The 144,179-nt window shown below is 40.2% G+C and overlaps 1 protein-coding gene across 1 annotated transcript; it reads left to right on the forward strand.

Moving 5' to 3' along the window:
* Window positions 1–27,723: 27,723 nt before the first annotated feature.
* LOC126456022 (uncharacterized) lies at window positions 27,724–98,037 on the forward strand. Its single transcript, XM_050091776.1, has 10 exons — window positions 27,724–27,956; window positions 32,621–32,675; window positions 37,667–38,683; window positions 50,977–52,458; window positions 56,037–56,605; window positions 57,948–58,032; window positions 63,177–63,339; window positions 80,930–81,068; window positions 81,543–81,654; window positions 93,970–98,037. Exons 1-10 carry the CDS (start codon window positions 27,724–27,726, stop codon window positions 97,177–97,179), a joined length of 7,065 nt encoding a protein of 2,354 aa, XP_049947733.1. The 3' UTR covers window positions 97,180–98,037.
* The last annotated feature ends 46,142 nt before the right edge of the window (window positions 98,038–144,179 follow it).

Below are 144,179 nucleotides of genomic sequence, written 5' to 3' on the forward strand. Positions count from 1 at the left end.
GGTAAAACATCAAATCTCCGACATCGCTCCGGCCGGAAAAACATCCTGCAAGAACGGGATCAAGGACGACTGAAGGGAATCGTTCAGCGCGAAAGAAGTGCAACCCCTCTGCATATTGCTACAGATTTCAGTGCTGGGCCATCAACAAGTGTCAGCGTGCGAACCATTCAATGAAACATCATCGATACGGGCTTTCGGAGCCGAAGGTGCACTCGTGCACCCTTGATGACTGCACAGCAGAAAGCTTTACGACACCAGCATTGGACTGTTGCTGACTGGAAACTTGTTGCCTGGTCGGACGAGTCTTGTTTCAGGTTGTATCGAGCAGATGGACGCGTATGGGTATAGAGACAACTTCATGAATCCATGAACCTGCATGTCAGCAGGGGACTGTTCAAGCTGGTGGAGGCTCTGTAATGGTGTGGATCTTGTGCAGTTGGAGTGATATAGCACCCCTGATACGTCTAGATATGACGCTGATAGGTGACCCGTACGTAAGCACCCTGTCTGATCACCTTCATCCATTCATGTCCATTGTGCCATTTCGACGGACTTGTGTAATTCCAGCAGGACAATACGACACCCCGTACGTTCAGAATTGCTACAGAGTGGCTCCAGGAACACTCTTCTGAGTTTATACACTTCCGCTGGCCACTGAACTCCCTGATATGAACATTATTGAGCATATCTGGGATGCCTTGCAATGTGCTGTTCAGAAAATATCTCGACCCCTCGTGCTCTTACGGATTTATTGATAGTCCTGCAGGATCCATGGTGTCAGCTCGCTCCAGCACTACTTCAGACATTAGTCGAGTCCATGCCATGTTGTGTTGCGGTACTTCTGCGTGCTCGCGGGAGCCCTACACGATATTAGGCAGGTGCACAAGTTTCTTTGGCGCGTCAGTGTAAGTTTAGAAAAAGGATTCCAGTTATTTATTATCGTGAAGAGCGGTGAAAACGGAGTAGGAATGTTGATAGGGCAAAAGCTGAAAAATAAGGTAATGAAGTTACAGTATATTGATGGAAGACTGATGATGATGTGACTGAAGGGTGGTTCAAAAGATTTGGTGTTAATACAGGTATATATGCCAACCAGCCAGAGTAGAGATGAGGAGGTGCAAGAATATTATGAGAAAATACAAGAACTCATCGAGAAAGAAATTAGAAATGCCTGCATTATCATTATGGCGGACTGGAATGCAGTGGTGGATGAAGGAAGAGATGAAGATACAGTAGGAAAATTTGGATTAGGAATAAGAAATGAGAGAAGTGAACGACTAATTAGTTTCTGTAAGAAAAATTCATTAGCAGTGGGTAACACATTATTTGAACACCACAAAAGGACGCGTTACACATGGATATCAAATTGGAATAGGGAAAGATATCAGTTGGACTACATCCTGATTCAAAAAAGGCTTAGGAACTTTTTGAAGAATGCCAAAGCTTATCCAGGAGCGGATATAAATTCAGACCAGAACCTAGTAGTGGGAGAAATATGAATGAAGTTGAAAAAAGTCTAGAGAGGTAAAGCAAAGGAAAGACTAAACATAGAACGACTCAAAGAGGTAGGAAAGGCATCAGATTTAGAGAACAGATTTATGGAAAAATGGGAAAGAGGTAGTGTTGATGAAAGTGTTATTAATAAATGGATAAAAATGAGGGAAGGACTCATGGACTCTGCCAAAGAAGTACTAGGAATTAGAGTATCCCAAAGTACCAGGAAAGAATGGATAACAGAAAACATATTGAAAAAGAAGGAAGAGCAGAGAAAGTGGAAAAATGTAGAAACTGAAGAAGGCAAAAAGAAGTACGGGAAACTGAATAATGAATTAAGGAGAGAAACTGAAGAAGCAAAGGAAAAATGGATGAAACAGAAATGCGACGAAATAAAGAAAATGGAGAAAGAGGGAAAGTATGAAATGATGTATAGACTGGCTAGTGAGATAATTTTTGAACGTAAAAGAAAGAGGAATAACATGGAAATAGAAAGAGCGGATGGTACTCCGGCAGAAGAACCACAGGAGGTTTTGAACAGATGGCAAGAATATATTGAATGTCTGTATAAGGGAGATGAAATACAAAGCGAAATTAAGGTTGAAGAGGAGCAATATGTGGCGGAAGATGGAAAGGGATTCACCATCTTGGAAGCAGAAGTAGAAAAGGCGCTGAAGGAGATGAAGAATAGGAAGGCATGTGGAATTGATGATTTGCCAGCAGAACTGTTGAAGAGTCTGGGAAACAAGGCAAGAAAAGATATAGTCTACCTCTGTAACGAGAAATATGACAAGGGGAATGGCCAGAGGACTTCCTTGCAACAGTTATGATACCAATAGAGAAAAGAGAAACACTGAAAAGTGTGAAGAGCATAGGACCATCAGTCTAATATCTCATGCAGCTAAACTTTTGCTGAGAGTGTTGAATAGAAGGCTATATGGAAAGCTGGATAGAGGGATTGCAGAGGAGCAGTTCGGATTTAGAAGAGAAAAAGGAACAAGAGGTGTTATTGACCTATTAAGAAATATAGGGGAAATATATATGGAAAATGGATGCTGGTTTTATAGATTTAGAAAAGGCTTTTGACAGAGTTCAATGGAACAAGCCGATGGATATTTTGAAGAGGAAAGCAGTAGATTGGAAAGAGAGACGACTGATACATAATCTATATTTACACCAGAAAGTAAGGATAAGGATTGGAAATGAAATGTCAGAAGGAAGCAGCATTGGACGAAGTGTTAGACAAGGTTGTTACCTTTCCCCACTGTTGTTTAACGCATACCTTGAACATATTATTGCGAAAGGCTTAGATGGGAAAAGAGGAATATGTATTGGTGGAAAGAGAATAGAATGTATAAGACTTACTGATGACATGGTATTAGTGGCAGAAAGTGAGCGGGCAGTGAATAACATACTGTAAGATCTGAATGAAACTTGTGTGGAATATGGGATGCAAATAAACACAGCAAAAGCAAAGAGTACGGTCATCAGTACAAGACGCAGACTGTCCAGTATTAAAATAGGACAATCTACCATTAGCCAAGTAAGTGAATTTAAATATCTCGGAAGCACAATAACTGAGGACTTGAGATGTCACCAGGAGGTGAAAACTCGAATTGCCGTAGCGAAGGAGGCATTCAGCAGAAAGAGGAGACTCTTATGTGGCAAATTAGATAAAGGTCTAAGGAAAAGGTTTGGCAAATGTTTCGTCTGGAGTGTGGCACTATATGGGGCAGAAACATGGACGCTGAGAGGAGAGGATGAAAAAGGTTAGAAGCATTTGAGATGTGGATGTGGAGGAGAATGAAGAGAATAAGCTGGATGGAAAGGGTGAGTAATGAAAGAGTATATGAAAGGGTTGGTGAGAGATGTCTGCTGAAGGTTGTAAGAGAAAAGAAAAAGAACTGGTTGGGACATTCATTGAGAAGGGAGTGCTTGCTAGCAGATGCTTTGGAAGGATTGGTTTGTGGGAGAGGACTGAGAGGAAGAAGGAGATACAAGATGATAGGCGACAGAAAGGGAAGAGGAAATTATGCAGACCTGAAGAGGATGGCAGAAGACCGGACAGCCTGGAGGACTACCATGTGAAAACCTGCCTTTTGGCAGAACACTGATGATGATGATGATGATTATTATTATTCATTATAAGTCCGTCCTTCAACTTCGAAAAGACAGAAAGACGGGACAGTTACTGACCCGTAAAGACTTTTGTTCCGCATTTACAATTATAGTTTCTTACGCGGTCACGGTACCAAATGTCCTGCAAGTTATTGTACTTGGGTGTATTTAGTGTTTGGCGAGCTAAAGCCTTCCGGTAGCGTAGCCGTCACTAAGAAATTGCAAACAGTCCTGCCGTCCATACAGTTGGCGGACGAAGCAAACGACGGAACCCGAAACAAAAGTGAGAGATGTGTTTTATTATCTGCCACGTGCTGCACGTCTGTTCACAGTCGTTTGGCCGTAGCGTTTCGCAAGCTTGTTCACTGACTTCTTCACGTGGGTTTTGTTTGAACACAGCGGGGCTGTTGACTTCTTTACGATGCTCAGCTCCCTGATGGTTCTCACTGCCCTCACTCTGGTGTGTGTGCGTGCGTGCGTGCGAGTGTGTGTGTGTGTGTGTGGTGTGTGAGTGTGTGAGCGCGCGCGAGTTTGTGAGTGTGCGCGCGGGTATGTGTGTTCCTCGCCGCATTCGGCGTAGTTCCCGTTAAGATTAAAAGCCAGCTTTGCATAAGGAGCTCCAGTTCCATGGTGATACATAGAGTAATTAAGTATGAGGTACAGCAAAGAAGTGTACTGACTACGCGAAACCCTTTGACATAGTTGCAGAAACTCTACTACAGTTCTATAATACAACGGTGGTACCATGCAAACTGCGTGGCAGGGAGACATGGACAGTTAAACTTAAAAATGAACACAGGGTTTAAGTGCGGAGATGAGACTTTTAAGAAGAATAGGTGGGTACAAGAAACGAAAAATTTTGCGAAAAATCTCTGAGACAGTGAGAGAGATGGCTGGAGAGTAATGGGCAACCACGAAATTAACAAGTTATCCAGGAAAGATATAGTTAAATCTCGCGAATCTCAGAAAATATGCTGGTCGAAGTGCGTGGATTAAAAAGGATGTAACACAGAAACGTAATCTTTCGCCGCTAATGTTCAGTCTAATCGAAGAAGGAATGACAGTCTATATATCGCAGAAGGAATGATGGAAATAAAAGAAAGATTGAAAAGTGGAATTAAAATTCAAGGTGAAAGGATATATCAGTCATAAGATTCGCTGATGACATTGCTATTCTCAGGATCTGCTGACTGGAATGAACAATCTAATGAGTCCATAATGAGTCAATATTGAGAGTAAATCGAAGAAAGATGAAAGCAATGAGAAGCAGTAGAAGTGAAAACAGCGTGAAATTTACCATCAGAATTGAAGGGCATAAGGTAGATGAAGTTAAGGAATTTTCCTAGACAGCAGAATAACCCAATGACGGACGGAGCAAGCATAAAAAACAGACTTGCTCTGGTAAAAAGGGCATTCCTGGCCAAGAGAAGTCTACTAGTATCAAACAGAGGTCTTAATTTGAGGAAGAAGTTTCTGAGGATGTACGTTTGGAGCAGAGCATTGTATGCTAGTGAAACATGAACAGTAGGAAAACGAGAAAAGAAGATAATCGAAGCATTTGAGATGTGGTGCTACAGAAGTATGTTGAAAATTAGGTAGACTGATAAGGTGAGGAATTAGGAGGTTCTGTGCAGAATCGGAGAGGAAAGGAATATGTGAAAAACACTGATAAGAAGAAGAGACATGTTGATAGGACATCTGTTAAGACAACAGGGAATGACTTCCATGGCACTAGAAGGAGCTACAGAAGGTAAAAACTGTAGAGGAAGACAGAGTGTAATATATCCAGCAAATAATTGAGGACGTAGGTTGCAAGTGCTACTCTGAGATGAAGAGCTTGGCACAGGAAAAGAATTCGTGGCGGGCCGCATCAAACAAGTCAGATGACTGATGAATCAAAAAAATGCTGCTTAACAATAATGAAAGGAAGATTGTAATAGCTTGAAGGGAGAGTCGTCGAAGAGTCAGTTGGCCGGCCGGAGTGGCCGTGCGGTTCTAGGCGCTACAGTCTGGAACCAAGCGACCGCTACGGTCGCAGGTTCGAATCCTACCTCGGGCATGGATGTGTGTGATGTCCTTAGGTTAGTTAGGTTTAATTAGTTCTAAGTTCTAGGCGACTGATGACCTCAGCAGTTAAGTCGCATAGTGCTCAGAGCCATTTTTGAAGAGTGGGATGGATGGACAGTATGTTGAAAAAGGAGATCAAGAAGAAAAATTTCAGTATTAGAATGCATCTGACAGCTATAGGGAACATACATCGGGTTGTCTTAACTGGGATTAGAAGATAACCCTTAGAAATTTAAAAGATCTGATAGATACCATCCTATCCACGATCGAAGAAAGTCTCGCGAATGTTCACTTAATCAGAAAGAGGTTTTAAGTTTTGGACCTTGTCGACACTGAGTTCGTAAAGCCCCAGCTTCCGACTGGATGCGACCTCATTCCGGTACTCGTCAGAATTAATGTAGGGAAACCATGGAAAATCTCGCCAGAATAAAGAAGTGGGAATTCGGTCCCTGCTCTTTCTAATCAAGAGTACGATTACTTATCCGCTGCGCCTCATCGCTCGGTTAGATGGTCTTTACCGGGAATATTTAAAACGTTATCGTCATTGCTGTCTGCACACACATCCTTCAGTGGCGTAACTGAGACAGTTTTGCAAATTTTCAGGTATGTTGAATATGCCTAATTAGTAAGTGTATACATGGGTTGGAAATTTGTGGTAAGGTCTTATGGAACCAAACTGTGGTTGCGAAAGCTCGTATCGATGATACACTCCTGGAAATTGAAATAAGAACACCGTGAATTCATTGTCCCAGGAAGGGGAAACTTTATTGACACATTCCTGGGGTCAGATACATCACATGATCACACTGACAGAACCACAGGCACATAGACACAGGCAACAGAGCATGCACAATGTCGGCACTAGTACAGTGTATATCCACCTTTCGCAGCAATGCAGGCTGCTATTCTCCCATGGAGACGATCGTAGAGATGCTGGATGTAGTCCTGTGGAACGGCTTGCCATGCCATTTCCACCTGGCGCCTCAGTTGGACCAGCGTTCGTGCTGGACGTGCAGACCGCGTGAGACGACGCTTCATCCAGTCCCAAACATGCTCAATGGGGGACAGATCCGGAGATCTTGCTGGCCAGGGTAGTTGACTTACACCTTCTAGAGCACGTTGGGTGGCACGGGATACATGCGGACGTGCATTGTCCTGTTGGAACAGCAAGTTCCCTTGCCGGTCTAGGAATGGTAGAACGATGGGTTCGATGACGGTTTGGATGTACCGTGCACTATTCAGTGTCCCCTCGACGATCACCAGTGGTGTACGGCCAGTGTAGGAGATCGCTCCCCACACTATGATGCCGGGTGTTGGCCCTGTGTGCCTCGGTCGTATGCAGTCCTGATTGTGGCGCTCACCTGCACGGCGCCAAACACGCATACGACCATCATTGGCACCAAGGCAGAAGCGACTCTCACCGCTGAAGACGACACGTCTCCATTCGTCCCTCCATTCACGCCTGTCGCGACACCACTGGAGGCGGGCTGCACGATGTTGGGGCGTGAGCGGAAGACGGCCTAACGGTGTGCGGGACCGTAGCCCAGCTTCATGGAGACGGTTGCGAATGGTCCTCGCCGATACCCCAGGAGCAACAGTGTCCCTAATTTGCTGGGAAGTGGCGGTGCGGTCCCCTACGGCACTGCGTAGGATCCTACGGTCTTGGCGTGCATCCGTGCGTCGCTGCGGTCCGGTCCCAGGTCGACGGGCACGTGCACCTTCCGCTGACCACTGGCGACAACATCGATGTACTGTGGAGACCTCACGCCCCACGTGTTGAGCAATTCGGCGGTACGTCCACCCGGCCTCCCGCATGCCCACTATACTCCCTCGCTCAAAGTCCGTCAACTGCACATACGGTTCACGTCCACGCTGTCGCGGCATGCTACCAGTGTTAAAGACTGCGATGGAGCTCCGTATGCCACGGCAAACTGGCTGACACTGACGGCGGCGGTGCACAAATGCTGCGCAGCTAGCGCCATTCGACGGCCAACACCGCGGTTACTGGTGTGTCCGCTGTGCCGTGCGTGTGATCATTGCTTGTACAGCCCTCTCGCAGAGTCCGGAGCAAGTATGGTGGGTCTGACACACCGGTGTCAATGTGTTCTTTTTTCCATTTCCAGGAGTGTATTTCGTTGAATCATTCGCACGCTGATACTTGTTCATGGCCCAGCATTGAAATCTGCAGCAATTTGCGGAAGGGTTGCGCTTCTGTCACGCTGAAAGATTCTCTTCAGTCGTCGTTGGCCCCATTCGTGCAGGATCTCTCTTCGGCTGCAGCGATGCCGGAGATCTGATGTTTTACGGATTCGTGATATCCACGGTACGCTCGTGAAATGGTCGTACGGGAAAATGCCCACTTCATCGCTACCTTGGAGATGATGTGTCCCATCGTTCGTGCGCCGACTCTAATACCACTTAAATCTTGATAAACTGCCATTGTAGCAGCAGTAACCGATCTAACAGCCAGACACTTGTTGTCTTATACAGGCGTTGCCGACCGCAGCGCCGTATTATGCATGTTTACGTATCTCTGTATTTAATACGCATGCCTATACCAGTTTCTTTGGCGCTTCAGTGAATATTATTGGCTTGGGTTACCGAAGGCAGGTCCACATGGGTGCAGGTATGGAAGTATTTGTAAAAACTATTCTAGCTTGGACTGTTGCATCAATTCGGACTTCTGACTGATGACGAGAGTAACAAAAAGGTATTGCGTCAAATGCAATACTTGTTTCTCTACTTGTTAAAGTATTTCGTCGGCAGGTTTGCTAGACGTATCTTTGCCTGCATACAGTCCGCTTATACGATCATATAAAGTTTCTTTCCGAACGATAAGTGGCGAAAATGAAGCTGCTTCCTGCGTACAGGCGACACGTGCTTCTGCTTAATGCGGCCACTGCTGAGGCAGCTTTGTTGCCGACATCCTCGTGCGGAGCCGTTGCTCAGTTTAAGAAACATCGCGTGGGCCTTTCAGCGGCTTCCCTGTGGAAAAGACGGAGCAACGACATTGGTTAAGACACTGGGCTCTCCGTCGGAACGACAGAATTTTGTATTTGCGCCCGACCATCGCGTTGAGGCTTTCCCGGTTTCTTGATTCGTTTAAGGCGAATGCTGAGATGGTTCCGTCAGGTAGAACACCCCAGCTCCCGCAACAGCGCGTTTTGCATCTGTCACTGCCTTAAACTCGACGGGACATTAAGTCCTCTACTTTCGTGTTGAAAAGATGGTTGTCTGAGACTTTTGTGTTTCCCTGTAATCAGTGTGAAACAAGTGACTGGTAACGCTGGACATGTTTGTAGCATATAGGTCGGACACAGGAGTTCCTGCTCAAAAGTATGAGACAATTTCAGTACTGTAATGGATTCTGAATTTTGTTGTACGTGGATTTAAAGAAACGGCTTTTTAAAAACTGTATACTTACTGTAACTTATTCCATACGTGTTCAGTTGTTTGCTGTTTTTGTCGCACAGTGGAAGAAATTTTTGTTGTTTTCTTCGTAACCGATTCCCTCCTTCTTCGGCAAATTTGACTGGAAATAAGATACATATTCACTTAATTGAGAAGGGAAACTTGGAATTATATCGACCTGTGGGACACTAACAGTGGTGTATGTATTTATTAAGAGACTGAAGAAGATAAAATGTATTAATACATGTTTCAGTATAGCAAATTTCAACCGAGGGAGTTATTAAAAGAGGAGAAAAATATCGTCGGTTTAAACGCAGCAGCTGCCAGCAACGGCAGCGAACTCTGTTGTGGGCTTAGCGGGACTCATCGTACGGTAGGGTTACGTAAACAATGGGTCAGTGAGTTAGTCTAAATCTGTCAACAGTTGGCGCCGAGGGTTTCATTTACATAATGTAGTGAACTCTTTTAAACTTTTTTTTTTTAGCATCGTCAGCGATATCGTTAGAAACGTACCATTCTCCTGGAAGGAACATTCGAGGGAATCGCCTGTTTCTTAATACTCGGGACCATCACGGCATTCTCAAGAGATAATGTAAAGAAACAACGAAAAATTTAAATAATATTCTTGGATCTGGTTGTTGAACCGTTGTAGAGCACGGGTTCACTATCTTAACTAGTGCCCCCTTTCGTTCGACATTAGTAGTATCACTGCATATAAATTTATAGTTGGAGTCACGAAATAGGCGGTCGAGTTTAGGCTTGTTCTACGCACCTACGTCACGCATACTCCGACAACCAATGAGCGTTCACTAGTGTTTTGAGCACTCTGAATGCCGTAGCTAATGCGAGCATTAATGTGGTCGGAATTTTTGTTTCATTTGTTGCGAGCTGTCATCGCCGATGATGGTTCAAAAATGGTTCAAAAATGGTTCAAATGGCTCTGAGCACTATGGGACTCAACTGCTGTGGTCATAAGTCCCCTAGAACTTAGAACTACTTAAACCTAGCTAACCTAAAGACATCACACACATCCATGCCCGAGGCAGGATTCGAACCTGCGACCGTAGCGGTCGCGCGGTTCCAGACTGTAGCGCCCAGAACCGCTCGGCCACGCCGATGATGGTGGCTGTCATCGCCGATGATGGTGGTAAGCGATAAATTCTGCATAAGCAAACGAGAGACATAATTTTCAGGGTATGGTATATGCTTCCTTCACGCGGAAAGCACGTGCATGCGCGTACTGCAACTGTCGCTTGGAATCGTCAACAATCCTATTCCCCCGAACCGCCACCATTTGTGGATCGGACTATAGTCATTCCCTTGAAAGGGCACACTGATTGCTTTAGAAAGTTGTGGATGGTTTAAAACTGATACTAGGCGATCATGTGACACTCCACTGCTGACTTAAGGCACGGTGTGTGTGTGTGTGTGTGTGTGTGTGTGTGTGTGTGTGTGTGTGTGTGTGTGTGTGGGCGCGCGCGCGCGCCAGTCAGTTGTATAGAATCAGCGCAGTATCATAGATCGACATGGGTATGTGGGAGAGTGTCAGAAAGAAGCTACCGTGCTGGATGTGACCGTGACCACACCGTGAACGATGTTGACCTACTTGATGGTGTATCAACGCGGGCTGTCCAACATGGCTATGAGGAATAATATACCACTCCCGCCACGTAACACGGTGTAAGAATAGTGGTTCTAAAAGATCATAACCGACATGGGACGGAGACTAATGTCACGTCTTATCAATGACGGTCGCTTTCAGAACCGACAGGAACTGCTGCTGTTAGTGAATGCAGTCCATCTCAACTATTTTCCGAGCGAACATTGCGAAGGAAACCTCGTGCAATGGACGTATGGAGTCGGGTACCTCGCAAGGGACACATAACGGCATGTAAAGAAGCACGTTTTCAGTGGGCCAAACAATACAGAAAATGGACAGTATATGACTGGAGACATGTAATACGGTCGTGATATTGTATCTTCTCGGATGATGGAAGATGAATGCATGACGGCCCCATGTGGCGTTCAAACTCGCAGTGTGTGGAGCGTGTTGTTCAAGCCGGAGACGGTTCTGTGATGTTTCGGGGTGTTTTATCCTCATGATGAATATGTTGTGGACACCACAGCCTTCAAAGATGACGACAGCGGTGTTCACAGGACTGTACGCATATGTTCCTGATTTGACCCTGTCACATCTCGACTGGCCCGCTGACTCATCCGATTTTAACCCCACATAAAAGTATATGAAGACGGTATCTGTTCTTTCGGACACGTCCGAAGGAACAGATACCATCTTCATATAGTTAAGGCTAACAGGCCATTGACCTCCTTCTGTGCGGATGCACATGCACTGCCCGAACTCTTACGGGACTCGGTAAGATTATCTGCCGCGAGTAATGAGTGTAATGTGGAGGGGCACTACGAATGTAGTGTATGGTCGTTAATTGGGAATGTGGGTCTCATATGAAGCGTGCAAGGGATAAATCCCTGCAGTCGCACTATCCTCTGTGCCCTCGGTGGCTCATATGGATAGAGCTTCTGCCATGAGAGTAGGAGATCCCGGGTTCGAATCCCGGTCGGTGCACACATTTTCAACTGTCCCCGTTGACGTATATCAACGCCTGTCGACAGCGTAGGGTCTTGATTTAATTATCATTTCACCCACATAAAAGTGTCTGGAAATATTTGGAACAGCACGTAAAGCATAGCAATCGGCATCCATTCAGTTAGGCAGCTCTGTGCGATCTAATCGCTACTGAGTGGATTCGACTCGCAAGGCTAGAGGCTTGTTATTCGCCATTAGCGTGTTGTTTTCTCCGCGCACCTGATTTTTTTTGTCCGGTGAGCTTGTTTTCTCAGTGCCATTGTAGCGAAAAACTGCTTTTGCCAGAATATTCTAGGTGTTTAAGTCCTGGTAGGTGGAGGCGGCCTGACGTCGTTGGCGCACTGGCCTTCATAGAACTTCTTATGGCATCCGGACAGCGGCGTACGTGATAAGACGGCCGATTTCTCGTACGCTTCACCTCAGTGCTTTGTCTGTAAGATGCTCGCGCGCATGCTATTAATTGATTTGGTAATTTAATCCAAGTTTAACTTGCACGCAAGAAGTTGGCTCTACATACTAGAAACTTTCGGGTTGTTTGGTTTACGTCTCGTCGTTTATTTCACAGTTCTTGTTTAGAATGTACGGGTCAAACAGTTCGGTGGCGTTATAATAGCTAGGCTAGCACAGTCATAAGGTTTACATAATAGCGGTAGGGGAAAACATTTTTTTCGTGTTCAATGTTTTGTAAAATGTTTCACAATAGAATTGATATCTGTATGCACACTGTCAGTGCTCGCATGAGCAACAACAACAACAATTTCTTTGGGTATGTTGACTCACTACGGGAATTTTAAAAGGCTCCAACCTTTTGGCACAGTTCTGGTGCCGACAGATCTGCAGCAGTGATGGGACAGTCACTGTTTCCACATTCCACGCCTTTTGCTCATACTATGTTCTCCGAGCTTCCAGAAACACTAGCGAATCGTTAACTTTTACTTGTCCAGAGTCTGTTAGTCGCAATAGTCGTCAGCTATTGGAACGTCGCTTAAGTGAGTTTGTGTTTTAGCAACCACAAGAATGTCTCTTGTCATCTACCCATCTTTCATTAGTTGTCACTTCGGGTTTTCCTTATCTCTTGCAACCCGCAGAGAACTTCCTCGGCCCATCTACCGTCCGCTCGCCTTACTACATGTCTCGTCCACATTCATTTCATGTTCATTACAGTCGTAGTTATGTCATATATTTCAGTCTGTTTCCTGATCAATTTGTTTCTTTTGTTGCCTCTGCTTATAATTTCCAACGTGCACCTTTCCATTCATCAACGAGCAATCCTCGGTTTTTTATTTCCAGTGAGACAGTAGGAGAGTAAGATATATCCGTGAAGCACGAAAAATTGTGTAAGTGAAAAATATAGCCTAAGGGAGGTTCAAAAAGAAACGAGCCGGAGGCATAATTACAGAAACCAGTACCTGTATGTTAGAAGTATGGACCCTGGCTGTTGACACACTTGTCCCTCTGTGACACAAAGCGGTGAATGGCTCTCTCATAAAATTCCCGGGGCTGCGGTGTGAACCAGTTGCGCACGTACAGCTGGACGCCGTCGTCCACACGAGTGCAGGAAAAGTTACGCTGACGTTCTTCCTTGACCAAGATGGCCTCCTTCTGATTGACTTCTGATTGGACAGCAGTGATTGCCCAGCGTTACTCGCAAATCTTGTCCACTCTTCGGCAAGCGATCAAATCAAAACGAGCAGACAGTCTCACCCGTGGGGTCATTCTGTTCCACGACAATGCAAAGCCTCATACGGCCACACAGTCGCGGCACTCCTGTAGAAATTCAAACGGGAGGTTCTCTGCCACCCTCCATACAGCCCGGACCTCTCTTCCTGTGATTACACCATTTTTGGTCCCCTTAAAAAGGCTGTGAGGCGCAAACGATTCACCTCGGACGACGACGTCGAGCTGTACGTGCGGAACTGGTTCACATCGCAGCCCCAGGAATTTTATAAGACAGCCATTCACTGCCTTGGTGTCACAGTGGGACAAGTGTCTCAACAACTAGGGTCATTACTTCTAACATACAGGTACTGGCTTTTTTAATTATGCCTCCGGCTCGTTTATTTTTGAATGCGCCTTATATAGTTGCGTTTATCAAATCTTAGGCAATGAGCTGGTTAGGTCTTATGTAGAGAACTACAGATGACTCGTTATCCAAAAAAATTATAAGAGTAAAAGTGTATTCAAGCAGAAGGAAGCGTCGATCAAGAGCAAGATGTGTTAGATGACCAATACTCAAGCTTTTTCATAAATTAACTGTTATCACTGATTGTATCCACAGTATCAAGTAATTTTATAAGAAGTGTATCGAATCTTTTAGCTATTTTACAGCTGTCGGGAGGGCAATTCCTGCCACATAACCACCGAATTCAATACTCCGCTTGCACATTCTGTGTAGTAACTTGGCTTGTGCTATCCAAGTACAAAAGGCGACTTTGTTGAAAGACCACTTACTTGCCTGTCGCCATAGTTCATCACTGTTTCTCTCAGGTGTCTAATCAGTTAATATCTCAGGCGCTTATTTACTGTGCTATTCTGTTGTATAACTTATAATAGAAAGCGCGTCTTTCAGTGATGAAGGTATGTGATCATTAATTGTATTTGTATTCTGTTCGGGCGTATCGTCCACATTCATTTTGCCAAAGTCCACGATTTGTGCTCTTTCGGGAAAAAACATTTCAGTGTAATAGGTTTCAGTTACTCATTGGACAAATATCAACACAGAATACTCGGCCAGTATAGAAAATTTAACCACAAAGAAATTAGGTACATTAGTTTCCAGAGGATACCGATGTGGAAAGAAAGAAACGTAAATAAAATAGTCTTGAAACTATATCAGTAGTCAGAGTCGTACCTGTGCTGGAAAGACGACGCTAAAGCCTGAAGCAAATAAGAAAATTGCTTTTGAGATTTTTTCTGCGGTCGTCATTTTCTGTAGAGACACAAAAAGGGGGCAGATGCCAGACTACAAATCAAAAGAACTCTGGTTCGATCCCCCCATGGTCCTAGGATTTTGTATGTCGCTTGTTTCATATGTGACAGTTATTTGTTGATGTGAAGGAAAGAAGTCATGCTGCACCGAGTTTCAAGACTGTACATAGCCCCCCTCCCCCCCTCCCCCCCGCCACCCGTAAAATGGGCTGGGTGAGTTAATCCAAAGATCCAATAGTACAATGCACTGCTGTGGTCAAACCAATCTTCGTGTTGATGATAGCTTTACCTAGTAGATGATCGATTTGAGTAAGCCTAATGTTAGTCTTTACCGACGATAATCATCAGACACTAAAGGCAAGGCCTTGTTGATGTACGGTAGCCGTGCTTGTGCGTCTCGCCATCTTTAGCGTTTCGTTGTAGTTGCTGCAGTTCATTCCACTGATAACACTAAGGAATACGGATGTTCTGTGCCTTCCTCTTGATCTTTTTCCCAGAGTTTTCCATATAAGTCACTTTTTATAAAACTGTCATGTCGAATTAGGCGTCCAGTTAATTTAGTATTTCTTCTCTGTATCATGTTAGTGGGTGTCCTTTTTATCTTTAATTGATATTAGTATTTGTTCATTGGATTTTCTATCATTCCAGGACGTTTTGCCAGACCAGGACTCGAACCCAGGACATTTGTCTTTCGTGAGCAAATGCTCTAAAAATTGAACTACCCTAGCACGGCGTCTGCTAGTTTCGCTGCGGAGCTTCTGTGAAGCTTGTAAGGGAGGAGATAAGGTACTGGCGGAAGTAAAGCTCTGAGCACGGGTCTTAGTCGTGTTAGGATAGAGCGGTTGCTTGTCGGCACGGTAGATCAGCGTGTTTGGTCAGAGAGTTAGTCGCCCTCTGTAATAAAAGGACTGAGTAAATGGATCAACGACGAACTTGAATGGGTGTCTTGGCACGTCCGCGCCGAACAAATGCAAGGAACAAAATGAGATTAAAAAAAAAGTTGGTGGAGCACTCACCCGCGAAAGGCAAAAGTCCTAGGTTCGAGTTCCGATCCGGTACACAGTTTTAATCTGCCAGGAAGATTCATTTAATGTAATAAATATTTAAATAAAAATAAATTGTTTATTTAGCACGATTTCAAATTTGACTAAAACGTATAAAATAATATTTCCTAGCCGCACACAGACAGCACCGAAAGTTTGTGCTTGTAAATTTTGAATAGCTGTGGCAATATTTATAAGATACGTGTAACAAAAAACGGAGGGCATATGCAGTAAATAATAGTTGGGAAGTGAACTATTCGTGCATCAGTTATGTATTACGTGCGTCCCACGTTTTGCGTTATAAATCTTACAAGCATTGTTATGGTTATTAAAAATTCACAAGCGCAAATTTTCAGGACTATCTCATTGCATTAGGAATCTTTACGGAGCTAGGAGAAATTATTTTATACTTTTTAGTCCGTTTTAAAAAGTGTTATATTATAAATTTGTTTTTCTTTTAATAGTTATTTTTAGTTTGTGGTTGTCAGAGGACGACCGTGGGATAACTAAACCACATAGCGTAATTGCGTGCATTGCACTCATCCTCGACTACGTATGCAAATTTGCGAGGGTTTCGTCATAGAAAACGTGGAAGAAAGAGAAGTTTTTCAGAAAGGAACTTTCGCCGGCCGGAGTGGCCGAGCGGTTCTAGGCGCTTCAGTCCGGAACCGCGCGATCTCTACGGTCGCAGGTTCGAATCCTGCCTCGGGCATGTGATGTCCTTAGGTTAGTTAGGTTCAAGTAGTTCTAAGTTCTAGGGGACAGATGACCTCAGATGTTAAGTCCCATAGTGCTCAGAGCCATTTGAACCATTTGAGAAACTTCCGTTCCATACGGTAGAGCGGACAGGAAAAACGGGCTGGGTCCCCCGACGGGACGAATCCATTATCTGCGTGCAGGGAATTGTGTTGGCGATTGGGCGCGACTGCCATCAGCACGTAGTACAGCGAGCTATCTAATCGCGCTGCTGGCAGCGCGGTCGGCGGTTGGCGGCGTGGAGCGGTTGGGTCTGCAGCAGCAGGCGAGGCCTTGGCGGCCCCGGCGCCGGCCTCGGCACGAATAGCGCCAGCTGCGCCTGCGCTCCTCACCTGCTCCGCTCTTCCTATCTGATACCGCCGCCCAGCTCCTACCATCACGCCCAAAGAAGCCGCTTTGGGTCAGGAGTCGCGCTCCAGGTGTTGCTCTTTCTCTACCCATTACTACCGTACAGAATGTGACACACTTCTTCCATCAGCGGACAAGCTCATGGGTATCCGGATTCTAAAACGAATCCATCACTCCCGTCACTGCATTGACACCTGCGGCAGACCACCGAGCCTAGTGCTTAGCGTCTTTGGCAGAGGTCTAGGGATCGATTCGCTTCTGTGGTGGGAGGTTCTGCAACGGGGTCCTCTCAGCCTGGTATGACAAAATAATACAGCCGCTTAAGGTCTAGGGGTAGATTCGCTTCTGTGGTGCGAGGTTCTGCAACGGGGTCCTCTCAGCCTGGTGTCACAAAATAACACAGCCGCTTAATGAAATAAGCAGCAAAATTGACACTCGAGCCGCCGAAGTGGCGTCAAATAGGAAGCAACCACTCTGTGTCATTCACAGACACGATACTGATGTACTGCCGTCCCGTAAATGACTGCTAAGCAGTGGGCCCTTCGTGTGAGAAACGATGAATACGTCAATGCGTGTATAGCCGTGTGAATAATGTAAAAGTTGCACACCAGTGAGCCATATTTTAATTGACTGCGTCTTATATACTGATAAGTCAGCAACTTTTCTTGATAATAATTTTTCCAATTTTTAAAATGATAATGAGGTGACTTATCTTAGAAGATAGATTAAGACAAATGAAAAAACTGCTAGAAGCCGACCTTGGGGAAGACCAGTTTGGATTCCGTAGAAATATTGGAACACATGAGGTAATACTGACCCTATGAGTTATCTTAGAAGGTAGATTAAGGAAAGGCAAACCTACATTTCTAGCATTTGTAGACTTAGAGAAAGCTTTTGACAATATTGACTGGAATACTCTCTTTCAAATTCTGAAGGTGGCAGGGGTAAATGACAGGGAGCGAAAGGCTATTTACAATTTGTACAGAAATCAGAAGGCAGTTATAAGAGTCGAGGGGCATGAAAGGCCGGCCGGAGTGGCAGAGCGGTTCTAGGTGCTACAGTCTTGGAACCGCGCGACCGCTACGGTCGCAGGTTCAAATCCTGCCTCAGGCATGGATGTGTGTGATGTTCTTAGGTTAGTTAGGTTTAAGTACTTCTAAGTTCTAGGGGACTGGACCTCAGATGTTAAGTCCCATAGTGCTCAGAGCCATTTGAACCATTTGGGCATGAAAGGGAACCAGTGGTTGGGAAGGGAGTGGGACAGGGTTGTAGGCTATCCCCGACGTTATTCAATCTGTATATTGAGCAAGTAGTAAAGGAAACAAAAGAAAAATTCGGAGTAGGAATTAAAATCCATGGAGAAGAAATAAAAACTTTGAGGAGCGCCGATGACATTGTATTTCTGTCAGAGACAGCAAAGGACCTGGAAGAGCAGTTGAAGGGAATGGACAGTGTCTTGAAAAAAGGATATAAGAGGAACATCAACAAAACCAAAACGAGGATAATGGAATGCAGTCATATTAAATTGGGTGATGCTGCGGTAATTAGATTGGGAAATGAGACGCTTAAAGTAGTAAACGAGTTTTGCTATTTGGGGAGCAAAATAAGTGATGATTGTCGAAGTAGAGACGATATAAAATACAGACTGGCAATGGCAAGGAAAGCGTTTCTGAAGAAGAGAAATTTGTTAACATCGAGTATAGATTTAAGTTTCAGGATGTCGTTTCTGAAAGTATTTGTGTGGAGTGTAGCCGTGTATGGAAGTGAAACATGGACGATAAATAGTTTGGACAAGAAGAGAATAGAAGCTTTGTGGTGCTACAGAAGAGTGCTGAAGATTAGATGGGTAGATCACATAACTAATGAGGAGGTATTCAATAGAATTGGAGAGAAGAAAAATTTGTGGCACAACTTGACTAGAATAAGGGATCGGTTGGTAGGACATGTTCTGAGGCATCAAGGGATCACCAATTTGGCATTGGAGGACAGCGTGGAGGGTAAAAATCGTAGAGGGAGACCAAGAGATGAATACACTAAACAGATTCAGAAGGATGTAGGTTGTACTAGGTACTGGGAGATGAAGAAGCTTGCACAGTATAGAGTAGCATGGAGAGCTGCATCAAACCAGTCTCTGGACTGAAGACCATAACAACAACAGAAGTGAGTGTGGAAAAAATTATAATATTTTTAGGCTTCCGTATTTCAGTCGATAATAACGGAACACTTATAGGATCACATTGTTGCCCGCCTGTGTGTCTGTCCGGCTGTTAAAAACCCTTTCTCTCGGCAACGGGTAGATGTATCAAGTTGACATTTATGTAACATACATAAGTCTACGGTTCCCTGGCGACGTAAATAAAGCTAAGCTTCTAACTCAATCAAAAGATACTGTCATTTATTTCATATGTTTTGATATTCGCAAACTCACTCATCAAAACCTGAAAGATACTCCCATTGACCTAGAATCTTGAAATTTGGCAAGAAGCAAGTTTTCACAGTACAACCAACGGAGCCGCGCCTGGTATCCACACGGTCTTAGGCGCCTTGATTCGGTTCGCGCGGCTCTCGCCGTCGGAGGTTAGAGTCCTCCCTCGGCCATGGGTGTGTGTGTTCTCCTTAGCGTAAGTTGGTTTAAGTTAGATTAAGTAGGTGTAATCATAGGGACCGACCACCTCGGCAGTTTGGTCCCATAGGAAATTAGCACAAATTTTAAAAAATCGGAAATTGTGAATTTGTAATTATATCGCACGAAAAAAATTTTTTGTCATTTGTTATCAGACTGTATGTCTGTCCGTGCGCCTGTTAAGAAACCTTTCTCTCAGGAAGGGGAATACAGATCAAACTGGGATTCATGTCACATACTACGAGTCACATCTATGGTGCCTTGGCTGTATAATAAACGTTAGCTTTTAAGTCAGTGCAGACAAAACGTACAAACATTTGTCACAAATTTTTTGATACTCGCAAACTCACTCATTAAAAGTATACGCTACTTCCCGTTGATGTAGAATTATAAAATTTGGCAAGAAGAAGGGTTTCACAGTACAAGTAAAGGAAAAAAATAAGAAAATCGTCGTTTTTCAATTATATTACTGCAAAAAATATTTCTTTTGTAATTTATTGTCCGATTTCAAACCTGAAATTAAAACGCTCTCGAAAGTCTAGGAGTCCCTGGAACGATATCTTGCTAGTATCAATGTCGATAGCAGGCAGAAGTCATCAAGATTCCAGATTCCCGTGATGGATGAAGTGTCTGTACACATAATTAAGTTTGTACGAAAGCCTCATTGCGCGAGTCCTACTCGCACGTCGCCGGTTTTTGTATTGTCAGAACGCTTGCTCAAATAGTTGGGTGGATTATTTTAATGTAACTCGCAGCGGCTGCTTCATCCTAATTTTAGTCAGTGGTCAACCCAGCCACAGTTTTCTTAATCAGTTCAGTTTTGGCTACATGTCCATTTGTCTTTTAATATAAATTTTTAAACTGAGACTCAGGATTTTATTTAAGCATTTTTAACGTCCATTTGTGGAACCTTATCCAACATTTATTTGTTCTCGCAGTGGCTGACTTTTCCGCCGTTTTTATTAGTTGTCAGCCGGCCGCATCCGTGTTAATGCGTAGCCTTACCCAGACGCACGGACAACATCACAGCCCAGCATCCTGTGATCCACATACTAGACAACTAACATGTTTACGGAGGTGACAGTAGAACTTTTGGTTTGGTCACCACGTTGGTGCGGGCGTGGAGGGGCCCCATCTCTGTGAGCCGGCCGCATGTAACTAGAACTAAGTTTTAGCCCTTTCTACTGCTATAACTATGTTATAGTTTTATTTAAGCGCTTGGTAAGGGCGTGGACTTGTGTGAAGACACGCACCCTTGAAAAGGAACCTCTGTATGTGAGTGGTCATTAACAGACAGTCTTTAAAGTCTCTAATAGATGTCAACGGGCCATTGTCCCAAGAAGATTGCTTAAGAGGAAAAACGTGATCCTCAGTAAGCAGTTAGTTCATATTTTGAAAGGGCGCTGACGACCATGCTGTTGAACGCCCTGAAACGAATATCATCGTCATCATCAATAATATAATGCTATCTTCACAGTGTGGAGGCTTTCCTGTCTGAAGATGTCAATTCTGTTGACGTACGGCGCCAAGTCTATAAGTAAACGCAGTTTGTAACTAGTCTGTATGTGACAAAACAGCGGCATGCCGTAACGTGACTCTTCAATGGCAGTTACGTTGATTCATCTAGTCGTACTGATTTCAGAGCATTTTTTTGTCAGTACCCCATTGTCTGTAGCACAAAGGAAGAAACAAGCGGAGTGATTCCGTTTCTGTGCTCTGAGTAGACTAAAGCTGCGAAGATTATTCGCAGAATACAGCTACAGTATGGCGAGAACTGTCTTAGTGCCCGAAAAAATGTACGAGTGCATAAATCATTTTTAAAAGGGATGTGTATCCGTCTGCGATGAAGAGCCTTCGGGTAAACCTTCCATTTACAAAACGGACAGGAACATCGAGACAGCTGAGCGAATGATCTTACCAGAATTGATGATATTGACCAGAAGTTGAACATCAGACACGATTCAGCATTTACAGTCGTCTATGAATCTCTCAACTATCACATTTTTGTGCTCTTCTCGTGTACCTCGTCCACTGACAGACACAAACGGGGATATTCGTAAATTTCTAAATCACAGTTAAGGCGTTTTGAAAACGAAAGATTCTTTACACTACTGAAGCTCAAATACTGTACAGTGACAACTGTTGTGAGCTACTGCGGGATCTGAAGCACAAAATAAAAATGAAGAGGAGATGATAAAATTCAAAAGGAGTGGTTTTGCGTCACATAATGCCCACTCTCATACAGGTTGCAGAACAATGTGTTGTATTCAGAATCACCCATCACACTGTCCTGACTTAGCTCCGCGTCGTTTTCATCTTTTTGATCCTAAGAAGGAGAATCTGCGCGAATATAAGCGTGCATATGCACGATGCCACAAAGCTTCTTCCAGGACGGAATTAGGATGCTTGTCAAAAGATGAATCACGTGCATATAGGTTCAGGGAAATATGTAAAGGAATTGTGTTATTTATAATTTTCTTTTCCCAATAAACAGTTTCTTTTTAAAAAATTCTTTTCCTTTTGACATACCCTTTTACCATATCAGATACTACTTTGTACAAGGATGCCACCACAACTTGAAAGTCTTGATACTTATGAATCCAAGCCCACAGACTTCGCTTACTCTTGTCTATTTCATCTCACAGCTGGATTCATCTTGCGTCTCGCTAGATCTATTGTTTCTGCTAGTTACTATAAAATCTCCAACTCCTGCGAAATCTGTCTGTCTTCCCGCTCTAAGTTTCGTGTGTTGCCTATACTTTTCCTTCGTTTTCTTTCAATTCCCACTTCTTAATATCGCGATGAGTTCCTTCTTGGAACAACATATATTTTAAGATTCTCAACATACATAATTACTACCTGGTGTACGGTATATTGTAGCAATTTGTTTATTCGACATTGGTTTTTCTACGGGGGATTTCGAAGATTCGCCAAGTCTAAATATGAAATAGAAATAATGCGGATTCCACACCCACCCTGGCACTTGACTTGCCGTTTTCGGTGACTGATGTACCCCTGACCTATTCAGGACGCTTCTACATGTCTCCATTCCGTAGCACAGGTTGAGGAATATAAAAACTGACTAAACCTTTGGTTTAATCCTCCACGCGCGACTTCAGACCAGAGGATCCCAATCAGTCCTCGGAATGATGTTACGAATCCACAGCTGTGCTACAAGGGAGTCTAGCTGTCTTCGCCAAGTCCGGTAGTCTCCGAGAAGATATTTGGGTCTCTCATATTTGGGTTTTTAGAATAATCTCAGGATTTCTCTAGCAGCATATCAAATTCTTCCGTAGTCCTAAGATATGCAAGAGCTACTTTTAGAGCCTCTATAGAATGTTACACTCCGGCTGCATTAAAATTTGGATTCTGTAGGGATCTGGCCAGTTTCCCACACAGTCCAAATACTTCACTTGCTACTGTTATACAAAAAATAGTATCAAACTTTTCAAGCCACTTTGCATAGCCCCACAGGACTGACATTCTTTTGTCTCTATCTGAGCTCGGTACATTCAATATTTAGGTCACCATTTTCTGGACCTGCTCATAGTGTTACCTGAAACATGTCAAAGATTTTATTCTTACAGCCCATTGGGTGGGACACATTGGAATCAGTCATTGAGCTTTTGGGTTTGGATTTGTCTCATCGACACCAGATGTTAGCACAACATCTGCATACACATTTTGCCTTTTTGCAGATTCTAGAATTATTTTTGAGATGTCTTTCACAGATACCAGTACATTGCATAATCGATCACAGCTTCTTGAAACTTCCCAAAATCCCAGATCCAAACAATGATTGCTGCAGTGGGTGCCCGGAACAGGGCTGAAAACCCATGTTCTCCCTTGCTCCTATGATGTGTTCTTCCACCTGGCAGACCTTTCCTGTCTCGATCTCACCGAGTGCATATTTGAGCGGCACTATCGTGCACGTAATGTTCGAACTACCTACAGTTAACAGCTCTCTTTCTTTTCCCCTGTGGCCACCAGGGCTTGGACAGAGGAGAGAGCAGGAGGGCGTTGGCACGCTGGCTCCGCGTCATTAAGGCAGTGACTCAACTCTGCTCGTTTGAAATATACAGTTACATTTACAATATGCAACCTCTTCCATGGAACAGCTCCAGATCTAAGCTTGCTAGTTACTACCAGATACCTGCTAAGCGCTAGATCGGGGTTCTTTGTGGGCCACGTTGGCAACAGGTGTAACTGACAAGCTCCGTGACGCGTTTACGTCAGGAGACCGTCCTGCCACTCAATCACCGGCGCATTTCGCAGCGGCCGTATAAAGCCGGTCGACAGCTACCAACGAAGCTTTCAACCTTTCACGGACAGCAACCGACTCCTCCACCAAGATCCTTAGCTTATTTACTCACTAGCTGACAAACTTGGCATTGCCGAGGTATTCATTTTGCCAATTTTCTATTAGAAACGAAAACAAAAAATTAACTGTGTTTGTAGTGAATTATCGAAAAAATGTCGTGTCCGTGTATTCGTGAAAACACCTTTGAAATTGTGAATCAGTTGTACAAATAAATATTCGTAATTTAAAAATGTGTAAGTACTGTATCCAATATAAAAAAAGAGGGTCCCAGACAGTTCCTGTACCTCGGGGAAAGCTGCTTCGAGTGTCTACATTGCGATTTTGTAAACGTTTCTATGGCCTCGTCTCTTCTTGCGTCTGTAGACGGCTATCCTTTTCGCCTACAGCCGTTTGCGCTTCGCAGTTGAAAGCTGTCAAAAGCGCTACCAGGCGTCAGGGATTTCCTTAAGATGACTGGACCATGTAGGAGTTTCTTTGGAGCAAACTTCATGCATGATATGGAATTTTTTCATGTATCACAGTGTTTATGACATATGTCTTAGATTATTTGACTTACAATGATACACTACTGGCCATTAAAATTGCTACACCAAGAAGAAATCCGGATGATACACGGGTATTCATTGGACAAATATATTATACTAGAACTGACATGTGATTACATTTTCACGAAATTTGGGTGCATAAAACCTGACAAATCAGTACCCAGAACAACCACCTGTGGCCGTAATAACGGCCTTGAGAGGTCTGCGCATTGAGTCAAACTGAGCGTGGATGGCGTGTACAGGTACAGCTGCCCATGCAGCTTCAACACGATACCACAGTTCATCAAGAGTAGTGACTGGCGTATTGTGACGAGCCAGTTGCTCGGAAACCATTGACCAGACGTTTTCAGTTGGTGAGAGATCCGGAGAAAGTGCTGGCCAGGGCAGCAGTCGAACATTTTCTGTATCCAGAAAGGCCCGTACAGGACCTGCAACATGCGGTCGTGCATTATCCTGCTGAAATGTAGGGTTTCGCAGGGATCGAATGAAGGGTAGAGCCACGGGTCGTAACACATCTGAAATGTAAAGTCCTCTGTTCAAAGTGCCGTCAGTGTGAACAAGAGGTGACCGAGACGTGTAACCAATGGCACCCCATACCATCACGCCGGGTGATACGCCAGTATGGCGATGACGAATACACGCTTCCAATGTGCGTTCACCGCGATGTCGCCGAACATAGATGCGACCATCATGATGCTGTGAACAGAACCTGGATTCATGCGAAAAAATGACGTTTTGCCATTCGTGCACCCAGGTTCGTCGTTGAGTACACCATCGCAGGCGCTCCTGTCTGTGATGCAGCGTCAAGGGTAACCGCAGCCATGGTCTCCGAGCTGATAGTCCATGCTGCTGCAAACGTCGTCGAACTGTTCCGTGCAGATGGTTGTTGTCTTGCAAACGTCCCCATCTGTTGACTCAGGGATCGAGACGTGCTGCACGATCCGTTACAGCCATGCGGATAAGATGCCTGTCATCTCGACCGCTAGTGATACGAGACCGTTGGGATCCAGCACGGCTTAACCCACCGATTCCATATTCTCCTAACAGTCATTGGATCTCGACCAACGCGAGCAGCAATGTCGCGATACGATAAACCGCAATCGCGATAGGCTACAATCCGACCTTTATCAAAGTCGGAAACGTGATGGTACGCATTTCTTCTCCTTACACGAGGCATCACAACAACGTTTCACCAGGCAACGCCGGTCAACTGCTGTTTGTGTATGAGAAATCGGTTGGAAATGTTCGTAAATATCAGCACGTTGTAGGTGTCGCCACCGGCGCCAACCTTGTGTGAATGCTCTGAAAAGCTAATCATTTGCATATCACAACATCTTCTTCCTGTCGGTCAAATTTCGCGTCTGTAGCACGTCATCTTCGTGGCGTAGCAATTTTAATGGCCAGTAGTATATATTTGTGTAGGCACATTCAGCGGCGTTTGTGGATCCTGTCTGGGAAATATGTTGCGAATAGAGTTAGTCGCAAAGAAGTAATAAATTTAAACGTCATGCATGATGCAGCAGCTTTACACGAATCTCAGTGTTTATGGAGTCATATCCCCTGAACTGTTTTTGGTAAAATTATATACTCTTGTAGCTAAATTTAGCAGCATCTGTGGATAATGTCTGCGATATTTATTGCGAATACAGTTGGCAGCACAGAAGTAATACATCTAAACGCGATGCAAGATGCGGCAGTTTTCACTCATCCCATTGTTTGTGACGTCATATGTCCTGAACAATAGCAGGTAGGTGATTCTTACCCCGCAGCGATTATTGTCTGACACGAAGGGATATGTGTACATGGTTTGGTTCAGTTCAGTCGAGCGGTTTAGGAGGAGATGTGGAACATAAACACCAACATATACACATACATACAACCATTTCTATAATCTAGATCTACATGTATACTGCGCTAGCCACCAAGCAGTGTGTGGCGGAGGGCACTTTTTGCGCCAAAGTCATTTCCCCCCCCCCCCCCCCCCCCCCCTCTGTTCCACTCGCGAAGCGCACGAGGGAAAAACGACTGTCTAAACGCCTCAGTACGAGCTCTTATTTCCCTTATCTTTGAATGATGATCATTACGTGATTTGAAAGTTGGTGGTAATAATATATGCTCTACACCCTCGGTGAAGATTGGATTTCGGAATTTAGTGAGCAGCCCCTTCTGTTTGGCGCGTCGTCTATCTGCAAGTGTGTCCCACTTCAAACTTTCTATGAGATTTGTAACGATCTCGCGATGGCTAAGCTATTTCCTTTGTTGAAGGACTGCATCGCTTCAGGATTGCCGGCCGGGGTGGCCGAGCGGTTCTAGGCGCTACAGTCAGGAAGCGCGCGACCGCTACGGTCGCAGGTTCGAATCCTGCCTCGGGCATGGATGTGTGTGATGTCCTTAGGTTAAATAGGTTTAAGTAGTTCTAAGTTCTAGGGGACTGATGACCTTAGAAGTTAAGCCCCATAGCGCTCAGAGCCTTTTGAACCATTTGCTTCAGGATTCTACCAATAAAACGCAATCTAGAGTTCGCCTTACCCGTTACTTCTGTAATCTGATCATTCCATTTGAGATCATTTCTAATAGTTACACCCAGATGCTTGACTGATGTTACCGCTTCCAAAGACTGATCATTTATTTTTAACTCGTACATTAATGGGGATTTTCGCCTTGTTATACGCAGTAGATTACACTTACTAATATTGAGAGATAGCTGCCAGCCATTACATCACGCATTTATTTTCTGCAAATCCTCATTGATTTGTTCACAACTTTCGTGTGATACTACTTTCCTGTAGACTACAGCATCATCGGCAAACAGTCTCAGGCCGCTGTCAATACCATCAACCAGATCGTTTATGTAAATCGTAAAAAGCAGAGGCCCTATTACGCTGCCCTGTGGCACACCTGAAGTTACTCTTGTTTCTGTTGAAGTTACCTAGTTCAGGACAACATACTGCTCCCTATCTGTTAGAAAACTTTCTATCCAACCGCATATGTCACAGGATAGACCGTAAGCGCGCACTTTATAATATGTATAGATGAAAGAGATCGCAGGTTCGAATCCTGCCTCGGGCATGGATGTGTGTGATGTCCTTAGGTTAGTTAGGTTTAAGTAGTTCTAAGTTCTAGGGGACTGATGACCACAGATGTTAAGTCCCATAGTGCTCAGAGCCATTTGAACCATTTTTTTTAAAAGAGATCACACAGCTAGCTCTCGCAAAGGCGAAAAGAAGTACAGAAATTTAGTCGATACTAATGACTGCGCGTAAACATTAAACTAAGTCCAAGGTGCCAACTTTATTCCGCGGTTGCTGTAAGTGAGCCTAACTAGTGCCGATGCCTCACGATTTGGCGCACTCCTGGATGTTCTTTAACGGTCTTTGGTTCATACTGAACATGATAGCAAACTTACGGTGTAGTAAAATTTAAACGACGGCTGTGTTACCTAGACACGATGGCGCAGTCGGGGAATGAGGAAACGGGCAGACAAGTACGTGGGTGCCAAGTGTTTGGCGCCAGAGCTGCTGGGACGTCGGTTGCAGACGGAGGCCGTGGGGTCCAGCCACGGCTATTTCAGGCGGCGGCGGCGCGCAGGTACACTCTGGAAGCCGTCTCTGCCCATCCGCGCCGTCGCCGAAACATTCGAGAACACCGGCAGTACTGTGTCCTCGTTCCGCAGACGCTACTCCTTGTCTTTGCAGCTGTAAGGCGCATATTTTTGCCCTAGAACACATCTCCCCTTTCCTAATAGAGTGAATTGGATGAAATTAACCTTCCTGGGTCATTAACACCTTGCGCTGGCTCTAGTTCTACATCTACATGGATACTCTGCAAATCATTTAAGTGCCTGGCAGAAGGTTCATCGAACCACCTTCACAATTCTCTATTATTCCAATCTCGTATAGCGTGCGAAAAAAACGAACACCTGTAACTTTCAGTGCGAGCTCTGATTTTCCTTATTTTATCATGGTGATCGTTTCTCCGTGTGTAGATGGGCGTCAAAAAAATATTTTCGTATTCAGAAGAGAAAGCTGGTGATTGGAATTTCGTGACAATATACCTCCGCAACAAAAAGCACCTTTGTTTTAATGTTGTCCATCCCATATCCTGTATAATTTCAGTGGCACTCTCTCCCCTATTTTGCAATAACACAAAACGTGCTGCCCTTCTTTGATCTTTTTCGATGTAGTCTGTCAATCCAATCTGGTAAGGATCCCACACCGTGCCGCAGTATTCTAAAAGAGGACGGACAAGCCTAGTGTAGGCAGTCTCTTTAGTAGATCTGTTATATTTTCTAAGTGTCCTGCCAATAAAACGCAGTGTTTGGTTAGCCTTCCCCACAACATTTTGTATGTGTTCCTTCCAATTTAAGTTGTTCGTAATTATAATTCCTAGGTATTTAGTTGAATTTGCGGCCTTTAGATTTGACTGATTTATTATGCAACCGAAGTTTAACGGATTCCTTTTAGCATTCATGTGAACGACCGCCGGCTGGAGTGGCCGTGCGGTTCTAGGCGCTACAGTCTGGAGCCGAGCGACCGCTACAGCCGCAGGTTCGAATCCTGCCTCGGGCATGGATGTGTGTGATGTCCTTAGGTTAGTTAGGTTTAATTAGTTCTAAGTTCTAGGCGACTGATGACCTCAGAAGCTAAGTCGCATAGTGCTCAGAGCCGTTTTTTTGTGAACGGCCTCACACTTTTCATTATTTAGGGTCAATAGCCAATTTTCGCACTGTAATGATATATTTTCTAAACCGTTTTGCAATTTGTTCTGATCTGAAGACCTGACTAGACAATAAACGACAGCATCATCTGCAAACAACCTGACGACTGCTCAGATTGTCTCCCAAATCGTTTATATAGATAAGGAACAGCATAGGGCCTATAACACTACCTTGGAGAACGCCAGAAATCACTTCTGCTATACTCGAGGACTTCGAATTCCATCAATTACTACGAACTGTGACCTCTCTGACAGGAAATCACGAATTCAGTCACAAACCTGGGACGATATTCCATAAGCAAGCAATTTCACTACAAACTGTTTGCGTGGTACAGTGTTAAAAGCCGTCCGGAAATTCACCCCGGAGCATTATCTTTCACTGGAAACGATCGTAAATGTCCGAGAATCATTTTAATCTGTCAGGAACATTCATTTCGGCGGGTCCGAGGAAGGTGGCGCAGTGGTTAGAGCACTGGACTCGCTTTTGTCCATACAGATTTAGGTTTTCCGTAATTTCCGTAAATGCCGGGATGGTTGCTTCGGAAAGGTCACAGCCGATTTCATTTCCTATCCTTTCGTAATCCGAGCCTGTGCCCTGTCCCTAACGACCGCGCTGTCGACGCGACGTTGAACTCTAATCTTCTTTCTTCTTCATTTGGCGGATGCCCCATTTCAGAATGACAGTTTCGTTCTGGAAGCAACTACCGTGCTATATCTAAGTAATTTTGCAGGATAGGGTTTAATGAAACAATATATATAATTCTGCGTCAGTCACGAAATTTTATACTATTCACTACGAGTTTCGATGCTTAATCGTCATCATCATCTACATGTACGTGATTACTCTGCTGTTCACAATAAAGTGCCTGGCAGAGGGTTCAATGAACCACCTTCAAGCTGTCTCTCTACCGTTCCACTCTCGAACTGCACGCGGGAAAAACGAGCACTTAAATTTGTCTGTGCGAGCCCTGATTTCTCTTATTTTATCGTGACGGTCATTTCTCCCTATGTAAGTGGGTGGCAACAGAATGTTTTCGCAATCGGAGAAGAAAACTGGTGATTGAAATTTCATGAAGATCCCGTCGCAATGAAAATCGCCTTTGTTTTAATGATTGCCACTCGAATTTACGTATCATGTCTGTGACGCTATCTCCGCTATTTCGCGATAATACAAAAAGAGCTGCGCTTCTTTGTACTTTTTCGATGTCATCCGTTAGGACCACCTGATGCGGATGCCACACCGCACAGCAATACTCCAGAATAGGGCGGACAAGCGTGTTGTAAGCAGTTTCTTTAGTAGACCTGTTGCACCTTCTAAGTGTTCTACCAATGAATCGCAGTCTTTGGTTTGCTCTACCCACGATATTATCTATGTGATCGTTCCAATTTAGGTTATTTGTAATTGTAATCCCTAAGTATTTAGCTCAATTTACAGCCTTCAGATCTGTGTGACTTATTGTGTAATCGAAATTTAGCTGATTTCTTTTAGTACTCATGTGAATAACTTCACACTTTCCTTTATTCAGGGTCGATTGCCACTTTTAGCACCATACAGATATCTTATCTAAATCATTTTGCAAGTCGTTTTGATCATCTGATGACTTAACAAGACGGTAGATGACAGCATCATCTGCAAACAATCTAAGACGGCTATTCAGATTGCCTGCTATGTCGTTAATATAGATCAGAAACAGTAGAGGGCCTATAACACTTCCTTGGGGAACTCCGCATATTACTTCTGTTTCACTCGATGACTTTCCGTCTATTACTGCGAACTGTGACCTTTCTGACAGGAAATCACGAATCGAGTCGCACATCTGAGGCGATACTACGTAGGCACGCAGTTTGGTTAGAAGACGCTTGTGAGGAACGGTGTCGAAAGCCATCTGGAAATCTAAAAATATGGAATCAGTTTGACATCCCCTGTCGATAGCATTCATTACTTCATGAGTATAAAGAGCTAGTTGTGTTTCAAAAGAACGATATTTTCTGAATCCGTGCTGGCTATACGTCAATAAATCGTTATCTTCGAGGTACTTCGCATTGTTCAAATACAGTATATGTTTCAAAACTCTACTGCACCATCAGGTGTAAGACATATTTTACGTGGTTGTTCTTACTGGTAAGCATTGGCGATTTCGTACAGCAGCATGTGAGACGGTCAGGTAGTTTGGTTATTACTTACACTGCTTATTATTAATTGGAAATTAGCCACATAGGCTATAGATGTGACGTAGCAGCTGGTTTGTTCAGACTAATGAGGATTTTTCAAGAATCGGTCGTACAGGTGCTTCGTAAGCCACTTCTTTCGTGGATGAATTACGTTTGCTTAAGTTCACCTAATGAATCTCACCCTGGCATGTGCTTTTCCTTCAGTTCGTTTTACCTGATCATTCCATTGTAGACTGCTTCAGACGATTACTCTGATATTTCACGGTTGTTTTGTTACGAGTATATCTAGTGATTTTTCGTCAACGGCATAATCGAACAGTAGCTAACGGATCTCCTCGGATGTTTAGGCGCAACATTTTAACTTTTATTTACGTTCAGTATTACTTGCTAGTCCGTGCACAATCAACGATTCTCCGCAGGTATTCCTGTCTTTCGTTACAGCCTTCCGACGTGGCAACCTACCTCTGGACAACACCATCGTCAGCGGACAGACTCATGGTGCTTCCAATGTTATGCACTAGATCATTTGTATATATTATAAACAGTTACGGTTTATAACATTCCCTTGGGGTACTCCTGGAATTACCTATACATTCCACATCAGTGCTGTGTTCAACGTGTTTATACGTATTGGTAATTCCATTTTGTGCTATATCTCTGCTAAAGTGGCGCTAATAAGACGTCTCTGTTTGAAGTGAGGCGGGCGTTGGCTATACAGGGGAACGTTACTCAAGAATTGGTCGAACAAGGGTTTTGAATCTCCTTTGTGGGTTAATTATTCTTCCTCATCTTTGGTACAACTTCCAAGAAAAAAAATCTGGAGACCGGCTGCCATAGACAGTTAACAAGATCTTGCTCCACTCTCGATAAACCTGTTCACCCCATGTCTGAGTTTAATGCGGTTATGTTCAGCATCGGCCCTCCATCTCCGATGCGTGATTCAGCCAAGTTACTTGCCTCCCGCTACTTTTACATCATCAACTACTGCTCTTTCTCGACTGTGCAGTTGTGCATTATGTACAGACTGCACCACCGTCTCCTCTCATGTCCTTGTTTTTTGAATCACTAATGTATAACAACGGGCGCAGTTGTTTTGATTATTGACACCCTTCCCAACTTAGTGTCAACGCGGGGGTCATTGGTCGCTGGAGATACCATCAGCTACAAGGAGAATAAATGGACGAATTAGATTTACTGGAAGAAACCAGGAAATATATTTCACAATTAATGGTTTCTCGGTTTTCAGGACGCATAGATTGTACTTCTTGAGCTTTCTATAGTCACCGCACCCATCATCTTCACGAGTTAAAATTATTGGCTCTTGGAAACGATATCGTGCCTTAATGAATCACGACGGAGAAGAGAGAGGGACAGAGAGAGAGAAGGGGGGGGGGCGATTGGGAGCGCCATATGCAGAAAATCACATACTGTCCTTTACTCTGTGAGTAATTTGACATATTTTTCTGCATTCAGGCACTTGATAACGACCAAGAAGTTCGATGGAATGAAAGAATTTCATGTGTACAGCGTATGGTGTTGATTTCCGGAAAGTGTTTCGTTAAATTCATTAAGGTCGTCAGCGATTGCTATCGTCAAACATTCATTGTATTTCGGTTCTATCAGTTTGTCAGAGAGTTGGAAAATCTGTTGCTAATGTAATGTGGAAATCAATTTCTTAGTTGTAAATTAGTTTATTAAAATTCAGAAGTGGTTTCGGCTTTCCAGCCATAATCAGATCTGAAAATAAGCAATTAAAAACAAAAAACATGTCACTGGAGTTATAAAGCAAGAAACAAGTTTACTAAATGTGCGGAAAAAAGTGAACAGATTCACCGAGTACACGTAGGCGTGTAGTCAGGTACGCAAGAGCGGAGAGTGTATATTTAAAGAGAAAGTAAATGGTACTTGTTAGTTGTATTATAAAGCTATTAATGTGTTTTTAATTACAAATAAACAAACATCGTCTGGATCAAAACTTCTTTTTCACCGACTATCGCTTACAATCTCGGTGCAGATCATATTCAGGTCTGGCGCCGTAAAGTGCAGTTTGTCAACAGTGATGTAAGACTAACGTATTTGACGTTAGTTTTACGTTACTGTTGCAAACAAGATCACCGTTCCTAGTCATGGCGTCAGTTATGAGATATGTTTTTTGTTTAAATTTTCTCATTTTTACATTAGATGATGGCTTCAAAGCCGAAACGGCATGGGTTTTGTTTGAATAATATTTTCGCCATTTAACTGTTCAAACGTCTTTATTTCATGTTACTATCAAGATTTCGCCAATACACCGTTATGAAGTTCAACAATGTTGGATACAATTAGACTTTAAGTGAAGTCTTGGTCAGGATCTATTGAACTGGGTGTCGCAACGTGTAGACAAGTACATCAAAGAAATGTATGGAGACAGGCAGCAAACTTGTTTTCCAACCGTAGAACAAGTGAGCCATAAAATGAACATCAATACAATCGTTACATGTCCATTGAATATGGTCTGAAAATAAACTATGGAAGTTACTAGTTGACTGGTGGTCGAAGATGAACACAGATGAGCATCTTTGACGACCAGTCAACCAATAATTTCCAGAGCATATGTTCAGAATCACCGCACAAGTAACGACAGTGTTGACGTCCATCTTGTGGCTCATTTGTTTTACGGCTGGAAAACAGGTTTGCTATCTGTCTACACACATTTCCTTGATTTTGTACTTATCTATACGTTGGGACACCCAGTTCAGTGGATCTTGGCCGTGACTTCACTTAACAAAGTCTGGTTATATCTAACAACATTATACTTCATAATGGTTTCAGGCGGGAATTTGATATAAAATAAAGAAGTTTGTACAGTCAAACGGCGGAAATATCTTTTCAGGCATTATTACATGACTATGGTCCAAAAATACAGCGTGTTCATAGATTATCTTTACAACCTAAGACTTTAGTACCTTTAGAACTGTACTAGATATTAACAATTGGTTTTCAGCATGTGATAAGATAAATCATAAAGTTTTGTTCCTCAGCTGTACACATCAATTTGTGCACCCTTAGTCGCACAGATAATGTCTAGTCCGAACGCCATTTCTCTCCACAAACGGTACAAGATCTTCACGGTGATATATTCAGACGCATTGCAAACGCGTGCCTTCGAATCCTGTAGGTCTCGAACCTTGGTTCTGTACACCAGATCCTTTACAAAACTCCACAGGGAGAAGTCGAGGGTGTGAGGTCAGGGGACTGTGACGGCCATTGGATTGGATCATCTCGTCCAATCCACCTATCTGGAAACTTTTCATCTAGAAACTGAGGAACATTTACGGACAAGTGGGATGGAGCCTGATCGTGCTGGAATATGGTACCAGGTTACACGTCTTCCAGTTGTGGCACGGCAAACTCTTGTTACACGTCGAGGTAAATACCACCGTTGACGGGAGACTCGATGGAAAAAAAAAAGGACCAGTGATGCAATTGTGCTTCAGTCCGCACCGAACATTGACATTGGGACTGTTTCTTTCCATTTCACGTGTAACATGAAGATGCTGTGAACCCCATATACGAAGGTTATGACTGTTCAGTTTGCCGGATACATGAAACGTTGCCTCATCGGAGAAACAAATCTTTTCCAAAACGTCTTTGTGTCAATCATGCCTAGCATAGCAACTGCAAACTGTTCGCGCTAAGGTTTGCCCATAGGATTTAATCCCTATAGCAGCTGCTCGTCGTAGGAAAATAGCCATAACCTCTTACGCAGGACATTGTGCACTGTTGCTCGTGTCAGTTCCATCTCTCTGGCCGTTGTACGCACCGATGTTGTCGGACTCCTTAAAAGCGCCTGCCGTACCTTGTCCACGTTGGCGTCCGAAACAAATGGGCGACTCTTGCCTCCTTTTTATGGAGAACACTACCTGTTTCTATAAATGACGTATGCCAAGGCCGAATAGTTGGTCGAGACGATGGTTGCCTTCCATACGGTGTTCTAAAGTTTCGTTGCACTTGGCTCTGAGCACTATGGGACTTAACTACTGAGGTCATCAGTCCCCTAGAACTTAGAACTACTTAAACTTAACTAACCCAAGGACATCACACACATCCATGTCCGAGGCAGGATTCGAACCTGCGACCGTAGCGGTCACGCGGTTCCAGACTGTAGCGCCCAGAACCGCTCGGCCACACCGGCCGGCTTCGTTGCACTTGGGTGTAGGACGTTATCTGTATGAATCAGGCTTTCTCATGTGGCGTCGACATTTTATCAGGTTTTCAAGTTTAATTTTGCATCAGAACTGCGTCACCTGGAAGATAAAAAAAAGCTTTTTGAGTTATCGTATGTTGAAAAACATTTTTTATTACGTAGTAATATCTATTGTCAGATGCTCATTTTTCCATATGAGTTTATTTTAATTAGTGACTACGCAAATTGCATTTTAACTATTAAATTTACGATACTAGTTAGTAGTGCACTCTAACTAGAATGCCCTCTGCTTACCTCAGTTATTTGTATAAATACTAGGCGCATCCAGGCCGTCACTAGCACTTACTGTGTACCTATATGTATAATTTTTGACGTTGATACCTACGTCAGAGCCGGGCGCGGTGGCCGAGCGATTCTAGGCGCTTCAGCCCGGAACCTCGTGACTGCTACGATCGCAGGTTCGAATCCTGCCTCTGGCATGGATGTGTGTGATGCCCTTACGTTAGATGGGTTTAAGTAGTTCTAAGTTCTAGGGGACTGATGACCTCAGATGTTAAGTCCTATAGTGCTCAGAGCCATTTGAACCTACATCAGAATATTTTATCGTGCGTTTGGCTGGTATGCATGGTTGTTAAGCATGTAAATATTTTTTTATTTTTCTTAATTATCAGTAGGCCTGTTATAGATTTTGCTTCAGCCAATTGAACTTAGTTGATTACGACACTGTTTTTCTATTTGTAACAGATCTGAAGATGGCAAGTTGCCGAAACCGGTAATTATTAATTGTAAAATCTGTATGATGAAGGGGGAGTTTACAAATGAAATATCTAGTATAGAATAACACTATTACATGGCCCAAAAATACAATGTGTCCATATATTATCTTCGCAACTTAAGACTTAAGTACCTTTAGAACTGTACTAGATATTGACAATTGGTTTTCAACATGTGGTAAGATAATTCATAAAGTTTTGTTCCTCAGTCGTACACATCAGTTCGCGCACTGTTGGTCGCACGTATACTGTCTAGTCGGAATGCCATTTCTCTCCACATACGATACAAGATCTTCACGATGACATGTTCAAAAGCATTGCAAATGCGTGCCTTCAAGTCCTGTATGTCTCTAACCTCGGTTCTGTACACCACATCCTTTACAAAACCCCACAGGGAGAAGTCTAGGGTGTGAGGTCCAATCCACCTATCCGGAATAATCGACCGTGACTGTTTCAAAACTATGACAATGTTGTCAGATACCACTACTAGTCACATTTGACAGTCGGCAACAGAAACCAAAACATTGCATTGAAACAAGCGTTCAGTTCATAGTGCTGTGGAAGGTGGGAAAAAACCGCAAATTTGCATTTATAAGAAGAAGAACACCACCAAAAATGCAACAGGAGCGTAATATGTAAGAAACTGTCTACGCAACCTGCCACTGATGATGCCTTGCAGAAAATAAAGGCGAAACGCGTATGGCACTAAAATTGTGTTTTATTCAGTTGCTGTCAGACGGTCCATAAGTAAAAATTATCAATATACCGTAATATTACACGCAACTGAGGAAGAAAAAAATGGTTCAAATGGCTCTGAGCACTATGGGACTTAACTCCTGAGGTCATCGGTCCCCTAGAACATAGAACTACTTAAACCTAGCTAACCTAAGGACATCACACACATCCGTGCCCGAGGCAGGATTCGAACCTGCAACCGTAGCGGTGGTGCGGTTCCAGACTGTAGCGTCTAGAACCGCTCGGCCACTCCGGCCGGCAACTGAGGAAGACAGGACTACATAAGTTTAAGATAACTAGTCACAAAATTTGTTGCTCACTCAATTATTTATTTAGCGACGTGTATCGAGATGATATTTCATCAGGCTATATTGGCATTACAAAAAGATTTAAAGTGTTAACAGATATTACAGTTTCTTTACACGATTCTTGTGATCAACTGTGTTCTTGTGGCGTGGTATTCTTCTCGTGATTGCCAGTGACAGATTGCAAGATATTCGGCGATGCTCGACCACCGGTTTGTGACGCAGCTGTGGCACTATGGCGTGCCTTCCAGAGCGGCCGCTCCGCTCTCTCCCGGAGGCGCAGAGGGCGTGGGCGCAGCTCGGCTGGCAGCCGCTCCGCGCGCCGAGGGATAAAATTGGAAGCAGCCCGTCGGATGTGGCGCTCCGCCGCTATCGATTGCCGGCGGCCGCTGGCGCCCGCGCTCGCCGCTGGCCGCGCTCACGGAGTCTTCTTTTGCAGGACGAGGTCACTGCCGACGCGGCCACTGACGCGCCGATGACGTCTCCCGTGGCCGCCGAAGCCCCGCCGGCAGGAGAAACCGCAGCCGCCCCCGCTGCCGACGCCCCCGCCGCGGACGCCTCCTCCGCGGACGCGGTCGGCGAGTCCACTTCGAAAGAGGAATGCGACGGCCACGACAGCGCCGACTCCGGCGAGGTCGGCGAGCCGGGCGCGACGACGGCGGAGGAGGCGGAAGAGGACGCCAACCTGCCCGAGTGTAAGATAAAGCGCAACTACTCGTGCAGCCACTGCACCTACTTCACGCAGAACCCGCGCTCGTACCTGTACCACCTCAAGGACGAGCACAAGGAGAAGATCAGGGTGTACGAGTGCCCCAACTGCCTGTACGCGTCCAAGCACAGCCAGAAGCTGCAGCGGCACGTGCACATGGTGCACGTCATGGGCAGGGGCAAGCGGAAGAGCTCGGCGCGCTCGCCCAAGACGCCCTCGGCCAAGGCGAAGAAGGCGCCGCCGGACAGGGACAAGGGCGCGAAGGCGCCGCCGCCCCTGCTGCCCTGCTCGGACGTAGTCGTGAAGCAGGAACCTGCCGGTTCCGAGGAGGAGGCGCTAGGGGACGGCTCCGCTCCGAAGGAGGGCGCCGAAGACGAGAAGTGTGAAAAGGCCGACGAAATAACCAAAGACGGCAGTAAGGAGACGTACACGTGCTCGCAGTGCCCGTTCTCCGACCAGAACAAGGCGCTAGTGGCGCGGCACGAACAGGCGGTGCACCTCCGTAAGAAGTTCTTCCGCTGCAGCAAGTGCAATTACGTGACGCACATGCGCGCCAGGTTCACGAAGCACGTCAAGTACCATTCGATGCCGATGATCAAGTGCGACATGTGCGACTTTCGTACGCCGTACAAGTGGAACTTGGACCGGCACTACAAGAACCACACGGGCGACGGCGCGTTCCGCTGCTCGCTGTGCAACTTCACGGCGGACATCAAGCAGAGCCTGACGGTGCACGAGATGAACCACCACGTGCCGCCGGCGAGTGCGGGGGCGCCCGTGCCGCGCCGCCGCAACAAGGTGGGCGCCAGCGACTCGGCGCCCGCCCCCGCCGAGCCGCTTCCACCGCCGCCGCCGCCGCCACCGCCGCTCCAGGTGCCGCCCCCGCACCTACAGGCGTCGCCGGCCACGCCCACGCGCCTGCCGCCCCCGCCGCCCTTGCAGCATATTCCGACTCTCGTGTCCGACTTCCGCTCCCAGCTGCACTCGTCTCAAGCTTCTTTCGAGGTAACAGAGCACCTACACGTCCATAGGGGGAAACACTTGCCCCTTCACTGTAGAGAGCCTGTATAGGGAGATACGGCGCCCATTTTTCTGCCAAACTGCGGACGGGACTTTTGAATGGCCAGTAGTGGAGTACACATTCACCGAATCAAAAGCACAAGAAAATATGGCGAAATCATTGGTTAAATACCTTTCTTTACAGCTATAATATACTCATAGTAGCCTGCTACGTACAGCACAGGAAAATTTGATACAGTGGTTGTAAAAATTATTCGTAACTTGCATTTACCTCCTTTAAAGATCGTTTACTAGACATATTGCAATGAAAGTAACGTAAATAAAAAAAAATGCAGGGTGTTACAAAAAGGTGCGGCCAAACTTTCAGGGAACATTCCTCACACACAAAGAAAGAAAATATGTTATGTGGACATGTGTCCGGAAACGCTTACTTTCCATGTTAGAGCTCATTTTATTACTTCTCTTCAAATCACATTAATCATGGAATGGAAACACACAGCAACTCCTCCGTTAGCGAGGATACATGCATCCACCCTCCGTCGCATGGAATCCCTGATGCGCTGATGCAGCCCTGGAGAATGGCGTATTGTATCACAGTCGTCCACAATACGAGCACGAAGAGTCTCTACATTTGGTACCGGGGCTGCGTAGACAAGAGCTTTCTAATGCCCCCACAAATGAAAGTCAAGAAGGTTGAGGTCAGGAGAGCATGGAGGCCATGGAATTGGTCCGCCTCTACTAATCCATCGGTCACCGAATCTGTTGTTGAGAAGGTTACGAACACTCCGACTGAAATGTGCAGGAGCTCCATCGCGCATGAACCACATGTTGTGTCGTAGTTGTAAAGGCACCTGTTCTAGCAGCACAGGTAGAGTATCCCGTATGAAATCATGATAACATGCCCCATTGAGGGTAGGTGGACGAAACTAAAATGAGCTCTAACATGGAAATTAAGCGTTTCCGGACACATGTCCACATAACATCTTTTCTTTATTTGTGTGTGAGGAATGTTTCCTGAAAGTTTGGCCGTACCTTTTTGTAACACCCTCTATAGTGTATAGCATTTGTTTTGTATCGGAAGTGCATAACGCTAAAGATTTAACGTACCTGTATTACGCCAGATGAATGAAAGTCATAAGCAGTTGTTTACTTGTGACATGCAAAAAGTGTTTGCATGTCACAAGCAAGCAACTGCTTACTACTTTCATATATACATATGAATACCTCTCGTAGATAACAAACGAAAAAGATTACAAAAATCAGGTAATGTTAAATGTAGGCTACTGTAATAACGACCAAATATAACTAGAAAACTGCCGTATCCCTTCTACCCCACAGTAAGTAGGCCTATTAAAACCTGTCTTCGAGAGTACCTACAATTATTTACTACGAATAATGTTTCAGCAACCACGACAACTGCGGAAAACGTGCTTACAACTTGCCTGCGTCAACAGTCAGGCAATAATACTGAAACCAAAATAATGCCTAGTGTTGTGATTCGGAACGAAATTAAGTTTGACGCTATATAGTCTAATGAGCATGGCACAACAATTACAGGAACTTTCCGTTTCCAGCAAGGACTGTCAGATATTGACTTCAGAAAAGCTTGTGATGCTACCAGTATGCACGAACTGTTAAAGAAATAAGAGCTTAAAAAACGATGTACAACTAAATCGAACATACATGCACAACGCGCAACAAAATCTCAATAATTCAAATACCTTTTAATCGTTTCCAAAAGTCCTCTGAACTTCAATTCAACTCAAAAGCACGGCGAACATAGGAAGCGCGAGAGACGTTTGGCAAGAAAATGGTGCCAAAGCTGATCAACCAATCACGGGCAACTTCACCTATGGCCACTCTTTCTGTATACAGGCTCTCTACTTCAATGAAACTTGTATACTGACTTTTCATTCGTTACAGAATTCTCACATATTTCTAAAAGGGGCGTTTCGAATGTAAGTTTCGTCATTGTTTTTCACACGGAAGCTTCATTGCAAAAAACAAACACACCGTAGTATTGTGAACTATAGATCCTGCACTACGAGGATGGTTTGAAAAGTCACCGCGCGGAATTAGCCGAGTGGACTGTGCGGCTGATCCCGGCGGAGGTTCGAGTGATCCCTCGGGCATGGGTGTTTGTGTTTGGCCTTAGGATAATTTAGGTTAAGTAGTGTGTAAGCTTAGGGACTGATGACCTTGGCAGTTAAGTCCCATAAGATTTCACACGCATTCACCTATTTGGTAAGTCTGGTAAATTTCCATGAAAGAATGGAATATTGTTGTTGCATCTTCGTGGTTAGTAAACTTGATTATTCCAAGGATCGTACAAAGAATTTCAATGTACAGCGCACACTTCATTGTTGACAGAAAACCGAGTTTCCTGCTGTTATCAAACATTTTCATTTGAATGGTTGGACTCTCGCCCAGATCAGAACAGACCCGGATGAAATTCACGCGGTCAAGCTGCAGGAGGGGACCATTCCAACGCACTGGCCTGCGGATTCTGGGTTCTGTTTCCAGCACAAAATAAATATTATTGCAGTTAATCTTGCTAACACCAGTCCAAAGTTCCCACAAGGATACCCCTTCCTCCTGATACAGATCTTAACCACAGCTGTACTTTACCATATCTCAGCAGTTCGAAGTAGTTCTGTCAAGGCTTGATGTGCCCACATTCACTTTTATAATTGCCAGTACCGGTACACTCTAAAGAACATGGTCTTGCTGTACTTTATCTGTGGTCTCAATTGCTTCAATGGAAAAGAGAAAATATATTTGTGCATTAGAAGAGAGGGAAAAAGTGTGAAACTTCAAAGTCAAAATGATCTCCACTCCAGGAATCAGGACCTTCTTGAACTCCATGTGGTGTACTATTGTGCAACGTGCATTCATATAATTATCAATTCAGCTGCACAACTGACATGGCTGCACAGTAATGCGTGAAACTAGGGAGACGAGGACTGCCTCGGTTCAGTCCTAGCCTGATAACTAGATCTCAGATTTTCAACATCCACAATGAGGCAGAAAAACAATAAAAATGTGCAGTATCAAGATTCAATTCTGTGTTTCTATTTTCTTCTAAAACAGCACAAGACAATCAATTTCTCCTAACTTTCTTGACTCAGGCTCATGCGGTTATCTGATAAAACATTTTTGTACACATGAAATGATGTTTCCACAAGTGACAAGGGCATACATCAGGGAAGGAATTTCGGACAAAATCAGGAGTCATAGTTAAATTTCACAAATGTATGACGTGTCCTCATTCAGTAGATCCTGAGCGGTATGGAATTCAGCTGCTTTTCTTTGTCAGTGACAGTAAAAAGTGTTGTTTTGTTGACCAACTTTATAGTACAAATGTCGGAAGGAAATGATTTAATGACATGTCATTGCCGTACTTTACACACATTTCTACGAAGCAAGAACATCCAGCTCACAATTTCTTTAATTTTTCACATCCAAAATATAATTGGTGTACAGTCTGTAAATATCATATTGTGCCAACTTCGGAGGTGACTGCGGTTGGAAGGTAAGGCGAGTCTGACGTCTCATTCAGTGCTGACAGAATACTTCCGCCGCATACCTTATGTACAGCAATTCCATAGCTCACGTACAGTAACCTGTGCCACTCACCGTAGATTGCAAGGATTGGCAGCAGTGAGAGAAGGCATGAAGTAACAATGGACGAACTCGGGTTTACAGCAAACCGAGTTAACAGAGTTGCAAGTTTGTGTAAGCTGAGTTCAAACCAAGCTAAACTGGGTTGGGATGAAAAAACTGAGATAACATTCAATGCCATTCTCTCTTTCATGTCTGCATGGCTTACCATTGAGTTTAGGTAACCAACCCGAGTTTTGCAGTTACCTAATTAGTGATTATATGTATAGTCACAAGATGAATTGCGGAAAACTATACAGAAACTGAAGTCCAAGAAATCAGCTGGTGATGATGAAATATCAATTCATGTAATAAAGCTGGTATGTGAGGAGATAATCACACCACTGCTGAACATAGCAAACTGTTCTTTCAGAGATGCTATTTTTCCAGAAAAACTGAAGGTAACGAAGGTAGTGCCAGTGTACAAGAAAGGGAGTAAGGATGATCCCAACAACTACAGACCAGTTTCACTGATATCAGGTGTCTCAGAAATCCTAGAAATGCTTATGTATACCAGATTAGTTAACTATTTGGACAAACATAACATTCTCATACCCTCACAACATGGTTTCAGAAAGGGTAAATCTACAGAATCAGCAATTGCCAGTCTAACAGAATACATTTTACAGTCCTTAGATGAGAAAAAGGTTGTCTCTGCAATGTTTCTGGATCTTTCAAAGGCATTTGACACCATTGACCATGAATGCTGATACAAAAATTAAGCAACTATGGCATTCGGGGTCAACCAGGTGAATGGATAAAATCTTACTTGTGCAACCGCAAGCAGTATGTATCATCAGGAAACTCGTACCAATTGGAAACCAAATCCATCAAATATGGAGTGCCGCAGGGTTTGGTAATGGGGCCATTGTTATTTAATGTATTTGTTAATGATATAGGTGTTGAGGAGGAAGAAAAGAAAATATATTTTATGCTGATGACATGACAATACTAAATAGTGACCAAAATATGGAACAGCTTGAGAGAAGAGCACACATATCTGCAAATGTCACAGCTCAATGGCTGTTGGAAAATGAACTGGTTATAAATCTAAAAAAGACTATGTATGCAGTGTTAAAAACAAGGAAAAGGCTGTAGACATGGATTTAGAGGTTGATGGAACAAGGCTGGAAGAAGTAGAATCTGCTAGATTCTTAGGTATTCTTGTGGATAATTAACTGAAATGGAAAAAAACATATTAATAATGTCTGTAAGAAACTGGGCTCTTTCATGTTCTTAATGATGCAGGTATCACAGTATTCAGACAAGAACCTTCTGTGTACAGTGTATCATGGACTTTTCAAACCATACTTACAGTATGGAGTGACTGTGTGGGGAAACTCAAAGAAACAAGAGACAAAACGAGTGTTCACATTACAAAAAAAAAAGCAATTAGGACCATTTTAAGAAGAAAGACCTCTGAAACGTGCAGAAACTTTTTCAAGAATTTAGGTATCTCAACTTTTTCATCGTTGTATATATACAAAACAATAATGTACATCACAAAAGGTAGTGAGGACTGGATTACAAATGCTACTGTACACACCCATAATACAAGAAGGAAGAATGAAGTACGGAGCATACCCCACTGACTGGCAATGCTAGAAAAAGGACCCCAGTACTCTGGTATCAGACTACTAAGAAGTCAGCCCAAAAACCTGCAAGATAGTGTACTTCATAATGACTTTCCAAAGAAACTTAAAGACTATCTCGTGGAAAAAGAGTTTTACAGGGTTGCAGAATACTTATGCCATTAAATTTGTATATATTGTTACTCATTATCAGTGATGTAAAAATGTAAGCTAAAGGTGTAGAAAAATAAGTGATAAAGAATGTTAATACTTTGACATGTCCTATATTACACGTGCATTTACTGTACGCAATATAATCTTACAGGATCAAATAAAATTCAATTCAATTCAGTTCAACTACATAGGGCACAATTTCTGGTCTTTCGCCTTCAAATTTTGAAGATAGACTTGTGAAAAACTTGAAACATGCAGTATGGATTTCGACGGCTATTGGCGATCGTAACATAGCTAAATTCCTTTTCAGGAGCATGACTGTGAACTGTACTACAGACTACAATTTTGAGTCTTTGGACATGAAATTTTGAAGATGATGATACTCCCGCAATTTGCTGTAGTGGTAAGGTAGTAAAATGTCTCATCACAAGATTAATGGATGCCACTTTACAGACTGAAATTTGAAAATATTCTCATGAGTCACTTTGAATTTGCTGTAAGATTGGATGGAAATTGGGCATTTTTAAAGTAGCCAGATACCTTGTCATGTGCATGAACGGTTGCTATGCTATAGGTCACAATTCAAAAATACACTAATGAGACACCCGGAATTTGCTGTAAGGGTTTTTATGTTGATCAGACGATCCTGAGGTAGCCAAATACAACTGCTTGGGAATGATTCATTAAAGTTACTGCTTTGTCATCATGTTTCTCAGTCACTTTGTGTTCAAAATTTTAGTTGCCGAGTTGCCATGACGCTAATGTTCTGTAACAAAATAAATCGTAATAAGCTACCGCACTTTTAAAGATCACACTGAATGATGTTGTGTTCTGTAGTCATAGACTGAACTTGGTTCAAGACATGTTCAGTCAGCGTGAAACTCCATTGTCGCATGAAACCATCATTGATAGTGGTGGCCGCTGTACAGTGTGCGAACAAAACACAAGTTAGTAATAGTCTAGCTTGGGTTGACTTGAAATCCCCTCAACCTGAGGTAATTGGTTTGGTAACTCAAATTGACCTATCTCTAGCATGCAGTATGTTGACTTCAACCAACATCTGAGCCAAACTAGGGCGCTTGAGCTCAGTAACAAAATTCATGAAATTACTCAATTTACCAATTTTCAGATTGAGACCACTGTAAAGAAAATATTTTGATATGATGAAATTTTCCAAATATACTTTACACCAGTGAGCATTTGAGAGTAAAATTACTTAGTGTTAACATTGTAGGACTTTAATTAAAACCAAACAACACTTAAAACCTTTTAGCAGTGCATAAAATAATTTGCATAAACTCACAGAACATCCAACTGAACCTTAACTTGGCACATCCAGTGGCATTTAAATCACTTTAAAGACTGTTCTAAGGAAAGATATATATGACAACTGTAATAAGAAATTTGAAGGTTAAACTTTTACAAAACACTCTGAGCAGTCTCCTGCTACGTGGTAGAACCTTTGACACACCACAAGAACACAGCCAAGTGGCCCAAATTAACTGGTTCTAAAGCATATACAAAACTTTTATTACAAACTCAACAAATTAACGTGTGCAATATAGCATGGCAACAAATAGCTGAATCTCACACTCTGGGGATTGGATTTAAGGATTAGATACTCCCCCTTTCTTCAATACCACTCTCTTTTACAGTATAAGAAAGGACAAGTAAAAAATTCCTGTTACCAGATGATAGAACAGAGAACTGCAATAAATTTACACAGTTTTGCTGCATTTGCAAGAAGCTTTATTTTTGGTTGCATGCAAAACCCACACAACTGTACTTAATAAAACAATCCTATTAATAGCTTAGGGGTCCAAGGCTGGGCCAAATCTGTGAGGAGCGCCCACAAAGAACACTGGTGAAGCTTTAAAAGTCACATCAAAACTTTATGCTGTCCACATAGCAAAATTTGCTGAATGTAAGGTCATATGTTCTTATTCACTTTTCTCATCAAAGGACCAATGTAATAAACAGCAAACATGTAATTAAAAGGAAACCTTGCCATGGGAGGCTGAACCTTGTCAAACAAATCAAGTGATTTAAATAGTAAGATGATATTTAGCGGATATTGGATTCTCTCTTAGGGCCACCCAGTAGAGGAGTATTACCCAGGTTAGCACCCATTCAAGTCACTTGACTGTCATAACCTATCATAATTGCACTTAGAACAGTGCTGCTGTGCTGCTAAATGAAAACAACTACTTCAGAAGCTTCTCACTGGATATTAATCGAGAGATGTAAACATGCAGCTTACGGTCCCATGGCAGTCTGTGGAGTAAAACGTGGGTACAGACATTGGTTTGCTGCATCACCAGTCCTTAGGCTGCAGTGGAAAAGACCCCTTTTCCTGCTATATCACCCGCTACAGTGAAAGCGGCCTGCACGTCCGTAGTCGGAAGCACAGTTGCCAACTTGACACTCCCCGGTGCTCAGCAAGACCCCAAGTTTTCCTGTTAGGCACCACTTGCCTTGTTGGCGAACAGTCTGTGAGAGAACTAGTTCACCAGAGACCTCTTGTAAGCTACCCGTGGATGCTCTCTAGCCAAAGATAAATTCGCACGAAAGCCTGGCCTGATTGGTCGATTCACAATATGACTTAGGAAGATTAAAGTCCTTTTGACAATGATGGCATTAGAGATGGAACATTAGTTCAACTGATTAAATATGCCTTACCCTGAAATCAAGGTTATCACCTTAAAATAATCTGGTTAGAACAAGTAAAACCTAAATCAAGTGCACAGGTGGTGTCGTGAATCTTGCTGCTCCCAAATATGACTACACTTCCTTGCTCACTGTTTTCCAATCTTGGATACTTAAACAAGAATTTGTATGTATTTCTTCCTTTGCTGTAGATCCTTCAAACAATCATTGGAAGAAGACATAGGTCACACCTATCTACAAGAAGGTTAGCAGAAGTGATCCACAAAACTATCATTCAATATAATTGATGTCAGTTGCTATAGAACGTAGTCTGAGCTGAAACATAATGAGGTATCTTCAATAGAAAGACCTTCTTCATGCAAATCAGCATAGATTCCAACAGTTGTGCCCCAGGGAAGTGTGTTGGGATCCTATTTTTATGACATGGCAGACAATCTTAGGATTAACCTCAGACATTTTTGCACACAATGCAGTTATCTGTAATGAAGTAGTATCTGAAAGAGGCTTCACAAGTATCCAGACAGGTCTTAATAAGATTTCCAAGTGGTCCTAAGATTGGCAATTTATTTTAAATGTTCATAAATGTAAAATTGTGAACGTCACAAAACATGGAAATGTCATATCCTAAAACTTCAGTATCAGTGAGGCATAGTTGGGATCATTCAGTTCATACAAATATCTGGCTGTGACAATTTGTTGGGACATGGAGTGGAGTGATCACGTAGGCATAATCATAGGTATAGCTGTTGGCTATTAGTTCATTGACAAGAACTGGGAATATGCAATCTGTCTACAAAGGATATTGCTTAATCCTTGTAAGTACATTGTTCCATTTCTTTTCAGTAATGTATAGTGATTAATATTACCAGCAGTTCTCAGGATGTGATCTGTTGTCACTTCAGAATGTAGCTGTTCTACAGACCAGCAGAAAATAAATTAAAATAATATAATATAAATAAATTAAATAATAAAAAAGATCTTTTTTATTATTTAAATGACATTGCTGCACAGTTTGTCCTTTCAATATGCCTGGCCCATACACTTAGTTAATCGAAAATACTTTAGTTACAGTTTTTGGTCACAATTTTTTAAAAGTCTAGAGATTTAATTTTTTTCTTCAGCCCTTTGTAGTAACGTGTAGATGTCATAGTAACATGTAGATGTCACAGAGAAGCAGACAACTGAAGTACTGTGGTTACTCTTTTGTGGCACAGTTGTCTGCCTGTTTATGATTTATAATAGTTTATAATACAGGTTTGCTGGCCAGTACTTACCTCTAGTTTACTACTGCCAATAAACATATAAGACATGTACGAGTCAGAAGCACATCATCACTTTTACTGTTATTGCACAGGTTAAAAGAAATTCTTCACTAAACATATTTAATTATCTAGACTTTTAACACATTGTGACAAAAACTGGGAATAAAATAGTTTGAATGTTCTCAGATCACTGATAACTTTTGGTGACAATGCTACAATTAGTTCACTAAGTTAATAATATCCTGGGCTTTTGCAGAGTTGCAGCTTAATTAACACTTATGATCTTAATGGATGGTACTTGTCTGTAAATTGACACTGTGTGCTAGCTCTCTGATAGTAAGTCTGTGCTGCCCAGTACATTAGCACCATCTGGTAACATCTGGGAAGATTGGGGCGCCAAGGTCCACCTCCCTTCAAAACTCATTGTTGCCTTATCTTCAGATATTTTTAGATTCCTTTGAGCTTTGTTACAAAATTTATTTGCTGCATATTCTTGATAATTGTCGTATACAGACTAAACGAAATTTGTTTCACCTTGTAAAGCTATTATGGACACACAAAAAGTGGGTCTAATAAAAACTATGATGCCTTTACATCAGTTAATGCAACATAAAATTCAATTTTAATGAGAAAATGAGAATAAAAATAAATTAATAACCAATATTAAGTGTAGTTTTTAGGTGAACTGCTGAAAAAATGTTGTGATTTTTCAATCAGGTCAAAATAGCCTGACACAGTTATTAATTTGGACAGAATTTATTGGCCATTTTCCACATTGTTTGGATGAATACTGGGATTTATAGGGGCATCACCTTAGTTTTGGTTTTGTTTTGCTTTAGGTTGCAAAAAACAACTGGGGTCATACGCGCCCAAGTCAAAACTATAGAACACGAAGACAGAGAGGAGTTAAAAAACGACTATACATCAATCCCAATTGACATAATAGAAGACAGCTAAAAACAGCCACATGGAAAAAGGGCTAAAAAAGACACCATACAGAAATGGAGATCCAAATCTAAAAATTAAATGACCTTCTCCATATTGCTTGGGTGGATAAAAAGTAAAACGTGGTCGACAGCCTGTGCCTTATTTGCTACAATGGCCAATAACTTATACAGCAAACCCAAGTGGGAACGTAAATGGTTAAAAAAGAGGGCATTCCATCAAGAAGTGGTGGACAGTTAAAACTTGGGCGCAATGCGAACAAAGTGGTGGGGTAGTGCCACTTATCAAATGACAATGGCCAAATAGGCAGGGCCCAATACGCAGCCTAGTTAAAATGACCTCGTACCGGCAGGAGGGCCGAGAGGAGGTCGTCCAAGCCGCTGGGAGAGGCTTAATAAGCCAGAGCTTATTACCATGAAGGGAGGACCATTGGTGATGCCAAAGGGACACAACCTCCTGACAGATGGCAACACAGAGATCATCAGAGGGAATATAGGAACTAGCGGGCTGAGGGACTGCAGCCTTGGCAGCAGCGTCAGCAGCCTTGTTTCCTGGCAGACCGACATGACCAGGAACCCACAAAAACATCACACTGTCTCCACCAAGAGTGAGCAAGTGACAGTTTTCCTGGGCCCACTGCACTAAGGGATGGACAGTGTACAGCATACATAGACTTTGAAGGGTGCTGAGAGAATCTGAGCAGAGGACACAATTGAAAAGACTGTGTCACCGGATGTACTGAAGGTGATAGAGTGAGGCTGGAGTAGTGTTCTTAGGAAGTGAATGAGGGCATTGCTCTGACAGGTCCTGGGAGAAACTGAAAGGGGATGATGTGCATTAAAGTCACTGAGCAGCAAAAATGGGGGAGTTAGCTGCCCAATAAGCTGAAGGAAGTCTGCCCTGCTGACATCGAATGACGGAGGGACATAAATGGTACAGAGGGAAAAAGTCAGATGGGGAAGGAAAAGGTGAACTGCAACAGCTTGAAGAAGGGTAGCATCACCTTAGTGGTTGTATTAATATTAGTTGCAATGAAAAATTATAAAAATAACCAGAAAAAGCCAGAATCAAAATTTTACTATCTCACAATGTACATACATATATCATTGATTTAAAATACTGGAGACACAACAGTATAAATAATGTGACAGAGTTACATGCAATGTGACAAAAAATTAATCTTAATTTACAAAAATCATTACAAATTTGTTTCATTATTCTACAAAGAAATCTTCATCATAATTTAAAAATTCCTTGAGTGTGACAAAATTTTTGCACTAGGATGGTGAATAATTTTGTCCCCAGTAAACCTAGTTCCCTAATGTGAAAATTTTCATTTTTAATATATTATTAATTTTCATTGCTGTGTATTGAGGATGTGGGAGTAGAGTTTCTATTCTATGAGATGGCAAAATGAAATTTCTTTGCTTCTTGTGTCATATATGTGTTGGAAATGGTTTTCGGAGCAACTGTGAGTGTCATTTACATTTATTTGGCTTTTTTGTGTTGTATGCTGTTAATTACTATCAGTGGTAATCACCTTTTGCCATATCCTCGTATGATGCAGTGATACCATCCTATCTCATTTTCTTTATGCACTTTGTAGACTAAGACATTTTTTTAAATTTACGTACTTTACAAGTATTTGTTGTTGTGAAAATATTCTCTGCCATTAATCAAAATAACATTTTATTAGTCAATCCAATTGTTAGTTAAATTCACTAGTTTATAATTTTATGAGTAGACAGTTGTGTATATGTATAGTTTTAATTTTATAATATAAAACTATTAAATTATTTTTACCATTATGTTCCTTCTACAGGTTTCACCATTCAACCCAGTCCTTGGTACGAGTACTCCAGAACTGCATTCATCTTTTGATCACAGCATCAGTGACAAATGCATAGGCACCAGTAAAGTTCCCTCAAGTGGAATAATAAAAAGATCACCAAAAATTAAAGTTACCGCAAAGAAAAGTAAAGTCATATCAACCCAAGAACACAGTGAACGCCATGATTTTCAGGCTGATTTTATACACCCAGATGATATAATTCATCATAAAAATGGCAATGTGTACATAAAAACATTGAAATGTAAGAGCTGTAATTTCAAAGCTGCCTGGGGCAGTGAAATGGCTCGCCATGAAAGCAAAGTCCATGGAGTTCTCACAAAATTGACACCACCCAAAAAGTTTCCTCGACCAATACCTAACTTGATACCCATACAGCCAAGGGCATCAGTGCCAAGTGCATCAAAGCAAGTACCCATTCTGAAAATACCAACCATCCGTGCTAGAGACTTTAGCACAAGCTTTAAACCTGGAGTGTCACCTTTATCAGAAAATTCACTGAGTGAAAAGGATTTAAATGAAATATGTGCAAAATCATGTGCAAATAGCTCTCTTAGAGATTTTGCATCTGTAATAGGTGATGAAAATGCATTCACGGTTTCAGGAGAAGAAAAAAGTAAGTCATGGATGGATGAATCACACAATACTATGTGGAGTGAACCACACAGTATAGAATTAAGAAATAATAACTGTTTTTCGGAGTCACTTAATGACCTGAAATTTGAATCGTCACCTGTGGGTACAATGAAAAAGAAAAGTTCTTCATTTTTGGATCAAATTAAAGAGAAATTATTAATTGGGCCAGGTGATTCCTCTAGTTTAGTGTGCACATTCTGCAACTACGAATGCAAATGTCTTTCAGAATTTGTTAGGCATGAGAAACAACACAACTTAGGAAGTAACAGAACATTGTGTGTGGGTGGCAATTCATCCACTACACTGAGTGGTACAGAGCTCTCGTCAACTAGATGCCAGCATTGCAGACAGCGCTGCAAGACAAGTGCTGACTTGGTCATTCATCTGCAATCATGTACAGAAGCAAACAGATACACAAAAGGGTCCAGTGATATAAATCTTGAAATACCTGATGATGTGTGTGAAACGAATGGAGAACTTACGCTGAATGAACCGTACATTGACAAACAAGAAACAGCACATCCCATGGTAAACAAAGTATTTGTATGGAATGAATTTGGTCAAGATATGGAGAGTGACCAGAATAGTCAGCTCCCATCAGATGAAATGCAGGAACAAGAAAATATGTCAGTTGTTAATGAAACTGAGAGCTGTCTACAACTTAATGGAGGCTGCAAACCATCTGACAACGAAGTAGGCCTCGTTGGGTTTGAGACCGCTCCTGGTTATGGGGCTGTAAGTAACACAAGTGATGATGGGACTCCAGCAAGCAACAGTGACTCAGCTGCGACTCCTGGTACATATACTGTTGTTAAAAGGGTATGTTGTTTATATGCTTTGTACTATTATTATGAATCTTGTGGGTGTATGGTTTTAATTTGCCAAGATTTTCTGCATTCCAATAAAAATGTTTCTTTAAAGAATATGAAAATTCACACACACACACACACACACACACACACACACACACACACACACACACACAGAGAGAGAGAGAGAGAGAGAGAGAGAGAGAGAGAGAGAGAGAGAGAGAGAGAGAGAGAGAGAGAGAGAGAGAGAGAGAGATCTTGAAGTTTATTGCATTGTAATATTCATTTTGTGAATTTTACAGTCCTTAAACCTCCCTTATGCTATTAGTTATAATTTTACTGAACTGTTGAGAACTCCTCAAAATGTATAAACATTATATTATTTATGAAATTATTTCGTTAATCAAATGAGAATGGCTTGAGTAATGGTTTGAAAATAGACAAATACATTAAAAGCTGGTCACTATTAACTCAAATGTGAGCACAACTAAGGCAGAAAACTATGAAGAAATAGTATATATCAAGTTATTAATGGTACAGGGTGTCCATAATAAAGTCTCAGTTTCAAAACACTATAGAAAGAGAATCACTGATCAGAATGACATGAAATTTGAACAGCATATTATTGACACAGGGAGAAATGTCATGGAACAAAAAAATATTAATGAAAATTTTACCAATAAATGGCACTTTAAGAGTCTTAAAGTAAATGCAGTCAGCTACAAGTGACAGCTGAATCACAATAGGATGGCTGTGATTTGAGTTGTGCATTACACCATCCGTACTGTTCAGTGTGCATGACTGCATAAGTTTGGCAGGCAACAGGTGTAGCACTGTTGGTTTTTAATTGTACTGGGGCCAGTAACCGAATACAAAGCAAAATGACATAATTTTCTAATTGCTGTGAGACTGGCACAAGGAATCTTCAGTATGCTATCCACCCGTCTGTGTCACAAGTTGAAATCAAGTAACAGCCTGTTCCACAAGAGATCCGAGTGTCTCGGGGGTCATGTTCAGAGTATGATGTGCAAATCATACCTTCGACTCGGCTACATTTGTAATTGGAGCATTGAAGACAACATCTTTCAGATAGTCACACAGCCAGAAGTCATACAGGTTAAGATCAGTAGCAAAATGATGGCTGATAATTCTAGCCTTTCCAAAAGGCCTCTGTAGCATTGGCTGTGCCATGTGTAGAGGTGTGCCATCTTGCATAAAAAAGATCCCACCCACACATCAACACTGTGGAAGGGATGGAATGACATTGGTGTGCAATGTGTGATGTCACCCACACGAGTGCTAAAAGGAATCCATTAATTTGCAATTCCACAATAAATAAGTCAGATTTAAGGGCTGTAAATTCAACAAAATTCCTAAAAATTACAATTACAAACAACTTAAATTGGAAAGGATGCACAGAAAGTGTTGTGGGGAAGGCCTACACTGCAAATGTCTGTCCTCTTTCGGAGTACTGCTGCGTGTTGTGGGATCCTTACCAGGTAGCATTAATGGGGTACAGAGAGAAAGTCCAAAGAAGGGCAGCGTGTTTCGTATTATTGAGAAATAGGGGAGAGAGTGTCACTGACATGATACAAGATTTGGGTTGGAGATCATTAAAATAAAGGTGTTTTTTGTTTCGGTTGAATCTTTTCACGAAATTTCAATGACCAACTTTCTCCTTTGAATGTGAAAATATGTTGTTGATGCCAACCTACATGCAGAGAAATGATCATCATAGTGAAATAAGGGAAATCTGAGCTTGCACGGAAAGCTATAGGTGTTCTTTTTTTCTGCGTACTGTTGGAGATTGAAAGAATAGGGAATTATTGTGAAGTTTGTTCAATGAACCCTTTGCCAAGCACTTAAGTATCCATGTATGTCTTGAAAAATACTCAGTCACCTTTCCAGAATGAAGTGGTACCAGTTGACGTGCATGCATGTTTTCCGTTGCCCACATTCTGCAATTCTGTGTTTTGACTTGTCCTGTGAAATGGAAATGGGCTTTGTGTCTCCAGAGAATGTTCCATGGCCATTCATTCTTCACTCCCATGTAAGTAAGAAATTCCAGAGTGAACATTTGTTTTGCTGTCAGTTCAGCAGGGAGAAACTCCTGAACATGAGTAATTTTGTATGGATAGCAATGCAGGATGTTACGTAGGATTTTACACACCGTACTTGCTGACATGTCCAATGTTCAGGCCTTTCTCCATGCATGCATGCCACTGATCAGTCCTATCTGGAATACTGTAGTCAGACCTTCAACAGACATCAGATCAACTGCTTTTCTCCCTCTGCCAGATTGCACTCAAAAGGAACTTGTCTTTTTGAATTTTGTAATAATTTTTTTCTCCAAACCGATAGCAGACATCAAACCAATGCCTTATTTCATACCCTTGACTGTCCGTAACTTTTGTAGGGCTACTGGCACACAGTCACCATTCTTTTAAAAGAACTTTACCAGCAGTCTGCAATCCTTATAGAACAGTTTAGTTGGGCATCACGGACACAAACTGAGGAACAGTTGTGTGCCGTGCATGTGTTTGTGCTCATATCCTAACGCTTACAGCAGAATCTATTGGTCAAATTTATTTTAATTTTTTCCCCCATGACATTTCCCCCCAGCATCAATAATATCCTGTTCAACTTTGACATCATTCTGAACAGTGGTTCTCTTTCTACAGTGTTTTGAAATGAAACTTTGGTTTTGGACACCCTGTACTTCAGAACTACGTTTATTTTCATAGCCATGAGATCCTTTTTACAAGAGAAATAAGGAGATTAGTTTAAGGGCAACATAATTTTGTTATAAACACCCTTGTGGTTTTTAATCTAATGAAAAATCTCTCAAAGCTTTTATAGTTGATTATGTGCTGGTACTAAAAATGTTTAGCTTCTAATTGACAATGATTTATATCTTCATTATATATTTATTCATATATTTGTTTCATACCTATATTTGTAGGTGTGTGCATTTTATTTTGAGAAAAACATTTACATTAAATTTTGAAATAATGGAGTTGTTACTTAGGGTGGTATAAAAATACGGTACCTTGATTAGATGTTCATCTGTAAGTTCGCTTGACAGGCACGGCCAATTTCCTTCCCCATAATTCATTAACCTGAGCTTGTGCTCCATCTCTAATGACCTCATTGCCAATAGGATGTTAAACTGTAATACTCCTTCCTTCCTTTTCGAGGGTTAAATCATGGAATCAAAATTTTCAATATCTCCATTTCAAAGGAACCACAGAAATAACAGTGCTTGATTACAATAGACAAAGAACCAGTGCAGCACTAGATCAGATGTTCTGTTCTTATTAGTGATCCAAATACTAATTGTAGTTCGTAAACTATTGGACAGAAATCAGTTCTGGAAATATGCATTTTGTAGGTGTTCTGTGTTAAATTATATCTGTTATTCTGTGGTAAATTATATCTGTTCTTCTAATATTTCAAAATGACAGGATATTTATATAATATCATACATAAACCAATCATCTTTGATGATCTGAAAAATAATTTAGGATCAGAATCGTACTTATATTACAGCAATAAATATGTAATTAAAGCCTTTGCTTTCTCAAACAGGTATTCAAGTGCCCACACTGCACTTTCTGGGCATCCACAGCATCTCGATTCCACGTTCATATTGTTGGACATCTCAACAAGAAACCATTTGAATGCTCACTGTGTGCTTATCGCTCAAACTGGAGATGGGATATTACAAAACATATTAGACTGAAAGTAGTCCGTGACAAGAATCATGCAGACGCGAAAGTCTTGATGACAGATGAAACAGGTCGACGGAATTATAGCAAGTATAACAAGTATCTAACAGCACTGAGAATGCGTGAATATCTTCCATCTACCACCGATCAACAAAGACTGCTGCCAACACCACCTCGTCTCATGCGTGCTCCTACACCACCAGCAAATGGGGTATGTGGTGTCCCTCCTGGTCCACTTCGCCCACCTCCACCCCTCCGTGCTGCACATTCTATGATCTCGTCAGTACCATCACAAGTACAGTCTCAAGAACCAGTGGTACAGAAAACAATATCTGGCCAAAAAAGATCAGCATCTGATGCTGCTCTTATGGATAAGCCCCCAGTTGAAGTCAAGAGAACATTGTGGAAGTGCAAGAAATGCAATTTCCGGTAAGACTGCATTTTGTTAAGAGGATGTTATAAAGTTGCAGACTTTAATTACTGCTGGTGCAATAAAATGGATAAGTGTTCTGTAAAGCACCTCTGCATATTGTTTTTTTTTTTTTTTTTTTTTTTTTTTTTTTTTTTTTTTTTTTTTTACCCAGAAGGCCATTCCTCACAAAGTTTCAGTAACCAGTGAAGAGCCTGATAATTGTTAGAATTTCAGTCTACTTATGTTAACATAATGCTACAAGGATCGTTCAACGAGTCCTTAGAGAAAGATAGAAAAGCGAATTATTCCAGGAAACATTATTTTTACTTTCCAACGTAATCGCCTTTCAACTCCATATACTTTTTGAATTGTTGCTCCAAATTTTTAAGCCAATCAAAAAATAAAGTTTTGGGAGGTCTGTAAAATAGGCATCTATTGATGACGTCCTTGTTCGTTCAAATGGGAACCATCATCTGCTGATCCATTTTTTTTTTCCAAGTTTGGGGGAGGAAAAATAGTCAATGGGCACCACATGTGGTGAATATGGTGGTTAGTGCAATAATTTAACCTTTAATTTCATAATTTTGGCCATTGAAACTGCGTGGGTGGGCACCTGTGCATTGTTGTAATGAAAGAGAATCTTTTCTATTTTCAAATGAGTATGTTTTTCCTGGAATTTGTCACCAACCAGAAAAATAATGATGCATAATACTCATCGGTTATTGTTTCTCCCTTTACTAAGTATCCAATGTGGGTGTGATTCTGCATGCATCCCAAAACACTATGGTCATCATCTTGGCAGTCAGTTTCACCTTCTTTTCTTTCTCTGGAGCCAATTTGCCTTCAAAAACCCACTGTTTTGATTGTTCCTTAGACTCTGGAGTGTAGTAGTGTACCCACGTTTCACCGTTTTATGTGGCAATGCAGTAACCAGGCTGGACTTTGACGGAAAATGCCAAAACAGCATCAACATTCACCACATTGTTTTCTTTATTCTCCTTTGAGAGAAAATGCAGCCCCCATTTTTCTGAGATTTTGTCACACCCAATTTTTTGTGCAAAATTGAAAACAGTGGATCTTGTGATAACCCTGTGGCCTCAATTATTTTGTTTACTTTTATTCATCAATCATGGATTTTGTCAATCATTTGGGGCTGGTCAATTCCACCAGATGTCCTGAACACCTGCAACTTTATCTGCCTTCTAACAACAGATGACACTTATTGCCAGCAAACTATTTTGATACTACGAGCGCCATCTCTTGGATTTTCTAAACACATATTGAATGACCTCATAGTTTATTAAGTGCCGTCATTATAGTGTATTGAAGGATTTGATCTAAAATATTTATTTCTTACAGTGATGCAAGCCGTGAACTAGTGCTTAGTCATGTCAAGGGACACTACCAGGAACGTCTTCTTTCGCAGGGTGGAGCTTCAGGTGATGTAAGTATTGACCTTTTATATCTCAAATGTAGTATTTTTATTGTTTTGTTATTTTCTAACCAGGCAGCATAAATTTTGCAGTTTGTTTCATTTTAGTCAACAGTCATGTGAAAAAGCCGTTCTGTGAATTTTTGGAGGATACATATGTTAACAAAAATCTTGCATTCACTCAGTCACCTATGTCTACAAAATATTTAACAGTAAAAGTAGTCATTATTTTTAGAGAAAAATGAGAGACAGTTTAAACTGATAAATGTCTGTGACACAAAAAATCAGTAATTATTCCTGCAAATACGTGTGGTGATCGGATTTTGCTGATTGCATCACATAGCATTATAGACGTCTTTTGAATCTGATTAGTCTTTAATTCACATGGCAGCCCTTCTATTATAATCTGAGTTAATTAGTTTATCAAAACTAACATTCATTTGAGAAAACTATAAAATTTTGAATGAGGATAGTTGGCCAGAGCTTACCTTCAGGAGGTGAAATTCTTAGTAATGCCAATAATACACATAAAAGTACAAGAAACTATCCTAGCTTTTGGAGGTATTATTCCTTCCCTGCGGGGGGAGGGGGGGGGGGGGGGAGATAACTCTGGATAATATGTCATGGTGATGTCTGCAATAGCCCCCTATTCAGATCTTTGGGAGGGAGCTGACAAGGGGGAGGTGATGATGATAAAAAGATTGAGTAACTAAGGAAAGGGTGACATTCTGTGAGTCAGAGATTGAAATAAATCCAAAAGTGGTAAAGAAGCTTTGGTAGGAAGGTAGGGCAAAGAGTAGATTACTGTGAACTGTTCAGTGACAATATTACTCTCACCAGAATCAACAGGAAACCAGCACCAACAAATACAGTTTAGATATACGTGCCGACATCACAAGCAGAATATGAAGCACATTCAATGTATAATTCAGTATGTAAAGAGAGACGAAAATCTAGTAATCATAGGGGGCTGAAATACTATAGAAGGGGAAGGAATAGAAGACAGAGTTAGGGGAGGATATGGACTCGGTAGTTGGAATGTGAGAAGAGAAAGACTAATCGAGTTTTGCAGTAAATTTCAATTAGTAATAGTGAATACAATGCTCAAAATTTAAAGGGGTTCAAGCATATTTGGAAAAGGCCTTGTGACAGGGGAAGATTCGAGCTGGATTAAATTACTGTCAAACAGAGATTCCAAAATCAGTGAGTGGATTGTAAGGTGTACCCAGGACCAGACTAAAATTTAATAACTATGAAGACTGCATTGAAGTTTAAGAGAATTGCCTGGGAGAATAGTGAGGAAAGAAATGGGATACTGTAGTAGTGAGGAATGCTGAGATATATTTGAAGTTCTCTGGGGATGTAGATACTACAGTAATGAATTCCTGAATAGTCAGCTCAGTTGAAGAGGAATGGAAACATTTCAAAAGGGCAATTTCGGAAGCCGGATAGACAAATATTGGCACAAGGAAGGTAACTGTGAAGAAACCTTGGGTAATAGAAGAAATAACTTCTATTGATCAACAGATGAAGGAAGTTAGGAAATGATCAGGAGAAGACATATGTCACATAGGAATGAAATAAATAGAAAATGTGGGGAAGTCAAGGTAAAAGAGCCAAAGGAAAAATTCTAAGAAATCAATTAAGGAAGAGGTTGTTGGAAGGAATGCTTCAGCATGCAGAAACGTCCAAACAACCTTTGGTGAAATTGAAAGAAAAGACATCAGTGCTAAGAGAATAACAGGAATTCTGTGTTAAATGCGAAGGACAGAGAGCAGATGTTGCAAAAAGTATACCGAATGTCTTTACAAGGAAAAGGAATTGTCTGATAGCATGATAGAAGAATGCGAGTCAATATGGAAGACATATGGGATCCAAGAGAGCTTTGGAAAGCAAGCAGTCAGATGTGGTGCAAGGTAGGGATAACATTAATTCAGAATTTCTACTTCATAGGGGGAAGTGACAACCAAATGACTGTTCAAGTTGATGTAAAGAATTTATGTACCTAGAAACACAGCATTAGTTTTTCAGGAAAATAGCAGCCACACATTGCTCGAGATAAAGTTAAGTCTGAGACTATTAGATTATCAGTTTGTATTTTGAAAAGGCAGGGGCATTGGAGAGTCAGTTCTGATCTTGCTATTGATGGTGGAAGCAAGACTTTAAAAGAAATCAAGAAGGGCTCATAGTATTTGTCACTTCGAAAAAGCATTTGACAATGTAAAATCATACAAGATTCAAAATTCTGAGAAAAATACAAGTACTGCCGCACATTAATGGCCACACACTGAATGAAGCACAGTGTGTAAAATTTCTGATGGTTCAGCTGGATAACAAGTTAAAATGGAGTCAACAAATGGATAAATGAACCAAAAAGCTCAGTTCAACATGTTATGCCCTTAGAAATATCTCTCATTGTGTTGACTTAATTAGCATATTTTCGCTCCTTGTTGACTTATGGAATTATCTTTTGGGGCAGTGCACCTACAGTAAACAGAGTGTTTATTCAGCAGAACTGAGCAGTAAGAATGTTGTTTAAAGTTCTAGACAAACCATACATTTTGCAGAAGCCCTTTTAAGGATCTTTTAATTCTTTCAATCACTTCCAATATGGTTAGTCCTTAAGGGGACCACACCCTGTCTACCTAACCCATGTTAATTTAGGCAAGTATTTGACCAATACTGAAAAAAACTATTTGATGCAGGACCTTAATATTTTTACTGTATGTTACATAATTCTAATAGAGTCAACTGTGCTAAAATCTACTTTATCCATTTAATAGTTTTTAAGAAATACTTTTTTAAATTTATTAACAAAAAATATTAAGTTTTTTCTGCAGAAAATATTTTTTTAGAACTTCCTAATAGGGGAATATTAATGAATGTACTACCAGAGGTGGATTTTTATGTTATGCAGAGTCTCTCAAAATTTCATTCATTTATCTGTGATAGTTTCTTATATAATGGGGCATATGTACTGAAAATTTGAGTTTGCGGAAAATTGACTCTAAAGAAAAAACTTTTGAAATTTGTTATTTATAGTTAATTAAAACTGTCCTGCTGCATATGATGGCCCTTCTTTGGCCTCTAGCAGGTCTTCCAGCTCCTTTTTCACCTTCCTGGATGTTTGTCTTGATTTCTTGGCCATATTAGATGCAGACCTGTCTGCATCGGCTATCCTTATTTTATGGCAGTGTTGCAGCCCAGTGATCATATTTTCACCAGGATTAATTCCCAGCTTTTTCAGTACCCAACAATTTCCAATATTACCACAATTGAATGTAATAACAGCATCATGAACTCCTAGTTTCATTGTATGCATGCCTACAAATACAGTTTTAGGAAGGCTGTTCCAAATTATGCTGTTGAAACATTCATTTGGGTTCTGTGTCTGCCCATGCAGACATTTCCTTAGGTCAGGATGAGCCAAGTCTCTGAAAATAGCTTTAATTGCTGTAATAACAGCAGCAAGGAGAGAATGCTGGTGAGAATAAGATTCTCCAGTTGCCTGATTCCTATTTTATTTGCACCACCTCTTGTACAGAAAGCTTTCTAAACTTGTTTCCTCTAAATTGTCATTTCTTGAAAATGCCTTTACGTTTCATCATCTTCAATAAACACAACAAAACACGCGTAAACAAACACTAAAAACGTAAGTATAACAATTACTCGCAATCACACTTGAACAAAACTAACCGCGTGTTTGAAAACGTGTTTTTTAGAAACACCAGAAACAAAAGAATACCGACTATTGCATTCCAAGGATAGTCAACACACTCAGGAGTAAGAAAAAATCGCAAACGTGCAATTTAGGGGGATATAAAGATCTAAAATACATGCAGAAAAGTGGGTGACAGGAAAGTGGACGTGGCACATAAACACACGTGTTAGGAAAATGCTCTTTAAATAATTTTTTTCAGTGAAATCCTTTTCAGAGTACTTCAATAAAACTTTAATCTATCGAAATATGATGAAAACTGAAAATTGATTTTTTTTTTACCTGAACCATGGTGTGGTCCCCTTAATGGTTTTTGTTGCAGATAATAGAAACTGGTTTCAACTAAACTGTAATATGCATTCATAATACAAGACAAAAATTTATTTCATATAGACTTCACCTCCTTGCCTAAAGTTTCAGAGTGGAGTTAAGTACCTTCATATGTAAGTATTCAGCAAGATCCCACCTAACATAAACCAAGAAATCTGAAACCCCTACCAACTGAAAAGAAAACTAAAAACATACCCCATAAGCTACCCTCTGAATAATTTATGTGAATATCTAGATTCAAGAACTAGTAACATGTCAAGTAAATAATAATAAAGATAGTTATGTCATATGGCTCAATGGCCTGGTGCAAGTCTTTCAGTTAGATGCCACTTCGGCAACTTCAGTGTCCTGGATAGTGTTCATTCTAAGCTTGACAAGTAGTAATGTGCTGTCAATAGGACTGAATATTTCCAGATGTAGGTAACTATTTTCTTTGAAAAATACCATTGTAATTGAGTAAATATTAAGCTTCTAATGACAAATAAACAACAGCTGTATAGTAAAACTGAGGAGATGGTCACTTTTTTCACAGTAGCAGCTTCCTTACTAATATATCCAATTAAATCTATATGACATCAGCATGGGTAGAATTAGGCCATGTAATGATAATTTATTGTTAATACAGCATGCAGAATTAGTTTCTACAATGCCTGTGTCATATGTATATATACTGTGTCTTGTTCCACATCCCTGAAGGTTCACCTGGGTGTGTGTGCGAGTGTATACCTGTCCTTTTTTCCCCCTAAGGTAAGTCTTTCCGCTCCCGGGATTGGAATGACTCCTTACCCTCTCCCTTAAAACCCACTTCCTTTCGTCTTCCCCTCTCCTTCCCTCTTTCTGATGAGGCAACAGTTTGTTGCGAAAGCTTGAATTTTGTGTGTATGTTTGTGTTTGTTTGTGTGTCTATCGACCTGCCAGCGCTTTCGTTCGGTAAGTCACCTCATCTTTGTTTTTTTATATATATATATATCTGTGTGTGTGTGTGTGTGTGTGTGTGTGTGTGTGTGTGTGCGTGTGTGTGTGTGTGCGCGCGCGCGCACGCGCACGCGCACACGCAGGCGCTTTTCATGTATTTTCTAATTTACTGGAATAATGGTTTTACTTTTAGACTCCAGTTTTGAAAAACAATAAAGACAACTCACAGTCACCTAGAAATGAAAGCACTCATCAAATAATAAAAAATGAAACACAAAATGAGGATGTCAATATGAGTATGACAGAAACAAGTCTAAGTGCTACAGGAGAAACTACAGTGAAGCAGGAAAAGGAAGGTAAGAAGGTATTTTTCTTGTGTCTGCTCCAATATTTAAAAGAATATGATCAGTGCCCAAAAAACTGAGAAAATTGTTAATTATATGTACTGGTGAGGAGAGTTATATGTTTCTCTTTTGTGGTCTTTGTATCTTTATAGGCTCACTCAACAAAACATTACTCACAAGTTGTATCAGAACTAAAATTAACTTTAGGCTTCTGTTTATCATGTTAAGAAAGTAAAGTGGGTACAACTCTGTGGTGAGTGTAGACTAATGTTTAGAGTAGTCAGAGTGACTGTTCCATCAATTATGTGCAGCTTGGGACACAATATCTATGTGATATTGTAAGGTTAAGTGAGAGCTTCCAGGTATACTAGAGGTCATTCTGCAAAGTAGAGGATTTTGCAAATGTAACATTATGTACTACCTGCTATAGCAAACTGTTACAGATCCACAGCAGAACTACTGATTATTGTAATTTTATCATAAATAAAAAGTGGTTATGGTATGAAATTAAGTAAAGCAATCTACCTGTCATGCAGAATGAATGTAACACAGAACATGTGTAATATTCAACATGAACCATAACAAAACTGTAAAACACAAAGGAGATATACAAAAAAGTGTCAAAAGCAACAACTCCAGAGATAATTTTCTAGTTGAAGCATGGATTTTAAATTATAACTTCCAGCACTGCTGAATGATGGTAATAACAGTGGTATATACACATGGTCACAGGAAAGCTGCTTTTATATGAGGCAGCAGTTGCTACTGGATGTCAGTGCTTATCCTTTATGACCCATTTTTGAATTAACACTTACATTTTAGGAATATTTGGATTGGTGTTGCATACAGGCAACTCTTGCTTCTTTATATCCATGAAGTTGTCTGCTGCAGTGAGTGAAGATACATTAGCAGTGGGTAGTGGGGGGGTGGGGGTGGAAACATATGAACTGGCAGACAAATCACATTTTTCCCTTCCCTGAAGGCCCCTTCACTAATTACAGTCTTTGAACTTCTCTCCTTCTTTGATGTTGTCACAGGTACATTCTCTGCAGTGTTGGACTTCACCATATCTTTGTACCTGAGATGTGACCCTTGTCTTGGTCTTTCATTTATGAGTTTCAGACCATAGATTAGTCTTGATAGCCTGTTACCATCTTACTGAGAGTCACTGTGATGTTATTTTGTCTTGTAATGTTACAACTTTTTCCTGTTTTTGATGTCCTCATTCCAGATTCTATCCCGCTGTGTTTTTGCAATGGGGCTATGAACAAACCTTATCTCAGCTGCCTGAATTCTGCTGATATCTTTTTTCTCGTGGCCCATGCTTCACACACCTATGCCACTGGTTTTGTTGATGACACTTACATTTTGTGGTGCTTTTGTGTTCTCTAAGTGTTTGATAGAAGTTACTACTTGTTTGAATTCTGTGAGTAATTTCATTCTCTTTTCAATGAGTATCAGAGGCAATGCCACCAAGATTTTTGATATGATGGGTCACCTGTAGCTGTTTCCACTCCATTTCAACATGTCCCTATGGTTGCCCTATCTTTTCATGATCATCACCTCACTTTTCTCCTGGCTGAAGATGTGACTAGATACTTTGCAGCTTCCACCTAGTTTTTATTGGGTCTTTTTTTACAGTTGCCTCATAGACAGGTTTCATCACCAGGCAACTTTGTTTTCATTTATTCATCTCCAATGGTTTGGTATACTCTTCTGTGGATCTTATTCATTATAGTAATGAAAAGAAGAGGAGGCAGAACTTCACCTTGCCTTAACCCAAATCATATGCCAAAGTTGCAGCCATTCTTGTGAGTGTTTTGTTTATAGTTTTAGTTTATCTTCATACATATTCTTGGTCCTGTGAACCATGTCCTCTTGTATTTGAATTTTCTTCACTGTTTCCCCCATCTTATATACCTGTTCATAGTATCAAATGCTTCCTTTATATCCAGAAAGAATAACATGGGTCCTGGTTGTATTTATAGTATTTTTCCATTAATTGGTGGAGAGCAAAAATTTAATCAGTTGTTGAACTCCCTATCCTGAATCTGTACTATTATTCCAATATTCCAAGAATGAAGGGTTTTATCTTATGCTCTATTATTCTTTCACAATGTTTACCCACTGGAGATATTCAGGTGATACCTCTGTAGCCACATCATCTCTTTCTTTCACTTCTCTTGAAAACTGTGATTGTGTTGCCTATTTTCTGATCAGCAGGTACCTTCCTTTTTTTCCAGGTCTTACAAAAGAGTCCATAGATTGGCTGCTTCCCAGCAGCTCCTATGTCTTTGATCATATCTCCAGTAGTTATTTCATTAAAACTGGCAAATATTCCAGTTTTGATGTATCTCCAGGCATATTATACATCATTTCAAGTAATATCTGTCCCATTAGATGAGTCAACAAATATGAAAAAGATTGATTGCCACTCACTGTAAAGATGATGTGGAGTTATAGACAGGCACAGTGAAAAGACAGTTACACACTGAGCTATCGGCCAAAGCCTTCTTCAGGAAAGAAATGAAAACACACACACATCCACTCAAGCAGGGAACATCTCACGCACATGTGACCACTATCTCTAGCTGCTCAGGCCAGACTCAAACTATTGCAGTGAACGAAAGCAGCAACCTGGAGAGGGGCAGGGAAGTGGGAGGGATAACTGCATATGGGTGGGGGGAGAGAAGAGTGCTATCTGGTAGAGCATGCAGGGACTAGAAGGTACCAGGACAGGGCTGCCAGGTGCAGCATCAGGAGGTTGTGAGGGAAGGGAGGCAGTGGGTGGAAAAAAGCAAAGGAGCAGACAGAGGGAAAGAGTGATAGCTGTGTTGGCAGAGAGCTGCACACAGTTAGGGTAAGAGGATGTGAGTTGGGAGGAGGTGATAGGACAGAGGGCTGGAAACTGTTGAATGGAGGTTGTGAGACAGTAGGTTATTGTAGGTTAAGGCTGGTATAATTTCAGGGTCGAAGAATGTGTTGTAAGGATAACTCCGCTCTCCACAGTTCAGAAAAGCTATTGGTGGAGGGAAGGATCCAGATGATCTGAGTGGTGCAGCAGCCATTGAAATCAAGCATGTTATGTTGTGCCACATGGTGGTCTGTTCCTTATATCTTTTTCTATTTTTATTTATCCCATGTAGCATTTTATTATTGCCATTAACATATTTCATTTCATTACTCCACTTGTTCAGCCACTTCCCTCTTTCTTCTGTAGCAACTAACCTTTCCTATTTTTTAGTGATTCAGTACGTAAATGGTTTTATGGCATTATTGCCTGGGAGACTGTGTCTGGGGTTGTTCAGCTGCCTGGTGCAAGTCTTTCAATTTGTCGCCTCTTCAGTGACTTGCAAGTTGAGTCAGTTCTGTATAGTTCCTTATTGTGGTTGGTTTTGTGGACACCATCCATGTGACCTCAGAATACTCTCATATTCATCTAATGCAGTCACCACTTGGGCATTCATATCACTGTGATAATGTTCCTTCCGCTTTTACTCTTTCGGCAAGACCTTTTTTAAAATAATCATTTTCTTCTTCTTCACAACCAGTCTAGGTGGTGCATAGCACTGAACATTATTGATGTTCTGTAAAGGATTTAATTTTAGCCCAATATGGAGAGGTTTTTTGCTTGGACTCCTCTCGACCAGAATAGACGATATCCATCTCTAAGTTCTTTTGATCCTTGCCCCTTCCTTGTGGTTTTGCTGAATCCGAGCATGTTGATTTTCATAATTTTCATCAACTCTAGGCATTCTCTGTTTCGCCAGTTAGTGTCAGAATATTAAGTGTGAATGATCTGATCTTAGTCTCATATGGAGTTTTGTGTGTTCTCTTTGGTTGTGATGTAGTATAAGGTGTTGCACCATCATTAGTATCATTGCCAAAGGGAGTGCTAGAGTCATTATCTTGAAAATTAGTGTTTCCATCCAAGGCCTCATTGAGGTGTGAAAACACTTTCATTTGTTCTGAAATCCACTTACTGGGCCTATCACTTCTGAAGATTTATGTGTCAGGAGTATCTCCCTTAACCTTTGGAGTTCCCATTCCACCACAGGACAGTGGTTCCAGTCTCATTTCATACCCAGAAAGGAGGGTCTCCTCATCTTCCAGCTTTGGTGTACTGAAATTTCCTTCAGGGCCACTGCTACCATTGAGACCATCATCCATAACCCTGGACGTGGGTTCTGTGCTATACCCCATGAGATTGGGTCTCTGTGTGAACTCAGCCGTCCAATCACTCTGGTCTATGGAACTGTAATCCTGTCCCACACAAATATTATTTATTCACAAATTTATCTATTGAGAAGGAGTTTTTAAGGAGAAATATTTTCAGTTTGGTTTTAAAACTGTTTTCATTGTCTACAAGCACCCCTTGTTAGGGTGCATACTTTGCCACTTTTGTGCACACAAGTGGGGCTAAGAAATTGATACTGCAGGCTATTTTATTTTCCTAGAGTTAATTTTATGATCGCTTTCATCATTTTCAAATTATGACTGATTCTTACAGTAAATTTTATAAGAGAGTAATTGTGTAATAATGCTGTTGTTGGTAGGGTCTAGCTTTTGAACAATTACCTATATGTAAATGAAGGATGGACACCAGATATTATGAATAATTTATGTCTAATTATGGAATTTCCCCAGAGAATTATTTCATATGATATTACAGAATAGAAGTGTGTGAAGTAGTCCTACTTTTTATGTTTTTGTCTCCAAAATCAGCACATACACACAAAAAATTTTGCTGAACTTAAGCATTTGAGAAAATCATTAATTGTGATTTCCAATACAGTTCTGATCAGTGTGGTTATGGAAGCATCCAATGTATCAGCACCAACAATTTGCCCACATGCAAAGTCACTTAGCTCGAACACAATCATTCACAACTACACAGAACACCATTCTAAACATGACAGACACTTGAAACGTATTAAGGACATAGCACAGAAGCCATTCATGGTCATATACAACAGCACAATCTACAGGCTTGGAATCTCTGTGCCAGCCTATTTACAGACCAAGAAAAAATATTTTTAATGCTTTTCAAAACATCTTAGTGGCTGACAATAAAAGTCTGAGGAAGTTTGGGGAAGTCCATTGAGATAAGTGACTTTGAAAAATGGCAGATCATTACTGCACAGAACCTGTGAATGATTATCTCTAAAATGGTGAAGCTGGTCAAATGTTCACATGCTACTGTCTTGAGCGTTACAGAAAGAGGTAGAAGGACAGTGAAACTACCACTAGGTGTTAAATGGTTGGACATCCATGTCTCTTGACAGAATGTGGGGCTCAGAGCTTGTCTGCTCTGTAAAATAAGATAGATGGTGATCTGTGGCATCTCTGCTGAGAGAACACAGTGTTGGTGTGCATGCACAAGTGTTTCAGAGCACACTGTTCATTGTGCATTGTTGAACATGGAGCTCCACCCCAGGCCACCCTTTTGTGTTCACACGTTGACCCAACAACATCATCAATTATGATAGCAGTGGGCATGGGACCATGAGGATTCTACTGTCGATAAACGGAAACATGTCGGCTCATTGGGTGAATCACATTTTTGCTGCGCTAGTTCGATGACTGTCTCCAAAAACACTGTCATTGAGGTGAATGGTGGCTAGAAACGTGCATTGCGCCATGGATGCAGGATGGTGTGAGAAGTATTATGCTTTGGGAGACAGTCTCCTGCATTTGCACCGGATGTGTGGTAGTAATCAAAGACATGCTGACAGCTGTGAACCATCTGCATCTCTTCATGTCATCTTTCAGCAGTATAACTGTCCATGTCTCAGAGCGAGGCAGTGGTTTGAGAAGCATTACAGTGAACTCACATTGATGTTTCAGTGACCAAGTTTAACCTGATGTACACTATGTGATCAAAAGTATCCACTTCACTATCACATCAGGAAAAGTGGACCTAGTGATGTTTAGGATTGTGGAAATCTTGCTTACAGTCATATGAAACAAGTGACACCCAATCATCTAAGTGGCAACCAATCACCTGACCACGTACGAAGTCCATAAGTTCCACGGAGCGCCCCATTCTGCTCTCTCACGATATCTAATGATTACTGAGGTCGCTGATATGGAGTGCCTGGCAGTAGTAGGTGGCAGCACAATGCACCTAATATGAAAAATGTATGTTTTTTGGGGTGTCTAGATACTTTTGATCACATAGTGTAAATCCCATGGAACCCATCTGACTCACTATCAGATGCCATCACCACGTATGCAAATCAATGGTCCATTAGTTACATGAGTTACATGACCTCTGTGTGGACGTCTAATGCTACATACCTCCACAGAGCTACTAACTGTTGGATCCCTGATATGCAGAATTAGTAATATATTTCATTCCAAAGACAGACAAACAAGCTATTAAGCAGGTAGTCATAACCTGTTTTGTCGTAGCCAACCTATCATAGCCAACAACAGTGTTTTACAGATGCATCATAACATGGAGTTTGAGATCACAAAATTGTTATATGTATTATATGGATTTCATCACTTTTAATAACTGTAAAGCAATTATGGACACTGTGGCCACGTGAAATTACATCAAATCTACCTTGGACAGATGGAGGTAAAATTTACTAACATTGAATACATTACCAATGACTTCTTTTATTTTTGCTGGTGTTGAACATAATACATTCAGTTACCTAAACATTACATACGGATTCACTCCAGGCTATCAGTTTCATTCAGACTGACACTAACACATTTGTCCATCCTGGACTGTTCTGTTTCATGGCCACTCAAGTGAGCTGTGTGCACATTAATAATTATATCATTGATGGCAACTTCCATTATACCATTGTTTCTCCAGTACTCAGTTTCTAATTTTGACACTGTATTGCACTGTGCTCTCAAGTTTTCTGCGGAAAATCGTAACACGGTCCCTGACTTCAGCCGTCGCACGGACGCCAAAATGGAAAATATTGAAATAAACGATATCGGAATTGAAAAACAACTGCTATCACTTAGTAGCGGAAAAGCATCCGGACCAGACGAGATACCCTTAAGATTCTACAGTGATTATGCTAAAGAACTTGCCCCCTTTCTATCAGCAATTTATCGTAGATCGCTGGAAGAACGTAAAGTACCTAGCGACTGGAAGAAAGCGCAGGTCGTTCCCATTTTCAAGAAGGGTCATAAATCAGATGCGAATAATTATAGGCCTATTTCGCTTACGTCAATCTGTTGTAGAATAATGGAACATGTTTTGTGTTCTCGTATTATGACGTTCTTAGATAATACAAATCTCCTTCATCATAACCAACATGGATTCCGCAAACAGAGATCATGTGAAACTCAGCTCGCCCTATTTGCCCAAGAAATTCACAGTGCCGTAGACACTGGCGAGCAGATTGATGCCGTATTCCTGGACTTCAGGAAGGCATTTGATACGGTTCCGCACTTACGTTTAGTGAAAAAAATACGAGCTTACGGAATATCGGACCAGGTTTGTGATTGGATTCAGGATTTCCTAGAAGAAAGAACACAACATGTCATTCTTAACGGTTCAAAATCTGCAGATGTAGAGGTAATTTCGGGAGTACCGCAGGGAAGCGTGATAGGACCTTTATTGTTTACAATATACATAAATGACTTAGTTGACAACATCGGTAGCTCCGTGAGGCTATTTGCAGATGACACGGTTGTCTACAAGAAAGTAGCAACATCAGAAGACTCGTACGTACTCCAGGAGGACCTGCAGAGGATTAATGCATGGTGCGACAGCTGGCAGCTTTCCCTAAACGTAGATAAATGTAATATAATGCGCATACATAGGGGCAGAAATCCATTCCAGTACGATTATGCCATAGGTGGTAAATCATTGGAAGCGGTAACGACCGTAAAATACTTAGGAGTTACTATCCGGAGCGATCTGAAGTGGAATGATCACATAAAACAAATAGTGGGAAAAGCAGGCGCCAGGTTGAGATTCATAGGAAGAATTCTAAGAAAATGTGACTCATCGACGAAAGAAGTAGCTTACAAAACGCTTGTTCGTCCGATTCTTGAGTATTGCTCATCAGTATGGGACCCTTACCAGGTTGGATTAATAGAAGAGATAGACATGATCCAGTGAAAAGCAGCGCGATTCGTCATGGGGACATTTAGTCAGCGCGAGAGCGTTACGGAGATGCTGAACAAGCTCCAGTGGCGGACACTTCAAGAAAGGCGTTACGCAATACGGAGAGGTTTATTATCGAAATTACGAGAGAGCAGATTCTGGGAAGAGATGGGCCACATATTACTACCGCCCACATATATCTCGCGTAATGATCACAACGAAAAGATCCGAGAAATTAGAGCAAATACGGAGACTTACAAGCAGTCGTTCTTCCCACGCACAATTCGTGAATGGAACAGGGAAGGGGGGATCAGATAGTGGTACAATAAGTACCCTCCGCCACACACCGTAAGGTGGCTCGCGGAGTATAGATGTAGATGTAGATGTAGATGTATGTGCAAGCTTTTATAGGGTTTTGCTGGATGTGTCTCCAGTTACCCTGTATTCTCTGAAATCTCTTATAACATTTGCCAAGCCGAGTTAAACTGTATTTAGATTGCAGTTGTACAGCAGTAAGCGAATGACTTTATGACTTAGACTTAAAGGTATTTCGTTGATGGCACAAATTTTATTTGCTGATTTGTGTAATTCAATCAGAGAGAAGAGAACTCGATTTCTCATTGTTCTTCCGCAGCCATTCCATCATTATCGTTTTCGTGTTGCTTCTCATTGGTGTATTGTCAAGCTGTCTGTTACAATGTGATGCATTATCTATGACAATCACTGACTGAGGAGGAAGGTTCAGCAAAACTAATTCCTGAAACCATTCCTCAAAATTCATGGAATGTAAAGAAAATAAATATGTTCCATAAAAACTTTGCAAGCATTTTACACTATATGAGGTAAAAGTATATCATATAATATATGTAATACATAATTGTGATTTAGGAGTAATTGAATGCCATATTAAAATAATTGACTAGGACTAGGACTGTCAAGTAAAAGAATTACTGAAACTAACCTCTTCTTCTTTCCTGGAATTACTGGAGATTCACCAGAATAACCAGTAGTAAACTTCAGGAGTCTCTTTAGGATGGACACACTTTTTCCAGTGCAGACAGCAGCTCACTTTCTAGACTGAGCAAATAAGTGTAGCAATTTGTTATGCTGTTTTTCCATGTCACAGAATTTTACATCATTCATCATCATTTTGTGAGCTTGGCTCTGAATCACGGCTTTCTTCCCACAAACGGGAGTGGAAGGAGTTTAAGGTATCAACCCCGTGAAGCAGCATCAGACTAACTCACTTTGAAAGTAAAAAACTGAATTGCAAGTCACAAATGGGTAAAATAAACCTGGAAATAATATGGCTATGAGAATATTAGACTAGTAGCTAAGGTTGGTAGTGACTGAAAACAAGTGAATATCATTCCAAAGTCATATATGGTCTTCAGACTTATATCGAATTAACGACTCTCGACACACACTGAGCCAAAGCTGACTTTGTAGCATAGGATGTGAATAAACTTAGGCTCTTTACAAAATGAACAGATGATATGTATGTATGTTTCGTATCTCATCAACCACTGGGTTGTTCCCAAGCAAATGTGCTACAGTCACTGCTAACTGTCTGGAAAGAAGTACCACCAATCTCTCATAGGGGTGGGGTTGGAGTGAAAAAATGTTGGTAACCCCTGACATGTAGGTCGCCCTGCGCAACTGGCACATTGAGTGGATAGTATCGGAATGCGCTCCAGGGGGTATACGTGTGAATGGGCATGGGCAAGGGATAATAAAGAGGGGAGAGGAGGATGAGGTGGATAGAGAACGGGTGAGGAACAAATGGATAGAGAGTGAAGGAGGAGGAAATGAACAGAGAGAGGGGGAGGAGGAGATGTACAGAGAGAGGGGAAAGGAAGAGACAGAGAGAGAGAGAGAGAGAGAGAGAGAGGGGGGAAAGGAAGAGACAGAGAGAGGGTGAGGACAATTTGGACAGAGAGAGAGGGAGGTGTAGGAGGCAATTGTAAGATGAAGAGGGCTAATAGGCAGATAGAAAACGAAGAGGGAGAGGAGGAGATGGGCAGAAAGAGGAGGGGCGAGGAGGTGAAAGAGAGGAAGGTGAACAGAGAGGGGAGGGAGGAGGAGGTGTGTGCTATGTACCATGCATGTATGTGGGCAAAGCCATGGATTAAAGGTTGGTTTTCTTTGAATCTCTAATTTCGTGGTGTAATTATATTGTTGTAAAAATAATCAATTGTAAGTCTGAAGTGAAAAATAATGACTGCTGAAGGAAATTCAGATTTTTCACTTTCCAAGCTCTTATTAACATTATTTAAATGGACCTGAGGTTCATGTACTACTGCAACAGTAATTCTACAACAATAATAAGAGACCTGAAAGCTCAAACATAATTTTCTGTACAAAATATGTACTCATTAGTAATTGTGTCATATGTTTGATGTACCATGCACAGTGTTTGGTGAAAGTTGATGCAATGAATTTTTTCTTCTTCTGCAATCATATAACACAGTTCAAAATGTTTGTGAACAAAAGAACTGTCCAGTATAGAGCCAGAGGTGTTTTCTCAGCACATGGTATGCAGATTCTGCAGTTATATGGCAAAGACACATTTTTGTAACAGCTGTTAAACACTAAATAAATGACATTTTTAAATATTTTGTCAGTGTTCAGAAGGCTCCATCACACTTACATGAGAAAACTACGCTGCCATGATTCTCTATAGGGAAAACTTTTTTGAATTAATAAAGCTTCCAATTAGAAATTAAAATCAAAGATTGACTTAAATTAAAAACAGTAGGATAAATGTATTGCTCGAACACATAGAAATGTCACTGTTATTTTAAAAAATGCATTTTCCATGAAGAGCAAAATATATGATTGTTTACTTAACATGGTTATGTGTGTGGTTTCCAATGCTTTCCACTCTTGTAACTATCCTACTGACCAGGCCCACAGACAGATCTCCTCTCTTAGTCCTAAAGCTGTAGCTTCTATTTCCAAAACACACCAGAAGGACACCACCACCCCTTCTTATTACCAAGTACCACCTACGCTTGACTACTTCAGTAATTTGGTCTTCAGGGCTTGGCCTTATCAAGTCATAGAATGAAATGAGATTGCTCATCTATTTCATCCTCCACACACTGTCCATTGCTGAATGTCATTTTCACTCTGACCTACATTTTTCTCAAACACTAAAGTATTCCCAGACCATTACTCTTTAAACTGACTCTTCATAAAACTCGCTCCATGCAGCCATGCTCAACTGTGTACTATATCCCCTACTGCTGGCAACAAGTGCAACATTTAAGACACAGCCATTCTCTCTGACATTTTTCTTCATCTGGCTCCTGTTCCTGCATCCACCAATCAGTTTCTCTTTCCTGCCTGAACAGGGAACCTTAGATTCCAGGTGCTAGGATTGTTATCAATTTTTATGCTTCTGTCAATTTTGTTGCAAGTTGTATCTCATGGAGGCAAGTTCTGGCCATCTGTCACTTTGAATTTGACACTTTTATGAATTATATTTTCATTTTTACACAGTTAACATTGTGTCATGATGTCTTATCCAGTATTTAAGTGGCTTTATTGTTCATAACAAGTTTAAAGGGGCCAACTAAGAAAAGTCAATCTGCTATCAATCACATGCTGTACTGTAACTCTCAAGTCACAGATGTACATGTAAGGGATGATCAAAAAGTTTTCGTTTGAAGGATGTACAGTCCAGAATTGGTATGCCAGTCAGGCAAAATCACCATGAGCATTGAGGAGATCATTCCATCGACACACAAGGTGGAAGATAACCTCTTTCATAAAATACTGTGTCCTCCTGCATGAAGAAGTGCATAACTAATTGTACCTGCTGCACATATTCATCCCACAGGAATCATTGACCCTTCAAGACTTTTTTTAAGGGACTGAAGGTGTGATAGTGATAGTCACATGGGGGGGAGGGGGGGGGGGGAAGATGACAACTACAGAGTGTCTCCCACTTGAGATGCTGTAACCTCCGCATTACGACATTTGCGGTATTGGGACGTGTGTTATCATGAAGCAGCAGCACACATTGTTGGGCACCATTTCACAATGGTGGTCTTCAACATATCTACTGCCCCATACATATTCCTTATTCTCTAGTGGATGTCTACCGGTGTTTGTCCTTCAGCAGCTGAGAAAAAAAATAACAGCACATTGGTCCTGTTCAGACGAATTTGCTAATAATGTCGCTGTAGTTTATGTATCTGCATTTATCGCACACATGTTGGAAAGACATGAATGCCACATTGATCCCTTGCCTACTTGCCCGTGTCTCTATACCCACATTGGAGTTATACTGTATTGCGTATGTACTGCAGCAATACAATTGAACAGAAACTATTTGACAGCCATTCATATGAAGATCTCTTCTCTCCACTCCCCCTATCCTCACAAACAGTTTTTATTCTTTCTAAGTATAGCAGATACCAGTTACCGAAATTAATAAATGAGAAATTATTGTGATCTGGACTGCCTTTTTCTGTTGTTGTTGTTGTGGTCTTCAGTCCAGAGACTGGTTTGATGCAGCTCTCCATGCTACTCTATCCTGTGCAAGCTTCTTCATCTCCCAGTACCTACTGCAACCTACATCCTTATGAATCTGCTTACTGTATTCATCTCTTGGTCTCCCTCTATGATTTTTACCCTCCATGCTGCCCTCCAATACTAAATTGGTGATCCCTTGGTGCCTCAGAACATGTCCTACCAACCTATCCCTTCTTCTAGTCAGGCTGTGCCACAAATTTCTCTTCTTCCCAATTCTATTCAATACCTCCCCATTAGCTATGTGATATACCCATCTAATCTTCAGCATTGTTCTGTTGCACCACATTTTGAAACCTTCTGTTCTCTTCTTGTCCAAACTATTTATCATCCATGTTTCACTTCCATACATGGCTACACTCCATACAAATATTTTCAGAAACGATTCCTGACACTTAAATCTGTAGTCGATGTTAACAAATTTCTCTTCTTCAGAAACGCTTTCCTTGCCATTGCCAGTCTACATTTTATATCCTCTCTACTTTGACCATGATCAGTTATTTTGCTCCCCAAATAGCAAAACTCATTTACTACTTTAAGTGTCTCATTTCCTAATCTAATTCCCTCAGCATCACCCGGCTTACTCAACCACATTCCATTATCCTCTTTTTGCTTTTGTTGATGTTCATCTTACAGTCTCCTTTCAAGACACTGTCCATTCTGTTCAATTGCTCTTCCAAGTCCTTTGCTGTTTCTAACAGAATTACAATGTCATCGGCGAACCTCGAAAGTTTTTATGGATTTTAATACGTACTCCGAATTTTCTTTTGTTTTCTTTTCTGCTTGCTCAATATACAGATTGAATAGGCTACACTCCCTTTCCAACCACTGCTTCCCTTTCATGCCCCTTGACTCTTATAACTGCCATCTGGTTTCTGTGCAAATTGTAAATAGCTTTTTGCTCCCTGTATTTTACCCCTGCCGCCTTCAGAATTTGAAAGAGACTACTTCAGTCAACATTGGCAAAAGCTTTCTCTATGTCTACAATTTCTAGAAATGTAGGTTTGCCTTTCCTTAATCTATCTTCTAAGGTAAGTGATAGGGTCAGTATTACCTCACGTGTTCTAATATTTCTACAGAATCCAAACTGGTCTTCCCCAAGGTCGGCTTCTACCAGTTTTTTCATTTGTCTGTAAAGAATTCGTGTTAGTATTTTGCAGCTGTGACTTATTAAACTGATAGTTCGATAATTTTCACATCTGTCAACACCTGCTTTCTTTGGGATAGGAATTATTGTATTCTTCTTGAAGTCTGAGGGTGTTTCCCCTGTCTCATACATCTTTCTCTCCAGATGGTAGAGTTTTGTCAGGGCTGGCTCTCTCAAGGCTGTCAGTGGTTCTAATGGAATGTTGTCTACTTCTGGGGCCTTGTTTTGACTTAGGTTTTTCAGTGCTCTGTCAAACTCTCCCATTTCATCTTCATCCTCTTCCATTTCCAAAATATTGTCTTCACGTACATCACCCTTGTGTAGACCCCCTATATACTCCTTCCACTTTCCTGCTTTCCCTTCTTAGCTTAGAACTGGGTTTCCATCTGAGCTCTTGTTCTTCATACAAGTGGTTCTCTTTTCTCTAAAGGTCTCTCTAATTTTCCTGTAGGCAGTAGCTATCTTACCCCTAGTGAGATATACCTCCACATCCTTACATTTGTCCTCTAGCCATTCCTGCTTAGCCATTTTGCACTTCCTCTTGATCTCATTTTTGAAATGTTTGTATTCCTTTTTGCCTGTTTCATTTATTGCATTTTTATATTTTCTCCTTTCATCAATTAAATTCAATATTTCTTCTGTTACCCAAGGATTTCTACTAGCCCTCGTCTTTTTACCTACTTGATCCTCTGCTGCCTTCACTATTTCATCCCTCAAAGCTACCCATTCTCCTTCTGCTCTTTTTCTTTCCCCCTTTCCCTTCAATTATTCCCTGAAACTCTCTACAACCTCTGGTTCTGTCAGTTTATCCAGGTCCCATCTCCTTAAATTCCCACCTTTTTATAGTTTCTTCAGTTTTAATCTACAGTTCATAACCACTAGATTGTGGTCAGAGTCCACATCTGCACCTGGAAATGTCTTACAATTTATAACCTGTTTCCTAAATCTCTGTCTTACCATTATATAATCTATCTGAAACCTTCCAGTATCTCCAGGCCTCTTCCATGTATACAACCTTCTTTCATGATTCTTGAACCAAGTGTTAGCTATGATTAAGTTATGCTCTGTGCAAAATTCTACCAGGCGGCTTCCTCTTTCATTTCTTAGCCCCATTCCATATTCATCTACTATGTTTCCTTCTCTTCCTTTTTCTACTGTCGAGTTCCAGTCACCCACGACTATTGAATTTTTGTCTCCCTTCACAATCTGAATAATTTATTTTATCTCATCATACATTTCATCAGTCTCTTCATCATCTGCAGAGCTAGTTGGCATGTAAACTTGTACTACTGTGGTAGGTGGGGGCTTTGGGTCTACCTTGGCCACCATTATGAATTCACTGTGTTGCTTGTAGTAGCTTACCCACACTCCTATTTTTTTATTCATTATTAAACCTACTCCAGCATTACCCCTATTTGATTTTGTATTTATAACCCTTTAATCTATCCATTTCCCTTTTTATCAATATAATGGAAGGAAACATTCCACGTGGGAAAAAATATATATAAAAACAAAGATGAGGTGACTTACCGAACAAAAGCGCTGGCAGGTCGATAGACACACAAACAAACACAAACACACACACAAAATTCAAGCTTTCGCAACAAACTGTTGCCTCATCAGGAAAGAGGGAAGGAGAGGGGTAGACGAGAGGAAGTGGGTTTTAAGGGAGAGGGTAAGGAGTCATTCCAATCCCGGGAGCGGAAAGACTTACCTTAGGGGGAAAAAAGGACAGGTATACACTCGCACACACGCACATATCCATCCACACATACAGACACAAGCAGACATATTTAAAGACAAAGAGTTTGTCTTTAAATATGTCTGCTTGTGTCTGTATGTGTGGATGGATATGTGCGTGTGTGCGAGTGTATACCTGTCCTTTTTTCCCCCTAAGGTAAGTCTTTCCGCTCCCGGGATTGGAATGACTCCTTACCCTCTCCCTTAAAACCCACTTCCTCTCGTCTTCCCCTCTCCTTCCCTCTTTCCTGATGAGGCAACAGTTTGTTGCGAAAGCTTGAATTTTGTGTGTGTGTTTGTGTTTGTTTGTGTGTCTATCGACCTGCCAGCGCTTTTGTTCGGTAAGTCATTTCCCTTTTTATATTTTCTAACCTACCATTCCGATTAAGGGATCTGACATTCCACAATCCAATCCGTGGAATGCCAGTTTTCTTTCTGCTGATAACGATGTCCTCCTGAGTAGTCTCTGCCCGGAAGTCCGAATGGGGGACTATTTTATATCTGAAATATTTTACCCAAGGGGACGCCATCATCATTTAACCACACAGTAAAGCTGCATGCCCTCAGAAAAAATTATGGCTGTAGTTTCCCCTTGCTTTCCGCTTTTCGCAGTACCAGCACAGGAGGGCCTTTTTGGTTAGTGTTACAAGGTCAGATCAGTCAATCATACAGACTGTTGCCCCTGCAACTACTGAAAAGGCTGCTGCCCCTTTTCAGGAACCACGTGTTTGTCTGGCCTGTCAACAGATAACCCTCCATTGTGGTTGTACCTACGGTACGACTATCTGTATCACTGAGGCATGCAAGCCTTCCCACCAACGGCAAGGTCCATGGTTCTGTTATAGTGTTAAAAACAATCTGTCATTCCACTATAACATCAAAAATTGTTTTATTCTTTTATTCGTATAGTATTGTTATTGTTTACTCTCAACCTTAGCATATGAGGTGTGATCAGGAAGTAAGTGAAATTTTGTTTTTCTTAAAGAATCATTACTTATCAATATCAACTTTGTCCACTTCAAAGTAGTCCCCTGCAAATATAATCACTTGCATAAGCACTTTTTCCAATCTTGGAAGCTCTGGAACTCACTTTTTGATATGGTGTTCAGCTCCTTCAGTTATTATATCCTTACCTCACCAGCGGTCGCAAAACAATGTCTTTTCATGGTTCTCTTCAGCCTCAGGAATAGAAAGTAGTCACAGGGGACCATGTCCGATGAATATGGTGGCTGAGGCAACATAACAGTTTTGTTTTTTGTTGAAAAATCATGAAAAGGCATTGAGGTCTGAGAGGGAGCATTATTGTGATGAAATTTCCACAAGTGGTTTTACCACAATTCTAGTTGTTTTCTACGGATTGCTTTCTGAAAACAGCGTGTAACTTCCAGGTAGTATTCCTCATGGACCATACGACTATAAGGCAGGAACTCATGATGCACTATCCCACTGTAATCGAAGAAAACAGTGAGAAGAACCTTCGCATGTGGTTGAACTTGTTGAATTTGTTTTTCGGTCTTGACTCTTCAGGCAGTTTTCATTGGGATGATTGGGCCTTGCTTTCAGTGTTATACCCGTATACCCAAGTTTTGTCACCTGTCATACTCTACTTTAGAAGTACTGGATTGTTGTCAATTTCATTCAACAATTCCGAAGTGATGTCTACATGTCGTCGTTTTTGGTTGGAATTCAACAGTTTTGCAACAAACTTTGCTGATACATGTTTCATGACCAAAAAATCTGAAAAAATTCCTTAGCATGATCCTAAGATATGCTGACATCATCAGCAACCTCTCTGATAATTATTCAGTAATTTTCCAGAACCATTTCCTTTACTTCTTCCACATTATCATCAGTGATTGATGTGCTAGGATGCCCAGGGCAGTTGTCATCTTTAACATCTTCTCAACCCCCTTTGGAATGTTTATACTGCTCATAGACTCTTGTATAAATCCCATGAAATTAACGAGTCTCAGTTACTTTTTGATCACACCTCGTACGTCAATATCTATATTTTATGCAGTGTAAATTCTAGGATAATCTGTATTAATATACTTATAATCATACTTGATTAGTTCTTTCTTTTTTACTTTCAGATGATTCATTCAGATGTACCATATGTCCTTTCATAACAAATCTCGAGAACGCTTTAGAAGAACACCTTGAGAACCATGCTTCCCAAAGTGTGAATGATCTCAAATGTACAATGTGTTCATACTCTGTTGTTGACAAAAGGTATAATTTAAATTACATTGTGTTTTGAAATGGCAAAGTAATAATAAAAATTTCTTGATAACTGTTTATGTATTTAATGATGTACTGTTAAGAGCTACGTACCACAGAAACTAACCCTTTCACTCATTTTTCTAAAAGAAGTAATTGTACCTGGAATTAAAAGAAACTGAAGTATTTTATTATTTCATGCTTTGAGTGGTCTAATAAAATATCATGTTTCAATGGGACCATGTGTGATAGCAACTCCAGGATTTCTTTAGGAATTCACAAAAATTGAGATTATCAGAGCTCTAAAAGCTTGATGTTCAATTTCAAAATTAAAGTTGTTGGTAACTACTTGGAAATTACGTCTGCATGTCAACATCCCAGTTTTGATATTTCTCTTCTTAAAAGGCTTTCCATTGTAATTTTTTATTTTCAAAAATTTAATGTAAAAAAAGGACCAGACTGAAACTATGATGATGATTTTTGCAGTGAGTTATCAGAACATATGAAGCTACATGGTGTTGTGGATGCAGAGCCAGGTGATGACAATTATCATCTTGATATGTCTGTGGACAAAAACTCGGAGGAAGAAGAGAATGAGGTAAATACCCAGTATTGAAACATGAGTCTGTTCTGGTACTGTGCACTGTTTTCTCTTCAATTCTGAGAGAGAGAGAGAGAGAGAGAGAGAGAGAGAGAGAGAGAGAGAGAGAGAGAGAGAGAGATGACAGTCAGTTATTGTAACTTCTGTAACTCTTAAATACATTTGTGTCCTGTATTGCCTTTAAAAACTTCCACATCATGTAAATACTATTGACGCATTAGGTAACTGCTGGTATTGTCATACTTTTAACGTTTTTCATTGTGATTACATTACATTGCCTACATGATAAACTAAAGGTTTTTTTAATCAGAGATTTACAACTTAAAAAGCAAACTGAAATTGTTTAAATGATTAATTTGCATAAGCAGTATCATTTCATAGCAATACTTATCTCAGTATTAAGCGAGCAGAGAACCATGTTGCTACTTTCACGGGAGCAGTAAACACTGTGCTTTTGCTTTGTTGGAAAGACTCCACTTCTTTCATTCACCTTATCTAATATGTGCTTAATATCAGATGGTGTTAATTCGGGACACCACAGATAATTGCCAGAGTGCCTGACATTACAGTGCAACACTATGTCTGTAACCCTAGTTTTAAGTAAACTTATTCATTCCACATCATTTGATAAAAAAAAGTTGTTCAAATGATCTATAGACCATGCAACTAACTAATTAAATAAGGTTCACTGTAGAATTCATCTTATGAACCTGTCACACTATGCACAGGACAGTCCGTGTAGAATGCTCGCAGCTGGAACTATTCTGCTGTCTTCCACATCCCCTTACTATGCCTCTATGGAACAAACAGTTTAATCTAACGTAATTTAACAAAATTAATTCAAATGTGATGAGTTTTGTGTAGATCATCACTGTTCTAAATAGGGGAGATAAATACATAAATACTTCAGTCTGTGGCAACCAACATGACAAGTACTATATGACTGGGTTTTGAGATGATACATTTGTGGGTGTGAAACCTCTAGAGCAGGCCTGGCCAAACAGAGCTGTCACCTTGTCAGATGCCTGGCACTTTTCTGATACTACTGCTTCCATGAAATTAGATTTGTGTTCTGCAAGAGGAATACTATGGCAGCTGTGCTTTGTCCAAAAAGTATAAAATGGAGAAGCCACGGTGTTCTGTGCTGAATGGGAATTGCTCTACTTTTCATATCATTTAAAGTCCTTGCAAAATGTGTAATATGCCATCACATTATTGTGAGCTGAATAACACTTACTGGAACATCATTACAACGCGAGCCACACAGATGATAAGAGGCACTTGTCTTGTGCCGAACAACAGTGTAGGCTGGCTCAACTGAAGGTGGCCATTAGGGAAAAAACTAAGTTCAGGGTAAGTAGAGTGGTGACAAATTCTTTTACGGTCAGCATCACCAGTTATTTGAAATCATTAGGTGTCTTAATGCAAGGGGAGAATCATTTGGAAACAGGTATGATGGACGAGATTGATGCTGTCGAAAGAAAAATGATGCTATGAAAAAATCAGCTTCAAGATCATGACGTGCGACATTTCCTGTAACTCAAGGCAGTCATTTATGGACCAGACATGACTGACTACATTTCAGTAACTGAAACATTTCATCACAAGTTCTGAAAAAGATTACAAGACTCTGCACAGCTGAAGACTTGTTTAGATTTATTTGTCAGGTCATTCTCAGTTTTTTCTGCTGATGTACCTCATTACTTCAAACTTGAGCTGATACACCTACAGTGTGGCATCCAGCTCAATGATGTGTTTTTCCACTACAGAAAGATACAAGACTTTTATGAAATGTTATTCCAAGAGCAATATCCTCGACTGCTGAAGTTGTTTCAATCTTTGGTTCAACAAATGTGAGTGACTGTTTTCTTTTGTGTTATGAAATTGACAAATTTCAGTCATTGTTCAGGTTTAACAGATTTTAATTTGCATAACACCATCTGTTTGCCTGTATCACAAGCCATATTTACAGATATATTGTGTATTCTAAAATTAAAATGTGTATAAATTTATAAACATCAAAACTTAATGTTAAATATCTATTTGTAAAGCTTTTTGTGTTCTGTTCACTGTATATAATGTAATTATTTAATCTACTAGTAAAATTATTGCTTTGGCAGAAAAACAAAAAGTTGAAAATAAACACATGTAAAAAATTCCTGCTTATAAAAGCATGCTGCAATATTTGCCTTTTGGAAGTGGTTGCTCTGTATTGGAAACACATTTTCCTGAGTACATTTTCCTGAGTTTGTCATGTGTGCAGCTTTCAGCATATAACTGTCTCATTCACTCACTGGCTCGGAATAGTGCAGTGCTGGGGGAAGCTGGAGTACCAAGCAGACTCGTCTGCACTCATGGAGCACAAATGTGCTCCAGGAGCGCAAATCCTGATCAGGCATGCTCTAGAGTAACTGCCACAGAGTAACTGTCCCATATCAGTTATATTAAACTCGGGTAGTGATGCAGGACTGCAGCTCTTTCTGGGTGTAAGATTGATTGTAAAGATTCTACTGTGGAAATTCCCAGTCGTTTCGATTCATGTGGACTATGAGCAAGCACAGAGACAAACACAACAACCTAAAGATTCCAAGGGGGTCCTCACTGAGAACTCCACTCAAAACTGTGACTTCATATAAGGAATTACCATATGTATACAGAAAAGAAGGAAATGCTTCAGATAAAGTTTACTATACAGATTTCACATACCAGGTAGGGAAAGCATATGATGCAGTAAAAAGTCCAAGGCTTAATTTGATTGAGCTTTGAGAAAAAGAAGAAGAAAGTGTAAAAGATCCCAGCCTCAGTGTGTAAATAAGGATGTGATCCTGGGGCAGCAGTTGCAAATACCACTTAAACAAGTGATGTACATTTGTCTTTTCCTACATCTGCAACACTGACCAGACTATTTTTATACTTTGGGTATTGCAAAACCACTGCCATCGTATACTTATGAACATAAAAATACACACATATAGTATATTAGGAAGATGAAAGCATCTGCAGTCAAATATGAAAGCATCTGCAGCCATCCAATCATCACATGTTTATAGGTCAACAAGTGAATAATGCTGTGGGGTCGCAAGTAGTCCAGTGAAGCTCATTGGTTAAAAAAAAAAAAAATAAAAAAAAAAAAAAAAAAATAGCACCATTACTTGTAGACACATTGGACAGTCCATGGTATCTGGGCCATATCCAGACACAATAGCTCCCAACCCAATCTGTCACATCTCTGCATTGACCCATGTCACTGTGCTGATTACTTGCAACTGTCTGGCACTTACACACCAATTCACTGTCATGACTTACATCAGTGTCTGAGAGTCACCTGGCCATCTGGTACCAGTTACATGCATCTACTGTATTCCAAAAGCAGTGACAAATATTTCATCTGATGAGCTTATATCGGCATAGGTGAGTGCTGAGCATTAAATTGTGTTTATAATTGCTAAATATTCTTCCTCTGCTTATGTCACAAAATTAACATTATTCCTGGTATTATATCTGTTGGCATTATTTGCCTCTGTTTCACTGTAAAGGTAGTCTGACCTGTGATACAATGAAGATGAATGAACTGGTAAGAAACTGAATTTGGACAATGTTAAGTATCATATATGAAAAATATTGTAAATGAAGCTATTGCAATAACATATACTACTTCTCATTCTAACATATACTACTTCTCATTCAAAATGGAAGGAAAGTAGAAAAAGTATAAGAAGACTATGGAAAGAAAGGTCTCTTAAAGAGAAAAGAATGGCCTGAATGTAGTGAATTGCATGGGAGATCCACAGTCATTATGTAATAATGAGGAAAAAAGTTTGACTACCAAAACTTTGTCTATCTGAGAAGTAGATATTTTTTTGTTTTGCAATTCCATGTACAAATATTTTGTTGGAACATAATATTTTGTCTTCCTTATAACTTCTTTATCTGTCACTTTTCATTTATTACTATATTGTTCAAATCTGATATTAGTTTCTGTTTATGGACATTTTAGGCATTTGAATGACATCTGTTAGTGTATGTCATCCATTTTGTTGTGGGGAAAAAATGAAAGAATCATGTCTGTACATATTAACTACCTTGGGATTTACATGAAGTGATATTAATAAATCATAAAAATTCTACATCAAGAATGGCACACACAGTTTTAACTAAACTGCTTTGAAAATGAGTCCTTTCCTGAAAACTTATTTTTAGTAACAGACTGACCAATCTATTATTTTCTCACCAGTTGTGAAGTAGATGGAGGGTTGTACACACCTTCAGAAACACAATATATGAGGGCATGCTGAAAAGTAATGCCTCCAAATTTTATGTGAAAGCTCTTAAAGCTTTTTTAAATAAAACATTATTAACATTCTACATCTTTATTCTTCATGTCTACCTATTTATTTCTTAACATAGCACCCTAGTGATGAACACGTTTTCCTAATGAGTCACCAGTCTGTTGATATAATGTCTGTAAAATGTTTGATTTTGTTGACGGAACCATATTGCCACCTCTGCTTGTACCACTTCATCAGTATCAAAATTATGTCCCTGAAGATGCTCTTTTAAATTTCTCAATTGATGCTCTCTTGTATTTGGTGTCACAATGGTGAACCCAGGTTTTATCACCTAACACAATGTTGTTAAGGAATCCATCCCCCTCACACTCAAAATGCGAAAGAAATTGTTGACATATGTGCTTATCATCTCTGTTTTGTGTCAGTAGTGAGCATTTGAGGCGCCCAGCATACATACAGTTTTCTGTAACAGTTCTGTAGTGATGGTCTGTACATGCTCTAGCAACATGCCCCTCTTACCTAAGAGCTGTGTGTGCATTATACAGTGATTTTGTCTGAGTCCATCAACTCAATTCCTATGAGTCTTGTCAGTTGCTGTACACAGTTGTCCACTCTGAGCTCTGTCACACCTGATGAGTTTAGCACGAGGCATTTCCTTCATTAAGAGCATTCAGAACCCAGCATTGCACATTACTGATGTCATTACAATCATCGCTATACACAGCTTTTGTTCTTTGATGGATTTCAATTGGAGGCATGTTTTCTGTGGTGAGAAACTTGATTACAGTACACTGTTTGTTGACTGACATAGTTAAGTTTCACACTGCCAAGTTATACACTACATTGCAGTGCCCTCTGGTGGAAGAGGGTTGCAATATGCAAAGTCAGCCAAGTAATATGCATGACATGTAATACCTCAACCGACATTGAGAACAGAATAAAAAATTCAGAGGCATTACTTTTCAGCACGCCCCCGCAGTAATAATTATGTCTACAGTTTGATGTAAGTGTTCAAAGTTCCAGTATAAGAAACTAACTTGTGAGTTAAGAAATACAATTGACAGGCTTTGGTTCATTGACAGGATGCTGAATGTGACAGTTCTAATGCAAAATGTTTATATGGCTCACCCTGAAATAAGGCTCTAGTGTATGGCAGATAACTGATATGTACATAGTATAACTGAATAAGTGATAATTTGGTCAGATTAAGTGCAGAACTATCAAAATTGACAGATACAAAGACAAAATGACAAATTACCTCATGAGAAGTAAATTACCAAATTTCTGGTACAGTTTTGACTGAATAATTTATGAGTGTTATGGGACACATTACATTTTACTCACATGGGGGCTGTTGAGATACATTTGTTGCAGTATATTATGAGGCATATAAACAACCATTCTTCCAATAATCTCCAGTACTTGCACAGCAAAAACTCCTCTACACAGTCACTAAGGTCTAATGCAAAGAAAACTGGCAGTGAGATGAATGTGACATAAAGGGAAATTTGCTTTGAAAGCTGAAAATTCAATAGCCAGGCAATTAAGATACACTTCATGTTCAGGTAAAATTGTATTTTTGAATATTTCTTTTTAAGTTGATGTAACTATTGTAGTAAAACAGTGAAATGTGCATTAAATATAATTGATAATGAGATGATAAAAAACGAAAACCATTTCAATTGATGAAACCATTCAGTTTTTAAATAAATTTGTGGACAACAGGGGGAAGTAAATACAGAATGGAGCTGATACAAAGAAAAATTTTCTGGGAATAGGGCTAATAACAAACAGTTCCAGAGAAAATATATGTTTGATCTTAAACAAAGGAAAAATGTACAAGGGTCAGATCATAATTAAGAAATATAAAAAGGCAGAAGAGAAACTATTATTGGAATTTTAAATCATCTGCTTCTCTATTTCTGCTTACCAATATAAGTTTACCAAATAGAAGTCTCTCCACATTTTCATCTTCATTCTTTTTGTTATTATCCATTCATTTTGTCACTGCTACAATGCAAGGTCTTATTCTGATGGAGGCAAGTTCGAATTCTCCTGTGGGCACACTGATTTAGTTTCCTGTGATTTCCATAAATCCCCTCTTTGGAATCAGTCTATCCAGTTGAGCTAACAGTCCATCTCTAATGGTTTCATTGTTGACAGAGTGTTAAACCCTAGCTTGCTTTCTTCTGCTTCTTTTGCTAGCAGAATTTAGTTAAAACATTATTTTATACTTCCTGATGTGATTCTAGCCATGTTGTATCTCTTTGTGCTGCTTAACATACATTAATGAGTTAACTTCAGGCTTCAGTTTTTTTTTTCCTTTTTGTCTTCTTACTAATTGATGTGGCCCATCATGAAGTCCTCTCTTATGCCAACCTTTTCATCTCAGAGTTGCACTTGCACCGTACAAGTTATTGTTGGATGTATTCTAATTTCTGTTTTCTACAGTTTTTACTGTCTACAACTCACTCTTATACTATGGAAGTTGTTTCCTCATATCTTAACACATGCCTGTCATTCTGTCCATTCTTCTTGTCAATTTTTTTTCTTATGTTCCTTTCTGCACCAATTCTGTGGGGAAACTTCTTCATTTCTTACCTTATCAGTCAACTTAATTTTCAAGACTTTTCTACAGTACCACATCTCCAACACTTCAGTTCTCTTCTTTTCCTGTTTACCCGTAGGCCTTAATTCACTACTGTGCAATGTTTTGCTTCAGATGTAAAGTCTCAAAAATTTATTCCTCAGATTAAGGCCAGGAATTCCCTCTTTCCCTGTGTTAACCTACTATTTATGTCATCTTTTCTTCATCTGTCATGAGCTATTTTGTTTCCAATGTAGCAGAAGTCCTTTACTTAATTACCCAAGGTTATCACTAACCTTGTTTCTGCAACTCCTCAACCCTTTTGTCCTCCTTCGATCACTCTACATCCAAATTCTGTACTTATTACACAGTTCATTCCATTCAATGCATCCTGTAATTCTTTTTCACTTTCACTGAGAATAGCAATGTCATCAGCAAATATTATCATTGATATTCTTTCACTGTGAATTTTAATCCCATTCTTTGATATTTCTTTTATTTCCATCATTGCTCCTTCAATATGTAAGTCAACAGTAGGAGCAAACAACTGCATCCATTTCTTACACCTTGTTTAATCCAAGCACTTCATTTTTGTTCTTCCATTCCTATTGTTACCTCTAGGTTCATGTCCATATGTTAGTATCTGTCTTTCCTTATAGCTTACTTCTATTTTTCTCAGAATTTTGAACATATTGCTTGATTTTACGTTGTTGAATTCTTCTTCCAGGTGACAAATGCCAAGTATCTGTGTCAATTTTTTAAAAGTCTTGCTTCCATCATCAGTAGGAATATCATAATTGCCTCTCTAATGCCCTTACCTTTTCAAAAGACAAACCAATCATCTAACAGACACTCTGCTTTCTTTTCCATTCCTCTATATGCAACTTGAGTGCATGAGCCGTTAAACTGATTGTGCAATAGTTCTTACACTTATCTGCCCTTTGTATTTTCAGGATTGTGTGGATTATATTTTTCCAAAAGTCTGATGGTATATCTCCAAATGAATAGATTCTACACACCAACTTGAATGGTCACTTGGCTGCCACAAACCACAATGATTTCAGATTTTTCAAAGCTCTTTTAAACAATGACTAGATCTGGATTCCTGTTTTCCATATAGATTCCCATTTCTTCCTCAGCTGCATCATCTGACAAACCCTGCCCCTTGTAGAGGTCTTCAATGTACTCTTTCCACCTATGTAAACTCTTCTTTTTATTTAAAAGTGAAATTCCCATTGCAATACAAATAATGACATCCTTGCTTTTAATTTTTAAAATTTATTAAAGGTGTGTAACAATTTTTCATTCTGACAGCGTATTAATTATGGAAATATTAGCAGTTCCAGTTCACTGTAATGTATTCACCTATTTTGACAATATCCTGACAAATGATCAGGGTAGTAGGTATTGTATTCAAATGTTTTATGTTTTTTACGTTATTCTTTCTGACATGTTCCACACCCATGAGAATTATCACATTTTTGTGTCTATGGAACAAAAACTAAATCTGATATAATCTTAATCTTCTCACCTAAGGTAGTTTGACCTTTCTATGCACTGAATCAGCATTTCCAATAACATTTCATTTTTGATTTCTTTCTCTCCAGCTGTTTTGCCTTGGCTTCCCTGAACTTGATTTTATTTCATTCCTAAGAGACTTGTATTTCTCAATTTCTCTGAACCTTTTGGTACTTCCTTCTTTTATCGTTCAGTTAAAGTATTTTGAAATTCTACGATTTGCCCAATATTCTGCACAATCTTTAAGTACTCCTATGATAATTAGATATTCTAGTCTGTCCTGTTAATTCTGTCTGAGACATTACAGTTTCACAAATTGTGACACATTCATGGGTTACAACCATGATCTAGGAAGTGTAGAATAAATTTATTTTATTTCTATCAGCGATTGCAAAACTTTTTGGTTCTTAGACTTCCAATTTTGGTCATGATCTTCATCTTCAGATTGATTTTAAAACATGTCCTAATACAAGGGGGGATAGCCAAAAAAATAAAAAAAATAATAGATTTACTTTTTAAAAGTTACTTATTTTCAAATTGTTTACAAAACAACCTTATTCTCTTCAAAATACTCTCTATTGCAACTAATATAGTTGTCCCACTGGTACTCCCACTGTTCAAAACGGATTTGTAGTCATCTTTAGAAATGGCTGACAGCTCTTCCCTTGTTTTTTTCCTTGACCTTTTCAGTGTTGTCAAATCGATGTCGTTTCATTCTGCTTTTCGTGTGAGGAAATAATAAAAAGTTGCACAGAGCAAGGTCAGGCAAGTAAGGCATGTGGGACAGCAAAACCATGCCATTTTTAGCCAAAAACCGTCTAACAGAGATGGCTGTGTGTGCAGGTGCATTGTTGTGGTGGAAGAACCAGTCACCTGTCTGCCCAAATCTTTCGTTCTAATTTGCTGAATGGAGCTCCAAGATAACCTTCTAATCTCTGACAGTTGATCAGTTGTCTGTCGTCAGCCTGTGAGCATAAGCTCTCGAATATTTTGAATATTTTTGTTGATTTGGCAGTTGATGGACATCCAGAATGAACTTTATCATCAGTCGACATGTCACCACTTTTTAATCGAGCAAAGAACGTATATACACTCCTGGAAATGGAAAAAAGAACACATTGACACCGGTGTGTCAGACCCACCATACTTGCTCCGGACACTGCGAGAGGGCTGTACAAGCAATGATCACACGCACGGCACAGCGGACACACCAGGAACCGCGGTGTTGGCCGTCGAATGGCGCTAGCTGCGCAGCATTTGTGCACCGCCGCCGTCAGTGTCAGCCAGTTTGCCGTGGCATACGGAGCTCCATCGCAGTCTTTAACACTGGTAGCATGCCGCGACAGCGTGGACGTGAACCGTATGTGCAGTTGACGGACTTTGAGCGAGGGCGTATAGTGGGCATGCGGGAGGCCGGGTGGACGTACCGCCGAATTGCTCAACACGTGGGGCGTGAGGTCTCCACAGTACATCGATGTTGTCGCCAGTGGTTGGCGGAAGGTGCACGTGCCCGTCGACCTGGGACCGGACCGCAGCGACGCACGGATGCACGCCAAGACCGTAGGATCCTACGCAGTGCCGTAGGGGACTGCACCGCCACTTCCCAGCAAATTAGGGACACTGTTGCTCCTGGGGTATCGGCGAGGACCATTCGCAACCGTCTCCATGAAGCTGGGCAACGGTCCCGCACACCGTTAGGCCGTATTCCGCTCACGCCCCAACATCGTGCAGCCCGCCTCCAGTGGTGTCGCGACAGGCGTGAATGGAGGGACGAATGGAGATGTGTCGTCTTCAGCGATGAGAGTCGCTTCTGCCTTGGTGCCAATGATGGTCGTATGCGTGTTTGGCGCCGTGCAGGTGAGCGCCACAATCAGGACTGCATACGACCGAGGCACACAGGGCCAACACCCGGCATCATGGTGTGGGGAGCGATCTCCTACACTGGCCGTACACCACTGGTGATCGTCGAGGGGACACTGAATAGTGCACGGTACATCCAAACCGTCATCGAACCCATCGTTCTACCATTCCTAGACCGGCAAGGGAACTTGCTGTTCCAACAGGACAATGCACGTCCGCATGTATCCCGTGCCACCCAACGTGCTCTAGAAGGTGTAAGTCAACTACCCTGGCCAGCAAGATCTCCGGATCTGTCCCCCATTGAGCATGTTTGGGACTGGATGAAGCGTCGTCTCACGCGGTCTGCACGTCCAGCACGAACGCTGGTCCAACTGAGGCGCCAGGTGGAAATGGCATGGCAAGCCATTCCACAGGACTACATCCAGCATCTCTACGATCGTCTCCATGGGAGAATAGCAGCCTGCATTGCTGCGAAAGGTGGATATACACTGTACTAGTGCCGACATTGTGCATGCTCTGTTGCCTGTGTCTATGTGCCTGTGGTTCTGTCAGTGTGATCGTGTGATGTATCTGACCCCAGGAATGTGTCAATAAAATTTCCCCTTCCTGGGACAATGAATTCACGGTGTTCTTATTTCAATTTCCAGGAGTGTACTTGAGTTTTACACATAGCGTCGTCTTGATAAGCTGTTTTCAACATTAAAACAGTTCAGCAGCGTTTTTACCAAGTAGAAAACAAAATTTCACAGCTGCACATTGTTCACTTAAACTTGCCATCATAAAAAATGAAACAAGAATAAAGCAGTGCTAGCAAAAATGGTCACTGCAGATGAACAGAAAAAGCCATGTCAACAACAAACGCAGCACTGAATTGGCAGCGAGTTGCACTATACATGCCTAGCGCCAGAAATACGTACTACACAAGCTCTGCCCACGCCAACGTTATTTCCATTTTCTGTGGGTATCCCCTCCTATAATGAAGCCATAGTGGCATTGTCAAAAATACATACAAAATTAGCTTAGCTTTGTTGCACATGTTTAAAAGATGGTGTAAACTAGGTGACAGTGCTGGCAGAGCCATACAGTGCTACAGTTCAAAGTAAACTGTTTATTTTGAAAAGTAGCGCTGTCAACAGAATGGCTTTGCCACCACTGTGGCCTAGTTTAAACCATATTTTAAATATGTGTGACAAAGCTAATCTGGTTTTGTGTGTATTTCTTGACATTTCCACTATGGCTTCATTATTAGGACGTAAAACAGATGGGAAGATGGTCATCACTGACCAGAATTGGTAGTCCAAGGTCTAGAAAGTATTGTGTTCATTGATGGAAATGAAAGTAAGTTATGTTATTAACACTATGTGCTTTATGTACAGTGTGTACAAATAGAGAGTGATTTTGAGGTCGAAGACACAGTTTTGCACTTCAAATGTGACTTTTGAAGCTCAGTACTCTTACTAAGAGTTTACAGAAACGAAATTTAAATAGGTACATTTTATTAGGGACCATAGGAAAAGATGATACAGTTTTAAAAATGACAATAAACCGAAATAATTGGGTTGCTGATGCAGATATGGGAGACATCTGAGTTGATTCTAAGACAGCTTCAATATGTATCCATAATGATCTGTTGCATTCATATCATTTGTACAATTAATATTTGACCTTTTACTCAAATTGTGAATTTTTTTCCCTGAAATAATGGATTAATATTATATCCATTGTGGATTTAACTAATGTCAAATCTCATAGATAGATGATTTCTTTATAGTAACATATTTTTTTATGTTGATGATGTTCTGTGACTATGTTTTTCACGTTATTTCTTTGTATGTGATGTGCTTAGCTTTATGTAAATGTGAGGTTAATTTTTACATGGATTTTTTTTTATACTTGTAGTTCTATTTTCAGTGGCTGTCATACTGTGTTAATTTGTATTAATAGTAGACATTAATTTTCAGTGGTAATATTTCCATGTGTATTTAATGTTCAAATTTTTTGACAGAATTGTCTAGACAGATGGAATATGATACACTTTCTGTGCTCATTTTGTTTCAGAGTTCACCGCAACAGACTGGCACAGATGGAAGTATGTGCAAACGCTACAGATGTGCAAATTGTCCATATCTCAGTAACAGCAAGAGCCAGTTTCTTTACCACAAGCAGTTTCACAGGCCACGTGGAGCACCTTTCAAATGTGGTATCTGTTCGTATAATGTTAGCAAACGCCACCTACTTCATCAGCATCTGCGTGTGCATGGCATTCTTATTCCACCCCAGAAAAGTCCCACCAAATCTGGAAAAGAGAGCCAGGATGAAAGTGCTGATGAACAAGTTCAAACATCAGTGTCTGGGGACATTAAGAGGCCAACATCAATGGTAGACCACCGACTAACATCTCTAGATACTAGTGGTTTATCACAGGTGCCATTAGTTTGGGTTTCTCGAGAGAGTAAATTTTTTAAAATGTACAAATGCCGATACTGCCCACATGTAAATTTTCGTAAAGCTAATATCCTGGAACATGAGAAAATGCATACTGACAGAACCAAAGATGTTAACAGTCATAATGATAGCGGAGGGAAAGCTCAGTCAAGCAATAATCTAGTTCAGCACCATTGTACAGAATGTAATTACATTTGTAATAATGCTGGAGTACTATCATCACATGCTAAAGTTCATCAAGGATTCTATGGTCAGATTCATGCCCTGGTAGATCCTTCTAGAACAGATGAAGCGCAGCTTGAAGAGCTCTCTGCAATGGTGAATATTGAGAGTGATTGTACAGGTACTAAGCAACCTATAAATAATATTAAAAATGAACAAACAGGAAGTTCTGATTCAAATAAAGACATCTCATTAGCTGCTGATGGCACAGAAACTTCTAAAAAAGATGAAAATCCAAAATGTGACCCTTCAGTTTTGGAGGATTCTGTGTCTGTAAGTGACAGTACCAAGAGAAGTCTTTGCTTTTGTCCTCGCTGTCCTGCAAGATTCTTGTGTGAAAAGGAATTGAAAATTCACCGTAGGTACCATATTTTCCATTTGTCACACGTATGTGAGTTTTGCTCCTACACTGCTAAGCAGCGACCCTACCTTCTTGCTCATATGAAAGTCCATACAGATGAATACCAGAAAAAAACAGACATGCTTCTTGAAATGTACGGATCGTGTCAGGAATATCCTCGGCCACAGATAGCTGTTGACAATTCTGAGGCTGCTAATGTCATGTGGGTAGTTATTGACAAGTCAGGAAAAAAGGACAGCAGAATGGATCCACGTGGAACTGACAAGCATTATACCTGTGATCGTTGTCCTGCGAAATTTCTTAAAAGTGATTCTTTACATTATCACTTATCAATGCATGGGGGCCAAGGACAGTACAAGTGTAAATACTGTGACTACACTGCTAAAACATTTGGTCACTTAATTAAACATGAAAATGTTCACCAAGATAGAATATTTCCTCTAGACTCTTCTCTTCTATCCACAACAAACAAAGTATCACCTGAGAGTGTTTCTGACAGCAAAACTTGTCCACAGTCTGATGCATCTGAACAAAAGACCATTTCACAAAAGGTTTCACCAGAAAGAAGTGGCATATTACAATCTGTCTCAAAAGAGCGTCCACAGCTGCATGTAGATCCACAGTTTGGAATTCTTATGCATGGAAATCCCGACTTCATTTATCCCACTTACTTAAAAAATGGTAGACTGAAAGAAAAACGTTATAAATGTCACAAATGTCCTTCAGCATTTGAGAAACGTGAGCAATACAGGACACACCTTTCACTTCATGGTGCGAAGCAGAGATACAGATGTGAAAAATGTGATTACTCTGTAAAGTACTATGCCAACTACATACAGCATATGCGTAAACACAAGGATAATGATGACGCCCAAGCAGCACGGTTGATTGAAAAAAAAAAGTCTGATCATGAGTTACTTGATATAAAAGAAGAAATTACAGAAACAGAAGCAGAAGCAGAAACAGAACTGGCATCAGTACCAGAGTCAGAAGTGGAACTACAATCACAGCAGCAGAAAGAACCAGAGCCAGTGCCAGAGCCAGAGTCGGAGTCAGAGCAAGTACCAGCACAAGTACCAGTACCAGAACCACCACAAGTACCAGAACCAGAATCAGAACTAGTAGCAGTACCACTACCAGTACCAGTACCAGTAGCAGAACAAGAGTCGGAACCAGTACCAGAACCAGAATCAGGACCAGTATCGATACCAGTACCAGAACCAGAATCAGGACCAGTAACGACACCAGTACCAGAACCAGAGCCAGTGACAGTAACAGAGCCTGAGGTGCAGTTTCAGCCAGAAGAGACTAGTAAACCAGCAGGAATTCGTGCCAGGAAGAGTATTGGATCTACTTCTAAACCTGGCCCAATTCAGATGACTGTAGCAGATCGGCAAATACTGTTATTGATGCAGATGAAACATGCGGAAAGTCTGAAAGCTTCGCAAGAGACTTTCAAGGAGCAGTTGCAGAAAAGCTACTGGTGCCCCCATTGCCCCTATTCGACTCCTCAACATGATGACCTAGAAATCCATATTAGGAAGCACACATCAGCATCTGGTATACAGTCAAATTACCTATGTGATTACTGTGATTATTCTGTGCCATCTGCTCATTTTTTACATGAACATCATAAGTTGCACTTTGCTCAGAAGAGGTTTGCAACAGAATGTTTCATGAAGAGTAGATGTATACAGATATGGAGACAAGAAACTGGTGAAACAGACAGTGTAGAAACTGGTAAAGACCAGCCCTCTGAGGACTGTGAAAGATCAGGAAAACATTTAGCATTTAAAGATAGGGGAACTTCTGTGGATATTCAGGACAGATTTGAACCAATTTTACAAGAGGAAAGTGCTTGTGTAAACCTGGACATAAATGCAGAGAAGAAAGTCACAATTGATTTAGATACTGGTGACCCAATTGACATGGAAGCCGATTACCAGGAAAGTGGTGATACAAATGATAGTTCTGCAGACAAAGAGAAATTTTTAGAGGAACTCGACTTAGAAACCAAAGAAGCTGAAATGGAAGAAGCTGAAATGGAAGAAGCTGAAATGGAAGAAGCTGAAATGGAAGAAGCTGAAATGGATACTGAGATACCTCATGAGTTGAGGTGTGTGATTAAGCAGGAACTACCAGACAGTGAATATGCTGAGGATGATAGTTCGAGCATTGTTGATGGTACAATAGAATCCACAGAGTACTTGAAAACTGTTGAAGATTTGTGTATTTCATGACATTAGTTTAAAAATAACAATTAGTCTAGACATTTGCAGAACAGGAAAAGACTGGCCAGATTTACAGATTTTACAAGTTAATTTGTGTATGTAATTAGCCGCTGTTTGCAGTGGTAACACCATTAATATGCCACTGAATAATGTAGTTTACAGAGAGTGAGTCTGTGAATTAGAAAAAGCCAAAGCAAAGATTTTAATATTTTCATAAGTGTATATATGTAGAGTTTTGTGCATAAGTTAAGTTAGTAAGACTTTTTTCCAGTTCAGAGGGATATACATCTCTCGTAAGTCCAAGGGACCATCTATTTGACCAACAAAGACTGTTTAGAAAGCACTGTAGCTTATTTTCCTTCATGTTATGAGCTGATTTTGCAGAACAATTCAGCAGTTTTCGTAGTTACCTCCTTTTGCATTGTTATGTGATGTGCTATTCTGCTCATGATTGTGTGCGTCAGAAATAAGCATTAATTGGCAGTTTTTGTCTTCCCTCTAAGAAGTATGAAGGACTATGTTATCATAAATAAATGACTTTACAATTGTGAGACTATATGTATGAATGTAAATGCTGTTATTAAAAAAAATACACACACAAAAATAATTTACACTCATCATAGAGTACAAAAAAACTGTAAACATGTTAAACAGAATCCTTCTTTCTTTGAGGGAAAAGAGAATTATTCACATTCTGACTGCTCTTTTTCTTTGCCTCTCATACTGTAATTTTCATAATACATGTGCAAATATTTGTTGTTTAAGTTTATAAGCTTCGTGAAGTTATTTCAAATGTTTTCTAGACTGGATATCTAGTCATATCCAAATTAGAATAATAATTTATAATAAATTATATTTTATGAATAATTTTAATTTGTACATTATTTAAATAATCACCCAACTCCTGTATCTGCTCCTCATTTGATTTTATGTCATGAATCAGTTTAAAAATTAGCTCATCTGAATGTAGTTACCATAGTGGCATGAAATATTGTAATTGGAGTAAATGAAATAAAAAAAAACACTTTATTTCATTCATGATGTACAAGGTAGGTAGAGCATTAATATCTTTACTGTATTTTTCATATGTGGTGCATGATTACCAACATTACAGCAAGTGGGTCCATCTCAACCAGTGTTCTGAGTAACATTTGTATTTTAGATTCCTTCACAAAGAAGAAGTTAATAGTTTCAAAAGCTAGAAATACATCTACTGGAATACTGGACTTTCACCTCCTGAAAGTAAAAACTGTCTGACCAGTCCATCTCCTTGTAATTTTACAGTTTCCTTAAGTGAGTTCTTTTTCAAATTGAATACAAATATGTTTGTAACACCAATGAGTGTGGTTACATGTAGTGGACATTCTGAAAGTTGCTTCCTTGTGGCTTTTGATTGATGTGGCTCGTATGTAGCTTTAAAAGCTTTAGATAGATTATCCATAATTAAAAGACTCATTTTACTCTGTGACATACAAGTGTGTTACGTTAATTTGTGGTTACTAGTGCGTATATCTGAATGAGTAAAAGAACATACCAAACATTTGAAGTGAACAATTTTGTAGTTGTGCCGAAATATTTAATTTTGGACTATGACTGACAACAAGGAGGAAATTGAAAAAAATAGGTGAACATTTTGTGCATCTATGAAATTATTTAAGCCAGATGAGTTCCTCAGCCGAAAAATCCTTATTTTCTTAGTCTGGAAGTATTTATTAAAAAATAGTAGTTAGCATATTAGATATATCACACTAAAACTGAATGACTCCAGTGATACAAAGATTCTTAAGTAATATTTTGTCAAGCTAATAAACTGTGACTTACCAAATTGGTACAGAGGTTAGCTGACTGGCTGAAAGTTGTGAAAATTGCAGTGCAGAGTGGAAATAGTGGAAGTGAACTGTTGATCTTCATGATATTTTGCATTAACTGCACATACCAAACTGTCTGTGATTATAGGAGATTCACCTGATAGTGGTTCACCATGAATATGGGCCGATCCATCCTTGAATAACTTTCTCTGCTTATCCACTTTGCCCTCACTCATTGTATTCAGCCCATACACCTCAAACACCTGGTGGTGAATGTCCACTGCTGATATGTTCCTTACTGTCAAAACACTAAGTATAGGCTTTGTTTTACAGCTGCTGAGTTGTTTAGCTGCCCTAAATATTTTAACACTATTACAGCATTAAGTGACAAGATCAATGTAAACTGAGTTTTTTGTGTGTAAAAGGCATGCTGGAAGCTGGTGTGCATATGTGGTTCTACAGGTGTATGAAATTTACTCAACAGCAGCAAATAAGACATTATTTAGAAAATACCCTTTATAATAATGGATTTTTATTGTTTGCTGTACTATTATCACTCTAGGCATTTCCAACCATGTTTCTCATTATTCACTCAACTTAAATATCTTGACAGTTATAGTAGTCAGTTCTCTCTATTAAAAAAACTGAATTTATCCATTTTCCCAGTAAAAACCAGGAAAACATGAAAGGAACATAATTTTTCCTTAGGTCTTGGTGTCACAATTGGTAACACTATCTGTTAAGATTACATAGTTAAGAGATGTAAGAACTCGAACATGGAATGGTTTATACTACCAGAAGATGCATTTATAAAACACAAGCAACCCTGCAGCTGTTGAAAGGTAGTTTACATTTATTGCACTGTTATTGAAGAAGACTGAGCTATGTACTCTTCTAAAGCTTTTGTGTTTTTAATAAGATAAGGTAGACATTTACTGGTTGTTTATAGTATGGTTTTTGTGTTGAAATCTCCTGTTATTTCATTATTTTTGTTTAAAGATATGGTAAAATTTGACCATGAGTAAGAAGTGTGCCAATATTCTTGTAGGATAGTGAGTTATGGAGTATGTTGTGAACTGTGTAGCAAGTGGTTTCAGTGGTGTGATTGCAGTGGGAATCCAGTGGAGAACTCAGTGAGGCCCTCTCCTGGAGCCACGGAACATGTAGTAGGGATGTGCACCCTTCAGGCATAGTTATAGGATGCTAGAAAGAATCTAGAGAGGCTACGGGGAGAGAAGGTGGAGAAGTGGGAACTGGCAGTTGGCAGTAAAACTGTTAGGAAGAGAACATGCTCTGATAGTTTCATGTTGATAGTAAGTTTAGCCAGCTGTCAGTTGTGGAAAGGAGCATCAAGTAGTTGTAGGAGCAGGTAATATGCAGCAGACCCCAAAGTTGTTAGGAAACTGATGTTAGACAGGAAAATTTAAGGTGTAGTGTAGGCCAACAATTGTGGGAGACGTTAAGGCATGTGTCCACTAGCAAGTAACTTCTGCAGGTAACTCCTGCAAGCATTTGCTGAGATACCATATTTACAATAGAACAAAATTTTTTTCAAGTTTAATTCTACAAGTCACTTGGGCAAGTTAATTTCAGGAACTGGTTGCAAGTATTTGTGGAAGTGTTACCATGAGAGTAAAATAGTGAGATGGGCAAATGGAAGTTTACAGCAACGTGCTTAAAAACCAGAGCAGCTGCCTCCATTGTTGCATTATTATTATTATTGAAGAAAAAGTGTGACAGAAAACAAAAAGTTAGAAAAAAAAAATGTTTGGTAAAGAAATTGGTAGAGAGGTACAAATATTTAAATTGCCAAGAAATGCTGTTGACTAAACTAAAACTGGAAGACTTCATTCAGATTAAAAACTTTCTGAGAATGCCGTATGCAAGCTTCGAACATCTCGTCTACAGTAGAATAAAAAATTAAAAAACAGGATACACGGTATTTCACCACTAGATTACCTTTTAATTTCTCTTCAATTTTTGCAAACAGTATTTATTATTTTTATTACAAACATAATACATTTATGTTTATACAAACATTAAAAAATCAGCTAAATTTAGAGATGTCTGTACTGCCACTCTGCATCCTCTTCTGGTGAAACGAAGTAATGGGTAAATTCATTTCACACTCCCTTGGGTGATGGTGGCCAATTATATATGTTTAGGGGTTCCAGTGGTACATTTGTTTCGACATATCTGTTTTTGTGCCATTCTCCTCTTTGACACTGACATTTTCGTACTGGTACTGAACACACAAAACTCAAGCAAGTTTGAGAACAACTTCAAGCAACTGGCAACTTTGACAAGGTGCAAGAAACTGTTTCCACTAACTTGCATTAGTTACTTCTGGAAGTTGACAAAACTTGAGGTGTTTCCATGTCAAAGAACTTGCAGAAGTAGCTTCTGTAAGTGTCTTGCGGACTTTTACTTGCTAATGGGCCGACGCCTTTAGGTAACGAGTACCAAGTCACCAGCATTTTTTTAAACCTGGTACTAGGTACTAAAGGGACAAAAGATTTAACGGATTCATGTAAAGCTTTTCCAAAAAGTATCAGATAGTGATAGTGAAAGGGGATGGGAACAGTCTTGGTAAAGATTGGGCTTATGATACTGGCAGTGACTGAGACATGACTGCTGCTTAAACTCAGATCACCAATTTTTGTTTCGTACAGCAGTTCTGGCACTACAATCAATCTTATCTTGAGAGTGTTGTGAGGCAAGTTAATATGGGGCTTGAGAGGGCACTGATGACTGGTGACAAGGCAAACATTTTGGTGATGCCAGTTGGGAGTACCCACAGGTCTGTCTGTACCAGACATGGTCTACACCTAAATACGACTGGAAGGGATGGTTGGTGAAGCTTGTAAATGCAGTGGAATAGATGTGTGTGGGCTCTTAAAGGCCAAATTACAGTGATAACATGTAGAAGGGCTAGAATGTTTTTAGGATGAAATCTGGTAAGACATATCCCTGCTTGAGGATGGTTCCTTTAGTGCTGGAAGATAATTCAGTAAATGGGGAATGCACATAAGAAGATACAGTGAGTTTATTTCATCAAAATAATAGGGGAATTAAAAGCAAAGTAGATGAAATGCCAATAGATCTTGACACTGACGTTATCTGTATCTTAAAGCACCATTCGCGTAGAAAGGTATACTAAGACTTAGTTTCTTATGCAAGGAATTCATTGCAAAAAGAAGTGGACATTTAAGTCAAATGTAATGTCTCAGTCAAAGGAGTTGACATACCAAAACACTGTAAAGACCAAAGGAGGGTTTGGATTTTCAGGGAGAAGCTTTTCATCATAAGCACCTGCTGATTTATCATTCAGGAGTTTGGTTCTTACAAAAGACATGAGGTTGATTTTGTGTAGGGTTTCAGTATAAACTTTCAGACTGTGTCTTCAGAGAAAAGAATGTTAATGGATTTACTTGGATATTGTAACCTGCTATGGACAATATACTTTCAAACTAGAGTTCAGTAAAACAACAGCACAATCGTAGACAATATCTTCATAGATTGTTCTCTAGATTATGTGCACATTGTGAGAAAAATTAGTAACAGCCTCCAAGACCATGACGTGCACATAGTAATAATAAAATGGATCAAGGCGTAGTCATACCCCAAAGTAATAAACAAAAGATTTAGAGATAAGAGTTTGCTTGCAATGCAGTCATCTACAGACAATCTCAAAGAGTTAGCTTGGCAAGCAGTCTACAATACAGTTGACTTGTATGACAAATATAATACAGTTCTTCAAATCTTTATAACTTTCTTTAATAGCTCTTTTGCATTAAAAAACTGCAGGCACATATGCAGTCCTAAAAAGCAACCAATTAGGATAACTAATGGCATTAAAATATCGTATAGGAGGAAATGGGAGCTGTATCCAAACATGAAAAACAGGCAAAGCTTGGTAACAGAATTTTACTGCAGGCAATATTTCAAAGTGCTGAGGTACCTTGTGAGATAGGCTAAAACAAAACATTATACCAAGAGAACATAAAGTTCTCAGAACAAAATTAAAACCATGTAGTCTATTATGAAAGTGGTATCAGAGCAGAACATGGGAGGCCAATGTGTTATGCCCCTTGTATGTGAGAATGTAACTGTCGGAGATACACCAGTGTTGTGAAAAATATTTAACAAAAACTTCTTGTCAATAGTCAACAAGTTAAATCAAAATTTTATGGGTACCCAGGGGAATGATTTTAGTTTAGATTTAAAATTTGAACAGCTACCTGCCCAACACTGGTCATTTTTCCCTCTAGTATTTTAGGTATGGACCTCACTGATATTCTAAAATTGTGATGGATTATTTATAAGCACAGTTACAATAACTAGCTCCTTGAAGAGGTACCTACATGATGTACTTGGATGAATATCACATTCTTACTGCTCATTTTTGTGCAATCAATACTTTTTAAGTGATGAGTTACCCCAAAAAATTCTCCCACACAATATTACTCAGTGGAAATATGCAAAATATGTCTGGAGTTTCCATGACTAGCAATTGCACAAAGGGCAAAAGTAGCTGACATCAATTCTTTGAGTATGCTTTTTCCAGTTCATTTTTTTTTCAGTATGTGCACTCAAAAATTTGGAGCATTCTGCCCAGTTTACTGGCCCCCATCATGCACTAAATCAGTTGTTGGTATTACTCTATTTGTAGTACAAAACTAAATATAGTGTACTTTTGCAAAACAACCACTTAGTAATTCTTTGAAAACTATCATTAACAGTCTCTTTTGTTGCTTTCTCTCTAATGGGATTTGTTGTAACACTAGTATTGTCTGCAGGAAGTACCAGTTCTGCTTGATGAATAGTAAGAGGAAAGTCATTCATATATTTACATCCGTTCACATCAAACCCACCAACAAGCAACAGTACCTCCATTATGACAGCTGCCACCCATTCCATGTCAAACGGTCCCTTCTCTACAGCTTAGGTCTTCGTGGCAAATGAATCTGCTCCAATCCTGAATCCCTGAACCATTACATCAACAACCTGAAAACAGCTTTCGCATCCCGCAACTACCCTCCTGACCTGGTACAGAAGCAAATAACCAGAGCCACTTCCTCATCCCCTCAAATCCAGAACCTCCCACAGAAGAACCCCAAAAGTGCCCCACTTGTGACAGGATACTTTCCGGGACTGGATCAGACTCTGAATGGGGCTCTCCAGCAGGGATACGACTTCCTCAAATCCTGCCCTGAAATGAGATCCATCCTTAATGAAATCCTCCCCACTCCACCAAGAGTGTCTTTCCGCCATCCACCTAACCTTCGTAACCTTTTGGTTCATCCTTATGAAATCCCCAAACCACCTTCCCTACCCTCTGGCTCCTACCCTTGTGACCGCCCCCGGTGTAAAACCTGTCCAATGCACCCTCCCACCACCACCTACTCCAGTCCTGTAACCCGGAAGGTGTACACGATCAAAGGCAGAGCCACGTGTGAAAGCACCCACGTGATTTACCAACTGACCTGCCTACACTGTGAAGCCTTCTATGTGGGAATGACCAGCAACAAATTGTCCATTCGCATGAACAGACACAGGCAGACAGTGTTTGTTGGTAATGAGGATCACTCTGTGGCTAAACATGCCTTGGTGCACGGCCAGCACATCTTGGCACAGTGTTACACCGTCCGGGTTATCTGGATACTTCCCACTGACATCAACCTTTCAGAACTCCAGAGATGGGAACTTGCCCTTCAATATATTCTCTCTTCCCATTACCCACCTGGCCTCAACCTCCACTAATTTAAAGTTGCCGCCCCTCGTACATCACTTGTCACTCAACAACATCTTTGCCTCTGTACTTCCACCTTGACTGACATCTCTGCCCAAACTCTTTGCCTTTACATATGTCTGCTTGTGTCTGTATATGTGCGGATGGATATGTGTGTTTTTGCGAGTGTATACCTGTCCCTTTTTCCCCCTAAGGTAAGTCTTTCCGCTCCCGGGATTGGAATGATTCCTTATCCTCTCCCTTAAACCCACATCGTTTCGTCTTTCCCTCTCCTTCCCTCTTTCCTGATGAAGCAACCATTGGTTGCAAAAGCTAGAATTTTGTGTGTATGTATGTGTTTGTTGTTTGTTTGTGTTTCTATCGACCTGCCAGTGCTTTCGTATGGTAAGTCACATCATCTTTGTTTTTTTTTTATATATATATATATATATATATATATAATTTTATTTTTTTGTGACTTACTGAACGAGAAAGCACTGGTAGATAGACACAATAAAAAAAAACACAAACAAATTTCAAGCTTTCGCAACCCACGGTTGCTTCATCAGGAAAGAGGGAAGGAGAGGGAAAGACGAAAGGATGTGGGTTTTAAGGGAGAGGGTAAGTAGTCATTCCAGTCCAAGATGATGTGACTTACCAAACGAAAGTGCTGGCAGGTCAATAGACACACAAACATACACACAAAATTCAAGCTTTCGCAACCAACGGTTGCTTCATCAGGAAAGAGGGAAGGAGAGGGAAAGACAAAAGGATGTTGGTTTTAAGAGAGAGGGTAAGGAGTCATTCCAATCCCGGGAGCGGTAAGACTTACCTTAGGGGGGAAAAAAGGACAGGTATACACTCGCGCACACACACACACACACACACACACACACACACACACACACACACACACACACACATATCCATCCGCACATACACAGTCACAAGCAGACATTTGTAAAGGCAAAGAGTTTGTGTGTCTATCGACCTGCCAGCACTTTCGTTTGGTAAGTCACATCATCTTTGTTTTTAGATATATTTTTCCCACGTGGAATGTTTCCCTCTATTATATATATGGTGAACACGTCCTGGGTGGAGTTTGGGATATAAAAGAAGAGAACTAGAGTTTGGCATTACCTGGCAGCTTCAGAGAGATTTAAATCAAAACATCTTGACATATTTGCACTTCACATCAAGTAATATAATGCATCATCCCACGCAAAAGTGCCATGATACGTGATGTTATGTCATATAACATGACCTGTACCATCACGTCATCCAACACTGCGTTTGTCATGTCATGCAATATGACATGTGTCATTAAAATTTAGGAAACATGCATCCCCACTCTCACTCTTGGATACTTCCTATTGTAGATGCATCCCACTCTCTAGAAGCATGCAAATTTGTGTCAATTTCTTCTTACACCCTGCACCATGCATGTAAAAGGAGACAGATTTGGGGTAGAAATGGTCCCTCAGGGAAAAAATTCAACCCTCCCAGCCCCTAAAAATCAAAGAATTCTTATGTGCCACCCTCACCCCAAGAAACAAGTCCAACCCCTCCCCTACCAGAAAACCCTTTTTAGCTATTGCATGTAAGCTCTTCAACCATATGATATTATTTATTGTTTACTATGGCTGGTGAATCTCATGGGGATTGGGTACAGGATCTGGGAATTTAGCATATAAATTGCAAGATGGAGGTGTGCTAACATCTTGCAACTAAGAGATCTCACTGCACTGGGGAAATAGGGTTAACTCATAAAGAAGTGCTTATGTGTCAAGATGTTTTGACTTAAAAGCTGTTGAAGCTGCCAAATAAGTTGAAAAGTTAGTTCCCTCCTTTAAATCCCTAAACTCTGCCCAGGACACCTTTTTTGTGCTGTGATAGGAGCAATTTTCATTCTGATTCCCAAATTTTACTCTACCATAATTTTGACATTAGACTACTGTAACCTGCAGATTTTTGATGACTTGGGTGACAACTGTTCTGGCATAGGTTTTTTTATTGCCTCTTGAACCATGTAGCTTGAGCTGGGCCTCAATCAGTCTGGCTCCTTTATGGTTACCTGCCTGATATGGTTGAACCTGTACAGTACAGCCTACTGTGTTCTCAGAACACACAAGCCTCACCAACATGTCAGAGTGACATGCCTATGGGATGTTTTCACCTTATTTTTTATTTTTTCATATTTTTTATTTTTTGTTGTTTTGTTCTCTATTTTTAAATTTTTCTTAATTTTGTTTAATTTTTTTATTGTTTTTTTTTATTTTTTTCTTTACAGTTACACATATTTTATTCATATACACGTGGGACTGTAACTCAAACATATGAAAAAAGAAACATAAATACTTAATACAGTACACAAAATAACAGCAAACATAAATATGATACTGAAATAAATATTAAAAACTGTGTGAAGTTTGTGAGAGTAGTTTATATTACATAGATAAATTAACAGTATGATCATATTACACAGATAAACTTGTTTAAAAGTTTGTATATCACATGCTGAATGATTCACACACAAAAAAATAAACTATTGTAATGCATACAGCTTGTTATAATTTCTTATCTTAAATTTCTGTCATTGTTTATTTAAAATATGCAATAACAAAATTGAAAATTAAGAAATCACCACTACAAAACTCATGTGAATAATTTTGATGTAAAATGTTGCGATAATCAATCCAAATAATGTATGAGTATGGCTGAGTAAAATTTGATAAATTTTTAGTGTGTCCATCTCAGTTGCAAGACTATAGAATTTATGCTACAGTGGCTACTGGTTTCAGGTTGACTCATCCATTTTCAAAGCACACACCTTGTTACTAACCATAACTAGTTATACTCCATGGTGCCAAAAGGCATGAATAGCTATGTACAAGAAAGTCAAACTGTAGCAATAAATACTCTCATTGATAAGACAGCCTGTGTTTCCACTTACACCTGAACATGTCATTCAGGCGTAGCAGTGGACACACAGGCTGTCTTATCAATGAAAGTATTTAGTTTGATTTTCTTGTAGAAAGCTATTTGTGCCTTTTGGCACCATGTCGTATAACTAGTTATGATTAATTATATGAGATAGTGGTCATGTATATGCATGAGCTCATACATAAAAATGATGGGGTAGATAGAGGGGACCCCCCATAATGCCCCGGCCACCCCATCTCCTGCTTAATGTTGATAATGGTCAATGAGGTACAATGTACAGAATAGCATGACAGATGAACTCTACCTACATGGTTATAATACAAAATATGAGTGTAGGTAGCATAATTTGTTATATAATGGCAACAGAATTTACTGTTGCATAAAGTAACTTACCAGAACTGCCACAATTAACATTATAAAGTGTGTGATTGGCAAAAGGCTCCACAAACAATGGCTGCTCTCTAAGGGGAATTGATGTTATTATGTGGGTCACAAGACCAGCAAAGATAATCGAGGAGATGCCATTAGTAACCAAAGCAACAATGTGTAGAATATCAATACGTTCTGTCTACAGGTACTGGAAAATTTCAAGAAGTTTAGAGGGATAAAGACCAAGATAATGAAACTGAACTTGAACATAAACAGTGTTTAGTGCAAAATGTAATTCCCAAATATGTAAAAATTAATGTTAAAGCCAATTCTAGAGCCACTTCCTCTGTAAAGCAGAAGAACAGACTCATTTGGATTAAGTTCAAAATTAAGATGCTTTAAAACAAAAGCTATTCTAAACTATAAAATGTATGATCTACACCTCTTATCAAGTGATGAAGATTCACCATTGTAAAGGACAGTTTACTACTCACCATACAGTGGAGATGTTGCGTCACTGACAGCCACAACAAAAAGACTACTAAACATGTAAGAGAGAGCTCATACACACACATGACTACTGTCTCTTATTTTAGCATACAGTGGTCATGTGTGTATCAGCTGCGTGAATGTGTGTGTGTGTGTGTGTGTGTTGTCTGTTTCAGAAAAAGGCCTTCTGGCCAAAAGCTTACAGGTTTACTGGTCTTTTTATTGTGTCTGTCTGCGACTCAACATCTCTGCTATATGGTTAGTACCAGTCTAGCCTTTTCAAGATATTTTCACGATTCCATCCTGCGTTTTACATTATTTGAAGTGTCACCTTTACTTTCTTTGAAATTGCTCTTATTTATAAATGAGAAAATTAGTCATCTGTGGGAAATTATTACAGATAGGCATTGTAAGAAAATAGACTCTTTAGTTTATCAACAACATCCTATTTGGCAAGCAAGTATTAACAATATACATGAATTTTATCTCAGAGTTACATACCTCACAAGTATTTAATTTACTACAGCCAAAAATGCATTATTGAGTAAATTTTTGAAATATAATTTAACACCATCACTTAATTACACCAATATCAAACACACAATTGCAGATGTTAAAGTTTCTGTGGAATATGCAAAATGCAGTAAGTCTGAAGCCTGCAAAATAGCACTGAAAACTAAAGAATTTATTATATGAGGAAAAAGTAAATATAGTGCAAGTATGAATCTAAGAGAAGTAAAAATATAAATAGAAACTGACTATGGGCCAAGAAATCAATCAAAAACAGACAAAGGAAATTCATTTGTAATAGTTAATAAAAAATATTGTATTTCCAAAACTTTAAACTTTTTTGACAAAAATGATGTTACTGAAGTCACTAAGGACCAAACACTCAAATTTAAATCCAAAATTAAAAATCTTAATAACCATTTTCGATTTTGCCTTATGAGAAAATGTCAATCAAAATCATACATCCACAATTACCAAAATTAAGATGGCAACTGAAGCTACATAAACAAAATATTCCTATACTACCTATAGTGAATAACAGGAGTTGCCCTTTCTATTAACTAAATGAAAAACAAAATCTTTTCATATTTATGAGGACAATTTAAATATTAAGAACAGTTATGAACTGATACAACAAATTTTTATTGTCATCATTCCACATGATATGAGGTTTGTATCACTAGAAATCACAAGTTTATAGACTAATATATCTTTATGCTGAAACAACTAGTATTATTAAAATAATTTGCTAAAACGTACAACAATGAGCTCAGGAGAAACACTTGAATTTATTGAACTACTAGAGACTGCTTTAGCTTTCAATTACTTTTCGTTTAATGCCAAAACGAAGTTCCAAAAAGATGGTTTAGCCATGGGAGATTCACTAGCTGGTACCAGGGTAGACTTTTTCCTCGGTTAAGTGGGAACATTAAAAACATTAAAAAAAACCAGGCACATTATTGATGATTTTCAGACACTTGAAAGCACATATTTTTTGAAAGTTTTTGTTATTTACAGGTGTTGGGCAAAACCTTTTTTGTAGTTAATGGTCATTCGTGATTTTCTGTTAATGTAAGTAAAATACCATGTTACATCCGTTTTCTCGTTTAACAGGACCCTACATCAAATTAGTTTTCTCTTTTAACAGGGGTGTCTATTGTTTACATTTATAACGAATTAACACTATTGTTGAATTTGTTAGTGATCATAACCCTGAAAATATTTCTGACACACATTAAATTTTATATCGAGTTTTTCAGTTGTCGTAGTAGATGTCTTGTTTCGGCTGTTAATCTCTTCGTTTTAAAAGATTAGTCTGAAGTTATTTTGTCACTGTTCTGTAAAATATTGGATCAGCTACAATGCAGCCACATTGTGTACCCTGTTCACAGGCAGGAAGTACCTGGAAATCAATCTGATTACTGTCAAGGTATTGGAAGCTGCTGCATGTGGATGTGTTTCGAGGGCTACCAAGAGTCAGTCATGTACCAGAAATATCAAAGGTACTTCAAGTACTATCCTGTCTGATCAATATCTCTTCAACAAGACATACAAGATCTGTGGGGATACTGACGTCAGTAGCACTGCTTGGAAAGGTATGCATGATTAGGGAGAGAGAGTAGGAACACTGAACAGGAATATTTGTGCAATAAACAGAGACTTCAGTCTGCTGTGATATATGTGACTTTGCAGCCATGCTTTTGTATTGTTTGATCACAATAAAGTATTTTTCGTTCACAACCACCTTTTCTCTGTTATTGGAAATTTTCTTACACTCATTAGGGAAATATTCCATATTGGTAATTTTGAGTCAGCTGCATAGCATCTACATCTACATCTGCATACATACTCTGCAATCTACCATACGGTGCGTGGTGGAGGGTACCTCGTACCGCAACTAGCATCTTCTCTCCCTGTTCCACTCCCAAACAGAACGAGGGAAAAACGACTGCTTATATTCCTCTGTATGAGCCCTAATCTCTCTTATCTTATCTTTGTGGTCCTTCCGCGAAATGTAAGTTGGCGGCAGTAAAATTGTACTGCAGTCAGCCTCAAATGCTGGTTCTCTAAATTTCCTCAGTAGCAATTCACGAAAAGAACGCCTCCTTTCCTCTAGAGACTCCCACCCGAGTTCCTGAAGCATTTCTGTAACCCTCGCATGATGATCAAACCTACCAGTAACACATCTAGCAGCCCGCCTCTGAATTGCTTCTATGTCCTCCCTCAATCCGACCTGATAGGGATCCCAAACGCTTGAGCAGTACTCAAGAATAGGTCGTATTAGTGTTTTATAAGTGGTCTCCTTTACAGATGAACCACATCTTCCCAAAATTCTACCAATGAACCGAAGACGACTATCCGCCTTCCCCACAACTGCCATTACATGCTTGTCCCACTTCATATCGCTCTGCAACGTTACACCCAAATACTTAGTCGACGTGACTGTGTCAAGCGCCACACGACTAATGGAGTATTCAGACATTACAGGATTCTTTTTCCTATCCATCTGCATTAATTTACATTTATCTATATTTAGAGTTAGCTGCCATTCTTTACACCAATCACAAATCCTGTCCAAGTCATCTTGTATCCTCCAACAGTCACTCAACGACGACACCTTCCCGTACACCACAGCATCGTCAGCAAACAGCCGCACATTGCTATCAACCCTATCCAAAAGATCATTTATGAAAACACAGCAGACCTACCACACTTCCCTGGGGCACTCCAGATGATACCCTCACCTCCGATGAATACTCACCATCAAGGACAACCTACTGGGTTCTATTACTTAAGAAGTCTTCGAGCCACTCACATACTTGGGAACCAATCCCATATGCTTGTACCTTAGTTAGGAGTCTGCAGTGGGGCACCGAGTCGAACGCTTCTCGGAAGTCAAGGAATATGGCATCCGTCTGATACCCTTCATCCATGGTTCGCAAGATATCGTGAAAAAATGGCAAGTTGCATTTCGCAGGAGCAATGCTTTCTAAAGCTGTGCTGATGCGTGGACAGCAACTTCTCTGTCTCAAGGAAATTCATTATATTCAAACTGAGAATATGTTCGAGAATCCTGTAACAAACTGATGTTAAGGATATTGGTCTGTAATTTTGAGGATCCGTCCTTCTACCCTTCTTATATACAGGCGTCACCTGTGCTTTTTTCCAGTCGCTCGGGACTTTACGTTGGGCAAGAGATTCACGATAAATGCAAGCTAAGTAAGGAGCCAATGCAGTAGAGTACTCTCTGTAAAACCGAATTGGAATCCCATCAGGACCCGGTGATTTATTTATTTTCAACCCATTCAGCTGCTTCTTAACTCCAGGGATGTCTATTGCTATGTCCTCCATACGGGAATCTATACAAGACTCAAACGGCAGTATGTTTGTACGATCCTCCTGCATGAAAGATTTCTCAAATGCTAAATTTAAGATTTCAGCTTTCATTTTGTTGTCTTCCATTGCCAGGCCAGACTGATCAGTGAGTGACTGGATGGAAGCCTTCGGCCCGCTTACCGATTTTACGTAAGACCAGAATTCCCTTGGGTTTTCAGCAAGATCTTTCGCTAAGGTATGACTGTGGTAGTGGGTGAATGCTTTGTGCATCATTATTTTTACAGCAGCATGAATCTCTACTAACTTTTGCCTGTCCTCATTCTCCCAATCTTTCTTGTACCATGAGTGCAACTGCCTTTGCTTCCCGAGCATTCTCCGAATTGCGCTGTTAAACCATGGTGGGTCCTTTCAGTCCGAAACCCACTTTTTCGGGACATACTTGTCCAATGCGTGATTTACAATGTGTTTAAAATTTGCCCATAATTCTTCCACGTCCCTCGTACTGGAAGTAAATGAAGTCGATTCATTTACTAAGTGGGATGCTAACAACTACTTTTCTGCTATTTCTAGTGAGAATACTCTCCTAGCCTTCTTGACTGACTTTTAACTTTTGCAACCATAGTCGTAATGACAACATTATGATCACTAATCCCTGCCTCAACACTAACATCGTCGATGAGGTCTGGTCTGTTCGTGGCTACCAGATCTAAAATATTTCCATTACGCATTGGCTGTCGATTTAGCTGCTCAAGACAGTTTTCGGATAATGTGTTCAAAAGTAATTCACATGACGGCATGTCTGTACCACCTGTAATGAATCCATAGCAATCCCAGTTTATACTAGGTAGGTTGAAGTCGCCTCCGACTAATATAGCATGATCTGGGTACTTCTGCGATACAGAATGTAGACTCCCTTTGAATGATTCTAGAACTGTCATGGTGGAACCTGGTGGCCAGTAATAACACCCCACAATTAACTTTATTTCCCCTAGCCCTGTTAAACATGTCCAGATAACTTCACAATCACACTCTACTTCGACCTCAGTAGACACAATATTTTTGTCAACTGCAATGAAGACACCACCTCCTACGGTGTCTAATCTGTCTTTCCAATACACGTTCCAACCTAAATATTTCAGAACTTCCTATCTCAGGGTTCAGCCAGGTCTCAATCCTGAGAATAATTTGCGTGCCACACGCTTCCTGGAGGGCAGTAAATTCAGGAACTTTATTCCGAACACTCTGAAAATTTACTGCTAATATCTTGATAGCTTAAGTGTCTTTATACTAAGTGCATCCAGATTTCCCCGTCTGCACGTCAACTGGTGAGTGTTCATCAGGACATCTTGTACTACTGCCTAGCCTAAAAAATCCCATGTGCACGCCACCATGTACCATGAGGAGTACCGTATTTACTCGAATCTAAGCCGCACTCGAATCGAAGCCGCACTTGAAAAATGAGACTCGAAATCAAGGAAAAAAAAATTCCTGAATCTAAGCCGCACCTGAATTTTGAGACTCGAAATTCAAGGGGAGAGAAAAGTTTTACACCGCACCTCCAAATTGAAACAAAGTTGGTCCATTGTAATATGAGACAAAATTTAGGTCGAGTGAATGACAATACAGCTACAGTAGTTTGGTTCGAGTCGTAAGCTTAGCAATTAAGCTTTACCAGGTAGCCATTGTTATGCGTCAGGCGCTCCGTCCGTATTTATACGGCTACCCTTCCTTTTTCGCGTGCTTCGTCTGGTTTGAATTGATTGCTTATTTTTCTTTGATCTGATAAGTGCTGTTCTCTTTGTTATAGGTGTTTACGTGACTCTAAGCTGAAAATGCATTATTGTACTGTGTTATGCATTTTTTGTTGCATTCTGATAATGAGTGTTTACGGCCTGTCGCCGCTCACGGCATCGCTTGCTTTTGTGCCCGCTACCGCCGCTTACAATAAAAAAAAGAGAGGAATTGTCTCATTAGCAAAACAATGGCAAGAGACTGCTATTTGTTGTTACTTACACTGCTGCTTTCTTTGATAATGATAAACGAGAACCAAATAATAGACTACGTATGATAGAAGATGTGAACTAGAGTTTAGCGAAAATTTTTCTCCGTTTGAAAATATTTGCAGACGCCTCTTTAGTACATTACATTCTGCATAGAAATTAGAGTCATCTTAGATTTAAAAATCTAGTCAGTTGCCGTGCTTCATTTCTGACTGTATCACTATTCGGCATAAGAATAATACGAATATTTCGCGTTTGCTGTTGTCTCAATCTAATTTTGTAGTTTATTAGGCAGACAGGATTTAAATGAGATGGCAGCAAACACGAAAGAATACATGGCAAAATGTCTACATTCAAATTATTCTTATGGTGAAGAGAATACTGCATGTGATTCACAATTCATAAAAGTTCCTATTAGCAACCATCACTTGTCACAGGTAGGAAAAAATTCAGAACATAGAGTTGGCCATATTGAAAAATGTCCCAAACAGTCTAGCCAGTCTCGGGGCATAGAAAAAAGCTCATCTTCCACCTTTTTTTAAATTTATTTACTGACGCAGAGGTTCTGGCGCCAGTATTTATCTTTGTGCCTGCAATGCATACCTGTGTAGTGCTACATATATTCGAGGGCAGAAGTTAAATGTGGCGGCACCTACCAACATTTTTCAGAACTTCCACTTACTTTGCTCTCGATTCTAAGCCGCAGGTGGTTTTTTGGATTACAAAAACCGGAAAAAAAGTGTGGCTTAGATTCGAGTAAATATGGTAAGTGTTGGTTTCATTTCAGTTAACGCACATTAATGATGCAGCCATCTTTTGTTGAATGTACTGTTTCACCAGCCCCTTGCGACTCCACCGCATGGAAGAATGTAACATGTTTGAGCAGTGCAATCAGTATGACAACCATTGACCAACAGTAAAATATGAGGTTCTGTGTTACATAACAGACCCGAAACAGCCAGATAATATTCTGTTAGACTTCGGACACAAACTGCCTCCAAGTGCATCAGTGTGTGAACCAGTGTGACAAATGGACTGCTTTTGATTTGTGATGCACTTCACATGACATCAGTGTCAATTGTACCAGACGTGATGGTTGGACATACAATTGCTTTGCGTGTGGCTTCATAAGTGGCCCCCCACTATCAGGTTCACAACCCTGCCGCAAGTACCACAGGTCACATGACCTCTGACATAGTGTCACTTGGCCACAATAATGCCATTACCACAGGCCCATCTCGATGTGCACCAGCTGGCCTCTTGCTGTTTCATCCAGAACGATCCCCCATTAGTTTGCAACTCTGGAATGAGTTTTCAATACTGTAGGTGTTCTGTATGAGGTCACCCAATTTGTAACTTTAATTTTCCAAGTGGCAGAATATGCTGACCTCATCAATGATGTCATATTCAGACTGCTCACTCGAAACGAGAGAGATATGGCAAAATTGTCCCTTCTACAGTGCCTGTTATGAACACCAGAATAGAATTTAAAATGGGCAATATACAACGAACAACTCACTGACAAGTCACTGTGTCAGCTTTGACATAGCCTGCAGACAACACTTGACACAAGTGGACACTGTGGATAGTGAAACTTTCACTGCCATTTGGAACAAAAAGGTTCTGGCCAATAGAATCACTCTGCAGCGGAGTGTGCGCTGATATGAAACTTCCTGGCAGATTAAAACTGTGTGCCGGACCGAGACTCGAACTCGGGACCTTTGCCACGAACAGACCAGACGTCATCAACGATGTCAGTGTTGAGACAGGGATTAGGGATCATGATGTTGTCATTACGACTATGGTTGTGAAATTTAAAAAGTCAGTCAAGAAGGCTAGGAGAGTATTCTTACTAGAAAGAGCAGATAAGCAGTTGTTAGCATCCCACTTAGTAAATGAATCGACTTCATTTCCATTCATTTTCATGAATTTTCGGGATTTTCTTGTCAGTGTTCAGTAATTGTTAGATTGGTATGGGTTCATGGGTATTGATATACCATTGTTGGTTAGGATACGTTTCTGATGTTAGTCATGTGAACATGGTTTGGTTTGTTTTGCTGAGAATTTTGGTTTACATAGAGTAAGTGAAAGTGTGGTATCTAGGGTTTTGCTTGAGGTATGTGGGCGAAATGAAATCTGCAACACCATGTTTTAGATTGGTTGGTTCCTGATATACAGCACTTGTGCAGCTATGTAGGTCAAGTGAAAATTGTGTTGAGTTTTTGACTTACTGGTACTGAGGTCTTCATTTGAGATGTATAGGACATACAAAATTTACAATCCCAATGTTTTTCATTTTTGTAATTTTTTTGTGTTAAATTTTGTGGATTTCATGTTCTTGATTTTTGGGCAAATATTTGTTTTGCAGTAATGCCATTATTGCCAGTGAGTGGAAGAAATCACTCTTCTTTTGAAATTGTGATTGTTTATTTATGTCACACTACATTAGTAAATGTATATATGTGAAGGTGCTGTAAGAAGGCTTAATGCCTTGAAGATGCACCTACACTAGCGTCACTATCTCCAGCCTCCCACTTTCAATGTGATGCAATATGTGATCAGATTAGCTGGATATGTGCTTCAGCATTGAACAACTTAATATATGTTCAAATGCAGGAGTTTTTACTCATAGGTACTTCATTTGGGGTTGATTTGTATCTCATTGGTGATGGAGTGGTGTGCTCTACACACAAAATTCATGTTACTAATCAGTACACACTTAATTCTTTTCTAATTTGACATGTAGTGATGATATTCTACTTATGTTTGTTCTTTTCATTACTGCAAGGTTCTATCAAAAAGTATTCAGTATTTCATTCAGTATACCTTTGATTTATTTTCGGAAACACATTGCAAATCCAGTACCACAGCAGAACTACAGGATTGTACAACCAAACACTCTCTGCCACCACCCTGTATTTTCTGGGATGGGTATGAAGGATAGGCCATGGCAAACACCCAAGACCATTATTTTGTATTTTACCATCTGGAGGGCAGCATGGAGGGTAAAAATCGTAGAGGGAGACCAAGAGATGAATACACTAAGCAGATTCAGAAGGATGTAGGTTGCAGTAAGTACTGGGAGATGAAGAAACTTGCACAGGATAGGGTAGCATGGAGAGCTGCATAAAACCAATCTCAGGACTGAAGACCACAACAACAACAACATCTGTGCCAAATTAATGTGTCTGGTAATATATTAATGTTATGGCACTGTCAATAGTAGTGTCATATATACACTTTAAGAAAACGAAATGGTTTACATTCCACGGTGAAAACCCACTGTCATAAAGTGTTTATTGAAGTGGATAACACTTGTATCTCTTGAGCTGGAGTTACTGTTGCAATGAATGTGATTTTTTAGTATGACATGTTAAAAACAACAGAAGTAAAATAAATTTGTTTATTGCAAGAGGAGTTATGTCTTTTACATATGTTATATTGTCCCATTTTTATATGCGTGTTGTTCACAATCCCTGCTCCCATCCCCACCCAGAGAAAGTAATTACAGAATCATTGCATAATGTTACATTGTGTGTGTGTGTGTGTGTGTGTGAGAGAGAGAGAGAGAGAGAGAGAGAGAGAGAGAGAGAGAGAGAGAGAGAGAGAGATTTTTTGACTGAGTTGCTTACATTTCTTCAAAAGTAAAACTGAAAAGTATGAAATTAAAATAGTTTGTGATTGTTTCTGCATGGAATGTTGAATGTTTTGTTATAATATATTCAATTATTCAAAATTTGTTCGCTTACTGTGAACTATTAGACATCAGCTGTATTAGGTATAAATGTAATACCTATTAATGACAAATGAAAATTTCTGCTGAACTGCAAATTTAACCTATACTTCTCTTGTGTTGCAAGGAAATATTCCATGAAGTTCTGGGTTTGCAGTCAGATGTTACTGAACCAGTCTTTTGACTGCGTAACTTCCAACAATCCGAATGTGAGTGGGATGAATAAATACTGAATATTCATCTGTCCTAGAAAGCTCATCAAAAACTCATTGTGTATATGTTTAGAATAAGGTATAATGAGCCAATTGTAACACATTCAGCCAATGATGCATAGCTTCTTATTTGTCATGTGTTCGGTTCTTTTTCTTTGATTCTTTCCACACATCACGTCTCCTCTGCTTGTAACTTCGGATTGATCAGTCTGTGAGGGTACATAATGGGCTATGAAAATGAACACTTATTTACAACAGTTTGTTGTAGATATGTTCAGTTTGGTTTGACCTTTTGGATATGACTTGATCTTTCAGAAACAGAACTAACCAGAAGTAGCAACAGTTATGACCAGTGCTTGGTTTGTAAAAAAGTAGTAGTACCAGTAGTGGACCTACCAGTTACTGTTTTTTTTTAATTAATGTCTTAAAACATGGTTTTATGGTTTTTATCAGAGGTATCTGTACTGTACACCATCACAAATCAAGCACTCATTATAACAACAATAGCAGCTGTCTAGTTTAAAATAGTGACCCCAATAACTGAACCTGGATCACTTTGTCATCTCACAGCAATAAAAAAGGAAGATTAATGTTTTACAATATTATATAAAGGATAGTTGCTACTCACCATATAGTGGAGATGCTGATTCACAGTTAGGCACAGCAAAAAGATTGTCAAACAAAGGTATCAACCAAATGGGCATTCAGCGCAATTCGACAACATATATTCGTATCTCCGCTATATGGTGAGTAGCAACTACACTTTTCATAACATTGTTATTATTACATAATGGATTTTCCACTGTGTGTAGATTAGTATTTAATGTCCCATTGACCACAGTAGTAAGGACAGACCACCAGGTTTCTACCAACAGACAGTATATGCAATGGATATCTTGCCAAGAGTGGAGCTTATCTTTTACTATGTGGTCTTCATCAAGATGGACACTATCTTCCACAAGGCTTTTCGCATCAGATCTGTGGCTGAGTAGCGACCAACTGAATGTTTCTTCAAAACAAAATAGTGATAAGTAAAGAAAATAAAAAGAGAAGAAATTTGTTCAGGGCATAAACTTGAAACTGATATTAAATTGACAGATTCTTTGACCAAAAGTTGGCTTAACACTACAGAAAGTGTTTTTGCAGAGCTAGTTTTCTTCTTAATTGAAATTCATGACAGTTTCTGTTCATCATTATGTTTGAGAATTATTCCTAAACTAAAAACATGTTTAAAAAATTTTTTAGTGGCAAGTGATTTCATGGCTATTTATTTCCATTCATCTGCTCTCCTTTCCTCATTTTCTTCAGCTAGGATGTGTGGCACAGCTGTTTTTGTCAGAATGATGGATTTTCATTTCCTTACACTGCAAATGAAGGCAGGAAAAAATACTGCTTAAGTCAAACAAGGTAAAAAAAATGTAAGTATCTTGTAACTGCAAAAGGAATGAAATACTGCATAAAGAGCTTCAGTAGTTACATGAGGCTATTTGTCTGAATGGAGGCTGAGAAGATGGAAGACTGCAGCAAAGTGCAGGATGGCTTGCAGAGAATCAACAATTGGTGGAGTGGCTGGCATTGTGAATAACTGTCAAGACAGATCTCCATGTTGATGCAGCACTCTGTAGTGAGCAACAGTTTGTCGCTGAAGAGATCATTCCAATTTCCGTCAGCTGAAGTCTTGGTACGAGAACTGCTCTCCACACAACAGTGATCCGTGCCTGTGCACATTTTTGCATTAATGCAAAAGCAAAGTAGGTTACATTGTATTTGTTTCTTCAGTGACCGTACGTCTATATGTAATAAGTTTCCAGTAACATTACAGTGAGAGAGATACAGAAGATGAAATGGGTTGTGGCTAAGACTGTGCATATCATGATGATATAAATTCTTTATCAGAGGCCATCAACTGATTTGGACATAAACCTACAAGAATGGAGTGACTTCTTTTGTCTTGGATGAATACAGTTTAAAATAATGTAACATATCATACGACTATGTTACTTACCTGGTTTATGCTTCAGGAGCAAAGGTTGTGAGAATTTCTGGCCTTCTGATGCAATAAATCCATGGGCAATAATTTACTTATTTCTGCAAACATGTTTGTGAAAAATAACTTCTTAATAGAGACTCTGCTTCTGTGTATTTAACAAGATGATATTAATGACAAAATTTCTGTTATTTAAATGGAAATGTCTAGTTGGGGGCACTGATTTGACTGTGGAACTTAAGCTATAGCTATTGTAAATGTAAATGATGTGGTTGAGAGATGGTTATGACAGTTCACTTCATGGAGTATGGCTGGTGAGTTCCATGTATAGACATTTGTGGGAGGAGCCTGTGAAAATTTACACTGTCATCTCATATCTGTAACCGAGTAGGCTGATGACCAAACAAAAAGTTTATTTGGTACAGTAAAGATGATGCTGCCACAGGGTTTCAATGTCTGCCTGATGTCTCTCCTGCTATGCAGTGCTGTGATAAGAGACCTCAGCAACAACTTTTGACATGCATCAGGCTGGTGTTTGGCACATTTCTGTATCACTGAACCCCACTCACAAGAGTTTCACTAAGGTATTGATGGCAGTGATACAATTAACTCTGAAACACACACTGCCTGAGAAAGCAGAGAAATGTGGTTATGATTTTTGCAGAAAAGTTGCTGTACATATCAACAATGTTTTGTGTTCAGTAGCTGCAGAAGACTGTTATCATCAAGACTGCTATGCTAAATTAGTGTCAAACCCCTCCTCTGTATGAAACAGGGGCCACACTCTTGGTACCAAGTTTGATGCCACTTTGCAAGAAGTACGCAATTTTCTAGATTTTTCAGAGAAATCCCAATTTTCACTATAGGATTTATTGCAGAAAATCAATCAATGACTCCCAGACTAAGATACAATTACTATAAAAATGCTTAGAATACAAATTCACAACATTACAGATATGGAGTCATTCCACAAATATTCAATGATCCATCTCCCAACCCCCAGTCTGGTTAAGGTTCATTGATGATATATCTTATGATCTGGACTCAGGGCCAAGGCAACCTATCCATATTCATTAAGAATCCAAACACCCTTTCCTCTATCTGCTTCATCTGGTCCTCATCTACACTATGTGCCACCTTCCTGGAAGTTGACCTCCACCTCTCAGATGGCTCCATCTGCTCCTCAGTCAACATGAAACTCGCTAACCACCAACAGTACTTGCATTTCGACAGCTGCCATCCCTTCCACACAAAAAAATCCCCCACATACAACTTAGCCACCTGTGGATGATTTATCTGCTCTGAGGAGAACTCTCTTGCCCTGTATGCTGAAGGGCTCGCAAAGACCTTCGCAGACAGCAACATTCCCCCAATCTAGCCCACAAACAAATTTCCAATGCCTCATTCTCACGTACCCCCTATCCTCCAAACATCCCCAAGAATCAGCTAAAAGGAGTGCCCCCTCATCACCCAGTATCACTGCAGACTGGAACAAGTGAAACATATTGTTCACCAGGGCTTTATGTCTCTTCCTGCCCTGAAAGAGGGACATCCTACCCAAGATCCTTCTCACTCCTCCTAAGGTGGTGTTTCACTGCCCGCCCAATCTACACATCATTCTAGTGTATCTCTGTGCCACTCCCACTCTCATCCACTTATCACAGAGATCATATACATGTGGCAGACCAAAGTACAAGATCTGCCTAATCCACTCACCCAGCACCTACTACCCTAGTCGTGTCACTGGCTTATCATATACCATCAGAGGCTGGGCCACCTGTGAAAGCAGCCATCGTATACCAGCTCAGGTGCAATCACTGCACAGTTTTCTGCATTGTATGACTACTGACCAGCTGTCCACCAGGATGAATGGCCACCCCCAAACTGTGGCCAAAAGCAGAGTAGACCATACTTGTGGCACAACATGCAGCTGAACATGAAATGATTGATTTTAGTGGCTGGTTCATAACCTAGATTGTATAGATCCTCTCCTCCACCACTAGCTTTACTGAACCACACAGACTGGCGTTATTCTTACAACATATTCTGTTTCTGAAATTATCCCGGCCGCAACCTACAGTAACCTGCTGTCCCCACGTCCTCAACCCAATAATCTCTGTCCCCTCTGTCCTGTCACCCCTCCCAAGTTAAGTTTCTTTCAGCGTGTGCCCCTTCCCGCTGGCTGCTACAGTTGTGCCAGCCCATATACCTGCCACCCCTCCCTCCCACATTCCTAGCCAGCAAACTGGCCATCTCCATCTGAGCTGCTAGCTATCCATTACGAGCTCATCTCCCTGCCTCCCACCTCCTTTCCCTCTACCTACCCCAATTGACACTACCCCACCACAATCGGCCCACCTGCCACAAAATCGAAATAGCACTGACACTGTCAGCCTAGCTGAGCTGCCAGCAAGGAATGGGGGGAGAGGGGGGGGGGGGGGATGGAGGAGAGAGAGAGAGAGAGAGAGAGAGAGAGAGAGAGTTTCTTTTTGTTTTTGTTAGTCTAGCTCATCAAAGGATAAGTTCATGCCTATCAACAACTCAATACTTCTGTTTTTCGATGAGTGGTGTCCTGTAATCCTATAGTGTTTATCTTTTTTAAAACACACATATGAACTTCTTTGAGCAGAATTTCACTAGAAATATTTTCTGTCATAATAGATGTCTTCAAAAGATGAACGGTTTTTCACAAAAACAGAAAAATAAAGTTTGAACATTGGAGGCAGATGCTCACCCTTTAGGGGAGGGAACTTTTCTGTTTCTCACTACTACATCCAGTATGAGTATTTTCCTAAAGTTTCAAAAGCTTATAAATTATTTCTTCTATTTTTCTTGATTTGCCTGGGTATAAGAATGGTGTCAAGCTATAGGTTGTCCACTGATTATTCTTAACTGTTTTTAAAAAAAGTTATCTCAAAGAAATAACAAAGATAAATAACTATCAACTATATTCCCTGAGTAACACATATTTAGAATGATAGGTATGGCATGTCATTAACAACATGGCTTAACACTGTATCTTATTTTTATTAATATTAGCAGGCGCAAATTGCTCCATTGCTATCCGAGCCCCCCTCAAAATTCAACGTAAGAACATTATCATCCTCCCCCTCACCCCCCAGTGTCCTCCATCAGGTGGAGGAGCAAGCTGTTTGAGGTCATGCTAGATGCTCTTTCCAGCCATAGGTTTTTAAAACTTTTATCTTATTGCTTTTATATCCCTTTTCTTGCAAAAAGCAGGTAATTTCTTTTGTTCAGTCTTAGCATTTCAAGTTATTTCGTTAGATTGCTGTTAAAAATGTTACTGATAAATAATACATATAGCTAAAGGAAAGACAAGAACATTGAATTTATATGTGGTACATGTATAGCTAAAGAACATATTATAAGAAAGTTGCAAGTAAATAATGTTATGCCTTTAGGTTTTTTCTCAGGTTGCAGCCTTAGCTGGGACTAATCTTTTCCTTTCCAGTATGTTAACCAAAATGGTCTGCCATGGTGTGTCACAGATGATTCATTCTTCAGTGTCTTTTATCTTCTTCGAAGTTGCTAATATTATGATTCAGTTCTTCCTGCTGTGCCAGTCACCCTTTGTAGTGGATTATTCCATCAGCTATCAGTGTTTCGTCAATCTTCGCTTTTCGAGTTGATCTGACTCTATCCTCTCAGGTAGCCTCCCTCATTCATGTTTTTCAGTTAGCCTACATCACCTTTTTGCCTTTCATCTCAGGGTGATCGTTGTGGATGGCCACCTGTGGTATCAGCATCTCTCATGTTGTTGAGAGTGATCTTTAATTTGGGATGCTGTTGCGACACCCATTTGTTCACTGACCTGCATCAACCACGACTCTGCTTGTGCTTGCCGGTAGTGGGCTGCTCAGTAGGTGGCAGGCCTCCTTCAGTAGGGGTCAGGCTACTCCCAACTCAGCAAATCATACGCTCCTCACAATGATATTATATAGGATTCCCAATGAAGTACATCAATGAGTGTGACGATTCTCGTTATACATAGGTTGACTCCATGTTCACCTATAGCAACTTCATTAACAAACTAGAAATATGTAATTTAAAGAGGTGTCTTATTTTAACTGTGATTCAACAGAACTTTATAAAATTAACACAAGACTGTTCCCACACCAAAATGTGGGAAGTAACATTGTTCACAGAAGTTACCCCATCCAGTTCCACTACTGTGTATTGCCTCAACGCTGTCCGACTATGCCCAAATACTGATGCTGCATGCTTGAGGAATGTGCATAAAATACAGCAGAAGACATCATTAAGTTATTCAAGAATGACTACAGATTTTTGGCTTATTTAAGATATATGGGCAGGAAGAGTACATTATGGAAGTGCTCAAAAAATGACTGTATTCCAATCATGGGATGGTAAGTAATGTAAAATAAATAGTGTACAATGTGCACATTTAAGGTAGTTGTATTTTTCCTATCAACAAGTGAAGAACAGTTCTTGGTACATTTCTTGAGTTTCATCCTTTGTGGGCATTATTATGATGCAGTTTTAAACTCTTATTTTGATGTGTCTATAAAGATTTTTCTTTGTATTAATGCCCCATTCTCTGAATAATTTGCTTTTATTCTACATTAAAGTCATAAACATGCTAATCAACAATAGTTTATATAGTGTCTATTCTTGTTAGCTAAAACAGTACTCGCTGTAATTTGTACAGAATCGATAGTATTTCTACCCACTATACTGTGATCTTTACAATTACATTTTTACAGATTTATTATTCAGTGTTCAGCTTGGTTTGCAGGGATCAAGGGCATAAGGTGTACTGCATTATTAAATCCACTGACAAAGTACTGCCAAAGGATGTGAATTTTGCTTTGAGGGAGTATCCTATACAGCTTGCTTCCTGTGTTGAAATACATATCTAATACTCTTTAGTTGTGGGAAAACAGTTTCTAAATAGCCAATTTTGTAATCAGTGATTTTGTAACACTGAAATAAAAAATATCGCAAACATACAAATCTGCTAGGACTGATAATATTACACAGAAAACCTAAATACTTGGAGCCCATAATACTTAAAAATTATTTTGTATTTAATGTTTTTTTATGTAAACATGCTGAAGTCTGTGAGTTATGTAATACACCAAGGAACATGTGCAAGACAATTGCACCCTAGTTTCCTGTGGTCAGAACACAATAAAAAATGAAACCAATATTTTTCTTGGCCAATGGCCTTGCCACAGTGGTAACAACAGTTCCCATCAGATCACCAATGTTAAGAGGTGTTGGGCTTGGCTAGCACTTGGATGGGCACCATCTGGGTCTGCCAAGTGCTGTTGGCAAGAAGGTGCACTGACTCCTTGTGAGGCCTATTGAGAAGCTGCTCGACTGAGAAGTAGTGACACTGATCATGAAAGCTGACAACGGCTGGGAGAGTGGGGTTCTGACCACATGCCCCTCTGTATCCACACCCGGTGATGCCTAAGGGCTGAGGATGATACGGCAGCGAGCCAGTACCATTAGGCCTTCATGGGCTGTTCAGATGTTTTTTTTGTTTTACATGCTGGAACAATGTTATAAATGGGTCTACATCCACTGACTATTGTGTCAAATGTTTGTTGATAGTAAATATTGGAACTGAGAATAGTTAGTTGAAAATAATAACGATACAGACATATGTTTGATAACCTTTAGAAGCAATCCTGAAAATTTGTACTGGTGCACAAATCCAAGAGGATATCACACTTAAAAGTATCAGCTGTAACTGTAATTAATTTACTCGGGAAACTTGGGTACATTTTGTTATAAGACACAACTTCCATTACATTTTGTTATAAGGCACAACTCCCACCCATTTGAACCTGCTTACAGTACTAAAACCTATGTGCGCCTGTAATTTTTACCCCATCCACTTCCTTCCAGTACCAAACTGACTTGACGATTCCTTGATGCCTCGAGCTGTGTCCTAACAGTCAGTCCCATTTTTCAGTTGTAACATTAATTTCTGTTCTTACCAAATTTATTCAGTACCACCTATTTAGTTATCCGGTATACCCATATAATCTTCACCATTCTTCTGTAACACTACATTTCAGATGCTATATTCTTAAGCAAATTAATTTTCAGGTTGCGTAAACACCTACTTTATCTCTCTAAATGAACACTGACATAACAAGATTGAATAGGCGTTTTGTTGTGATGACTGATCTGTAGCGTAACCAGAGGATTAGGTTAGGGTGGCTAGGTGACAGTTTGGTTACATGTGGCCAAGCTGACTGGGGAAGCAGAGAGTTAAGAGTAAAGTATTGTCCCATACCTGTGCAGATACTATTGTATGGGTGGGTACAGTGGAAGTGGTGGGGGTTTTGTTGTATGCAAGCACTATCTGGTAGGGGGGATTCAGTTCAACGGATGAGGCCTACTCAAAAGCGGAACTCCTAAGCTACAGATAGTGAGCCTGCAAAAGATTGTAAGGACAGCTCATCCCAGTATGACTAATAATATAACTGACTGGATGGCCTAATAAGAAATTCACCCCATTAACAAATAATTCAACTGCTGATAGTGGACCAAGCACAATGTTCTGCAGATTACTGCAGACTAAGATGGTCACTCCTTCACAACAGCCGGCCAGTGTGGCTGAGTGGTTCTAGGTGCTTCAGTCTGGAACTGCGCGACCGCTACGGTTGCAGGTTCGAATCCTGCCTCAGGCATGGATGTGTGTGATGTCCTTAGGTTAGTTAGGTTTAAGTAGTTCTAAGTTCTAGGGGACTGATGACCTCAGCTATTAAGTCCCATAGTGCTCAGAGCCATTTTGAACCTTCATAACAGAAAAGTAGACACACCTGGGGCCATGTGGGTACCAAGCTATTTGGAGATTTCTAGTTTATTTCATGATAAATGGTTGAGAAGATCTAACTGGTATTATTACATGACTTCAGTATATAACCGTTTGTTTACATACCATGCAGTGACTGAAATTTAAGTATTACATTATTTGGTCATATTTTCATATATCTCCTTATAACAGAAGACTATGTATAAAATGAAGACAATTATGTGCTGCTGCCTAAGAATCCACCTTTACCCCTTTGTGGTGATGACTCATGATTATTCTTATATATAAATGTCACGTCATTAAGAAATAAAATTGGTAATCTTAGTATTCTGTCAGGTGTAAACAAGAAGACGACATTATGTGTTAATAAACACTGGCTTATTGAAGATAAGCTACAACTGTACATATCACAGGAGATGGTCCTCTCATACTGTGGCAGATCGAACTGGCATTCGCCACCTGCTCTAATTACACCCCAACTACTACCAATAATTTTTTCCTCTCTTTTCTGTCTCTGGGCGTCTTTTGGTTCTGATTTTCGGTAATGTTTGTATGTGCTGTAGGCATAAAACTGCCCATTTCTTATTTAGGTCAGATTTCATTGTTTCAGTTGTAGCCTCAGTATCAGACAGCAAAAATACAGTTAGTTTTGTTTAAAACCATGTTAATTAAAAGATATGTCAAATTAAAAATTTTACTACAGTGAATAGCAGTGAAAATGTTTTGAGCTAATCAATAGATTTGATAAGGATGATATCACTCATTGTAAAGACTAGCATTCCAACTTTTCATCAACATAATTAAAATTTTGTGGAAAAAATTAACTTAAGAGATAATTATAATTAAAGTTCAGAAGTAGACACACTTTACATTGCAGATTTTCACTCTGTGCTTATTAGAATTCATCTTTGACTGCTGTACTTCTGTTACTCCAATTTTTATGCACAAGGTGACTGACGTCATTAATTATTTGAGCCATTAGTTATGAATACTGCGTAATCTCCCATGATGTTCAGTATTGCGCTTGTACCCATAAACGTATTAGTGCCAATGCAGATGCATAAAATGATTCCATATACTTTCCCAACGTCGTAGATCACTACACTTTTTACTAACCAAATTGTTATTAATAATTATAGTCTATCCTCAGTAGTAATTTTTTTTCATGTGCAGTTAAGAAATTGGTCATCATCCAACAATAAGACCTTGAAGACAATATATGAAAAAGTGAAACCAAAATTGTGATGGTGTGTACATTTTTGAGCAAACACCATGCTGAAATCATTAAGATTTTCAGCTTTATGACTTCCTACTGATGTGCTACCGAAGAGGTATCGTAGAAGAGAGTACATAAATCAGGTTGGTGGGCTTACAGTACTTGTGCAATACAGCGTTCTTAGTGTCGATGATACAAGCCTAGAAAATGCAATGAGAGCAGCTGCATTGTTACAGCCCATGTTAAAAATCATAACTATATTTTTGTACTGTATGCCAGACACTAATATTGAAGCATTTGGGCAGACCTTGGAGAAAATTGACTTATTTTTTGCAAAATGGTCTAAGGCAAGGATATATATTCTTGGAGACATAAATACTGATTTAAGATTAAGGCAGCCACACAATTTAGTTTTCTTAAAATGCTAAGATTGCATTAATGATAGTCCATAACAATTTTCCTGTCATCATCAGGGTTAATTAATGATACTTCAGAGAATGGCAGGGTTTTGACTACCTCCCATTGTGTCTTGAAATGAAAAATATTCCCCCCCATCCCCCCCCCCACCCTCCCACCCACACACACACACACACACACACACACACACACACATACACAGAGGTATTCCACTGCCTACCCAACTCACGTGATATCGTTGTCTGCCCCTATTCCACCCCTGCTCCAAACCAAGTTTCCCATGGGGCTTATCCTGTAATAGATGCAAAACCTGACCTGTACTACAACATGCTCCAGTCCTGTCCTAGGTATCTCCCATCCCATCAAAGGCAGGGACAAGTGTGAAAGCAGTCATGTGATCTACTAAGTTATCTGTAACCACTTTCTGTGATTCTACATGGTCATGACCACTGCCAAGTTGTAGTCCACATGAATGTCCAAGAGACAGCTGGATCACCCATTTGCTGAGTATGCCACCCAACATTATATGCTTGAATTCAGTGACTGCTTCACTGACTGCATTCTTTCCACCCACACCACCACCCTGATCTCAACATACCATGCTCCCACTCCAGCCCTATATAACCTTCTACCCCACCGATGCATTGGCAGAATCCTTTTCCCTTCTCTACTTTAGTCCACTTCCCCCACAGCCCCAGCACAGCCTGCAGATGCTGCAGCTAGCAGCTCATTATCCTGTCTCTACTATGTCCCAGGATGCTCCCACTCATTCTCTCTCTTTTTTTGCCTGCTCAGTTTCCTTTTTCCATTTTCTAGGTTTGCCAATGACTTTAAAATATTGTTGTTCACATTTCACAAGTGGGATTTCAAAATGTTTACACCAACAATTTTTGTCAGTTCTACATGAGAACATAAAATGCACATTATTTGTTTTTCACTGTAAGTGTCAATCACTCATAGTGATATCTGAAACTGAAATCATGATTTAATCTAATATTTCAGTGATGGACAGGACATCATTGATTTAAACTTGAGATTACTTCACATTTCTTAGTGCTAGAACACACAATGATGAAGATTAACTTCTGCTATCAACTATTTTTGTAGTTCAAATAAACCAAGTCAGCTACTACACTTGATGAACTCTAACCAGTGGCAGGTTCTTTCCATGGCAAAGTCATCACCCAAGTCTACAAGAAAGTAAATCTTCAGAAAATAGCATCTGGAGGAACTTTGTCAGTGAAGCTTTACTAACACTTTAACACAGAGAAGTTATGGGGACAACTACAGACACATTTTCCAAACAAGTTATTTAAATAATCACTCTGAGTGACTGAAACAGTAAGATCTGCTCATATTAGTGACTTTGACAATGAAATGTGGAATGGATGAGAGCACTCTACGAATTTTTACACTGAGATATTAATTTTTACATTGAGATATTATAAAATAGCCAATCATGACTGCTGTGGAGATGTTACTGTAACGATTACTAAGACCTAAATTCCTATTGCTATACAAAGAGAACAATTTCAAAATTAGTGGCAATGCCATTATGGGGAAGCAAGTAATAATTTGGTTTATCTATGTGATAGATGATTGGGAAATAAAAAAAGCTGGGCAGATTATTTTATTCATACCATGCGCACTGCCATGGGAATTTACCAAGCCTCTTGTAAATTTGTAGTTTTCTTCATTTCTTAATTGTCAAATTACTCTGATAACCAAAGCTATTATCTAATTCAGGAAAATTACAGTAAGAAGATTACAACTACACCTATGATTTCATAAACATAGTTAAAGGTCCAGGAGTGGAAACTTTAATTATGAATAACATTTTAGTTAATGACTTTTCACAAATAATAAAATGTTTACTGATAAGAGTGAAATGAGGGCTTTCAAATAATTTATGTCATTCTGGAAATAAACAATTATTAGCTCACAATATGTTCCTGAGTGTGTGGCTTCTGAATAAAGCAAATTACAGATTTCTCTTAAAAGAACACGTACAGTGAAAAATTAGCTAAACCATTGGCATTACCAGACTCAGATAAACTGATGAATAATGAATTTTACTGAAGGATCACCTAAAGATGAATTTTGGCGCTTTATGTAAATGTGGTACATCTCATACCAGCATAATATAAAAAAGAAATAAGAAAGTTATCTAAAGAGCAGATTTATAGCAAATGGAGTTACTCCAACTTGTTAAGTTTCAAGTTCCTTATCTGTACAACAGAAGCATTTATTCTGCTGCCCCACCTCAAAAGAGTGAGTCTACAGTTCTCAAATCCAAAATGTTTTATGTCAATCAGTGTTAATGAAGCTACTGTTGATTGCTTTAGCACTGCAGATAATCTAGCTGGATTATGAAAACCTACCTAATTTGAGGTATCTTTAACCCAGCACACAGCTGCAAGTGTCAAAAAAATGCTGTAAAATAATAATAGAGCACTTGTGTACATAGTACACAGCTCTAAAAAAGCAAACTTAAGAGGGAGTGGCATACAAGGGCAGTCAAATTAATACGAAAATGGTGAAAAAAAGTAAACTATTCATTAATACAGAAGTACCTGCCATAGTTGTTAACACATTTATTCCACTGTAATTGCCTTACAATGGTCAATACCTTTGCGGAAAAATGACTGTAGTTGCCAGGCATGCACCTCTTTATCTGAGGCAAAGGGACAGCCGTGAATGTCTTTCTTCAGGGCTCTAAAAATATGGAAATCACGTGTGGAGAGATTCGGACTTTATGGAGAATGCATGTTTCCTAGTGAAATTTCTACAGCGTACTCTATACAACCATGGCAGGTTTTTTTTTTTGGCAGTTTGCTTAAACTATGTTGCAGAGTTTTTTCTCGGAAGGCTTCACACAACCTCCATACAGTACCAATCTCTCCTCATATGATTTCCATATTTTTGGAGCCCTAAAGAAACATTTTTAGCCATTCATTTGGTTCACACCAAAAGGTGCGCACATGAGTACAATCATGGTTTTGTAGACAACAGCAAACATTTTTCCATGAAACAGCTATGGTGATTACTTTTGAAATACTAAACAGCTTACTTACTTTTTTCCATCAGCCTTGTTTTCATTTGATGGCTGCCCCTTATACATGGAGCTTTCATCTCATGTACTTCTTCTGAAGTCTTGCATCAGTGTAACCAAATATATTACAACAAAAGAAAAGGTGAATGTGACAGGGTTCAGATCCCATGCAGAGCCAATCACAAAATATTTTGATTTCATTCATCACTTTCAAATTATTTTTTAATTCTGCTATGTTGACTCAACGATAAATCTATAATGGCTGACCCATGATTAGGTTGGGACTTCTTAATTAACACATACAAGATAGATTTTTCAATGTGAGCAGGGGAAACTTTTCCCCTCTGCTTCCAACCCCCCCCCCTCCCCCCCCCCCCCCCCCCCCCCCCCCCCCAATCCTCCACCTCACAAAAATTCATAAGACCAATTTTGTTCATCAGTTTCTTTGGGTGTCTGGTGAACAAGGACATAACTGACAGTCTAAATCTAATGAAGACCTGTTTAGTAAAAAGTTGTGTTTGACAGTCTTTTTGTTGGGCCTACCTGCAAATCAGCAACTCCACTACAAGGTGAGTAGGAACTATCCTTTTCATAATACTGACAAACACAAATCTTCCTTTTTTTATTGCTGTGAAATGACAAAACAATCCAGGTACAGTTACTGGCATCACTATTTTAAACCAAACAACTGCTTTTGTTGTTATAACCAGTGCTCAATTTGTGATGGTATTCCATACCAATACCTATGATAAGTCACAGCACTGGTACCTCTCCTTTTCTAAAAATCAAGCACTGGTCATAGTTGTTACTACTTCTACTTATTTTATTTCTTCGAGATCAAGTCGCATCCAAAAGGCCAAACCAAATTAAACATATCTACAAGAAACTGTTGTAAATAAGTGTTCATTTTCATAGCCCATTACATAGTCTCACAGACTGCTCAATCTGAAGTTACAAGCAGAGGAGAGGTGATGTATGGAAAGAATCAAGGATGAAGAACTGAATACACGAAAAATAAGAAGCTGTGTATCATTGGCTGAATGTGCTACAAGTGGCTTGTTATACCTTATTCTAAACATATACACAGTGAATCTTTGATGAGGTCGCTAGGACAGATCAATATTCAGTATTTCTTCACCCCATTCACATTCAAATTGCTGGGAGTTATGCAGTCAAAAGACTGGTTCAGTAACATCTGGCTGCAAACCCAGAATTTCATGGAATATTTCCTCGAAACACAAGAGAAGTGTGGGTTGAAGTTGCAGTCCAGCAGAAATGTTCATTTATCACTAATAGGTGTTACATTTATACCTAATACAGCTGATGTCTAATAGTTCACAGTAAGCGAACAAATTTTGAATAATTGAATATATTATAACAAAACATTTAACATTCTATGCAGAAACAATCACAAACTATTTTAATTTCATACTTTTCACAGTTTCACTTTTGAAGAAATGTAAGCAACTCAGCCAAAAAGTATCATTCTTGGACATATAATCATTATGGGATGGACAATTAAATCTCTCTCTCTCTCTCTCTCTCTCTCTCTCTCTCTCTCTCTCTCTCTCTCACACACACACACACACACACACACACACACACACACACACACACACGATGTAACATCATGCATTAGTTTCTCTGGGTGGGGAAGGGAGCAGGGATTGTGACCAACACACATATAAAATGGGACAATATAACATAAGTAAGAGACATAACTCCTTTTGCAATAAACAGATTTATTTTACTTCAGTTGTTTTTAACATGTCATACTAAAAATCACATTCATTGCAACAGTAACTCAAATACAAGATATACAAGAGTCATCCACTTCAATAAACATTTTATGACAGTGGGTTTTCACCGTGGAATGTAAACCATTTCATTTTCTTAAAGTGTATCTATGATACTATTATAGAAAGTGACATAACATTAATATATCACCAGACACATTAATTTGGCACAGATGGTAAAATAAAAATAGTGATCTTGGGTATTGGCTGTGGCCTATTCCTAGTAACCATCCCAGAAAATACAGGATTGTGGCAGAGAACACTTGGTTGTGCAATCCTGTAGTCATTCCGTTGTGTGGATCTGCAATGTGTTTCTGAAAATAAATCAAAAGTATATTGAATGAATTATTGAATATTTTTTTTAGAACCTGGCAGTAATGAAAGAACAAATGTAAATAGAACAACATCACTAGATGTCAAATTGGAATAACATCACTACATGTCAAATAAGAAAAGAATTAAGTGTGTACTGATCAGTAACATGAATTTTGTATGTAGAATACACCACTCTGTCACCAATGAGGTGCAAATCAATCTCAAGTGAAGTACCTAGGAGTAAAAACTCGTACATTTGGGCACATATTATGCTGCCAGATGGTGAAACATATAATCAGCTAATCTGATCAAGTATTGCATTCACATTGCAAGTGGACAGCAGAAGATAGTGACGTTAAGGATTTACCAACAGTCATTACGTAGGTGCATGTTCAAGGCATTAAGCATTCTAACAGCACCATCACATTATATACATTTACTAATGTGGCTTGACAAAAATAAACCACCACAATTTCAAAAGAATAGATATTTCTTCTACTCATTCATCGTATTCTGTACATCCCACCAAGAATGGGAACAAGTGAAGGTACACATTAATAAAAAATAACCAAACATTGCTTAAGCTGTACACTATATTAACAAGATACTATCACACTACAGCTTAATACTAGTTATGTTTATGCCAGTTAAATGTGTTCTAGTGAATTAGAAAGAAATATGCTGCTACTTCAGCTACATTAGGTAGCTGCAGGCTGTCTTACCAGAAACTTAATATTTACTTCATTAATCAAGTATTTTTTCAAAGTAAGCAGTAACCTAAATATGTAATTACACAGGACAGTTTACAACACACTACCTACCGTTCATCTAAAGAAGGAATCAAGTCCTTGCACCAAGATAATCAGTGGAAGGAGTCACTAATGAGGTATGTTTTAAATTTTCCTTTGAATTGGCTGAGATAACTAATTACTTGCTGTATGTTAGATGGGAGCTTCTCAAATATCTTCATACCATAGTACATAACTTTGTTAAATTCTATGTAAGGATGCAAAGTTTACACAAAAGTTAAATTTCTGTCTCGTATTGATAGTGCAGATCACAGTTGAGCTTGAACTGATTTTTCACAACCACACTACACCTTGACTAAAATAACTTTGTGATTGTGGCAGTGGCTAGGATTCAGCCAAGTGCAGTTCTTTCTTGACACCTATGTGCCCCCTATAATGACTGATTTTTTAAGCACCACACAGCTTTCTCAGGCACAGTACGATGCACAGGAAGGGGAGAGCCAACTGTTGCCCTGTCCACCATCCCCACTGATGTACTTCCCACTGCTGCTGACAATGACAACAACAAAAGTAATCTGAACATATGTTTTGCTCTATTTGCACTGCATGTGCAGCTTTTGCTCGTTCTAAGTACATGGAATGATGTACATAACGAACAACCTTGTGACAACATAGCTGTCTATCAACCAAGAGGTTATTTTAATCAAAATTTAGAAGAAAACATAATAATCATTTTTATCACTAAGTCTGCCAAAGGTTCATGAAAGCATTCAACAATAGCCACAAAAGTTTTATATTATTTTCCCACTAATATAATATGACAGGTGCCAAAAAATTTTAAAACTTTCCAGAAATTACTGCCATCAGCCACCTATTGTGTTTGTGGCAACACTGACGTGCCATAACATCTCTGGCGCACAAAAAACTCTTTGCGCCAAGGCGGCCATTATGTTCTGGCTATGTGATACTTTTGATGTGTCAGGACGTATATCTGAAGTGTGACAATAAATGTGCTCATTGTTTTAACAAGTGGATCAGCGAGTTGTTATTTGTAATGATAAGGACCCAAACTCGCACACTGGTGACCCCAACGACAGTTTATGATGCTCTTCCCATGTTCTGCCTGAGTTCAATAACAATAACAATCGTTTGTGTATGAGTGAACCGCCTGTATCGTCATGTGGCCTAATCAACGAGGTATACCGCTGTACGATTTCTAGGGTCAGAATCTGACCATGCCACCGACCTGCACTATGCATGGACTCTATACATCGAACATTTCGAGGCCCTCCAACCTGCGACTGGATTGCAGTACCACAACACTCACAGACAATGCGTACGTACCGCCTGCCATCTTGCCTCAAGATCGTTCTTTTGAACATACAGGACAAAGTGTGAAAAGAGATCTGGATATTCCACTGCTAACGTCACACGCTCAGGGGTGTGCAACCCCCCTCAGAACTTTGCACCAACTTTCTGAGCAGTGCCATTATGCAGCTGCTACATCATCCATGCTGTGAATCAGTTCTGCGCCTGGCTATGCACAGCCTCAATTTTCTAATTGAATTGTACAGTGTATAGTGAATGTGACCTCTCCTAGTACCTCGCCCACTTTTGCTAGACATCAGACAGCAATAACGACCGACCCGAGGTGTGTAACAGTTTACTGGCCCCCAGGCCTACCCCCCCTGCAGATGCCATATTGACTGCTCCTACACCTGTGGCTCTTACACATCCAGTGGTCATGGATTCCAAACCAACTAAGTTACCTAGACTGCCAACTTTTGCAAAAATGCAGCCCAACACATGGTTCGCGTTAGTCGACTCTATATTCGCCGCCACAGGCATTGACTCACAAGAATCATGCTTTGTGTGTTTGGTGGGACATTTGCATGTCCATTTGATTTGATTAGTGACATTGTGATCAGCCCGCTGCCTTCACAAGACTCATTTTTGAAAGACTTTCTCGAGCTCCAGATGAGATTATTCATCACATCATTCACGAGGAACACCTGCACGACCTCACCCCATCGGCACTATGGCGATGACTCTGCGCCCTCGCACCTGTGGATTTGCTACCCGATACAGCGTTATGGTCGATGTGGCTCGTCAAAATACCGGAAGCATTACAACTACAGATCCTGCCGCTCACCAACAGCACCTTGGACGAGAAGCTTCAGGTCGTGAATTGAGCTTATTAACAGGCGAGTGGATAGCATGAAGAGTGGGGGTAGCAATCTCAACAGCACGCCACCCCCCCTTCCCCCTCCAGGATTCGGGTGAGCTCGCTTCCTCCATGCTACGACAGTGGTGACATCTGCCCACCATCGCAGGGAACCAGATACAGCCTCCACGACATCCGCCATGACAACCAACACCGCACTGCAGCGCTCCACAATGTACACAGCTGACACCATTAGCTCTACATCACCCCCGCCTAATGCAGCCTGGCCGCTGTGTTGGTTCCACGCCAACTTTGGCGACGCAGCCAAGAAATGTCACAGCCCTTGTGCGGCGGGAAACGAAGCTCGCGAGGCACCATAGGCGCAGCGTCTCACGCACAGGAAAAAAGATGCCTTACAGCAGCAACAGCATCCAACACGGTAAGTGCCGACGGTTGTCTATTCGCTCTTGACCTCGTCCCAGGAACTAAATTCCTCGTTGACAGTGGTACTGATACGAGTATAATACCCTGAGCTCTCGCACCTACCGTGTTAACTTCCTCGCACAGACTGTTCTGTGTGATTAATGACTCTCATATCAAAGTGTTAGGTATGGCACCTTTAATGCTCAAATTGTCAAAAGACCTGAAGTTTTCGTGGACTTTTCATGTGGCACAGGTGACTTCGCCAACCTTCACAAAAGACTATCGCCCTCACGGCCACTGCATCTGTATCACCCATTCTGTCAACAAACATTGACATTTCACTATTGCAGACCAAATGTGCTCTTCTTGCGGCCAAGTTAACTAGTAAAAGTTGCGACGTGCTACTACAATGACAAGAAATTAGTGAAGTCAAGCAAGCGCAGGCCAAGCTCACCTCCCTTATCGAGCATACCGAACAGACATTACAGAGCACAAAATCCAAACTCGCCTCACTTCGAGGTATTCGCTCTTCGCACAAACTGGCGTGCGCTCAAATCATTGACTCATTGCACAAGTGTTTGAACGCTAATGATGCACAACGCACGCGTAGCATGTTATCAATCATGAGCGGTGCATGTCACAAACTCAATACGACTGAGGGCCATCCGGTCAGACACCGACCACGACGCCTGAATCCACACAAACTCAAAGCGGTGAAAGCAATCATCTCGGACCTATTAAAAGCAGGCATTGTATGTCCATCCTGCAGTGACTGGTTGACATCGATTCGTCTCACACTGAAGAAAGCTGGTTCCTACAGACTCTGTGGTGACTATAGACGACTCAATGACTGCACAATCATAGGCAATCATCCAGTACCAAACATTCAGGACTTCACTTCTCAGTTGGCAGGCGCTAAAATTTTCAGTGTGGTAGACTGTGAGAAAGCGTATCACCAAATACCAATGTACGAACAAGATATCCCTAAAACGGCCATTACCACACCCTTAGGCCTCTTTGAATATGTTTACATGCCTTACAGATTGAAAAACGGTGCCCAAACCTGGCAGAGGTTCTTAGATACAGTGTTACGACCCCTACGTTTCTGCTACGTGTACCTGGACGCAGGGGCGCCCGCAGAGAGGGGGGGGGGGCAGTGGAGGCAGTTGCCCCTAGTGAGAATTCATTCAGTTTACGAATATAAAAAATACCTGTAACTTTAGGGCTCAGTTATGTGTGTTTTAAAATACCTGTAAAATGACCACTAAAATAACCGGAAAATATCAATAAAATGACGTAAAAATGATATAAAACATATGTAAACAGAATTACAGGATGATCTAGAGCAATGAAAAACTTTAAAGGAGAATCGAACTAAAATTAAAAAATGATGATAAATTTAAAAATTGTGTTTTTCTTTAAGAAATCTCGTTCGTTGAAGATGTGCAAAGTGTTATATATCCATCTTACAGCTGTTGCCTACAAAGTATCTTTATTTTTATTTCTACACCCACATGTGGTAGAAATTAACAACAGCAAGTGAGGCAACAATGGGAATAATCAGATGAACCAGCAATTTATTGTTAACTTTTACAAATGCTTCTTGAGCAACATTTAAGCATTTTTCCTGAAGGCACGCCCATTTTTCGTTCTTTACATATTAAAAGAATCAGTTGTGTCATAAAGGGACGTTAATCACAAACGTAAAAAAATGATATATTCCTTGAAAAATAATCTTCAATACAGTATCTATATGACGAAAAATACAAAATTAAATATAGGTATCTATAGCCGGAATATTCGAGATTTTAGTAAACGTAAACAATGCAAATCTGATAAGGAAAGACCATTTACATGTTAACAAACTCTGGGCATTACGAATAAGCTATAATAAAATAAAGCGAATCCGTCGATCGACAAACTACCATTAAGAATGGTACCCATGGTGAGAGTTCCATCTCGAAAATGTTGACTTATAGGGTACTAAAATGTCACCATCTCTGTTCCCACCTCACTAGGTACAAACCTCTTCATAAACCTCAACTGGCAACACAATACAGTTGCACAGCAAAACACACTCAGCAAAATTTTATTCTTTTAAATTTCAAATAATGGTTAACAATTGTCAGACGCTAATTTAAATTAGCATATTGTATTATGTTCCTTTTCGTTTGTTGTAGACGAGTTTGAGGGTACTGTGTGGCCACTAATATTGATACTTGTCTGTAGAAGTAGGCAATATTTGTCATTGGAACTACTGTTAACGAACGTGATCTAGCAGGGTGTGGTGTGAGCTACCTTCATTTCCGGAACGTTCTAGATGAGTCTTGCTATGTTCTAATAGGAACATATCGCATAAATATTTCCACATCCATCACAAGAAACCGCTCCAAACAATCGTGCAAAACTCAAAGCCGCTGGCTTGCAGTCTAATGGACACCGCACTGTTTCATTGTTGAACCAAAACCCCTCCCTCCCTCCCTCCCACCACTGTGATACGATTTCAGCCTCTGTTTTTAGTCATTGCTCAGCTCAGTTCAGCATCACATGGCGTTAAGGGTTGTGTAAATTCATCGTGAGTTGTAAGTGGACAGTGGTGCATGATTTTTGTTTGCGTAGACGTTTGTGCATTGTGAATGTAAAAGCGCAGTGTATACAGTGGCAAAATGACCGATATACGTAAGTTTTTTGTACCTCATAAGCGAATGAAAACTACAAATGAAAGTGGAGGTGTCGCAGAAGATACTGTCTATGATGAGGTATCACAGGAAAAGGGTGAGTCAAACGCAACCATCACTATTAAAAATTCCAGTAGTTGTGCTGATGGAGGAAATAAAGACAAAGCCAGTACCTCTGCTGGCTTCGAGTGCATTGATGAAAAGGGTAGTAGTATCCTGGTCAGTATTCCTGAAGTCGGAAATTACATTGAAAAAAAAAAAAAAGGATATTGACAATTGCTTAAGGTATAAAATTTTATTGAATCCATGGCAACCTGAAAAAAGTTGTAATTTTAAGAATGACATAGACAGCACAAAAAGAACATTTTGACCAGACTGGCTGTCATTATATCCGTGGCTGGTCTATTCTGAAGCAGTTAAAGGTGCCCTCTGCAAGTTTTGTGTGGCAACTAATGTTGTCAGAGAAGACTTCCTTAGATTTACACCATTAGCAAGGTTAGATGCAAAACATATCTCCAACACAATCTAGATAAAATGGTAGGACAAGGCTATGATGGGTGCAGTACGATGGCCGGCAAAATTGGTGAAGTACATAAGATAATTGCTGAGAAATATCCCAAGGCTCGTTTCTATCATTGTGCTAGCCATGGACTTAATTTAGTTGTGAATGATTTGAACACCTTATCAGAGGTTAGAAATGCCATTGGTACTACCGAAGAAGGAATTTCTTTTTTCCGGGGGAGCACGCAAAGGAAAGAAGGAAAGTCTTAGTTGGGAACCTTCAAAAACTGTGTGAGACACGCTGGTCTGAGAAGCATAAGTCTATAAGAAAATTTAATGATAAGTTTTTAGAAATTGTCAAAGCATTAGCAATTTTACATAAAGAAGGAGATTTTGAATGTGGTGTCACCGCCAGACACCACACTTGCTAGGTGGTAGTTTTAAATCGGCCGCGGTCCATTAGTACATGTCAGACCCGCGTGTCGCCACTGTGTGATCGCAGACCGAGCGCCACCACAAGGCAGGTCTCGAGATACGGACTAGCACTCGCCCCAGTTGTACGGACGATGTAGCTAGCGACTACACGGACGAAGCATAGCTCATTAGCAGAGTAGATAGTTAGAATAGCCTTCAGCTAAGTCAATGGCTACGACCTAGCAAGGCGCCATTAGTAACATTGCATGTATCTAAGGAGTCTCACTTGTATCGCCACAATCTCCAGATGTACCAAAAGGATGGATTAAAGTTAAGTATTCCAGAAGCTACGTACTTTTCTTTATAGCATTCATTACGTATCCTGTTTCAGACCTCACGCCATCCTGCTTTAGCTTAGCGGGTGCCTTTCGGCTTCCTCTCATTGTGTCTAGGCTGTCTTGTCTAGACACAACAGTGAAACTAGGCAGAAAGCCTGGCAACTTTACTGCACACTTACTTCTCCAACATTTATTGTTACATTAAAAGTCATAGCAAAATATTCAGCCAAACTAGAACCTGTCACCAATATCCTACAATCAGTAAACATTAACTTGTTAGAAGATTCTGAACACATTCAAGGGATTGTAAAAATGTTATTAGAAGACAGAGAAAATGCGGAAGCCGAATTTGAAATGATAATGAAAAGTGCTGAAAGCAACTTAAGTGCACTTGGAATAGATGTCACTGGTATTCTACAACTGCGAGTTGTTGCACAACAAATGCATCTTTCAAATCATCCATCAGTTTCTGTCACTGAGTACTACAGAAAATCTCTCTTTATTCCATATTTTGATTCCCTAGTCCAGTCCTTGCAAGAACGGTTTTCAGAAGAAAACAAGGCATCTTTTGAGATTTTCTGCTTGCACCCAAAGGTAATGAAATCCCAAAGTGACCTAGATATGAAAAAGATAATCGGAAATATCAAAAGATTTTATGGCGATCTTTTAGATAACTTCATTGAAGAAGCACGGACATATATTAAATATGTCTGCTTATGTCTGTATGTGTGGATGGATATGTGCGTGTGTGCGAGTGTATACCTGTCCTTTTTTCCCTCTAAGGTAAGTCTTTCCGCTCCCGGGATTGGAATGACTCCTTACCCTCTCCCTTAAAACCCACTTCCTTTCGTCTTCCCCTCTCCTTCCCTCTTTCCTGATGAGGCAACAGTTTGTTGCGAAAGCTTGAATTTTGTGTGTATGTTTGTGTTTGTTTGTGTGTCTATCGACCTGCCAGCGCTTTTGTTCGGTAAGTCACCTCATCTTTGTTTTTATATATAATTTTTCCCACGTGGAATGTTTCCTTCCATTATATTAATTACTTAATTAGAAAGACTTTGAAACAATTTCTTAAGTCAGATGGAACATTTCTTCTAATTATTTTTAAATCTTGTTTAAAATATTATCACAATAGAGTAATTAAAGAAGGTTACACTATATGAATTAGTATAGGCCTACGTCATGTTTGTTTGCAGCACTCTCAGGCATGTGAAAATGTGGATGACAGATAATTGACTCAGTTGTTTGTGTATGGTGTCAGTTCATCGTGATAAGATAAAATCAGAGGAGGAGTCCTTTATCGAAAAAGTGGTAAATAGTTATGGGAAGGACCCAAGACAAATTCAATTTCTGGTTAAGTAATGCAGGTATGTGAGTAGTCAAGTTTTGCACATTATTAGTAACAGAACCGATTTCCATGATCATATGCCTTCTTTTGTTCTTTATATTAAATTTACAACATTATTTCAAACTACATTAATATGTTTGTAACAATAAAACAGTCACACCATCCTTACAACCAAAGTTCACAAAATTTGTTAAGACATGAATCTGTTATGGGTTGTGGAAATTATTGTGTACATTTAGTTTTTACTTTACAAAATAGAAAGTAAAGCCCTGTTTTTTTTTTTTTTTTTTCACTTTTCAGGGGCACTAACAGAGAAAAGTGTAAATAGCAAGAAAATGTATTAAGGCAGGCGAAAATGAACGATTTATTCTTACTTAAAAAGAGAAAATAATTTATTTTTACCTATTTAACAATCTGAAATTGTTATTGTTTATTTTAAGCACCTATTAACATCTCTCAGCAGTGGTGCACTTACTGACATGGCATTGTGCCTCAAAATGTGCATTTACAAGAGCAATTCAGAATATTTCCACAACATTAACTCTGAAAATGAGACACCTTAACAGCAAATGTGTGAGAAACAACGAATTCATCTAAAACCAATGTGGCTGACACTAGGGCATCTGCCTGTAAGAACAGAGCACAGCATACGAATCTAAACTTTGCAGAGCTGCCAAATTTTATTTGGAAATGCTTTTCCAGTTTTATTTGTCTCTTCTCTATGACCATGTGGAGTCGCCACACTGGGACCAAGTTTGAAACATTTGGCAGTTGCCATTTACTTCAGTATTGCAAGCGAGGGTATGCCATTAACCATCCAGGCATTTGATTGATATGGCATATTGTAGAGAGATGGTAACTAATAAGTGACTGATGATTAATGAGACAACGATGGCTTGTTTGTGATAGTTTGATAATGACTTAGAAATGAGTGGTCGCAATCCCTTACGAGTCACAAGGGCCCCCTGTGTTTCTAGGCTTCGTTCCTATAATATATTCTGGATATGCCAGTTTCCAAACATACAGGAAAGACAAAAACTGATTTTCAGCGTCTTGAAGGCCTGATCAGACACAACGCCGCAGTCTGCCTGTGCGAGTCAGGCACGGTGGATGACCGGGGCAAGGAATGCCGCACAGGCAAAAGCGGTTGCTGTTGCGTCAGCTGTCACACTGTGGAAACGGACAGAACCTCATCACATAGCAGCCTGCACGTGTAGTGTGGTATCGAAGATCTGCCTCATGCCGTTGCTGTCAAATGCACCAGCAAATGCAAACAGCTGCTCCGGGTTGCTGCGAGTCTGTCTGTGTTGAAATTCGACATCAGCCGGTGCGGCGAGCTGGCCAGAGTTGCGCTCTGTGTGACTGACACCTATATACAACAACAATGTGGCCTGGCTGTTGCCGTTGCTGTTCAGGGCCACGGGTCGGACCGCCAAATAATTATTAAAACTATCAGCACTAATTTTGGATCTAGGTACAAATTCTTTGCTACCCAATGCTAGATTCTCATTAATGATTTTCCACATTTCTTTTGGTTTATTAATAGCTTGTGCAACCAGTTTGCAATTATATTCTAATTTAGCTTTCTTAATATCCATTCTGTACTGATATTTGCATTCTTTGTATCTTACTTTGGCATGCAGACAAGATGAATTCTTTGCTACGAAGT

This window comes from Schistocerca serialis, chromosome 2 (assembly GCF_023864345.2).
Source record: "Schistocerca serialis cubense isolate TAMUIC-IGC-003099 chromosome 2, iqSchSeri2.2, whole genome shotgun sequence".
Lineage (NCBI taxonomy): Eukaryota > Metazoa > Arthropoda > Insecta > Orthoptera > Acrididae > Schistocerca > Schistocerca serialis.

Bases quoted from the DNA above. Each gene is read 5' to 3' on its own strand.
- LOC126456022 (XM_050091776.1), top strand. From the start codon at position 27,724: ATGAGGAAACGGGCAGACAAGTACGTGGGTGCCAAGTGTTTGGCGCCA. The intron at 38,684-50,976 runs GCCGAGCCGCTT...TTCCTTCTACAG, and splicing joins GCGACTCGGCGCCCGCCCCC to GTTTCACCATTCAACCCAGT. The intron at 56,606-57,947 runs GTAAGACTGCAT...TATTTCTTACAG, and splicing joins TGCAAGAAATGCAATTTCCG to TGATGCAAGCCGTGAACTAG.